Source organism: Sarcophilus harrisii, chromosome 3 (assembly GCF_902635505.1).
Source record: "Sarcophilus harrisii chromosome 3, mSarHar1.11, whole genome shotgun sequence".
Lineage (NCBI taxonomy): Eukaryota > Metazoa > Chordata > Mammalia > Dasyuromorphia > Dasyuridae > Sarcophilus > Sarcophilus harrisii.
Genome location: NC_045428.1, coordinates 572,108,098 through 572,252,276, shown reverse-complemented (window position 1 = coordinate 572,252,276; position 144,179 = coordinate 572,108,098). Strand labels below are relative to the sequence as shown.

General features: G+C 41.9%; 1 protein-coding gene across 1 annotated transcript; it reads left to right on the top strand.

Moving 5' to 3' along the window:
• Positions 1 to 44,288: 44,288 nt before the first annotated feature.
• On the top strand, positions 44,289 to 118,371 carry DISP3 (dispatched RND transporter family member 3). Its single transcript, XM_031962866.1, has 21 exons — positions 44,289 to 44,635; positions 77,211 to 78,288; positions 79,780 to 79,999; positions 82,952 to 83,088; positions 87,488 to 87,622; positions 90,605 to 90,765; positions 91,889 to 92,028; positions 94,965 to 95,113; positions 95,498 to 95,659; positions 96,058 to 96,219; positions 98,647 to 98,760; positions 101,322 to 101,458; positions 102,824 to 103,005; positions 105,738 to 105,868; positions 106,023 to 106,195; positions 109,121 to 109,247; positions 110,461 to 110,606; positions 112,103 to 112,262; positions 112,567 to 112,680; positions 113,295 to 113,461; positions 116,553 to 118,371. Exons 2-21 carry the CDS (start codon positions 77,214 to 77,216, stop codon positions 116,913 to 116,915), a joined length of 4,155 nt encoding a protein of 1,384 aa, XP_031818726.1. The 5' UTR covers positions 44,289 to 44,635; positions 77,211 to 77,213; the 3' UTR covers positions 116,916 to 118,371.
• The last annotated feature ends 25,808 nt before the right edge of the window (positions 118,372 to 144,179 follow it).

Below are 144,179 nucleotides of genomic sequence, written 5' to 3'. Positions count from 1 at the left end.
AGAGCAATTATAACCATTATTATCTGTCAGAACCAACCTCAAGACCCCGTGCTTTGGGAAGACTTCCCTCATTACCCCCATCTCACAAGGATCTTTTTAAAATTTTAATTTGTTTGTCATTCTGTTCTTTTCAAACTTCATCAAACATGAGCATTTCTACATGCATAGAAACACAAGAAGGGACTGTAGGAGAAACCCTGAATCCATAAGCAGTTTGCATTTTAAAAAGAATATAATTAATCCAATATAGTTTCAAAGCCATCCTGTTTTTCTGTCTTATTTGGAATCTCCTGTTTTTCTGCTATAATGATCCTCTTTTCTTTTTTTTAATTTATTTTTTGAGATCCCAAGCAAAAATCAGAAAATTAATAGGATTCACTATTTTATTCTTTCTCCAATTCTTTTTGTTTTGGCAACCCTATTATTAGTCCCCCCTCTCCCTTTCCAAACCTCCCACTAAGAAAAATTTGGAGAAAAAACAAACAAACCCCAATCCCCCCACCCCCCTTATAATAATCAAGGACAACAAATCTATACTCTGTCTGAGTTCAAAAATGTGTATCTCTCAATCTGCCTCTTGAGTCTCCCATCTCTCTATCAGATAGTAATTAAATGGTTCATTACCAGTCTTCTGGAGACATGCTGGCCATTGCACTGATGAGAGTTAGTGTTTTTCAAAGCTCTTTTTCTTTAAAATATTGGAGTTATTGCATAAATTGTCCTCCTGATTCTCCTCATGTCACTCTGCATCAATTTATATGTTTTCTCAGGTTTCTCTGAGACCATGTCTTTCATTATTTCTTATGGCACAATAATGGCCCAATTACATTCATGTACCAGAATTTGTTCAGTCTACTTCTTCGTTTAAAATTCTTTGCTACCACAAAAAGGGCTGCTATTAATTACTTTTGTACATTTGATTTCTTTCTTTTGTCTTTGATCTCTTGTGTTATAAATTCAGTAGTGGTATCGCCAGGTCAAAGGGAATTCATAATTTAATGATCCTGCAAGATCATATCCTATTGGCCCTGGAACTCATAGCTTATCAGCATCCTCTGCCTCTGGGACCTCTCTGATTGGAAAGTAGAGAGGAGAGCATCTCCCACAACCTCTATTTAATGAGACTGATCATCTCTTAAAGAAATGACTATCTCTCCATTTTCCACTTGCTCGTATTTCTCTGGACTTCTTCATTATGGATCTGCAATGAGTGCCTCCTCTCTACAATTTCCTTTTATATGTTGCCTTCCTCTACTGGATTATAAATTCCTTGTCTTTGCATTTGTATACTTTGGATAAGTATTTGTATCCCCAGTACTTAACACAATGCCTGCCAAATACCAAGTGCTTAATAAATGTACGTTAACTGATGGAGAGTTCCAAATTTCTGTCCACAATCTCCAGACCAATTCACATCTCCACTAGCAATGCTTTAATAGTTCTGTTTTCCCATACCCTCCCAACAAGTGTCAATTCCCTTTTTGGCCATCTTTGCCAGTCTGATGAGTGGGAGGTTGAATTTAAGAGCTGTCAATAATTCTCTTCTCCTTGATTTTCTCTTCTCTCAAGATTTCTATGACATTGCTCTCTTTAGAGTCTTATCTGTCTGATTTCTCCTTCTTAGTATTTTTGGGATCTTCATCCAGGTCATACCTGATAATCATGAGTATCACAAATTCTTTCAAAGGTCCTCTTCTCTTTCCCCTCTCCATTAAGATCTATTTGTCTAGTCCTAATATCTCTATTGACTTCCAATAATCTATTAACTATCTCAAATAGGAAATCCATAGTCATCTGAAATTTGATATGTCCAAAACTGAACTCATTGTCCTTTCCCTACAGTCTCCCCTTTCTTTGACTTCCCTCTTACTTCAGGGATATTACTCTCCTCCCAGTCACCGAGGCTCTCAGCCTACTTCTCATATTCACTTTCATCTTCCATTGATGTGATCAAGAAATGTTGATTTTACTTTGGTAAAAGTAAATCTCTTCTTCTTCTTCTTCTTCTTCTTTCTTCTTCTTTTTTTTTTTTTAAAGTAAATCTCTTTTAAATTGCTTCTCTTCTCTCTGACATTGCCACCATCTTGGTACAGTTTCTCATCATCTTATGCCTGGACCATTGCAATCATCTTTTGTTGTTTCTGTCTCAAATCTTGCCCACTCCAATCCATCTTTTACTCAGCTGTCAAATTGACCTTTTAAAGTGCAGATCTGACTATGCTGCTGGGTGGTGCCATAGTGCACAAGAAGCTGAGCTTGGAATTGGGAAGACTCATCTCCCTGAGTTCAAATCCAGCCTCAGATGCTTACTAGTTGTATAACCCCCAAGCAAGTCACTTAACCCTGTTTGCCTCAGTTTCCTTACATGTAAAATTGAATGCAGAAGGAAATGGCAAACTACTCCAGTATTTTCTGTCAAGAAAACCCTCAAAATTGGGTCACAAAGAATCAGAACAGTAACAACTGTCACTACCAGTAGCCATATATGCAAATCACTAAGAATTAAAAAAATACAAAGTCAATAGATAAGTAATTTTTTTTATTCTTAGTGATTTGGAGTATTTTCATAAAGCTGTTTTTAGTTTTTATATCTTTTTACTATTCATCTATTGGGGAACTCAAAATGAATCACTTCTCTGAATTTCCAGCTCTTAATTAATTCTCTTATATGGTTTTTGGTTTATTCAAGTATGAAAAGCTTAACTTTTCAATTAAATCGGGGGCTCCTTGAAGGCAAACAATATTTTAGTCTTCTTTTCCCAGACATTAGAGATGCTCCATAATCAATCCAAGATCTATCAATTTTCTAGAGTCCATATCTTCCCTTATTCTATTTCATTTGGCTGGAATGCTTTCCCTAGGCTCTAATTTAATGTAATCCCTACCCAGCCTCTAAAAGAAACTATTTTCTCCAGGAAGTCTTGACTGAATCATTCTTTATGAGTATTCAGTAATCATCACATAGTAAGGGTCTTTTGCATGCAGCATACTGGCAGCGGAATACACACAAAGTTAAGAAAATGTTGTGTTATTTTAGTCATCTTTGGTGTTTTTATTGTCTTTTTAGAACAGAAAATCTCAGAGCGGGGAGGGGTCTTAGAATACAGGATGTCAGAGTTTGGGAGAGGCCTTAGAACAGAGAAAATGCAGGTGGTGGTGCTAAGAATATAGACTGAGAGGGAAGGCTCTGAGAGATCATTTGTTCCCAATTTGTTATTTTGATTTAGCTTGGGTCACTTCACCTGTGGCAGAGCGAGACTGGAACTTAAGGTACCCAGCTCTGAATCTAGGACTTCTTAGTGGAAAAGACCAGTAATGTATTTCAGGTGGTTATAGACAGGTAAAAGTTTCTCAATATCTACATATTCCCTTCCCCTTCTGCTCCCATCTGGCTTAATTATGAAGGCGATAGCTCCCCTCCCACCCAACATCCTCAGGGTTGTCAAATGTTTCTGGATAAAGAGAGAGGGCAGGAGGCAGTGCCCAGGGAGTTAATGTGGATTTGCATCCTCAGGCATAGAGTCCGGTCCTTAATTATCCCTCATCAGCACCAGGAAAGGCCAAAAAGTGAATTGGTTGGTTAGGTCGTGGCTGGGGCTCCTAATCGCGTGTGACATTCAACGCTTTATTCAATGAAACTCTCTTCTTCTCCTACACTAATTATTAAGCATGGAAAGTTGATATTGAGCGAGGCCATTGAGCCAAGACAGTTCAGTCCCCAGCAGTGCTGAGTGGAAATTATTTCAATAAAATGAATACGCCCGAGCCAGATGGAGCTCCCAGAATGCACCAGGAGTGCATGACACATGGTGGTGTCCTCTGGCTCATGTGGGTAATGCTAACTATGTCATTAAAAAGCCATCAGGAGGTGGCATTTGGAACAGAAAGACCAGGAGCAGGAAGAGGTTGGTGGGGAAGGGGGAAGGGGGAAGACTCCATCTAGAAGACTAGATTCTGGGGAGTAAGGCTGGTGGGCTGCTGACCCTCTCCCTCCCATCCCCTCTGGGAAGACCTCCGAACTCATCTCTCCTTTGAGGCTTCCTTAATCACTCAGGGCTTCCACCAGTTCTTTTCTGCTGCCCTTACTGCAGGAGTGGACAGGCAGCCTTGACCTTCCTGCTGGTCAGGAAGCCGACTCATCTATCTCAACCTCAGTGCCAGCTCGGAAAGGGAAGACAAGAGAATTTAGGGTGTCTGGACCAGATGGAGAACGCTCCTTGCTGACCATCAGAGAGGGAACAGGAAATTGGGCAGGAAAAATGGATAGTGTTAATACAGACACAGCAGAGGGTTGGGAGGAGGATAGAAAAGAGGGGTCCTGGATCATCTCTTTATCTCAGGGCCAAGAACCAGATTTTATTCACTCCCTCTGGTGGAAATATAGATAAGGAAAATCTCATCCCTGTCTTTTAGCTGGCCAAGAGTCCCCCAGATATGGATACCTACAATATTCTCCCACTAAATCTAACAACAGCATCTGAAAGTACTATAGGTCCCAGGCCTCCACATCACTTCTTAATCTCTTCTATTCCCCAGTCCCTCCTTCCCAACTCCGCTTTTCGAATTGCCTCCCATCACAATGTATAATTCTCGAGGACAAAGATGGTCTTGCTTATATTTTTGTCTCTAGCACTTAGTAAAGTATAGTGCCTAGATCACAGTAAGGACTTAATTCATGCTTCTATCCATCTATCAATCAATCAATCTTTATCTGTGTCTGGAAAATATTAAATGCTTAATCAATGCTTCATCTATCTGTCTATATATGTATATATATATATATATGTGTGTGTGTGTATTTATCATTAATCTATCTGTTTATCTCTCCTTCCTAACTTCAGTAAAGAAACCTTCTGCTTTCCTAGTTATAGGAACCAGAGTTAAGAAATCTCGATTTCTCTTCTACTCACTCCCAATATTTCAAAGCTCCATGTTTTCATTGCTAGTACAGAACATAATTTTCCAACACCTTAGTACACAGTTTTTATTTGTCATCATGGCTGAAAAAAATTGTTACCTGGTGGCTGACCTTGTGCAGCCGAGCTCTTCTCCACTTGGTTGGATTTGTTCTTAGACCTCCCCTACATGGACCATTGCTGGATCCAAAGCTAGTTCTTCCCTGATTGGGAGGAGATGCCAGAGTTCAAGCTCTCCATCGGTATAGCCCTTGAGAATTTAGTGTTAGCTCCATGCCATGATGAGAAAAATGAGTTCTCAAGTAGTGTGATCACTCCATGTTCCTCCCATAGCATAGGATGTTCTCATAGGTGTGAGCATTCAGAATGTAAAATGTCAGAGTGAGAAGGCCCCTTAGAAGATAGAATGTCAAAACTAGAAAGGGTTTTAGAACATAGAATGTCAGGATATAGAATGTTGTAGACCTTAGACAGTATTAAAAGTGAGATGGACACTTAGATCATGGAATTCAGAAATAGGAGAGCCCATAGAACAGAGAAGTCAGAGCTAAAAGATTTTAGAATGCAGAATGTCAGAGCTGGGAGAGGCATTAGAACAAAGAGTATAAGAACTGGGAAGTGAAGACAGGATGTGAAAGCTTGGAGGGATCTTAGAACAGAGAATGTCAGGACTAGGAGGACCCTTAGAACACAGGATATCAGGGGGGAACTGAGATTCCATATTCTTGTTCTCTGGGAAATGATGAGCAGGATGCTCTCAGGAAAACAAAAGACCTGGAAAATCCTCTATGAACAAAGTGAAATGTTCTGTGTACAAAGTTAATAGCAATGTTCTGAAATGACCATCTGTCAATGACTTTGTTATTCTCAGTAGTCCAATCATCCACGACTGCTCTGAAAGACTTATGATGAAAAATCCTCCATATCCAAAGCAGGAACTGATTGAGTCTTAATACAAATTGAAGCATTCTCTATCTCTCTTTTTTTAACTTAATTTTTCTTGAGGATTTTTATTTTCATTAGAGTGGGAGATCTGTTTTCTTTCACATTTGACTTTTATGGAAATTTTTTGCATAACTTCACATATGATTTCTTAATTGTGGGTGGGGATAAGGGAGAGAATCTAGAAGTCAAACATCTTGAAAGCAAATGTAAAAAAATGATTTTGAATGTAACTGGGGGAAAAATATTAAATAAATAAATAAGAAGAGTTAAAAAAAAAAAAAAAAAGAACTGAGATTCCAACTCTTGTCTCCTGTCCCCCATATCGTTCTTCTTTAGGTCCCTTTTGGCTCAGCCATTGACTGGCTCTATGACATGGCCTGGCTCTCTCTGATAAGTTCTCCTCCCCCCACCCCCAGGGGCTTTGCCAGCCTTGTCTGCCCTCAGAGCCTCAGCTTTCTCCTCCAGCCTCTCTCTTCCCTCCTTCTTGGTGAGGGAGGACACGGAGGTCTCTGTGTCACCGAGAGGCCATTGTAGGAGTTTCCTCAGCAAGCCCCTCCTGCCAGGCCCAGACCTGGGCTCTCTAACCAGTCCAGAGGTCTGTGACATCTAATTATCCAAACAGAATATAATGCAATTTCACCCATGGGCAGCACTGAAAGCCAGGCATTTCTTCTAGGCTGGCGAGGGAGCAGCTGTAATGTATGGGCTGCTGCTCCTATCTGGAGCCTCCCGCCTGCTTCCTGGGCCCTGGCAAATCTCTAAAGCACCCGAGATGCTGGAACACGGGCTGGCTCACAGCTGAGGGGTGAAGATAAACCTCGACACAGCGCCTTGTTGTTTGAGGCCCTGAGCAAACATCAGGAAATTAATGGGCCTTTCTTTCCTGCTCTTTCTCCAATACGATTTGTCTCCCCCTCTCTTCTTTCCTCCTCCCCTGAGTCTCCCTCCCTTCCCGCTTTCCTTCTTTCTTCTCCTTTTCCTTTTTGTTTCTTGTTTTCGATAAACTTGATTCATTCGTACACAGGCCCTTCGCTTAGCCCTGAGCGGGGTTCTACATCACCCGAATGAGTCTGGCAGGATGGAGTCGATTGGAGAGAGGGAGGGAGGAAATGATCGAGGGAGGAAGGGGGATAGATGGGGATGTCAGCAGATGGAAGGGGAGGGCCCTGCCAGAAAGGGGAGAGGCTGTGACTGGGGGGAAGCAGAAATTGGGGTCAAGAAAGGGACAGTCACGGGGAATGCAGGGTTGAGAGACTGTGGCAAAAAAGGTGGCTTGCGAGAGGTCAGGAAGAGCTGGGTGGGAATCTCACCCTGGATGTTTATAAGCTGGAGGGCCACAGGCAAGCCACTGAGCCTTTTAGCCTCGGTTTCCCCACTTGTAAAATTGAGGTAATACTCCTGCTGTACTGACCTGACAGTTGTAAGATTCAATTGAGATAATGGTGGACTTATTAACTTGCCAACCTTTAAGGGCTACATAAATATAAATATCTATCATTATTAATAATAACATTAATATTAACAGAACAAATAGGTAATACTGAAATTTGGTACCAGTAGAAGAGCATAGGAACTGGAGTCTGATCCTTGAGTGCTAACTTTGGGCTAAAGACCTCGGTTTCCTCTTTCAAATGATTTTGATCATCTCTTTAGAATCCTGGTCTCCTGATTCCAGATCGATGCTTCTTCATCTTCCTTATAGTTATTTCAATTTGATTCATTTCAACAAATATGCCAAAAAGTGCCTACTAAGTGTAAAGCTAGCCAGCCACAGAGGCAAGAAGACCTGGGTTCAATTAGCCACATACTTTGGTGAAGGGCGTTTCCTAATTGGAAGTCTCCTATATCTATACCATTGAATCACAGATTTGAACAATAACCAAAACAAACAAACTTTTCAAGTCACTAGTTAGGGAGAGAAGATCGGGAAAATTTTGAAAAGTACAGGACGCTCTAGGAACTCTGGGGTGATGATGCAGTCTTTATTAACTGACTGACCTTGTCTTTTCTCAAGCCCAAACTTCAGTAACATCTCCTGTGGCCTTAAACCTCAGTCTCCTCCCTGAACAAGTACCTGATAAAGTGATGTGCTGCCTGTGGGTGATGGCCATTTTCCATTCCTCTTTTCCTGGTGTCTGCCCCTAATTACTTAAACTTTAAAAGTTATTTGTTTAAAGGAAAGAAGCAAAGCACAACTAATCAGCCATTTACAATCATTGCACCACAATCTCTGAATTCTCCTTCTACCACAATCTGTTAGGCAATTATTTTGGGCAATGGGAGTAAAGGATCATGGGTAATGCTGTATGCAAATTTCTATGAGATGAGGGTAGGGAGCTCAGAAGCCTGACTTTACCAGCTTGGTCTTCCTGTCCATGAAATGACTCAGTCTATTGAAATCTAGGAATATAACATCATAAGTCTTTAGGGGTTCTCCCCATAGAATGCTCTAACTAGAATAGGAATGCATAATTAATGTGATGTGGCCACGTGGGCATAGAGGGAGGGAGGGAAACCCCTGTGAGGCATTCACAGCATGTCAGCAGAATTTGGGTAAAGAGGGGGATGATTTCTCCCCCTCATAATTTTAAAGCCCTTTATAACCTAACCCCCTTTTCAATCTTCTTATATCTCACTCTCCTCCCCATCTTCTACAACCCAGAGACACTGAATCCCTTCCTGTTTCCCGAATAAATCCATTTAACTTCCAACTCCATGGAAAACTAAAATCTCATCTTCAGTCAGCTGCCTTTCTCCATCCCTCACAATATTAAACAGTGGTACTTTCAACAGAAATAGGAAGGTTTGGGAAGAAAGACTGTGAATTCCATTTTAACCATGTTGGGTTTGGGTTTGAGATGCTTCCAGCCAATGTGAAATTTCCAGCAGGCTATTTGGTGGTGCAGGATTGAAGCTCCAGGGACAGATTGAAATCGAAAATATAAATATGGAAGTCATCAGCATGAGTATGATAGGTAAATCCATGGGAGCTGAGGAGGTGACCAAGAGGGGAAGTGTAAATTGCATTGGGGAACAGCCACAGTTGGGTGCTTACATGCCTATGGATGATGAGCCCGCAAAGAAGATTGAGAAGTAATTCTATCGGTAGGAGGAGAAGGTAGAGAGATTAATATCAGGAAATCCCAGAGACAAGAGAGAATCGAGGAGGAATGGGTGGTCAACAGAGTCAATGAAGCAATAGATAGATCAAGAGAAATGAGGACTGAAACCATCAGATTCGGCAATGGAAAGATAACTGGTATTTTTGGAGCAGTTTCAGTTGAGTGATGAGGTTTGAAACCAGACGGTGATGGGCTGAAGAGTGAATGAGAAGAGGAAATGTTGTAGCAGTATGAGCTGACAGCTTATTTAAGGGGTTCAGTTATTAAAAGGAGGAGAGATAGAGGATAATATATGAAAGGAGTTGCACAGTCTAATTAAAGTGTGTGTGTATTTTCTTTAAAGGAGATGGGGAGAGGCTTAATTTTAACTGTTGTTATCCAGTCATTGGTCGACCCCTTTTGGTTTTATTTTTTTTAGCAGAGATATTGGAGTGGTTTGTCATTTCCTTCTCCAGTTCATTTTTACAGCTGATGAAACTGAGGCAAACAGGGTAAAGTGACTTGCTCAGGTCACAAAACAGTAAGTTTTTGAGGCCATATTTAAACTCAGAAAAATGAGTCTTCCTGATCCCAAGCAGAGTGCTCCATGCACTATGGCACCCACACACCTCCTCCAAATAAAATTACTCTCTTTGGCTGCTGTAAACCAACATGAAAATGCTCAGAAATCACTATAACAACTGTTCAATTTGATTGGGCGGTTCCATCTCGGCCACTGGGACCCTTTCTTATTGCCACCGTTTTCCCAGCATAAGGTCATTCATCTGGGACAGATGGAATCAGTTAATTAGCCACCCAATGTTAGAACTAAAATCTTCATTTTACAAAGGTCCAGAGGGGAATGGGCTTGATCAAGGTCTTATAGCTAGTAGGTAACACAGTCAGCATTTGAACCTAGCCCCCATCTTTGCTATTCTTTCAGTGTACTATATTGCCTTTCTCCCCGGAGTATTCTTATCTCTGGAGCACACAAATATTGTATGGAGAAGATGAGAATTCTATAAAGTTTCCACATGTGAGAGCTCTGTCTTTCTTTAGCTGCTGGTCCAAGAAGTAAGGGGTATAATGCACTTGGAGTCAGAAGACTGGGTTCAAGTCTTGCCTCAGACACTTAATTATCAGCATCACTTTGATCACTAATAATTATACTAGCTCCAAAGCCTTTAAGGCATTTGAATGGCACAATATTCCTGCCAGGTAGGTATTATAAATCATCTCATTTTAAAGAGGAGAAAGCTAAAGCTCAGTAGTCTGTGATTTGCCCAAAGACACACTGCTGCTAAATGTCCAAGGCAGGATTCAAACTCAGGGCTTCCTGACTATATGATATGCTACTGTGTCTCAGGAGTTGGTCTAGGTCATCTTGGAGACGTCTTTTTTCTCTGACCCCATAAATCCTCTAATCTTTTGCTGATGAATGCAAAAAAGAGGAAACTATGATCAAAAAGATGGGAGAGAGGAGGTTTGTTGAGGTAACAAGTCCATTTTGTCTGGAACAAAGGCTTCCTTGAGGGGAGTCATGGAAGATGAGGCTGGAAAGGAAGGAGAGGATTAGATTGTGAAGGACCTTGAGTGCCAGGCCAAGGAGTTTAGGTCCCTGGATACTGAAGAGCCATTGAAGATTAGTGAGCAAAGAAATGGTATTATAGGAATAATAATTACAGCTCAGGGTTGGTATACTGAAAAGAGTGTCAGGTCTGGAATTAGAGGGCCTAGGACCTCCTGTCCTTTACTATTTGTGTGACCATGGATGTATCATAACCTCAATTTCCTCATCTGTAAAATGAAGGGATTGCACTTGATGGCTTCTAAGGTCTTGTTCAGCTCTGAAATCCATGATTCTACATCATTAGCATTCCTAGAGGGCGCCATAGTGGATGAATGTTGGGTTTGGAATCAGGAAGACTCATGAACTTAAATCTGGCCTTAGATACTTACTAGCTGTGTGAGCCTGGACAAATCAGTTAACTGTTTGTCTCAGTTTCCTCAGCAATAAAATGAGCTAGAGAAGGAAATGGCAAATCATTTTAGCATCTCTGCCAAGAAAATCCCAACTGGAGTTGGAAATAACAACAATTTTACAAATGAAGAAATTGAGGGTCAGAGGAAGGGAAATGACTTTTTCAATATCACACAACTAGGAAGTGATAGAGCAAGGAGATCTTGAATCAGATCTTTTTTTTTTTTAATACAATTTTATATTTCCAGTACCAAGTTTTCTCCCCTCCCCCATCCATTGAGAAGGCAAGAAAAACTAAATCCATAACAAATATGTAGAGTCATGCAAAGCAAATGTTTACATTAGCCATGTTAAAAAACCAAGAAGAATTAAAGAGAAAAACATGCTTCAATTAGTACTCTGAGACCATCAGCTCACTACGTGGAGAAGACAGCATGTCTGTCATGAGTTCTTCCCTCCACACCGGACAGTGAATGATTGTTCTCATTGTATAGACAGAAAAGTTGAGATTCTGAGCATTTAAGCATTTTAACCCAGTAAGCCAACAGTGCAATCACGATTAGAATCCAGGTGTTCTAGCTCCTAGTCTAGTGGCTGTTGATCAGCTCTCCCTTTAGATATATATTCCTGGGAAAGTAATGATAAACCCTTCCCCAAAGATTGAGTGATCAGGCTGATCAGGAGGCGGTGATCTTTGTGATGGGAGACAGGGGCATATTGGGGGTGTGGGGGAGGTAAAGGCTAGGAGGGAAATGTCACCCTCATTCCTTCAGTAGGTGGTTTGACTGAGCTTGGTCCTAGCCATTAACACCTCATTAAGTGACTTAAGGAGACTGTGATGGAGAGAAAACATTCTCTTAGGCTTTCCTGAAATAGGCTCCCACTTTCCTGAAATAGGCTCCAGGAGGTGTTATCTAATGAAAAACATAGGGGTGATAGAGCTTCCCAGTGCATCCCTGGTCACCAGTTAAGTGCAAAGTGGCCCCAGGGAGATTCAGTGTGATGTGTCCAAGGATTTATCTCCCCCACCTTCTTCTGTCTCCCCTGACAGTTACAGAATGATGACGTTTCTGCTGTACAGAAGCTTAGAATATAGAATGGTAGGGATATCAGGGTCCTGTCACAGACTCAGTTTCCTCATCTGTGAAATAAGGAGATTGAACTAGAAGATCTCTAAAGGTCCCTTTCTGTGTGAAATCCTGTAATCTTCTAAGCTTAGAATAAAAGGTTAAAACAGGGGAAAACCTTAGAACCCAGGATGTCAGAGCTGGGAGGGCCCTTAGAGCACAGAATGTCAGAGCTGGGAGGGTCCTTAGAACCCAGGATGTCAGAGCTGTGAGGGCCCTCAGAACATGGGATGTCAGATCTGGGAGGGCCCTTAGAACTCAGGATGTCAGAGCTGGGAGGAACCTAGAACACAGTGTTAGAGGTGGGGTAGGAGGAGTAGGTGGTGCAGAGATAAGCTTTCATCTGATAAAAAGTGATATCACAAAGGGGAAAGCAACTTAATTATCAATTACACATCAATCCAGTTCTATATCTTTGTCTTTTCTTCATCTCCATCCACCACCTATTTGTAAACTCCCTATCACCTCCTTCCCAGCCTTCCAGGTGGTCTCGCACCCAGTCTAGCTCCTGTTGGTCAGTTCTGCCTTTAGATATATATTCCTGGCAAGGTAATAATAAACCCTTTCCCAAAGATTGAGTGACCAGGCTAATCAGGAGGTGGTGATCTCTGTGATAGGAGGCAGGAGCATATTGGGATTGTGGGGGGGACGGGTTAGTTTCCCCTTCCTTGCTAAAGAGGAAGCCAACATTAGCTGGAAACTGGGAAAGACACAGCAGATGCAGAATTTTGAGAGCATCATTATCCTTTGTTAGATGCTTGTTAGTCTCTTGCAAGGCCGTGGCCAGTCATCCTGACCAATGTCTTGCCACTGGACCCAGAGGGCTCAGGGGACCGAGTAAGACTGATGACTTTGCAGAGCTCTGCCTCATTTAAACCCAATTCATTTGCAAGTCAAAATATCAACTTCCTGAAGTCACTAGTCCTCTTTGAGAAGGGAGAATGAACCATAAACAAGCAACAAACAAGTCTCTTGCACCATTCAGGGCCTTGCAGACTATAGGAGCTGCCCTATAGGCTCTTACAATCAAAACCTGTTGTTCCGTGATGCAGTGCGCTGGACTAGAGAGGGAAGACCTGGATTCAAATCTTTGCTCTGCCACTTACTGCCTGGAAAGTCCTTGGATTCTTTCATTTCCCTGGACCTTGGATTTTTCAACTGTGAAAGAGAGGACTGGATTAAAAAGACCTTAAAGGTACCCTCCACATTATATCCAATTGGCTCTGATATGTTGTGTTCTAAAGCCCTCCCAACTCTGACATTTCGTGTTCTAAGAGTCCTCCCATCTCTCACACCCTGTGTTCTAAAGATCCTCCCACTCTGATATTTCATGTTCTAAGGGTCCTCTCAGCTCTGACATCTTATGTTCTAAGGTCCCTCCTAGTCCTGACATCATATGTTCTAAAGGCCCTTTCAGCTCTGACATTCTCTGCTCTAAGGGACTTCTTGGCTCTGGTGTTCTACATTCTAAAGTTCCATAGTTCCTTTCAAGTTTCACATTTTGTGATATTAATATAAGAGTTGACTGCAAAGATAGTGCCCAGAACAGCAGGAGTGGGGGTGGAGGTGAGCACCTACCCTCCGTTACTCTTCTTAATCTGAATCAGCAGATTTGTCCCCTTCTCCCTTCTGACAGAGCAGGTTGGTGAGTCAGCAGGTAGTTACCCCTCCACTTCAGCCCATCCAGGCCTCAGGGTCCCACTCAGGGTTATTATTCCACAGTCTGTGCCATCCTATTTAAGAGTGGGCAGATGGTGGGTGAAATCAAAAGCTCAAGCCAGAGGGGATGGCTATCTGGGCAAAGGCTTGCTAGGGAGGGGAGCTTTTTACCTTGGGCAGTAATAGACTGGGCTGGAGAATAGAGAACACTGGGATATAGATGCCAGCTGGGTAATAGCTTGGCTTTAGAGGGATCGGGGTGGGAAGAAGGTCGAGAGACAGACTGCAGAGTGATTTGTCCCTCTGCCTTTCTCTTTGCTGGAGTAGAGCCCATTCTCCTTACCCCACGGCAGGACCTAGGACAATGAAGGGAAAAGTCATCCATAAACCTCCACTCCTCACTTGGCAGCAGACCTGATTCACTCCATCTATGATTCATAAGCTCTGGGACTTCTGCAGATTTTTCTAGCTTCTCAACACCCATGAGAAGTGCTAATTGTTCAGGATCTTGGAGGAGCCACATCCAGGCAGGTTTTTTGGTGCTGAAAAAATTATATACATTCAGCAATTCTCTGCGAAAAGGTGAGTTTCTCACCCAACAGCAGGAAGCAAGAGAGTGGGAGATATTCAAAAATCTAGAAAGGGATCAAGAAAAGCCTAGGGAGCAAAGCCATTCCCATTCTCCAGTCATCAGTCATCCCATACCCCTCTGAGGGCCTAGGAAGGAGTCAGGGATCTAGGAGAACCTCTGAATCTAGAAGAGTGGTCTTGGAGAGCCCTCCCCACTGTCCAGGCAGAAAAATCAAGAGGGATCCCCTCCAGACTAAGAAATCAAATAGCTTTCTGACTCCAGCTCTTCAGATGGCTTCATATCTCTGGAGAGAGTGATCCTGGGATCTCAGGTTAGAAAGAACTTGGAGTCAAAGAATACTAAAATGGAAAGTTTCCAAATTAGAACGTAAGAGCTAGGAGGGAATTTGGACAGAGGGCCCTTCAAACACAGGATGTCAGAGCTGGGAGGGAATTTAGAACACATATGTCCGAGCTGGGAAGGACCTTAGAATACAGGGTGGCGAAACTGGAAATAGACATAAATCATTTAGTTTAAAATCTCCTTATTTTCCTAAATAGGAAACTGTGGTCCAGATATGGACCACAGATTCCCAGATATGGGAAATGACTTGCTCAAAGTTACTCAGATGGTCAGTGGAAATATCTTAAAATTGAGTTCTCCTGGTTTGTAGCCTAATATTCTTTCTACATTAAAATACTCAGTTTCTGAATCAGTTTCATTGATTCAGTACCATTGCCATAGTTGAGTGGTCACAAAATGGTTTGCGTGCGCTCCCATCACTATCACGAGAAAGAAATAAAGGAGAATCTAGGAAGAAAAGAAATCATATTCCCTAGTAGTTTTTTTGAAATTGTAAAACAATCTTAATTACATGAAATAGACAATTTTAATCATATGAAATTTAAAAAGTTTTATGTATGTATGAACAAAAATCTCTAAAACTAGAATTAGTAGAGAACTATTACCTGGAAAAACAATTCTACCCAATATTTCCGATAAACGTCTGATGATATCCAGGATATTCGGGGAATTACTACAGACATACAAAACTAAGAGCTATTTCCAAAAAGATATGTACACACATATCTGAAGTTTTGAAAAAGAATCACAAAATATTAGCAATCGTCAGAAAGATTGCTCTAAATCACTAACAATAATGGAAACATTATTAGATAAAAGAACCTCAGAACTTTCAGTTCACATGCAATAAATTCATATCACCTTGTTTACTTTTATTTTTTATAATTACTTTTCTTTTTTTATTATTATAGCTTTTTATTGACAAAAGATTACAACATTGAGCTTTGCAAAAACTTTTGTTCCAACTTTTTCCCTCCTTCCCCCCATTCCCCTCCCTTAGACGGCACGTAGTCCCATACATGTTAAATATGTTAAAGTATATGTTATATACAATGTATATATACATATTTTATAGGTTATTTTGTTGCACAAGAAAGATCAGATTTAGAAAGAAGGCAGAAATAATCTAGAAGAAAAACAAAAATGCAAGCAAACAACAAATGCTATGTTGTGCTCCACACTCATTTCCCAGTGTTCTTTTGCTGGGTGTAGCTGGTTCTGTTCATCACTGCATATCACCTTGTTTAAAAGAAGAGGCTTGAACAAGGTGGGGTGGGAATGAGATAAGGAGAAAGGAGAGAGAAGGAAGAGGGGGAGAGAGACAGACAGACAGACAGAGAAAGAGAGGAGAGAAAAGATGGAGAAAAAGAAAGGAGAAAGAAGAAAGAAAGAGAAACAAGGAAATAGAGAGAAGGAAGGTGAGAGAGACAATGGAGAGAAAAAAAGAAAGAAAGAGAGAGAAGAAAGGAAAGGGAGAGAGCAGATAATTGAAATAGAAGAGATAAAAGCAAGGAGGAATAGAAGGAGAAAGAGAAGAAGAAAGGGGAAGAGGAGGAGGAAGGGGGCAAGCACAATTGCAGCAAGAGGGAAGGTCAACTTGGACTCCATAAGCAGCAGCTGGTGGCTCAGGGCTCCATTCCAGCCTCTGATTAAGCAGACCCCAGGCCCCCAGGGTCTACTTTCCCCAAGAGTTCTCATTAAGTCTCTTTGTGCATTCTTGCTGCATCCAGCTGCCACATCTGCCAGATGTGACCCTGGATGTATGATGAGAACAGCCGGCCTGCCCGACGTGCGTGGACTGGAGGAAAGGGGCTGGTGGTGGCGATGCCCAACCAAGGAACACATGGCAGCTCCCATCGTCCGGTTTCAGAAACTGCCAAGGACTGCCCTGCCTGGCCCCTGCCTTTGCTAAAATCCAATTCACTGGCATGTCATGGCATCCCCTACCTGATGTGTGGTTCTCTTCCAGAACTACGGACAGACTACAACAACAACATGCTGGGAACCTGGTCTCCTTTATTTTGGGGAAGGGGTTGTCCCATCTCCTCCCACCCCTATACACAGACATGCACAATTCCACCCCTGCCTATTAGCTGCAAGCTGCCAGTCACTTGGGGAGATTGGTTTTAGGTGGGCCTTCCCTTCTGGCTCCCAGCACAGGTAGAAAGCCTCCAGATGCTCTGACCTTGCGATTGGGAGCATCCTTCCTGTTTCTCTGTGTGTAGATCAGGGAATTGTCCGTCAGAGAAGATGGATGAGCATCTAAGGAGTAATTTGACCTCCCTTTTCTAAGGATTTTGGCTGAGAGGTTAGCAAATGATTTGGAACTCTCAGTGAGTGGAGAGTCAAGGGCTCCCCTTTCCCCTGAACCAAAGGGTTCGTATTCATAGTATTTAGAGATGGAAGGGAGCTTTGTGAACCTCTAACCTATCTGCCATTTTTTATAGGTGGGGAAACAGAATCCCAGAAACTGGGGGGATGTACCCGACATCATAGGTGAGGTCAGTAGCCCTGCTGGATTTCACACTGAGCTTGCCAAGTCCAGCCTTCCATAGGAGGGCACCTGCCCTCCTACATGTTGGGAGTCTGGGTGGCAGGGCCAGAGAGCACACCTCCCTGAGGTCAGCCTGGGACCTTGTCTGGTTAGGAAAGTGGCTCTGTGCTCCCACGTGGGCAGTGAGCTTAGCTCTAAAGCCCTCTTGGAACACAACTGGCCTCCAGGAATTGCAAGGTTAGAACTTTCCCACCAGCACTGTAGACACCCTGGCAGGAGTTAGCACAGGATAGACTTGGGGTTAAAACTAGGTCTGGGCTCCTGGCGCCAGCCAGGCCGGGTAAGCCCAACAAGGCCATGGGCCAGTGCCAGGAACTTGAGGCCAGTTGGATGATTGGGGGCAGGAGGTAGAGATAAACAGAAGGCTAGGGCTTCAGTGCTGAGTCAGGAATGTTGAGTCAGGAGAAATGGGCTGGGGCAGTGATGAGCTGATAAATGATTTACAAATATTCTAGAAGAATAACATATACAAATTTACTTTTAAGTTTCATTTGGATTATTGACATTTGTGCTCAAAGTCTAGACAATAAATCAAACCCTAATTTATAACATTTGCTGCATTCCAAGGTGTAAAAATTCATATGAAAAAATTTAACAACCAGCTCTCAAGAGCCCATCCTAATTAAGTCCAGGACACCTTTATTGGGGGAAAGGGACTCTTAGACAAGCACTGGATCAGTGAACTCCCAAAATATAAGGGGAACAGCCCATAATTCAAAAAATTCTCCCAAGAACTCTTCCTCCAAAAAAAGTTCAGGCTTCAACATTCTTTTTTTTTGGAGACAATTAGAGTTAAGTGACTTGCTTAGAGTCACACAGCTAGTGTCAAGTGTCTAAGGCTGCCTTTGAATTCAGGTTCTCCTGACGCTAGTGCCAGAGCACTTTTCACTGTATCATCTGGCTGCCCCATCATTCCTGAACTTGTAGCAAAACTGGATCCTTTAACCAAATTGTACATAGTGCCTACAGTTTCTAACTTGTGATCAAGCCTGTACTTGTCATACTTTCTTCAGAACCCTATCTCACGCATAGAATTTTCAAAAATTAATTTTACTGCTTTTTTTTTGTTTTCATGTCACCTATCAAATGTATCTCTTTCCCTTTCTGTCTCTGAAAACCATCTCTTAAATGCTTAGGGACTGGACCTGTGATTTCACAATATAGAGAATTTCCAATAAGGAAGTCTCCTTTGTCAGTGCTGACTGGTAATTTCCCTAGAACTTCCACATAGTTTTAGAGATACCTAGAACCTTAGAGTTACCTAGAACACTGAGCTTAAATGACTTGCCCAAGTTTATATGGCCAATATGTGACAGAGGCCTAGATTTTCCTGACTCTATATCTGAACTTCCAATAAGGAAGCATCCTTTGCTAATGCTGACTGGTACTTTCCCTAGAACTTCCACAGTTTTAGAGTTACCTAAAACCTTAGAGTTATCTAGAACACCGAGGTTAAATGACTTGCCCAAGTTCACATAGCCAATATGTGACAGAGGCCTAAATCTTCCTAACTCGGTATCTCTGTGTCATTGCATGCTGTTACTTTTTATGTATTATTACAAAGAATAAAAAACAGGGCAAGAACATTTAGCAAAAGTGTAACACATTGAAAAAAAATCTTATATGTAGTAATCCTCATAATCCCTTTCCTAAATTCATATATTTTTGTAAAAATTTTTGAATCTCAATTTCCCCATCTGTAAAATGAGAAGGTGGGCCTAGTTGGAAAGGGTCATCTAAACCCAGCTCATTTTACAGATGGGGAAACTGACATCCAGAAAAGTTAAGTAACACAGCCAAGGTCACAAGGGTAGTAAATGATTTGTGGGGATTTGATTCCAGAACTTTTGGTTTTTGAATTCAGCAGTCTTTTCACTGTATGACCATAGCCTGTAAGAACTGGAAAAAAATCTTAGCCCAAGCTCATTATTTTATAGATGAGAGGCTTGCTCAAGTTGATAGAAGTGATAATGGCAGATTTGGGTTTCACATCTCCTGATTGATTATGGCCCTCTGCCCCAACTAGAGAAAAGAACTAAGAGAAAAGCCTATTTTTTAGGTTTTTTTTCTCTTTTCTGATAGGGGAACATTACTGCTCCTATTTTCTAAGGCTCTGCCTTTCTGCATTTTCAACCTTCTCGTACTTAATTTAGGACTTTAGCCCTTTATTGCCTATGAAGTGCTTTATAGACATGAAATCATTAAATCCTTCCAACAGCCTTTTGAGGTAGGTATTTCCAGTATTTCTACACCTGTTTTATATAAAACATTCACTCTTGGGCCACTTTCTCAACTTAAACTATATCTTAAATTTTGATATCCCCACTACTCTGAGATTTTAGGATTAATCTTGGGGGGAGCTGCATTTCTGATGCCGAATAGCTCTTGAGCCTCCATGAGTGTGCTGATTAGCAATCATCCAATAGCTTCAGTTATATCTCATCAAGGCATTTATTATTAAGGTGATAGCTTATATAAAACACCTCTCTCCCCATCTCAACTAGTTTAGTCCATGCTTCCCCATAAATATACACAAGTCCATGAGAAGAGTGAGCTCAACCTTACAGGACAATGCTTGTGTAGTACCTGAATTAGGATACACATCTGGCAAAAAGGGGTATAAATCTTTGTAGTTTATTGACTGGAAGCCCTTTTTCCAAGTCCATGACTAGCTTTTTCTCTACTACAAAGGGCCATGCTCCTTGAATCTGCCTCCCTTTTGAAATGACTCTCTTTCCTTGTCTCTTTGTCTTTGGTGCTTCAGGCTTATTGTATTATTTTCTAACAGTCCAAAATCTCTGATCCCAGGTAGACTGACTGCCTTTTGCTGATCCAGTCTGTCTTCTTAGGGGCTTAGGCTCAACTCTGAATTTGTACTCTTTTAACTCTCAGGTTTAGAATCCTCCACTGAGAGACTGAGTCATTGTTTGACTAGATTCGCTGCTGAATTTCTTCCAGCTATTTAAAACCCTCAGAGACATGGTTAAAGTTTTGATTAGTCAATCAGCTGTTTCCTTCTTGACATAATCAAAAAGGTTCATACTTCAGAAAAAGATCACAGGATATAGGGCATATTGATCACTCCCTTACACTAATTACATTATCTAAGGTGTATACACACACACACACACACACACACACACACACATACGTGTGTGTGTGTGTGTTTGTGCATGCTCCCCCGCTGGGGAGGGGAGAGATTTCAGAAAATCTTCTCTTATATAAAGATAAGAAAACTGAAGTAAACTTTACCAGCTATGGGACAGAGATTAGATTCAAACCCAACCCATGTATCTGCTGACATGAACTATAAAATCTCCTCACTCTCAAGAAACCCTCACTAAACTCAGGAGTTTGCCTGGAAACACCTTTAGCAACTCAGGAGAGCCAAAGGCTAAATTTTCAGTTTGAGCATTTGTACCTTAAAGACACTAAATGCTACAAATCAGAACTCGGTTTGTTTTTTAGTTGTTTGCCTAGAATTTAAAAAGTAATGGAGAAAATATTAATAATGCATATTAAACTTAAAAGTACTTCATGCCTGCCCTTTCCCCAAAGGAAGCTGGTTGTTAAACATTTACCAGCTTACCTCTGACTAGAACGTATTATTCCCTCAAGCTACCACTCTATTCTTCTTTTCTCTTTTTCTTCTAAACTCCTTTTTAAAAAAAAAAAAAAAAAAAGAAAGAAAACTGGAAAGACTTACCTGAACTGATACTGAGTGAAGTGAGCAGAATCAGGAGAACATTGTACACAGTAACACCATTGTGTGGATGATAAACTTTATTAGACTTAGCTCTTCTCAACAACAAAATGATTTAAGACAATTCCAAGATTCATGATGGAAAATGTTATTCACACCCAGAGAAAGAAATATGGAATCTAAATACAGATCAAAGCATATTATTTCCATTTTTTCGTGGTTTTTCCTTTTTGTTCAGATTCTTCTTTCACAACATGACGAATTTAGAAACATGTTTAATATGATTGCACATGTATAGCCTATATCAGATTGCTTGCCATCTTGGAGAGGGAGGCAGGAAGAGAGAGAGGAAGAAAAATGGAAATCAAAATATTATAAAAGTAAATGTCAAAAACTAATAAAGAAATTTTAAAAAATAAAATGGAAATTTTAAAAAGGTGTCTACATTAGGTACCTCCAATATCTTTCCTCTTACTCTCTCCTCAATCCTTCGAAATCAGATCTGCAACTTCATTACTCAACTAAACTTGACTCTTAATTACTCAACCATTAGTCAACTCTTAACCACCAAATCTGATGTTTTTCTCAGGTTCTCATTCTTTACTTCTTGATTTCTCTGCCACATTTGCCATGTTGATCATCCTCTCTTCCTGGTTGCTTTCTCCTTTCAGGGTTTTTATGACATTGCTCTTTTCTGGTTCTCCTTATATGTCTTTGATGATTTCTTCATCTCTTTGGTGAGATCATGACCCATATCATGACCTCCTCTCTCAAATGTGAATGTTCCCTACATTTCTATCCTAAGCCTCCTATTCTCTCTACTTTCTTGTGTTCTCTCTCTCTCTCTCTCTCTCTCTCTCTCTCTCTCTCTCTCTCTATCACTTTCTCTTTTATCTTTCTCTCTGTGTCTCTGTCTGTCTGTCTTTCTCTATCTCTATCTTACACACACACACACACATATTCAGGAGGTATTCAGAGATGTTCAGAAGGACCAGCACCTCTGATGTGAGGTCTTGCCAATCTCTTTTCAGGACTGCTTAGTCACTTTTGGTAGCAACATATCACCCACTGTCACCTCTGGCTCCAAGAAGTTATAGCATGTAACCATCTGGTGACCACCCTCTGGTAAAACCATCTCAACAGATGGACTAAACCAGGCTGAAGGTAAATCCATCAATGGATTAGGGGATTGACATATGAAGATTTCCCCTGGCAGAATGGGTGAATGAGAAGAATTCATTCCAACGGTCAGGAAAGCAGGCATTGTAGAGTGCTTAGTTTGGTCAGATATCAAAGATGTCAAGGTCATCCACTGCATCCTGAGTCATCATAAATCATCATGACTTTATAAACCTTTGATGACTTTGAAAGAAAGAATGAGATTGATGACTTTGTGCAATTCTTCTTCATTTAAATCCAATTCATATCCAACTCACACTATCACCCATGATGTCATTGGTCCTCTTCAAAAATGAAGAACGAACAACTTGCAGCCCCTCTCTACTTCTCTTCCTTCTCTTTTGGTAACCTTATTTAATCTCATGGGTTTAATTATAAGAAAATAATTCACAATCTACATGTCCAATTCTAGTTTCTCCCCTGAACTCCAGTCCCACATCAACAGTTGACTAGTGGACATTTCAAAGTGGATATCCTGGAGACATGTCAAAATCAACCTGACAAAAAAGTTACCTCATTATCTTTTGCATCAAAGCCTCCCACCTTATCATGTACATTTCTCTTGAAGGCCTTCAAGAGAAATGGAGGCATCTCCACTCTTTCAGTCTCCCAGGTGTATAACCTCAGCATTGTTCCCAGCTCTCCCTCTTCTTGTTGCCATACATATGGGAAGTTGCCAGATTGTGCTTTTCCTTCCTCCATCTCTCTACACACATTTCTTCTGCCCAAATTCACACCACATCTCCTTTAAATTATTGCAATAGCTTCTTAAATGTCCTCCTAACCTCACATCTCCTCGCTGTATTCCTTTTTCCAGACTGATGTCATTTCCCCTCCCTTAACCATAGATCTGCTCATGTCAGATCTCCTTTACTCAATTTACACTCCTTTACCCAATAAACCACAGTGTTTCTTCCAAGATCAAATATAAACTCTGCTGTTTAGAGTCTTATACACCCAAATCCCAACCTAATTTTCATTCTTATTGGCATCACTCTCCATCCTGCACACTGAAATCCACCCCAAACTGGCCCTCTTTCTTCTTCCCATTGGATGCCCTGTCTTCCATCTTCATGCATTTGCCCTGACCATCCTCCATGCCTGGAATGTCCTTCCTGTCACCTCAGTTTCATCAGACCCTTCTTTTCTTTTAAACCATAGCCCAAGTACCATCAACATGAGCAGTTAAGTGAGTGACATATTCAAAATCCTTTGAGTCTCTGGAGGGGAGAACACTTTACCAGTTCTGAAACAGACTTTCCCTCAGGTCAGCAGGAGACTGATCTCACCTTTGGTCTGATCTTCCCTGCTCTGTCTGACCAAGAATCTTCTATCTCCATACCTCCAGGGGTCTCCCCCCACAATTAGCCTTCAGACTTCTCACTTCTAGCCTCATCAAATATTTGATCTTTATTGAACCCAAAGGAGAACTACAAAATCCCCAGCAACCTCCTGAAAGGAGGGGTAGGGCCTAGAAAGGAGATAGTTTATAGTGGGGGAAAGGGACTATCAGAATGGAGCTTATGTGAGATGAATGCTGATGAAGCTGTAATTGGTGCTCATATGAAGCCAAGGTGCTCAGGTGGCCTGGCAATTGTTGTAGGCAATTAATAATTCGGATTCTATTAATTCTGGCTCAAGTAACTGGCTTCATTAGGAAAGTCTGTGGGGAGGGACTCTGTGAGTTGAGAAGGAAAGGTTATGGCGGGTCTGCTTTGTAGCCTTTAGGGGAGAGTAGGATGGGAGGCTTCTCCTGGCTTTCACTGCAGTCTCTATCCAAGGTAGATTTTCACTGGGTAGCTGTTATGTCTGACAACTTCCCAAGGTCTTGCCTCATGCCCTTTGCTCTAGAAATAGAATTTAATCAACAGGTTCCAGGGCCCTTATTAATTCCCAGGTCCCGGATGAATGCTTTTTCTTCCACTTTATGATTCAAGTCTTAATGAAATCCAGACTCTTTAAGTTCACCTTTTAGTTTTGAGCCCAATTTTACAAATTAATACTGTTTAAATTTTAGAAGCTTTTAAAAAGGTGTTTGGTCCAACTGGCAGTGGTTTATTTCTTAATTTAGGAAGTATTATTTGTTCACATTTTTACATTTTAGTACCTTCTATTATAAATAATAAGAACAATCTCTCCTCTAGCTCTTCTTGTCTCTCACACCAAAGGCAGATCTGGAGATCTGCCAGGCTGTTTGGTGTCCCAAGGATATAGGGGTCACAATATATATGTCCCCGGGATATGATGTTCCAGATATAATGTATACATAATATAATGTCCCAGGAGCCCAAGATACAGAGGTAAAGGGATTTTTGAGTTTGTCCAGCCCAATCTCATATCTTTGTTTTATACAGGAAGTCCAGAAAGACAAAATGACTTTGTCAAGATCACACAGGTAGTAAGTAGAGAGAACTGAGATTCAAATCAAGGTTTAATATTATTAATATATAATAAAATTAAAATAATATTAATGTTAATAATTAATAACCTTGTATAATTAAGGTGCAATTTTCTTGAATAGGCCCATTTCAGAAAAAGAAATAGAGCAGGCAATTAAACAACTCCCTAAGAAAAAATCCCCAGGACCAGATGGATTTACATGTGAATTTTACCAAACATTTAAAGAACAATTGGCCCCAATGCTATATAAATTATTTGATAAAATAGGGAATGAAGGAGTCCTACCAAATTCCTTCTATGACACAGACATGGTACTGATACCTAAACCAGGTAGGCTGAAAACAGAGAAAGAAAATTGTAGACCAATCTCCCTAATGAATATTGATGCTAAAATCTTAAATAAGATATTAGCAAAAAGACTACAGAAAATCATCTCCAAGATAATACACAATGATCAAGTAGGATTTATACCAGGAATGCAGGGCTGGTTCAATAGGAAAACTATCAATATAATTGGCCATGTTAATAACCAAATTAACAAAAATCATATGATCATCTCAATAGATGCAGAAAAAGCATTTGATAAAATCCAACATCCATTCCTATTAAAAACACTTGAGAGTATAGGAATAAATGGACTTTTCCTTAAAATAATCAGCAACATCTATTTAAAACCATCAATAAGCATCATATGTAATGGAGACAAACTGCAACCATTCCCAATAAGATCTGAGGAAAAGGTTGCCCACTATCACCGTTACTATTTAATATTGTATTAGAAACGCTAGCTTTTAGCAATAAGAGATGAGAAAGAGATTAAAGGAATAAGAATAGGCAATGAGGAAACCAAATTATCACTCTTTGCCGATGACATGATGGTATACTTAGAGAACCCCAGAGATTCTACTAAAAGTTATTAGAAATAATCCACAACTTTAGCAAAGTTGCTGGTTATAAAATAAACCCACATAAGTCATCAGCATTCTTATATATCACTAACAAAATCCAACAGTCAGAGTTACAAAGAAATTCCATTTAAAGTAACTACTGATAATATAAAATATTTAGGAATATATCTGCCAAGGGAAAATCAGAAACTTTATGAGCAAAATTACAGACCACTTTTCACACAAATTAAGTCTGATCTAACCAATTGAAAATATTAAATGCTCTTGGATAGGCGAGCAAATATAATAAAGATGACAATATTACCTAAACTAATCTATTTATTTAGCGCTATACCAATCAGACTCCAAAAACTATTTTAATGACCTAGAAAAATAACAACAAAATTCATATGGAAAACAAAAGGTCAAGAATTTCAAGGAATTAATGAAAAAATCAAATGAAGGTGGCTTAGCTGTACCAGATCTAAAATTATATTATAGAGCAGCAGTTACCAAAACTATTTGGTATTGGCTAAGAATAGATTAGTTGATCAGTGGAATAGGTTAGGTTCAAGGGATAAAACAGTCAACAAATATAGCAACCTAGTCTTGACAAACCCAGACCCCAGCTTTTGGGATAAGAACTTACTATTTGATAAAAATTGCTGGGAAAATTGGAAGCTAATATGGCAGAAACTAGGCATTGATCCATACTTAACGCCGTACACCAAGATAAGGTCAAATGGGTTCATGACCTAGGCATAAAGAATGAAATTATTAATAAATTAGAGGAACACAGGATAGTTTACCTCTCAGACCTGTGGAAGGGGAAGGTCTTTATGACCAAAGAAGAAGTAGAGTTCATTACTGATCACAAAATAGAAAATTTCGATTATACCAACTGAAAAGTTTTTGTACAAACAAAACTAATGCAGACAAGATTAGAAGGAAGCAATAAACTGGGAAAATATTTTTACAGTCAAAGGTTCTGATAAAGGCCTCATTTCCAAAATATATAGAGAATTAACTCTAATTTATAAAAAATCAGCCATTCTCCAATTGAAAAATGGTCAAAGGATATGAACAGACAATTCTCAGATGAAGAAATTAAAACTATTTCTAGTCATATGAAAAGATGCTCCAAGTCATTACTAATCAGAGAAATGCAAATTAAGACAACTCTAAGATATTCCACTACACACCTGTCAGATTGGCTAAGAGGACAGGAAAAATAATGATGATTGTTGAGGGGATGCAGGAAAACTGGGACATTGATGCATTGTTGGTGAGTTGTGAACGAATCCAACCATTTTGAGAGTAGTTTGGAACTATGCTCAAAAGTTATCAAATTGTATACCTTGATCCAGCAGTGTTACTACTGGGATTATATCCCAAAGAGATTATAAAGAAGGAAAGGACCTGTATGTGCATGAATGTTTGTGGCAAGCCCTTTTGTTTGTAGTGGCTAAAACTGAAACTGAATGGATGTCCATCAGTTGAGAATGGCTGAATAAATTGTGGTATATGAATATTATGGAATATTACTGTTCTGTAAGAAATGACCAACAGGATGATTTCAGAAAGGCCTGAGAGACTTACACAAACTGATGCTGAGTGAAATGAGCAGGACCAGGAGATCATTATATACTTCAACAACAATACTATATGATGACCAGTTCTGATGGACCAGGCCATCCTCAGCAACGAGATCAACCAAATCATTTCCAATGGAGCAGTAATGAACTGAACCAGCTATGCCCAGAAAAAGAACTCTGGAGATGACTAAAACCATTACATTGAATTTAATTCCTATATTTATGCACACATGCATTTTTGATTTCCTTCACAAGCTAATTGTACAATATTTCAGAGTCTGATTCTTTTTGTACAGCAAAATAACGTTTTGGTCATGTATACTTATTGTGTATCTAATTTATATTTTAATGTATTTAACATTTACTGGTCATCCTGACATCTGGGGGAGGGGGTGGGGGGTAAGAGGTAAAAAATTGGAACAAGAGGTTTGGCAATTGTTAATGCTGTAAAGTTACCCATGCATATAGCCTGTAAATAAAAGGCTATTAAATTAAAAAAAAAGAATTTTGAGACATACTGCATATCTGATATATAATTAACATATGATGATGATAAAGTCACCAGATACGTAGAAAGGGTTCTGATCAAATATATATATTGATCTCTGAGGTCCCTTCTAACCACGAGTTTCTATGATTTTCTGACTTTTTCTTTTTGGTCCCAGAAAAAAGGACTGGAAGTAATGAGCAGAAGTTATGGGAAGATGGATGAAGTCCATAAAGAACTTTACATCTATAAACTTCCTAACATTCAGAACTGCTTTGGTGGCTTTCCTGTCCCTGGTAGTGTTCAATATGAATGCTGACCTCTCATCTGGGATATTGTAAAGGAGATTTCTTCGCTGTAGGCACAGTTTGGATGAATGTCCTCTGAAGTCTCTTTTGGTACTATGATCCTAGCACACATTTATCTAGGACTTTATTTCTATTTATCATAATGAACCAGTAAGTAGTTGGCACAAGTCTTAGAACTAGAAGGTAAAGTAGCCATTGAAATAATTCACTGATTACCTCCTGAAAGAGACTCCAAAATAAAAACTCCAAGGAATATCATAGCTAAATTTCAGAATTATTGGATGAAGGAAAAAATATTGCAGGAAGGAGGAAAGAAACAATTCAAATACTGAGCACCTAGCATCTTCCACCCTAAAGGATCCAGGAGCCAGGAATCTGATATTCTGAAAGGTAGTCGGCACAAGGATTGTTATCTTCATTTTACAGGTAGGGAAACGGAGGCTCAAAGATATGAATGGACTTGGTTATATAACTAAGTATAAGAGTCCTCAAAAGTCCTGCCTCATCATCTGGCCTCCTAATTGACTTAAAAGAAAAGCAATATTTACTCCCTACTCTCTCCTATAAAATGAAACAGCTGAGTTGACATTTAATTATTACTTTGAGGTTTACAAAGCATTTTATATGCATTATCTAATTTGATCCTCAGAACAAATTCTTTATCATGTCCTTTCAGACATTATTAGACTATTTTACAGATGAAGAAACTGAGGCTCAGAAGTGACATCAATTTGCCCATGCCACCCACTAAGTGTTGAAAAAATAACAGCAAAAGAGAGAGGTAGGCAAAACAGCATAAGCTATTTGAGACACACATCTTCCAGCAAGTCTATAATCCTTGACTCATAGAATTTCAGAGTTCAGAGGGATCTGACTTTATCTTGTTCTTTTACCTTCTTCATGTCTTCTTTTTTTCCTCATTATCCTCTTCTTATGTTTTTTCAATGTTTCCCCTTCCCCCTCCTCCTTTATTTTAGCACTCTGCTCAAGAAAGCATCCATTTTAAACCCCTTTCATCTTTATCTCTTCTATACTCTCTTGGATCTTCTAACCAAAAACATTTTGGGAAAAGAAACCTAAAGTCAGTCTCACATCCACCCTACAGTGGATTGTTGAGTGCTGATGGACAGCTCCTGCCAAAAAGATTCCTTCTTGTCTTAGAGGGTCAATATGCAGACTGGAACAATTCAAAGAACTTTGGCTGCCAAATCAGATTTAAATATGGGTTTAAATGCCACTTTTTCCTAATTACTACCTGTGGGACCTTGGAATTGTTGCTCTTCTCTCAGTGCTTCAGTTTGCCTGTGAAAAAGAAGAGACTGAGCTGGGCAAGCTCAGAGATTCCTTTTACACCTTTACCAAACGGCCTGGGAGATACCTCCATCACCTTTTGGGGTGAGAGGCAAGAAAAACCAGAAAGAAGGAGGAAAACTCTGAAGTAGAAAAATCATTATCTTACTGAACCCTTTTTCGGTCAGTTCAAATTAATTGAACAAAGATTTATTCACTAAGCGCCCATAATGTGACAGGTCAGTCCTTGCCTTCAAGATACTCTATTAGGCAGGTGTTGTTAGCTTGAGGGTTTATGAACTTGCTTTAAAACTTTTAAAATCAAATTTTAAAAAATTCTAATTCTAAAATTAAAATAACAAAATTTTAAGAATTAAAATTATAAAATTTAAACTTTTGATAATTGTATTTTAATATGATTTCCTTTGTAGTCTTAATGTTTTATTGCATGCATTCAAAAACATTCCAAAGAATCCAAAGGTTTGACCAATGTTCCAAAGACACAAAATCATAATGAATCAGTCTGGGACACAAAAAAGAATGAGAACCTTTTCAGTAGAACAATATGGCCCTTAAAAAAATAAGTGGTATATGAAGGTCATGGAATATTATTGTTCTATAAAAAGTGACAACAAAGCTGATTTTTGAAAGGCATGGAAAGATTTATATGAACTGATGCTAAAACAAAGAACAGGAATAATTGTATTAATAATAAAGGATTTTATATCAATATTTTTTTGTTTGTTTTTTTTATTTTTATTTTTATTTAAAAGTTAATGATGGGTAATTTTAAATTGACAATTCAAAACTTGTTTCCAAATTTTCCCTCCTTTTATCCCCTTAATCAGGTTGACCAATAATAAATTGTTAAAGTATAAATTAAATCCATTTAAATATTCCATTATTTTTTAAAAAAAGTCGCACTTTGAAATAGGGTAACGACCTTGAAGGAAATAAAACGGAAAAAAATATAAGGGACAATTATTAATGGTTCATATCATCTAGGTTCTTTCCCTGGGTGTAGCTGGTTTAACATTACTGCTCTTTAGATGATTTAGTTCATCCTTTGTTGAAATGGTCACGTCCATGAATCATCATCATATGTTTTGTTGTTGGTATTTGTCTCCTGGTCCTCCATTCCTCCAGCATCAGTTCCTGTAAGTTCTCCACCTTTCAAACATCCCTTTGTCATTTTTACAGAACAATAATATTCCAAATATTCATATACCACAATTTATTAAAATTCCCAATTGATGGGCATCCACTCAGTTTCCAGTTTCTGGACACTAGGGCTGCCACAACCATTCTTGCACATACAGGTCCCTTTCCCTTCTTTAAAATCTCTTTGGGTTCAGGCCCAGTAGTTGATGGTCAACTATGAAAGACTTGGTTCTTCTCAGTGGTTCAATGATCCAGAGCAATCCCAATAGACTTTAGACAGAAAATGTCATCTGCATACAGAAAAAGAACTAAGGAGACTGAATGTAAATCGACACATGCTAGGTTTATTTTTTTTGTTTGTTTGTTTTTCATCTCTCCCATGGTTTTTTCTTTTGCCTTATTTTTCTCTCCTAACATAATTCATAAAAATGTGTATTAAAAATAAATAAACTAAAAAGGTGGGGGGTGGGATTTGATGGTCTCTAAATCCTTTCCAAATTTTATGATAGGATAAATTTCAAGACTTTCTGGGCCCCTGCTCACTCTGTAACTGGAATGTAATTTCCCCCTTAAAACCAGCTTATTTTAAAACCTGATACTCATTTGCATTTTTAAAACCCTGGTTATAGCTTGGGAAGATAAGAGCCTCCTTATTCTTTCAGTGTATATTTGCCCATATTTTCCTCTTTTCCTCCTTCTCTAGTCCCGACAGAGACCCTGGGAAGATTTAGAAGTCACAGAATCTCAGATATAGAAGAAATCTCATAATCAATCTACACCTGTACAACCTCCCATAATGGGGAATTCACTATCTCCAAAGATTGTCTGTTTTATCCAGACCCTTGCAGAAAAATCAGCTGTGTGATGCTGGACAGATCATTTAACCTATGACCCTCTGTTTTCTCATCTGTAAAATGGGGATAATAATGTCACTCACCTTTCAGAGTTGTGAGGATTAAATGAGATAATATTTGTAAAATGCTTTTACTGAAGTGCTCTCTCTCTCTCTCTTCCCCCCTTCTCTCTGTAAAGGTAAAAAAGCATTTATATAATACCCACTTTGTGCCAGACATTGTGCCAAGCACTTAAAAATACAAATATTATCTCATTTTATCCTCATAATAATCTTGTGAGGTAGGAGCTATTGTTCTCCCCCCACCACTCCATTTTCCAGTTGAGGAAACTGAAGCAGACAGAGGTTAAATGACATAGAGCTAGTAAGTAATCCAGCACCATGGACAGAGAGACTTTGACAAGATCATTAACAGGAGCAAGAGGAAAAGGATGATGAAAAAAGGAGGAAGACTAGGTAAAGAAGGAAGACAGGATTTTAAAAAATGCTAATGAGAAAGGGGGAAAAGGAGAAGGTTAAAGAAGGCCAGAATGTAATAGTAGGAAGAACAGTAACTGAAGAAAATGAAGAATGGAAAAAAAGACTATGTTTACACATTTAAGGTTCACACAACAGCCCTGTGAATTAGGGGCTATTATAGGTATACCTCAGAGATAGTTTGAGTTTGGTTCCAGATCACCACCAAAAGTAAGTATTGCAATAAAATGAGTCACATGAATTTTTTTATTTCCTAGTTCATATAAAAGTTATGTTTACACTATACTAGAATCTATTAAGTATGCAGTATGTCTAAAAATGTACATACCTTAATTTTAAAATACTTTTTGCTTTAAAAAAATGCTAAGTGTCATCCAATCCCTCAGTTCAATGGATTTTGTGGTCATGTCTGACTCTCTGTGACCCCATTTGAGGTTTTGGGGGGTTTTTTTTGGCAAAGACACCGGAATGGTTTGCCATATCCTTCTCCAGTTCAGTTTACAGATGAGGAACTGTGAGTTAACAGGGTAAAATGATTTGGTTTGGGTGACACAGCTGAGTTGTATCTAAGATTGGATTTGAACTCAAGTCTTCCTCATTCCAGGTTTAGCATACTGTACCACCTAGCTGCTCTTTAACTAGTAATATATATATATTTATTTATTTATATTGCTGTTAGAGGGTCCTGTCTTCATCTTGATGGTTGCCAACTGATCAGGGTGGTGATTGCTGAAAGCTGGGATGGTTGTGGCAATTTATTAAAATAAGACAACAATGTTAAGTTTGCACATTGATTGACTCTTTCTTTCACTTGAACACTTGGAGGTCATTATAAGCTTTATTAATTGGCCTAATTTCAGTATTGTTGCATCTTGGGCCTGAGGAGAGGGAGAGAGACTGGGGAACAGCCAGTTGGTGGAGAAGTCGAAACCCACACAACATTAAGTTCACATTCTTATATGGGCATAGTGTGTGACACCCCAAACAATTACAATAATAACATCAAAGATCACAGATCACAGATCATCATAATAGACACAATAATAACGAAGTTTGAAATATTATAAGAATTACCAGATGTACCAGAAAATAGTACTGATGGACTTGTTCAATGTAGGGTTGCCACAAACCTTCAACTTGTATAAAAAATGCATTATCAGGCTAGCTAGATGGCACAGTGGGGTAGAGCATCAGCCCTGAAGTCAGGAGGACCTGAGTTCAAATCTAGCCTCAGACACTTGTGTGACCCTGGGCAAGTCACTTAACCCCAATTGCCTCAGCCAAAAAAATGCTTTATCTGTGAGGTGTAATAAAGTGAAGCACAATAAAATGGAGTATGTCTGTATCATCCCCACTTTACAGCTAAAATAGATTAAGTGACTGCCCCAATCACACAGCTGGTCAGAGTCTAAGGTCTCCTAAGTCATATTCAATACCTCTGAGAATGAAGGGCTGTCACAACCAACAACAAATTGCCTCGGAAACCAATGAGCATTGGAAGAAGATCCCACCAGAATTTGCCCTTTGCTTTTTGCTCTTCTCGGATCAAGGTGAATTTCCCCATTCTTTCCTTCCAAAGGAGGGAGTTCAGGAAGCACCATTCACTCTGGTGCTTTTTCTCACTCCCCTTTCTTCAATCATTGTGAACAAGACTTCTCTACTTCCCCTCTCCCCCTTCCTAAAATTTGGCTGGAAGAGCTTTGATGAGCAGAGTCACCAGCCAAAACTCAGTAAAATGGTGAGCTACCAGGCCCTGCAGCTGACCCCTCATGTCTGGGTCATCTGCCTCAGTGTCATCTCCCCTCGTCAAAATATAAGCCTCTTGAAATCAGGGACTTTCAACACAGAAAGTGATTGATGAGTGAATAATTAATGAATGAGGTTTTTTTTTCTTCCTCCATTCAAAGTAAAAGAAGGCAGATGAGAAAGAAGAAGAGGACGAAGAAAGTAAGAAGAGGACTATGGTTTCATTTCTGACTCCCAGACGTGAGGGAGGGTCTCCCATATGTTCTTCTCCTTCGTTGCTTATCTTTGGAGCAGACCTCTCACTCATTTCAAGAAGCTCCATCTGACGAGGCTTTGGGCCAATGTGAGAGAACATTAGAGATTGGCAAGCCCCAGTCTGAAATTTACAGGTCCACAGTGGGCTCCTTGGCAAGGGTGAGCACAAGAGTAACGAAGCCAGAGCTTGGAAGATTGTGTGGGTAGTGTCCTTCTGCACAGAGAAGCAATGGACGTTTCAATGGACTGAGACTCCCGGTGGACTTGACTTTAAGTCCTAGATTCAGAGCAATATGAAGGTCAACAGGGGGCCATTATTTGCATTCAGAAGGGTTAGAGGAGATCAGACTGGGTGAGAAAAGAAGAGAGTAAAAGGAAAGGAAGGGGAGACCTGCCAGAGAGTCAGAGATGAGACTTCAGTGCCAGGTATTCCTATTAATACTAGCTAGCATTCATATAGCCATGTGACAGGTGCTATGCTAAGTGTTTTACAAATATTATTAGATTTTATCCTCTCAACAATCCTATCCAGAGAGGAGCGATTATTATCCCCATTTTGTAGTTGAAGGTATTGAGGTAAACATGAAGTTAGGTAACATGCTCAAAGTCACCTAGTTGGTGAGTATCTGAGGCCACATTTGAACTCACATCTCTCCCCATGTCTGTGATCCATCTGCTTTGCCACCTAATTAATACCCCATGAGACTTCTTTCCTTGATCCCTAACCTCCTTCCAAGCAAGACTAAAGAAAATAGGCAAGGAGTAGGGAAGACTCTACCCCCAACTTATTTTTCCCATGAAGAACAAGGAGGGCCCTGTGACAACATGGTCACAAAGGATATTTTAGAGTTGGAAGGGATCTAGAAACAATGCCATCCTGCCTACCTGAACAAAGTCCCCCCTAGTCATGCCTGTCCCCTCTCTGGAATCCTCATCCTTCTCCTCGCCTGTTACCCTGAAACTAAATAACCTCTCCTGGAAACCTCTTCTCTTTGTTAGTGACAACCAATTTAGGAGGAGCTCCAGCCATACTTCACGTCACCCATGCCTGGATCCTTTCTGGAATCCCTCTCCTTTTCTTCTCCTTCAAAGTGTCCCCTCTCTGGTGTCCTTCCCCCCATCCCTCTCTGTTCCTCTTAATATGATATCCTTCCTCCATTAGGATGAAAGTTCCCTGGGGACTTCTGTGCTTCTGTTTGTACCTCAACTGGATGGCACCTGGAATACCACAAAGAAATTCTTAATAAACATGTCTTTCTCTCTGCCTCTCTGTATCTGTGTGTGTCTTTCTCTTCCTCCATCATCTCTCCCTATTTCTCCTTCACCTTTGTCTCTGTCTGTTCCCCTCGCTTTTCTCTCTCTCTCTCTCTCTCTCTCTCTCTCTCTCTCTCTCTCTCTGTCCCCTTCACCTCTCTCTTAGACTCTGTTTCTGTCTGTCTCTTTCTCTCTGTCTTTGAATCTCTCTCTGTGTTTCTGTCTATCTCTGTCTCTGTTTCTGTATTTCTCTAATTATCTCTGTTTCTGTCTCTGTCTCTCTATATGTATATATATATGATATATAGCTGTCTCTATCTTTATCTCTGTCTTTCTCTGTGTGTCTCTGTCTGTTTCTGAATCTCTGTCTTTCTGTCTCTCTGTTTCTGTTTTTTATTTCTCTGATTGTTTCTGTTTCTGTCTCTATCTCTTTCTTTATATATGTATATATAAGATATATATATATGTCTATCTCTATCACTGTCTTTCTCTGTGTGTCTGTTTCTGAATTTCTCTTTGTCTTTCTGTCTCTCTGTCTCTGTTTTTGTATTTCTGATTGTCTCTTTCTAGCTCTGTCTCTTTCTATATATGTATATATAATATATAAATATGTCTGTCTCTCTATCTCTGTCTTTCTCTGTATATCTTTCTGTTTCTGAATCTCTCTTTATCTTTCTGTCTCTGTCTCTGTTTCTGTATTTCTGATTGTTTCTGTGTCTCTGCCTCTCTCTCTATGTGTGTATATATATGTGTGTGTGTACGTATCTGTCTGTCTATTTTTATCTCTGTGTGTCTCTTTCTGTTTCTGAATCTCTCAGTCTTTCTGTCTCTCTGGTTCTGTTTCTGTCTCTTTGTCTCTGCTCTCTGTCTCTCTCTATATAAGTATATATATATATATATATATATATATATATATATATATGTCTGTCTATATCTCGATCTGTCTTCGTGTATCTGTCAGTCTCTGTCTTTGTCTCTGCTTTCTGTCTCTCTCTCTCTATAAATATATATATATATATATATATACATATATATATATATATATATATGTCTGTCTGTCTCTCTGCATACACACACACACACACACATTCTTCCTCACTGCCTTGGAAGTGCATCTATCACCTTGGAGGGCAATAGGTCTCAGAACATGGTATAAATCAAAGTGTGTCAAACACCTTACAAAGGTAGACCCTTTCACCCTTCTTCACTTGAGCCCCATAGCAGATCCCCAAGATAACTAATAAAGCAGCAGACTTACCATTTGATAGGGGAAGAAACAGATTACCTATGAGTGAAATTACTTTCCCAAGGTCACACAGCAGCTTGGCAGCAGGTCTGGGAGTCAAACTCAGATCTCAGATTCCCTGTGAAATGGGCTGAGATGAGAAAAGTGATTGGAGTCTTAAAGTATGAAGCAAGTGCCCATTGTTCAGTCTAGATTCATGATTTCATTGGCCAGGGAACTGCCATTTGAAGAAATTCCCTTCACCAAGGCAGATCAACCTGGCTTAGGAATTTATATTCTTAGAGAGAGGCCGGGGGGGGGCCCTGTAGGTTAAGTGACCTGTCAGGACCACAGAATAGTGTGTGACAGCCCAGAAGCTAATTGTTAAATTTTCTGAGTGAGCATTTACACGTTGGAAATTGCCAAGCTACACATCAGTGCTTGATTTATTGTTTTGTTGTCATTTGGTAGTTTTTCAGTCATGTCCAGCTCCTCGTGACCCCATTAAGGGTTTTCTTTGCAGAGATACTGGAGTGGTTTGCTACTTCCTTCTTTGATCCATTTTTACAGCTGAAGAAACTGAGGTAAACCGAATTAAGTGACTTGTCCAGGATCACACAATTAGCAAATGTTTGGAGTGAAATTTGAACTCCAGATCTGGCCCTCTATTCGCTTGGTCACTAAACTAGCCCTTTTGTTGTTTATCTAGACTTAACAGGTGATGGAGAAAATGTTAATAATGTAGATTAAACTTTAAAGTGTATTGATTTAACATGCAATTAGAAAAAATAAAATATCATTTTAAAAGTTTTAAGTGTACTGTGTTTTTGGAAAGCCAGTTGTTGAAGCATTTATCAGAAAAACTAGTTGTTAAACATTTACCAGAAAAAGCCAGTTGTTAAACATTTATCAGAACACTCCTGCAAAAGTAATAAAGTATACATCAAGGACAGCACCTTAATTCAGGCCATCCTGACTGATTCTAGCTACTAAGCTTCAAATGTGGCTGTTGTTATTAATATCAGAAGATATCTCTTTTTCGAAGTCTTTTTGGATCTTTAGGGGTCACAGATGATGAGTTGGTCCCTGGTGGTGAAAAAAAAGGCGTAGTGTTTCTTTGCTGATGGGGAAAATATGAGTAAACAGGTTGTCCGAGTGACTGGAAGGGTCTCTCAGACTTACTTGATGTTGTGTTTGCTTGTGGAGACAATTCATAATACATTGGAATATCAGTATTCTATTGGCTAATGGTGCAATCTGCTCCAGCCCCCAACCCCCACTTCTCTACTCTCCCCTACACCTTGCCCTAGGGCTTTGGGAATGAATTGAGATCCCCTCTATCAAATGAATGGATGAAAAAAGCATCTTCCACACTTACATGTGCTCAGCACAGAGGATACAAATAGAAATGTAACATAGTTCCTGCTTTTGATCCTCTCACATTTATTCTGGGGAGTTAACACACAAAATCAAACAGAAAAGCCCAGTGGTCATAGAGTTACAGGATCAGAGATTCAGAACTGCTAGGGAATCTTAGAGGCATTCTGATCAAACCTTCATTTTCTAGATGAAGAAAGTGAAACTTGAAGGCTTATCCATCTAGTTATTATCTGAGGCAGAATTTGAACTCAGATTTTTGCGTTTCTAGCCCTAACACCCTATCTACAATGACAAATAAAATCACTGAGAATGGGGGGAGGGAGAGGGAATAAATATTATACTGTGTGAAGCACTCTACAAATATTATCTCTGTTGATCCTCACAATAACCCCGAAGAGTTGGTACTGTTACTATCTCCATTTCACAGTTGAGGAAAGAGAAGTTAAATGACTTGCCCAGAAGCATTCTGGGCAATAAGTATCTGAGGCCGGATTCGATTTCCTCACTTCTGGGCCAGTGCTCTATCTAGTGTCACTGAGCTACCAAATCTCATTTTAAACCTGGATTTCTCAAAGTCTATTTGTCACAAAAACTTAAAAGCATTTATTCCCCACCCTACCCCCCCCCCCACCTCCATGAAGGGGTTGGTCTGGAACTACTGGTGAGCTTCTGGGTCTGGAGGGATAGATGGGATGAGGGAGCTAACTGTGCATTGTAATACGTCATATTAATATAATATATGCTTTTTAGGACAGAACAAGGGAAATCAGGAGATCCCAGCTAAATTGTCAGCTCTGCCACTGATTCAATGGGAAATCATGGGCAGGTCACTCATTGAGCCTCAGTTTTTTCATTTTAAGAATGGGACTAACGATCCCTGTTCTTCTTACTTCACAGATGCATGATGAGCAGCAACTGAAATCATGCATTTGGAAGCATTCCACAAAAGAGAATGACTTTTCCATTGCCAGGAGAAACTGGGAATAGTCTATTTTGTGCCTATATGGGTCTGTATTTATTCAGAAAAGGACCAGCTTGTAGAGTTCTGAAGTGGCTTCTCTCAGAGTTTATACAGCCAGGAGACCTATCAATCAAAGGATGAGTATTTGAGATAAAAGAGCTCCTTATTTGATCCTCATATGAGGGGTTTACATATTGTAACATAGATGGTCAAACCCTCAGAAACACTGAACCCAGAATCATTAAAATCTGAGAAATATTTAGCAAAAGAAAGAAAAATAGAACAGGACCTAGATAATGTTAATATGTAGTTTTCTTAGTAAATATGCAGCCCTCACATAGGGTTCAATGGCCCTCCTTTTTATTTGATTTTGATATCACTGGTCTGGTAGAGAAACTGCCTCAGATGTGAGCTAAGGCAGAGCTACCTTACTAAATGATCTAGTATCTCCTTCCCAAGGCTGATGTGAAGATAAGAGATAATGGATGGTAAAGTGCTTTGTAAACACTAAAACTATCTACATGCTAGAGTTATTATTGATATTTTGTCAGCCCTGGCACCAACCTCAGTGCCCCAAAAGTTTACAGGGAGATATAAGAAATACCCTGGTTCCTTCTAAATTTCCTCCTTTAATTCTCCACAGTTTAATTTGCCCATGAGAAAGAAAGGACAGCCTTGGCCTCTGGGGCCTTGAAAACTCACTTCCAAAGACAGCCATGCTAATGTACTGTTTATGGAGGTATGAATTGGTGTACCTTTCTGATATAGTTTGGAATTATCTTTTTTTTTTAAACACAGCAATAGCACTACTAAGCATATATCAGGGGAAGGTCAAAGACAGAAAGAAAGGTTCCCTCCATGCAAATGTATTTATGGTGGCTCTTTTTGTGGGAGAAAAAAATCTGGAAGGAAAACATTCGCCACTGATTGGAGAGGGCCCGAAACCAATTGTAGAATATGAATGTAATGGAAGAGTATTAGGTCATTAAGAAATGACAAATCTGTCAGAATTTAGAAAAACTTGGGAAGCTGAGCCAACTCAGCAGAACCCTGAGAACAGTCTGCACAATTGCTACGATAATGTAAAGGGAAACAACTACAAAAGACTTCACAACACTGATCAATGGAGTGTACAATCATGACTGATAGCCGTTGCTAAAACATGCCTCGTCCATCTTGGTAGAGACAATGATGGACCGGAGGTAGGGGATGAAGCATATATTGTCAGACTTGGACAATGTGTTGATTTGTTTTGCTTGATTGGACTTATTTAATAGGGGTATTTAGTAGGAAGAGGAAAGGAGGATAACTGAGAAATGATAGTTGATATTTAAAAAAGAGAAAGAGAGAAGAGCATCAATAAACATTTTTAAAAATAATAAAAGCACAGCTTCCTCACAGTTGCTAGCATTTGTTGCTAATAATAATGGTAGTTGCTAAATTTATATGAGGCTTTTGAGATTTGAAAACTATTTTGCATATGAAAAATAATTCACATATTTTCTTTGCTGACCCCAGAAGGGGCTCCTGCTTTGGAGGAAGGGGGGGCTGAAAGAAAAGTAAAAAAAAAAGAATGAGTGACAGGTCTGGAAATCTTGTGCTGAATGTCATTTGCCTTGGACTCCATATATATATGTAAATATGTATACACACACACACATACACACACATATAAATATATATATATATATGTATATATATATATATATATATTTTTTTTTTTTTGCTGAGGCTGTTGGGGTTAAGTGACTTGCCAAAGGTCACACAGCTAGAAAATATTAAGTGTCTGAGGCCAGATTTGAACTTAGGTCCTCCTGACTTCAGGGCTGGTGCTCTATCCACCATGCCACCTAGCTGCTCCCCCATATATTTTTCAAAGAACAAGAGGGCCTCACACATGTATTGAGTATCCATCCTCTTTAATGGATTTAACAGAAAGCTAATTTATAGGTGGGGAAACTGAGGCACAGAAGGATTAAGTTGCTCAAGATTACACAGTCATTGGCAAGTCTTAACCAATTAAGGGAATGTCATGGAGATCATATGTTTGGACTTTGAAAGAGTTTTAATAGACTATCTAGTGCTTCAGTGTCTCTGTTGATCAGGGGAAGAGATTATTTTACATTCGTATATGAATTTTGGGCCAGTAGCTGGTATAGTGGATAAAGTGCTGTTAGGAAAACTAATCTTTGTAAGTTCAAATCTTACTAGATGTATGACGCTGGCAAGTCACTTTAGCCTGTTTGCCTCAGTTTCCTTATCTATCAAATGAGCTGGAGAAAAAAATGGCAAACCACTCCAGTATCTTTGCCAAGAAAGCCCCAAATGGGACTGCAAGAGTTGGAGATGACTGAAAAATGATTGAACAACAACAATTCTGGACAGGTGAATTGACTAGACTCAAAGAGTCAGGGTCAAGTTGGGATTTCTATAGTGAAGGTTCATGGGGACCTGTCCTTGATCCTATGCTGTTCAAAACAGGATTCTAGTTATCATTTAGTTCAGTTCCATTTTACAGACAAAAAACTGAGAGTCCAGAGAGCTTAAATTATTTGCCCAACCATCATATAGAAGTAAGAGCCAAATGTCAAACCCAACATTTTCATCCATAGCATCGATTTAAGACAAAGAAAGCAATTATCAAATCAGTAGGTTAATTTCAAGCAACAGCTTTAATAATATGATGGAAAACACCATTGAAACTATCAGAACTAATCAGTTTTTATTTTAGTGGACTGATGTAAAGCATGCCTTACTTTTGCTGGCAGTGAAGTGGTAGATTATAATCTACCTGTATGGAATATAATATAATCTACAATGTATAGAATGATACTTATACAACAGAAGATAGTGTTGATTTCATTTTAGTTATGTATGTCTTTGTTTAAGACAAAGATGAGGGAATTCACTGAGAAGCATCCATAAAAACATTTGCTAAAAATAATTAGCAGATGACATAAAGCTGTGAGAGACAAGAGATGGATAGCAAGCTGGATACCTGAGTCAGATTACAAAAACGATCTCAACAGGCTAGAACAATAGATCAAACCCAATACAAAAAATTTAATGTAAAGTTCTACCTTTTGGTTCAAAAAATCATCTTACCAAAATTATAGATGAAGAAACAATGGTTTGGTTGAAAAAAGATCTGGGGTTTTACTGGACTCAATATGACTTAATGATGTGAAAAAGTATCCGTCCACCCTTCCCACCCCAAAAATATCTTAATGTGATCTTAGAATTACAGACTTAGAGCTGGAAGGGACCTAGAAGCCTTCAGTTTTATAAAGAAGGAAATTGAGATTCAGGGAGATAAAAGTAACTTGGCAAGATTACACAGGAACTTTGAAGTTAGAATTTGAATCCAGGTCTCTTGACCTGAGTCAGCACTCCTTCCACTTTACATTCTTAGTTTCTAAAATTAGGGACCTAATAGTAGTGTTGTACAGACCTTTAGTACTGTAATAGGCTGACCACATTTTGGGAAAGATTGACAAACTGAAGCATGACCAGAGGAGGGTCCCTAGGAAAGTAAAGGACCTCAGGACCAGGTCATACAACATGATTGGCTGAAAGATTAGGCTTCAAGGAAAAAAAGCCTGAATTATTGCTGCTGGTGGTGGTATGTATAAAGGATGTAAGAGCTGTCTTTTAGGGCTTGAAAGATGGTCATATAGAAAAGGGATTATAAGTTTTATTTTGCCCAAATGGTCAGAACTTGGAAAAACTATTACAATATAAATGGCAGCATAGATTTAGGTTCTTTTAGGGAAAACATCTTAACAATTAGAGCTGTCCAAAAATAGAATAGGCTGCTATCATAGGCTCTAATAGGTATTCATTTACCAAGCAGAGACTGGATCTTTGTTCAGATACTTCTGGACTTGGGGAAATTCTGGAGATTTCTTAACTCTAAGATTCTGTGTTTATTTTCCATATTGAGCTCTTTGAGGGCAGAGACTGTGCCTCATGCAGGTTCATCTTTGTCATAGAGCCTACTTAGCATGTGGCTCTGAGAATACTCATCTGTTCAATAAATGCTTTAAATAAATATCAAATGGAGAACAGCTAAGATTATGACCAGTCAGCAAGTCATTTAGGGTCTTTGAACCTCAATTTTCTTATCTGCAGAGTGAAGATAATTAAATTTGCCCTATTTACTACACAATAGGGTTCTTGGTGAGGAAAATATGACAGAGTGATATCAATTAACCAGCAAGCATTTATTAAGTACCTACTATTAAGCTAAACATTGGAGCTAGGTATTCTGGGTAAAAATATAAAAGCATGATGGTTCCTCTCTAACAGAGTTTATGTTCCAATTAGAAGAATACAACATTTTATTGAATAAAGGTGGCACAGTGTATAGAATATTGGATATCGAGGCAGGAAGATCTGAATTGAAATCCAGCTTGGCCACTTATTCTATGACACTAGGTTAGTCACTTAACCTCTTTCTGCCTTTGTTTTCTCATCTATAAAATGGGGAGGGGAGAAGCACCGATTTCCCAAGATTGTTATGAAGATCAAATGAGACAAGTTCTTTGCCAACCTAAAAGTGCCATACACAGACTAGCTATTATTATAAATGAAATAAATACAGCATCACTTCAGACAAAAACCACTTAGCCGGGCGCCTATTCAGCTCTAGAATTTTGATTCTAAGAGTCTTCCTGTTCTTCTGCACCATCCCACCCCATCCCTTCATTAGCAACCTATCACCCGGTTATTGTCAGAGCAAGTTTCTCTCCATGGGATTTCCCCCTCCTTTCTCTTTCCCTTCTTCTCCCCAGCCAACTTGTCAAAACAGCATTCATTATGGCTAGGTGCACCCTGATTATGAAGTGATTTTCTGAGAAAACTGGACAAGCTTACAGGCCCTGGAATGATCTGGCACCACCTACTGGTAGATGCTTCCTCAGCCCCCTCGCCCTGGCTGTTCCTCCAGCTGGCTGGGGCCTAGGGCAGACTGGGGGGAGGAGTCATTCTGGCCTGTGGGACATCAGAGTGTGCTGGAATTGGAGGATCTCCCGGTTTTCTAGGGCTGGCATGACTCTGAAAGAGCGTGACAAGCTCCCAATGGAGGAGGCAGGAATGCCACCAAATGAGGGCAGGCTGTGGAGGGGGTGCCAAGAACCTGGGTTTGGCAACAGAGGCTAGGGAATGCCCTCGGAAGTGCTCAGGAGGCTGGTGACTTGCCAGTGGCCAAGAGGACAACCTGCTTGGGTCTTCTCCAGGGACAGGGAAAGGGAAGGTAGTATGGATATGTGCGGGGAGAACACTGGAGTTGGAGTTCAAATATCTGGGTTCAAATCTTGCCTCAAATATCTGGGTTCAAATCTTGCCTCTTATACTTAATTCCTGGGCAAGGCACTTACACTTTGGGGCTTCAGTTTCCTCAGTTGTAAACTAAGGGACTAATTTTTGTAATTCGTCTCAGGTTCTGAATTCGAAGATTCTTGGTGGTAAGTGGGAAATCAATAAGAAACGGGAGAGGGGGTACCATGGGCTTTTGCCCTTTGCAGAGACGGAAACGGACCCCCAGAGGTCGCTGCTCTGCTCCCCAAACTCGCCTCTCTGTGGCAGCCTCCCCAAAACATCCTCCCCTTTGTAGCCTCCGCCTGCCCAATATATAGAGTCCGGCTGTACCACCGCTCGGGTTCCTGCAGGGGAAGGAGCAGGAGCAGCTGCGCGGAGCTTCTGGGTTCTGCATCTCGCCGCGCGGCGGCGGCACAACCGAGGCCCCGGGCCGGCCACAGAGGTGGAGGGGGAAGAGTGGCTGGAAGGGGCCCACCGGGGATACGACGAGGCTGGGGAGTCTGCCCCCCCTATCGCCACGGCCGATGGTAGAAGCCGGGACCCAAACAAAGGCGGGCGGCGGATAAAAGGCGGCGGCGGCGGGTTCCGTGGGGCTGCTGCTGCTCGCTCTTTCGTTCGCCTAGCTCGCTGTCTGGCTGGCCGAGCCGGCGGGCTAGGCTGCGCTGCGCAGCCCCCGGGCCAGAGTCCAGCCCAGCCGCGACGGGCGACCGGTGCGCCCCAGCAGCCCGAGTGCCAAGCCCGAGCTGGGGGCCCCGGGCCGGCCTCTGGCTCGGAGGAAGTCCGCGGGCTCCGTGACCGCCCGCGGCTTCTGGGGGAGGGGAGCAGCTCCAAGTGGCCGCAGCGTCCCAGCCTCCGGGTGCGCCCTGGACACGGCGCGCCTCTGGGGGCTGTGGCCCGCGGGGCCAGGAGCGCCCGGGCGCCCGACGGTTCAGCCAGAGGTGAGTGGGGCAGGTGAGGGTGGCGGGACAGGGCGAGAGGGGAAGGATGGGCACTCGGCGGCCGGCGGGCCACGTGGCTCAGTGCCCGCCTGCCCAGATGCCAGACTCTCTCTGCCGCCTGGCCGACAGTGGGGCTGTGGGGCGGGAGGGTGGCGAACTAGGGTCCCAGGCGCTAAAGAGGCCGGATAACCCAGCGGACCTCTCCTCTCCTATTCTGCAGCACCTACGATCTCCCTGAGGCCGAGGCTTCAGAAGGACGGACAGATTACTTAGTTTTTTAGAAGAGGTGCCAATGGCAGCCCCTTTTCGAGCTGTCCCTTCCCGCCCCCTCTTCCATCTTATCGCGCGGTTGGGTAAAAGTTGAGCGGACCGAGGAGCTCTAGAGGCTTGGGGCAGCAGGGGGTATTGTAGCGGGTAGGAAGGGGGAAGAATGGAAAGGGTTAATAAGATTTACAGCTCTTCTTGCCGCCCCCCCCCATACACACTCCACAGCTTTAAAGGTGGGTCGTGAGGCGGGGAGAGATTCGAGAGAGACAACTAACAGAAGGGTTCTATCCAGTCATGAGCTTACAGCATGTCGGAGCTAGAAGGGACCCAAGCTCTTCTGCTCTAGTACCCTCATCTTAGTGGCCCACGGAAGGGCCGAGATTCGAGCTGAGCTGGAAAGAGGAGGTGGGAGGCTGAAACAGAGGAGCTAGCGCGGAAGGATGCCTAGAAGGAGCTTCTCGGGCTGCTGCCCCAGTAAACCATCTTCCCTCCTCCCTTCGCTTTCTTGGGGTGGGGTGGCAGGCAAGGAAATGGATCCTGGGCCCGCGGGGGTGGGGGCAAAAGGAGCAGAGAACAAAAAGGCTGAGGTTCATGGGGACAGAAGGGGAGGGGGGAGAGCGCAGTGGTATCAGGTTGGTGCCAACACTGCAGCGCAAAGAACTTTTCCAAAGTCCCCCGGGGAAACGGAGCTCGCCCCCTCCGGCTAATGGCAGGTTGGGCTTCCGAGGCTCTGCTCCCTTAGCTCGCAGCCCCTCCCGAGACAAGCATTTGTCCTTCCAAGATTTCAGCACCTCGGACAGGTCCGGGGAAGCCGTGACCGAAGGGACCTTAGAGTGAATCTCAGCTGCTGAACGCCAGGTTCCACCTTCCCTGACCCCATCTCTCCAGCTTTAACTTACACGGCGGTCAGGGGCGTGAGGATGCTAGTGTGGGAACCACAGTGAGGGTAGATGATTGATCAGTGGATTCATGCATATACTCTGAGAAACCCATTCACTCTCACATGCACATCCAAGTGCCTGGAGCACATGTGTATTTGGGGCCTCTCTCCTGCCCGCACCTGACTCCCCTGACATACACTCCTGTGCCAGGATTGTGTTGTACCTGGCTTCTGGTCAGGGGCTGGCTCGCTTATCTGAGGAGATGGTAGGAATGGAGGAAGACCATTGTGTCAGATGAGAAAGACAGAGAAAGAGAGAGACAGAGACAGAGACAGAGAGACAGACACAGACAGAGAGACAGAGACACAGAGACAGACAGACAGAGACAGAGAGACAGAGAAAGACAGAGAGAGTTAGTCAGAGACAGTCAGTCCCCTTTGACTGCTTTCAAGCACTGAGGCCACTTAGAGAACAGAGCTCAGTCTGGGTGACTATAGGGCTGCTGTGGCTCCTGCTTTCTGTTAGAAAACAAAAGTTATCTCCCAAATTGCTGTGCCAGATTAAATCTGAACTTAGTGTTTCCTGTTCTACATTCTCTTTCTCCATTCCTATTAGCATCTATCCCTTATCCCTTCTTAAACCTCCATCTACCTCCAAATCACTTCTTGTGTTGAAATCAGCATCCCTTCAATCTCCTCTGTCTCTTGTCTCCATGTCTCTGTCTCTCCCCTAATAATCCCCCTCCACTTCTTTCTACATTTCCCTCTACAATCCTTCCCCCCTTTCTATAGGACTTTCATTCTTATTCCTCTGCCTGCTTTTCTCTGACTCTTACTCCCTTTTCTCTTTCTCTCTCTCTCTCTCTCTCTCTCTCTCTCTCTCTCTCTCTCTCTCTCTCTAACTTTGACTTATGAGGGACAGGGCCATTCTTATTTCAGGGCCTCCTTGCCTCTGTTCCCAAGCTTCGGATCATAGGGGGAGTTTCTCTTAATTTAAGTGACACATCCTGTTCCCACCCCTTCCACCAGCCTACTTAACACACTCTCCACACTCTCAGCAGCAGCTCCAGTTCCCTCTGAGAAGCATGGGATATGGGGTGGTATGAAACCCACATCTGATATCCCCTGCCTACTAGGAGATCACTTTAGATGAATAAATCATCCCAGATACTGAGAAGCTGAATTTCCACCTTCATTATAGGGAGGAAACCTGGGGTTGGGAGGTGCCTGGAATTTCAGTGAGTGACATCCTTCCCAGGATTAGGATTTTGTGCTTAGGGGTTTTTAAAACATGTTTTCAAATATTCTGCTTCCCTCAGCCCACCTTGTCCCTTGCCTACAGCCCCATCTCATCTTTTCTTATCTTCCAAAACCAGAAACCTAGCTACAAATGTCACCTCTAATAATGCTGCTTGATTATAAATCAGGAAATCTGGATTATAATTTGGGCTTTCACATTAACCTGGGGGCAGGGGGAGGCATCCTCTCTGAGGGTCTCAGCTTTCTCATCTGTAAAAGGAAGAGACTGGATTTTGTGATTTCTCAAGGCCCCTCTCAGTGATATTCTGCTTTTTAGAGCTTTGCAGATGGTTCCTAGCTTAGGGGTGGAACTCAATCTTGGGGTGGAGAATTGGATTCTACCCCAGTGAATCTGCAAAGGCCTTAGGACTTTTTACCACTATTGATACTCCCTTGGGATAAGAAAATATAATTCTCCATTATATGCGGGGAAATAGGAAACTAGGAAAGTTATATGTTTGATTTAGAACTGGAAAGGGATCTTAGACTATCTGGCTACTCCTGTTACATATAAGGAAACTGAGGCTCAAGGTCATACTGATAGTATCTATGAATGATCAGGGATTTGAATCTGATTATCCTGACTTTTGAAGCCCAGATTCAGGCTTGTACTATAGCCCAGACAATGACTCCTCCTGTGCCTCAATGGACAAAAATAGCATATTATCATTTAGCACTTTTAAGATTCAGTTTCCACATTTGTAAAATGGGGGAAATAAACCATATGGCACTTAAATCCATATCTACTTCTCTACTCCTAGGATCTGTGTTCTGACCCATTCCTGAGGTGCTGATTTGTTTCCTGCCCAGTTTAAATCCTGATTGGCATGTGATTAATACCAGAGATGGGGATAGGATTTTTTTTTTGGGGGGGGGGAAATAGGATTTTTTGGCTTTCAGGGGAGACTAAACAATTGAATAAATAATTCAATTTAACAAAGAGTTAAGAACCACCTACTATGTGAAGGATCTAAGCCTTTAGTGGGGGGGGCAGATGGTAACTACTCATGTTTCTCCCTCCCTCCCCCAACTTATCTCATAGGGTTTTGATTTAGTGCTGGGAAGGGGACCTTGGAGGCCATGGAGTCCAACGAGGAAAGTAAGAAGAGAAATGAAGCGGCATGCCTAGGTCTCATAGGTAGTTAAGTGGCACAGTGTTTGTGCCCAAAGGAAGCTTCCCAGGTAGAAGCAGGATAACAAAGCACTGTGTAGAGCTCTGACTTTAAAGAGCATGAAGTCTGAATCCTGTCTCAAAGGCCATTGCCTTTTTTTCCTCTTCTCTCCTTCCCCTTAATAAACACACAATCTAAAGCCGTGATTTCAGGGAGTCTGTAAACTTAAATTTAAAAATAGCATTAAAAAACCCCAAAATTAAATTTTTGTGTCAATACAATCGACTTCCTGTCTAATCCTCTGTATTTTATTGTATGTATTTGAGAACATTCTGAGAAAGGATCTAGAGCCTTCAGCAGATTTCCAAAAAATCCATGGTATAAAAGAAGTTAAGAACCTCTATCTAGAAGTAATGTGGGACAGTGGAAAGGGTGTTAAATTTGGCATCAAGCAGTTTTGACTTTAAATCCAACCTCAGAGAACCAAGGTCACTGCATGACTCTTGCCAAGTCAGTTTACTTCTTTCAGCCTCAGTTTTTTTCATCTGTAAACTGGGAATAATAATAGCATTTATATCATAGATTCTTGAGAGGACCAAATGAGATAGCAAATAATAAAGAAATAAGGTTTTGCAAACCTTAAAGCATTATATACATGTTAACTATTTTTATTAGAGTTTATTAGAGATTATTTGAAGCTCTCCTTTCTTCTCAGAAGTCAGAGGTTACCTCCACAGAAGCTGGGAGACTGATTTGAAAGGCTGATTCACCTTCTTATACTGGAGAATATAGTTGGGATTCTTCTTGCTTTCCTTTCTGGACCCTCCACCCCCTGCAAATGGGGATACTGTCACGACAGAAATATCTGACAGTGCTATTGCACTTAAAAGCTTATTATAGACAAAATGTTTTCCTGAAAGGCTGAAGCTGTCCGGTTGTCCTAAAGACCCAGGTCTCGGGATCTGGGAGAAGGGCTTGTCATCTGAAAACTCTTCTTCATCTCTCCCCCTCCCCTAATGGGAGTATTTTGCCTGCCAGGGGAGGTGTCAAAATCTGTCAAAATAGCCTCCTGGTCTGGATTCCGAGGCACTAAAGCACAGGCAGGGTTTGTCAGGGAAAAGAAATAAAGAGAACAGCATCGGTTCGAAAGAGAAACATGCAACAACTCCCAAATATGCATGTTTTCCTCAAGTGCCATTTCACAGGGAGTCAGCGCGGGCTCGTTTGTCAGTTGCCTGGCAGAGGCCAGAAGATCAGTTCTTTCCTGGGGGAAGGAGGGCAGTGTCCCTCCCCACCTACCATGCTCCAAGCTCCCAGAGCCTACTTCCCAGTATGGGCCGAGTCAGGCAGAAAGATGCCTCTTGAGCACCGCTGTTACCCTGGAAGGAAGCAGGGTCAGTGGATCCCACCCACGGGAGCCACGTTTTCTGGGAGAGAAGCAGGGCAAAAAATCCCTATACTGACTCTTTGTTTTCAACAGGGAATGTGCTTCAGGACTGAAGGGGGAGGGAAGAGGCTGCTTTTTAAATCTGTTTAAAGCAGCCGTGCAAATAATCATTCTGCTATTCATACAGAATGAGGGGAGAGGAATGAAAAGGGTGGAGAGTTCTTCTCTGTGCTCCTCCCCCCCCCGGGGAAAGAGGCCAGATATCCAAGCAGAGTGAAGGGCTAGACAGGTATTCCCTTATTCAGCCATTTGATGAATATTTATGGAGTTCCCTGGATTGGTATGTTTCATTTATCTGGTGGGTTTCCTAAGAATCATCCACATCAGAAGAGGCTCAGCTTCCCCAGCCTTCCAGGGAATAGGAGCCCTTTTTCTTGGCTTGGCTAGAGTGTTTGTCCCCTAGCTCTTTAGAGGAGCAGATAACTGAGGACCTAGAGTGCAGTGGGATTTGGTTCCAATATCCTGCCACTCTGTGCCTTGGGTTCTCCATCCTCCCCAGAGGAGATGAGTGCTGGACAAAGGCCCGTTCAGTCCTAGTCAACAAATATTGATTACCTGCCACTAAATGCGATTGACACACTATATATTAGAGGATAAAAATCCAAATACAAGCATCCCTGCCTCATTAAGCTTACATTCTACTGTTGGGGTAGGAACCATGGGAGTGTGAAGCAAATTGAAATCACCCAGTTGGCACAGCTCAACAGAGGCAGAAAGGCTGAGTTCAAATCTAGTCTCAGACACTTCCTAGCTGTGTGACCACTTTACTCTGTTTGCCTCAGTTTCCTTATTTGTAAAATGAACTGGAGAAGGAAATGACAGACCACTCTAGTGTTTTTGCCAAGAAAATGCCACAAAGTGTCACAAAGAGTCAGATATGACCGAACATCATTGAATGATAACAAAATCCAATCCACTCATTTTGTAGGTAAGAAAACTTAGCTTTGGGGAGGTTGAAGGAGGTGGGGGCATATGACATGTAGAAAATTAAGTTCAATCCAACCAGTCTTTATTAAATACTTATTATGTCCTAGGCACTGTGCTAACCCCTAGAGATATAAAGGGGGAAAATCAGTCCCTGACACTAGGAAGCTTCTAGTCTACTGCAGGATACAAGGGAGAGAGTAAGGAATGGTGGTAATAAGAATTGACAATGTATGGGGATTTATAGTCTCTAAAACATTGGATTAGAGACTGAAGGGAGGGGTTCGTGATCTTTTTTTATATCATGACCCACCTCTGGTGCTCCAGGGAAACCTATAGACTCTCTTTGCAAGAGATCTTAAAATGCATTAAAGAAAATACAAAGGAATCCAACTACATTAAAATACAATTATCAATTTAAAAAAGCTTATATATCTTAGGTGAAGAACCCCTAGAAGGTCTAGAGCTAAAGGAAATCTTAGAGATTATCTAGCCCATCCCCTCTTTTTACAGATGAAGAAACTGACGGGGTTTGGATTTAAATTCAGGTTCTCATTGCACTCCATGACTTTCCATGGGCTCTCTTTTTTGCGCATGACAGCTATTATTATCCCTGTTTTACAGATGAGGAAACTGACAGTAAGTAAAGTGACCCATCCAAGATCACACAGATAATGAGTTCCCAAAACATAGAATTTGAACCCAGAGTACACAATCTATGAATCAGAGCAGTATTTGATAAGGTCCTTTGAATGGTACAGAGATAGTGATATTGGAAATCAGAGGAGAGAATGAGCATTTCTGGCTGGAATGAACAAAGATTTCACTTAGGTTGGGACTTCTGAACTGGGCTGGGAAGACCAGTAGGAGCCATGTCAGCCTGAATGGAGGAGAGAGACCAGATGAGTCTGGGAGCTTGGAACAGAGATCTTAACACTGGAAAGGGAGTGCTGCTACCTTTAATAGGTCTCCCAATGCCCCATTGGAAACTGAGAGAACATATGGAGTAGAACAGATCTTGAGATATAAAGCCCAGTTCTATTATCAGCTGCTACATAGTTGTCTTAGGACCTCAGACAAATCACATACACTCAATGGTCTTCAGTTTCCCCTTGTGTAAAACGAAAGGTTACATGAGATAATTTCTACATCTTCTTCCAGTTCTAAGTTCTGTTATCTCTGGGCTAACCTTTATCCTGGAAATAGAACGGGGCAAAATTCTTGGATTGGAGTGGGGGAAGAGATACAAGGATGAACAGGGGACCTGAAGTGGGTTGCATGGAGTAGCTCAAACTGAGCCCATACAGGTGACAGGAGGAAATGTGCCCAGGAAACGGCCATTCGAGGGTAGCCTGAGAGTATTTGTTGTCCTTGCGGTTTCTCTGAGGAGAATTTGAGGGTGGGGTGGAGGAGCTATGTGGGGAAGGCACATTTACTCCCAGCCATCTGCCTTAAGGCATCAGGCTCAAGCTGGCACAAGGAGTTTATACACTTTGCCAAACCTCGTTAATAGAGGGGAAATTATGGGCTAACTGCAAGTGGTTCCCATTAAGGAAAGAAAATGTTTTTATTTTCTCTCCTCTAGGGAGGGTGAATATGTCTCAGGTCTTGACCACTTCTGGAAAATGGGGTTTTCTAAAGCCACTGGGTATATGCTTGGACTCCCTCCTTTTCTGGAAGATTGAGAGATACCGAGAAGTATGCAAGACCCAAAATGACCTGAATACGAGATGCAATTTCCCCCCCAATCCTAGATCATAGAAGTGAGGGAATGCAATGTTAAGAGATGGAAGGGACCCTGGAAATCCTTGAGTCCAACCCTCTCCCTTTATGGCGTGACCTCTAATTGGAACGATTTTTAATGCATGCTGAAAAATTACACAAATACCTGGATATGTGATTTTATCACAAGAGGAATTCCCACTATCTACACTGATGGAGATACATTTTTGATTTAATAACTAAATCCTAAAGAGTCTTCCTAGCTACCTAGATATTGAGTGACTAGGGTCGTATGTTTAACCTGCAAGTGGAAGGGACAGAGACACAAAGAGAAGAGGCAGATGGGAAGGGGGCACACAGAGAGAGACAAAGAGAGAAACATTAAACTGAACTGGGAAGTGTCAGAGACAGGAAGTGAATATATTCTCCAAGCCTGGCACTCTATCCAGTACTTCAGCCAGTATTTCATTGCTTCAAGTGTATACCAGTTTTTCATTGTTTACCAGTCTTATTTTTCCCCTTTCAAATAGATTTTCCTTTAAGTTTGGGGCTGGGAAGTTTTTGGACCAATAAACTGTCCCCTTCCACCCTCTTGGCTCATTCTGGATGTACTCGCTCTGTAGGTCCAACAGGTGGCACATCATAGGGAAAAACATCCTGGACCTATAATCTTTTTCTGTCATTTTTCAGTCACGTCTAACACTTTGTATCCCTACTTGGAGTTTTCTTGGCAAAGATATTGTAACTGGTTGCCATTTCCTTCTCTACCTCATTTGACAAATGAAGAAACTGAGGCAAACAGGGTAAAGTGACTTGCCCAGTGTGAAACATCCAGTGTCTGAGGTCAGATTTGAACTCAGGAAGATGAGACTTCATAGCTTTCTGTGCACTATGGCTCCACCTAATTACCCTTTCAAGAGCGTAGTAAGCACAATTCTGGGCTCTGTAGGGGATATACAATTGGAGATGGTACAGCTCCTGCCTTCAGGGAGCTTATAATCTAGGAGGAAAATCGAACATCACTATAGATGATTGCACTTCAGGATACAAATAAGTTTATTAGGAACATGCAAACCATCAAACCCCATATTTGTGCTCCATTCCTGGTACCTAGATCAAAGAGTAAGTTATAATGTTAGAGCTAAAAGATGTCTTAGATGCCATCTAGTTTGAAATCTTTCATCTTCTAGAGTGGAAAAACTGAGACCCAGAGAGTGGAAAATTCAAAATCGTGCCAGATAATAAATAGCTGACCTAGGTCTCCTGCCAGATGCCTGAATCCTATCTCATTCTTCTGATCTGACTAACTCATGATTGCCGGTTTTCTATTTTGTCCCGATTCGGTGACTGAACCGGTCATTGATCGAATCTGACATGCATTTAATAAGCACTGATTTTGTTCAAAGCCCTGTTCTAGGCACTGAAAATACAAAGGCCAACAGAACAAAACAATAAACCCAGCTCTGCCTTTAAAGAGATTACCAATGGGAAGGATAAGATGAACGAATGAATAAAGATGATGTTTTTAGAAGAAAGGAAAGGAAAGCCTTCCTGCAGATGATATCTATGCTGATTCTAAGAATTCTAGGTATTCTAAAGAGTGGAGTGAGCAGAGAGGGCATTTCGGATGTGGGGGACAGACGGCTCGTGCAAAGGTTTGGAGATGCTAGATTAGGGTGCAGATTCTGAGAAGAGATCAAGCTAGTAGACTTCCCATATTGTGAAGCTGGACCCCAAGACCTTAAATGATGGGTTATGAATAAAAATTGAGGACATCTGGACAGAAATTGATAAAAGAATTTTGTGAGTTACCTGACTGCCTCTGAGCATCCGGGTGTCTAGTGTTCTCTAAGGCAAACATCTGGCTGATTGACTTGCACTTAAGGCTTTTCCTGCAGATGTTTTGTCTTTTTCACTGCAATGATTTGTTATGGTGTAGACACAGCTGGGACTTGTTTTTCTCTTGATCAGGATCACGTGAGAAGCTGGCAAATGAAAGGAATTCTTTAGAAGATTAAAGGTTTCTTTCTTGGGGCTTCACTCCAATGATATCTAAGGTTTGGTTTCTCTTTCAGATGTTAGGCTGAGCTGGAGAGAAATGGGACTGCAGATGGGGATCGGTGCAGGGAGGTGGGCAGAGTAGTCTTCCCCCACCCTCTTTTTAAGCAGCTGGTGTAACTGGTGTTCAGCACCGATTTGTCATGCTGGGAAATGCCGGCACATGTTTGCCCCACTGACAGAAGCATTTGTCAGCTGGTAGTTAGTTACTACAAAACCCATGTGAAAAAAGCTCCTGTCCTCAAGGGGTTTACAGTTTACTGGGGGAATACGTATAACCTGCACATGGGAGGGACAGAGACACAAAGAGAACGGGTTTGAGAGGAGGCAGATGAGAAGGGGGCACACAGAGAGAGACAAAGAAAAGAGAAACATTCAGAGAGATGGACAGACAGAGAGAGAAAGAAGAGACAGAAACTGAAAGATAGAGATGGAGAGAAAGAGACAAAGAGAGACAGAGATGAAGATGGAGAGAAAGAAAGGAAGGAGAAAAAGAGGGGAGAGATAGAGACACAGAAAGACAGAGAAACATAGGAATGAGAAAGAGAGAGAAAGACAGGGAAGAAGAGACAGAAAGAGACTTAGGAAGGAGAAAGAGAGACAGAGACACACAGAGAGAAAGAGACAGAAACATAGGAAAAAGAAAGAGAGAAAGACAGGGAGGAAGAGACAGAAAGAGACTTAGGAAGGAGAAAGAGACAGAGAGAGACAGAGACAGAGAGAAACATAGGAAGGAGAAAGAGACAGAGAAAGACAGGGAGGAAGAGACAGAAAGAGAGACTTGGGAAGGAGAAAGACAGAGAGACTGACAGGGAAATAGATAGAAAGACAGAGATAGAGACTATAGCCTCCACCCCCATACCAGATTTGAAGAAGAATCAATGGGATGCTGGTGTGAAACCAAGGTTGGAGTGCAGCGCTCACCCCTCTACATCCCCTTAGAGAGACAATCAGAAAGTGTGAATTGTCAGACTGATGTGAATCATCCAGGCCATTCAGCTAAGTGCATGAGAAAAATATGGGCCAAAAAAGCAGTGATGTGACCACAAATACTAACATGTACAGAGTTCAGGATCAGACCCAGAGGGAGGTGTCAAGATCAGATAAATCTTTACCCTCATGAGGCTTGTACTCAGCCAGTGAAATGCTGCTTACAACCGACTCTTGTGAGGAGAGGGATGCATGTGGGCCATACTTTCAAATTTAATCTATATTATTCATCTTCACCAATTTCTTAATTCTAGACAATTGACAAAACAATAAATACAACTCTGATTTATAACATTTGCCAACTTCTGAGGTGTCAATACCTTATTAGTTAGAAATTTAACATTCGGCTCCTGGCTCCAGCACAGCCTCTCTTTGTAGTCTAGTAGAGGGTTAGAACATCATCCCAGTTGACTATAATATATGATATTATGTGGGCAGGACTTTTGGGAAGTGCAATGTGCTATGGGAAATTGGTGGGGAAAGCCATTACTGCCAGCTTGGTGTAGGAGTCAAGAAAGGTTTCCTGGAAAGAGTGCCATTTGATTTGGGGTCTAGAAGATGGATAGGAATTTTAAGAAAGAGGGTGAGGAAGAAGAGAAAGAGCAAGAGCCCCAAGAGCAGGTGTATTCCAGACCTTCAGATATTCCAGGGAGGACAATGACCTAGAGATCTGCAGTCATTTACTGTCAGAAGAAGAGCATATTATTTAGCAAGCATATTGTACAGGCATTGGTGAATCACCTTCATAGTCATCCGCACTCCTTCCAGTTCCCTGCAGCCCCCTGGGCTGACTGAATCTTATGGGCCTGGTCCAGTAAATCATATGTGGGAAGTTAGGGTAGAAAAATGCTTTTTAAAAATAACTTTAGGGGCAGTAGATAGAGCACCAACCCTGAAATCAGGAGGACCTGAGTTCAAATTCGACCTTTGACACTTAACACTTCTACCTGTGTGACCCTGAGCAAGTCACTTAACCTCAATTGCCTCAACAAAAAGCCCTTAAAAAACCCTTTAAACTGTTAACACTAAGAACCAGTCATGGAGTTGGGGCTGGGGCTACTAGTAACATGATAGAAGAATACTGTTCTTGCTTATACTGTCCCTGAATCCTGTTCCTTTCCCCTCTTCCCTTCCTCTATCTCTGTGCCCTGAAATCAGAGTCATGCTCTGGTAGGAGGCAGGAAAAGAGCCAAATCCCCATCTATACCTGCTTTGGGAGAATAGGAGTACATCTAGGGATGGGGTGCTGGAATAGAAGGAAGGAAACAGACAGGCAGGAAATGGGGTCTCCCAGCACTCTGCCAGGAAAGGGCAATGTCTGCACGCAGTGTCTACTGAGCAGATGTGGGGAGTCGGGAGTGGGGAGGTGGTACAGTTGTTGGGAGGCAGGGATGCTAATTACTCCGTGCTCTTGGCTGCTGTCTTTGCCAGCAGTCTCAGCACCAGCTGTAACAGCCAGACCTTGAGGAGCTACAGCTCCTCCTCACTGATTGCCTGTCTGGCCTGTGCCCTCAGCATCCTCTTCCCTGTCCCCATCAGAGCCTGGGATAATGGACTGAACCTGACACCTGGGTTGGCCCTACCTCTTCCCCTAACCTTCATCATGTAGGGGGTTAAATTGTTTCCTTTATTTAGCCATGTTGTTTTCAGCCGTGTCTGATTCTTCATAATCCCATTTGGGGTTTTCTTGGCAAGGATCCTGGAGCGGTTGGCCATTTCCTTCTGCAACTCATTTTACAGATGAGGAGGCTGAGGCAACCGGGTGAAATGCCTTACCCAGGGTCACACAGCTAGTAAATGAGCCCAGATTGGAACGCAGGAAGATGAGTCTTGCTGACTGCAGGTCTAGCACTCTATCTAATACACTGCCATAACTGCCCTGATAGGCAGTGGATAAAGTATCAGACCTGGAGTGAGGAAGACTCATATTCCCGAGTTCAAATCTGCCCTCAGACACTTAGGAGCTGTGTGAACCTCGAAGGCCATTTTTGCTATGCTCTTAAAAAAAGGGGGGTGAGGGGAATGGGTTGGACTACAAGAGTCCAAAGTCTCTCCAGTGCCAACATTTCATGTTCCAGGGTCTCTTTCTAGCTCTGAAATTCCCTGTTCCAAAGCCTTTTCTAGCTCTAATATATGTTCTAAGCTCCTCCCAAGTCTGATATTCTGTACTGCAGTTTCCCCGCTCTGGCATTCCATGTCTCTCTTCCCAGTTCTGATATTCTGTGTTCTAAGTTCACTTTCAATTCTTTTCTAAAGGTCTCCCAGATCGGACAATCTCTGGGTCCCAAAGTCTTCTCCAAGCACTGACATTCCATGTTCTATGACTCAACCATTGGGTTTAAGAGAACACTGAAAAGGGAAGCCAGGAATGCTCTAGCATGCTGACCATAAAATGCCCAATTTCAAGAAGAATTTTCCCATTAAACTAACTACCTTGCAACCAGGTGTTCCTTTGTGTTGCAGAAGAAAGGGATTGAGGGTGGGAGGTTGGAGTGGGGAGTGATGGGGGTGCTGATCTCTCTCAACCTTAGGTTAATTTGATCTCCATTTAAGAAGCCTAAAGGATCTTTCCAGTTGAGGTAGGAGGGAAGAGGTAGAGGGAACTCACAGTGTTTCCCTCCCAAACTCCCAGGGCCAGAGTCATTAATTAGAGCCAGAGATGAGCCTGAAGATCTCTAGATAAAAGGTATTGTCAAATGTATGGGTTCCTTTTGTGTGGCAGAAAGCTGTTTCCTGCCAGCTTTGTCTTTAGTGATATTTTAATAGGAATCAATTTGCTTTCTCCTCCCCTTTTCCCCCTAGATTAAGTGGATGATTTCTCTTTCCTTTGAGGCTATTTGCAAAACACATCCTGGGCTTCCCCTCCCCTTCTCACTTCCTCCCCCAACTTTTCTTCCCTTTCCCCATCGCTCCCCTCCTTTCCCCATCATCCTCTTTGCCCAGTAGCTTATCTCCCTTCCTCCAGCCAGGAAGCCTGGGGCAGTGGGCTTTCCAGGGGCTCTAGATGAGTGCTGGAACAAGCCTGTGTGGGGAGGTGGGAAATGGGGAGGGAGCCCTCAGCTCTGAGAACGTGTGAAGCTAGACTTCCGAACAGGCAGGCGGGCTCCCTCCTCCAAAATGACAAACAACCCAAACCTTGAAATGTCCCCCTTACACTGCCAGCCTCCTCCCTCCCTCTCCCCATTTTCAATCGGCTTTCAAATCACTGGCTCCTGGCTCGCTGAGTTCCAGCTCCCAGCCCAGCTTTATAGCCGAGTTGTAAAGGAGTCGCAGTCCAGCCCATAAAGGGCTGACTGATGTTGCTAGAGATTCAGGCTGTCCCCCGCCCAGGCAATCAAGGCTTTGGCTCCCTCCCCTTGGCCCCCAGTGCTCTCTGCTGACACCCCTGGTCCTCCTCTGCCCTGATTCTTCCAGTCCGGCTCCATAGGACCCCAGAGACCACCACGGCTTAGGGGAGGGCGTGTAGAAGCAAATATTGTCACTTCTGATGTGCATCTATGACCTTACAGTGGGAAGATGACATACAAGTCTGGGAATGACTCAAATTCTGGATCTCAACTATGACTGGAACAAATTAGCTCCTTCTCTGAATCTCAGTTTCCTTCTCTGTACCACGGTATTGACTAGATATTTTCTAATGTCTTTTCCAAATCTAATAGGCTGGTTGAAGACCACTCCCCATTCAGATCTGTCTTCTAAGGCTCCTTCTCTCTCTCACATTCTATGCTATGTTTCTACTTGCCTTTGACCTTTTATGTTCCAAGAGCCCTCCTTCATCTGATATTATGATTCTGACTCTCCAGTAGTTCCCCTGACGGGACAGGGTTTCCAGGGGCTCCTTTAAGCTTGGGAAAGGACTAAGAGTGTAAACATTCTCTCAGGCTCCCAAGCACATGATTCTATTGCCCTGAGACTGAGGATGGGGAAGGTCTCCAAACTGATTTTGAATTGCAGTAAGATTTTTTTTTTTACATCCTAGGTACTTTTTGGCTTTTATCCCTATTCTGAAAGTTGGAATTGGAGTAGAATGGTTTCAAGACTTGCCACTGGGTCTCTGAAGTTCATAGCTGTCAAGCTTTATCATCATCATCATCATAATTATGACAGGCAACTGGGCCAATCTCCATTTGCTGTTAGGCTAATGTGGACCAAGGGCAGCTTATCCATACCCTTCACTGTCATGACCTGGATTGCTCATCCTTTCCTTTTCTCCTTAGCCAAGTGATAAACGTTTCTTACCCATCCTCCCTCCTCTGCACTCTGTCTGCATGAACCAGCTAGGGTAGGGAACCGGTTCTGTTAGAAAATACTCTTATTTCCAGCCTGGAGCTGGTAGGACTAAACTTAGAGATCAGAAGTAGGGATGACAAATGGATTCCCCAACAATCTTCTCCAATTACTTTGTATAAGATTAGTCTAGTCAGCCTATCCTCTTCCTACTTGAAGCATCCCCCCTCCACCTCTTTCATGGGGATAAAATGAAGTGAAATCATATGTCTAATGTCTTCTTCTTCCATCTTCCTCACTTCCTTTAAGACTTAGCTCCAATGCCATCTTCTCCATGAGACCTTTCTTGGTCTCCTCAGCTGCCAATATCTTGCCCTCCAAGATTCCCTTCTTTTTGTGTCTTTTGTATCTACATATATACATGTACATATATCTTGTCTCCATCATCAGAATGTAAGCTCCTTGAGCTTTTGTGACTAATATATGCTGTTGTTCAGTCACTCTCAGTCATATCCAACTCTTTGTTGGGAAAAATACCAAAGGGGTTGGCAATGTTCTTCTCCAACTCATTTGACAGATGAGCAAACTGAGGCAAACAGGGAGAAGTGACTTGCCTAGGGTCACACAACCAGTAAATATCTGAGGCTGGATTTGAACTCAGGAAGGCGAGCTTTCTGACTCCAGGCCTGGCGCTCTGTGCACTATGGTGCCCCTGGTTGCTCCAGAGTTACACAGGTAGTAACCTCCTTCCACCCTCAACACATGTATTGTCTCTATCTCTATCTTCTCCTATCACATTTTCTCTGCCTTCATCCTCTCTATATGGTTCCTTCTCTGCCTTCACCTTCCCGCCACAGTCTTTTCTTTCATATATTTCTTTTCCACTGTGTCTTGTTCTCTTTTGCGGATTCTCCTATGAACCTCATTTCAACCCCTTTGTTTCCTCTCTCCATCTAATTTTATTTGTATCTCAAAATAGCTCAAGATATGAGTATTCCTAAGACAATAACTTCATCTAGTTTATTTAATATTTCCTAGTTTTCACTGGCCTGGGCCTGAAAACCCATGCTTGTACATCCCAGGTAGGACGAGGCTGAAGTTGATGGATCTCTTCAGCTCAGGAGTTCTAACTCAAGAGGGCTAACCTTTATCTGCACTAAGTTCAGTGTTTATATGGTGAGGTGCTGGGAGCAGGGACCACTGAATTGTCTATAAAGGGAAAACCATCCCCTTTAGAGTCATCCAGTTCCGAAATAAAGGAGGTCAAAGCTTTCATCCAACCTTGATAAAATAAAGAGACCCAGTTTTTAAAACAAAACCAAAACAAAAAAGCTACATAGGTTTCAAAAATCTTTCTTCCTGACTTATCTCACTTGATCCTCACAATCCTTCATGATGTAGATGGACCAGGAACTACTATTCCCATTTTACAGATGAGGAAACTAAGATTCGGATAGATTCAGGATCCTGTCTACTTGCCTTGTCTTAAAGTGAGTTAGTGGCAGAGCTGGAACTAGGAACCAGGCCAATATTCTCCAAAGGAGTCATTGCACATACTGCTGAAATAATTTCTTCGGTGACTGATGGGGAGGGGATACCTCTTTCCCTTTCTGCTCCCAAGCTCCTAGGCTTCCTTCATTGTTTCTGATCTGAGCTCATGAGGCTTCAGAGGCTACCATGAGCCTCATGCCCTGCCTTGATGTTTCCAGCTCGAGTCAGTGTGGAACTAGCCTTTCCTTCCCAGCGCTCTTCTCTCCTAGGCTCTGACACATGCACACACTGTGCTAAATCTCTGGAATGCCTGCTGTGAGGAGCCCCCCCCTTTACTTCTTGGCTACAATGAAAGTCTCTGCTTATTGAGCCGTGTGGAGGCTTTAATGCAGTTTCTGCTTGGATGGTTTGGGCAGCAGGTGTCCAGGCTCTGGAAGGGCAGCAGGATGGTGCCATCTCCAACTCTGATTACCCAGACTTCAGTCCCAGTTCAGCATCCCACTGACACCACCCTCCCTCCATATCAGTGTCCTTTTTAGCCGGGAGCAGTCCTGGAGCAAATCTATGGAGGAAGAGGGCTGATGCTCATTCTAGAACCTCAGGGTCATACAAGGGTAGAGCTGGAAGGGGATCTTAGAACAAAGCATGTCAGAGAGCAGGGAGGGACTTTTGTTTTAAAACAGAATAATGTCAGTACCGGAAAGAGATTTATAGGATAGAAAGAATACTGGAATTTCAAGAGCTTTTAGAACATGAAATAACAGAACTGAAAGAGCCTTTAGAAGAAAAAAAATTAGGATTAGAAAGATTTTTTTAGAACACAAAATATCAGAGCCCTTAGAACACAGAATGTCAGAGCTGGGAGGATCCTTAGAACACAGGATGTCAGATCTAGAACTCTCAGAACACAGAATGTCAGAGCTAGCAGAACTTTTAGAACAAAGAATGGCAGGTCTCAGAGGGTCTTTAGAATGTCTGGGCTGGGAGGGCCCTTAGAACACCGGAGGTCAGAGTGTGGAGGGGTCTTGGAGACTCTCTGGTCCACCCCTTTCATATCAAAGTTAAAACTAGACTGGAAATGAATTGGCCAGGGTGACACAGAGTTAGTGACCTGAAGCCAGTGTAGAACCTGAAGCCATTCTAGATTCAGAGGCTTGTTCCTCCCCCCACCATCTCTGCCCATAGATAGGGCTTGGCCAGAGCAGTCTTGGTGCAGCAATGTTTTACATATCTGTTAATCCTCAGTGGGAGGAGAGAGATGGGGCCCAGAGCTCATCTTCCAGGAAGGAATCCAATTTGGCTTTTATGGCCATAGTTATTGGTCATATATTCTAGGGATCTTTTTTTATTTTTTTATTTTTTATTAACCAAGCAATCTGTGGGCTCATTTACAGTGCTGGCTGCCTGGCCTGATCGCTCTACCGGGCCTAGGCTGGGCCTCCTCTGCTTTATGGACCAGAATGATTAAACCCAGGGCTCCACTTCACACAGCCAGCTGAAGTTACCTGACTTTGCTCGGGGGCAGTGTGGTTCACTGGGAAGGACCCCAGCTCTGTGCTTTCATCACCAGCACCTCGCACAATAGAGCTCTTCACAGATCTTGCTCTTTCTCTCTTTCCGGTCTTGTTATATATTATTCTCCATGGGCCAGCCACACTGGCCTACTTCCTATTTATTCCTCGCCCATGTTGCTCCGGTTCTTGCCTTTGCATTATCTGCTCCTCATGCCCAAATGCTTCCCCACTGCCGATTCTTTCCTTTTCGAACCCTCAGCTTCTTTGAAATCTCTGCCCAAAGTCACCTTTTTCAGCAGGCCCCATCTGCTAGCCTTTCCAAGATTTCCTTGCATCTGTTCTGTAAGCATCTTGTGTGTATCTCCCTAGAAAGGAGATTCCTAGAGGGCAGGGACTGTTTTGAATTTTTTCTATCCCCAGCATTTCATATAATATAGTGAGCACATAATAAATGCTTAATGATTGATTGGATTCAAATTCTAATTCTAGTATGTCCTTATTAAGTGATTAAAGTCTTAGCAGAGTCCCCCTCTTCCCCAAAATTAAAGATCCTTCTCAAACCATTCTGAAATAACTTGTCTATGAGATGAAGCTCCCTCATAGGAAAATTATTTGTAAGCTTTGGGAAAAAAGAGTCGGGAGAAGTAGCTGGTGAAGAAATATAAATTTCCTTTTAAAAGAGAAGTATACAAATAGTAGTGACATGAACCACTGGAAAATGTCCATAGGGGCTGGCCTTTTGGGGTTGTATCTGGATTTCTACAATAGGAAGGTCGTCCTAGTTTGATTCCAAAGTAGTCAGTCCTTGGTAATTAGACAGATCTAATTGTTATCAAGCATCATATATTAATGAGGAATATAATGACCTTCAAGGAGAGGGTAGGTTCATTCATAAAATCTTAGAGTCAGGAAGAAACTTAGAAGTCATCTTGCCCAGCCCACACCTTTTTGCCACTTTAACTAACCAATGAGCACATATTAATTCCCTACTAGGTGCATGAAAAACATAAAATAGTCCTTTTCCTCATTTCCTCCTACATTCTGTAGAAGGAGATGTCCTCTGAACCACCTCTTGAAAGTGTCTGGTGATGGAAGCCTATTTTTCCCCAAGACAGTGCATTCTACCTTGAGACAAATCTATTTGCTTGGAAATGTTTTCCTTTCATTGAGCCCACATCTGCCTCTCAGCAACTTTCACTCACTGGTCCTACTTTCATCCTCTGAACCAGACAAAACAAGTTGAAACCCTCTTCTCTATGTCAGCCCTTCAAACACTTGAAGAGTCCATGAGCTCCCAAATCTTGCCAATCTAAACATCCTCTTCATTGTTATTCAATAACTTTCAGGCATGTTCACCTCTTTATAGCTATTTAGGATTTTCTTGACCAAAATATTAGATTTGTTGGCCATTTCCTTTTCCAGCTCATTTGACAGGTAAGAAAACCAAGACAAGCAGAGTGGAGTAACTTGCCTGAGGTTACACAGCTAGTGAGTGTCTAAGGCTGGATTTGAACTCACAAAGATGAATCTTCCTGACTCCAGATCCAGTTCTCTATTCACTGCTCTCTCATCTACTATAGATATGGGAAAAACAAAATCTAAGAATATTATACTGGAAGGAATCCTAGAAATCACCCAATCCAAACCCTAATTTGAGCAGATAGGCACCCAAGGCCCACAGAGATTAGGGTAGCTGGGTAATATAATGGAAGGCAGATTGGTTTTATAATGGAAAGTCTTAGGTTTGAGTTGTAGGTTTCTAGATGACCTTGGATATCATCTAGTCCAACCCCCTAAATTTTCAGATAAGCAAACTGAGACAGGGGTTAAATTATTTGCCTGAATTTACCCAAATAATAAGGTGCAGAACTGAGATTAAAACCCACATCCTCTGATACTAAATTCATCTCTCTTCTCATTCAATCACATAATATGTTACGTTTATCTACAAACTAGAGCTTGGACTCAGTGACTTCTCAGAGTTTCTTCTATCCTTTGGTCCCAAGTCTTGCCCGCTCTGAGGGAAAATGGAATCTGGTCTAGCAGAAAGAGGATTCAATTCCTTATCAGAAGACCGAATTCAGCTATTTCCCCTCAATTGTCTGTGTGACCTGCAACTTCAGTATCCTCATTTATGGAATCTAGGAGCTCGACTAAATGCGCTAGTGTCCCTTTCAGCTCTAAATCTCCCCTGATCCTGTAAAATCTTCTTCCCAGTATTGGAAGGATAAAGCAGATACTTGTGTATTCTTCAGAGAAATGAATTGAGCACAAAGCATGCAGAACAGGATCGTGGAATTGGTATTATTTTTGTTGTTGTTTGGGTTGCCATTGCCCTGGTTAGAAAATGGACTTGCTTGACATATTGACCCTCAAAATGCTTGTTTGTCTGGTATTTATTGAGCTGTTAGGCTTACGAGTCAGAGGCCCACAGTCTCTTCACCAGCTGTCAGCACTGGGAAACCAGCCTCCATCATCTGTTTCCTCCCAAAATCCCTCCAAGGGCTCCCATGTCTTTGAGATCTCATCTAGACTTTTCATTAGTACAATGAGGGGGTTGGACTGCATGTGCTAGGAAATGCCTTGCAGCTTGAATATTCTATGTTCCAATACTGATATTTGCTTTCCAGTTCCTCTCAGTTCTGACATTATGTTCTAAGGTTCCTCCCAGCTCCGATGAGAATGCTTCCAAAATCCTCTCCGGCTCTGACATTGTTTTCTTCTAAGATTCCTTTCAGATATGACTTATGGTGTTTTAAGATCCTGTTGGGTTCTGACATCCCATAGCCTAAGGTTTTAAAGACAATAAAACATTATTTGAAATGGAACTCAAACCCAAATATCTAGACCACAGAGCTCCTTCTATAATCTCATTTATTGTTGCTGTTATTCAGTCATTTTTTTCTCTCATATTTTTCTTTATCACCCTATCTAGAGTTTTCTTGGCAAAGATACTGAAATGGTTTGTCATTTTCTTCTCCAGGCCATTTTACAGATGAGAAAAGTGAGGCAAACAGGGTTAAGTGACTCACACAAGCTACCAAGTACCTGAGACCAGATTTGAATTAGGATGTTAAAAGACAGACAGTCAAAGCTCGCATGTAGAACTGGACATGGGAAGTGAGAACCAAACATGCTACTGCTTAGAACATTGACGATCAGCTCTGAAGGGATCCATAGGATTTAGAATGTTATGATCAAAGGATCTTAACAGTGGAATCTACAAACTGTAGCATGAGGTTCAGTTCCTTAGAAGGAGCTCTGTGGTCTGGATATTTGGGTTTGAGTTCCAGTTCTAACATTTTCTGGCTGTGTGGTCATGGGGAAGTACTTAATCTCTCTTAATTTTCTTATCAGGAAAACATAAATGGTCATTTTTGCATCATCTGTGTCACAAGGTTATCTCATAAATCTTAAAACAGTCAATAAATGAGAGTTGTTAGGATGAAAGGTTCTTTCCAGTTCTAATGCTGGTAAAATGGGGTTTCTGGCTCCCTTACTGCCTTTTTCTTGGGATTTTTGCTCATGTGCCAATTTGGTGCCCGGGAAGACCCATCCTAAAGTTTTGTGTCTTTTTGTCTGAAGAGAATAGGCCGGTGATTTCAGAAGCACCTGAATAAGTCAACCCTAATTTCTTCCACATGAAGCCTGGTCCATTCACATCCCTTCTCTGATTTCCTTTGGATAGTGCCATTTGGAAAATAAGAGATTCCTCCTGCTGAGTTGCTGATTTGGATCCCTCTGGTGCAGGGTCCTCGGGAGAGCAGAAGGGAGCTGTAGTACAGTAAACAAATGTCCTCACAAGAAACATGAACTTAAAAACACCACTTTTTTTGTGAAGTCTGAGCTTTGCAGGTTAGGTATCCTAGTTTTCAGAGCCTGCTGGCTGCTAGCCAGGGTTCTGAAATTGCCTTTTTCCTCCTTAGCTTTTTTCACTGATTCAGACTGTGATTAGCATGACCTCACTCCATCTTTATCATGAGTCTCTTAATGTTCCTCCAGCCTGTGGGCACACGATGGAATCATTGGATGGATCATAGGCTAAATGACTTGTCTAAGGTCATGGAGGTATAAATTTTCAGAGACAGGATTCTGACTCCAGAGCCAGTACTTTGCTTGAAACAGTACTTCGAGATCATTGCATGGAAGACAGTTGGGGATGATGGCAGGATTTTCCATGCCAGTGGCTATACTCAGGATGAGGCGGACTTAGAGAAGTGACCCTTTGCATCATCACTGCTCATGCAAACACTCCTTCAAAGAAGAGGACTGGGATCAATGGGCGTAATTTTGCAAATTTTGATAATTTTGGGGATAACTCCCCAACAATGAGAGATATCCAGAGTTTAATGGGCTGCCTCAAAAGACAGGGCGTGTTCTCCATCACTGGAGATCGTCAGACAAAAGCTGGATGGCCACTGGTTGGCTACATCGCACAAGGAACTATCATTTGAATATGGGTTAGAATAAGTGGCTTCCAAAATCCCTTCCAGCTCTGCTATCCTGTGATTTAGGATAGAGACATGTGAAATGGTCTGATGGTCTGAGAATTTCTAAATTAGTCTTTTCACCTGCTGGGCAGCTTGTACACCAAATGATCATAGATTTAGAGATCATTTAGGACAACCCCCTCATGTGACATATGAGGAAAGTGAAACAAAGAGAAGTTAAATGATTTTTCAGGGTCACAGAGATAGCAGCATTGTGTCCCTCCCTTTGCACGGTCCTATCTCCCAACCTAACCTCTCTCAAGACCTTAGTTCACTAGCCTCACAGAGAAAATTCACAAAAAATATATAGAAACATTTCCAAGAAGTTTGAAATAGAAACAACATCCTCTGCTTACTGAAGTCTCTGACCTAAAAGGAGCTCTTTCATACACAGTTATTTTCACCCCAAATTAGTATTTCCTGAGATTCCCAAGCCAATGGCAAAGAGGTTTATATGAGGTAAGGTAGTGAGTTCCCCATCATTAGAAGTCTTCAAGAAATGATCAGAGATATTGTAAAAAGGGATTCCTGGTTAGCCATGCGTTGAATTAAATGACTTCTGAGCTTTCATCTAATATAGAGATTCTGTGACTTCATGAAATACATTTCCCTAGGACCAAAGCGAAACCAAGAAACAGCAGCTTTTGCTTCTTAGATGCTGGTGATTAGCTCTTAATTACTGTTAAATTACTTGTGTGTGTGTGTATGTGTGTGTGTGTAGATATGTATTTTAAGTTAGAATCTGCATGCCTAATGTGATTTTGTTGATTACATTTTAATAGTCTGGCCAAGGAAGGTGGGGCAGATGAGGGATTCAGTAATTTTTTCCTTCTAGAGAAGTAGAAACTTGTAAACAGGGCCAGCTGGGGAGCTAGAAGGGGTGGAAGTGGAGAAGTGTTCTGAAGGTCTCTGTTTAAGAGAATGACCGTCTAAACCAGGGGTCCTCAAACTACGGCCGCGGGCCAGATGCAGCAGCTGAGGATGTTTATCCCCCTCACCCAGGGCTATGAAGTTTCTTTATTTAAAGGGCCACAAAACAAAGTTTTTGTTTTTACTATAGTCCAGCCCTCCAACAGTCTGAGGGACAGTGAACTGGCCCCCTATTTTAAAAGTTTGAGGACCCCTCTAAACAGAGCCTAGGTTTTATAAAGGCTGCAAGACTTCCCACCTATCTGGTTGTTTTCCCAACCTGAAATCCATCTTCTCATCTTTGGTAAGAAAAGAATTATTGAGCCTGGAACGATTTCCAAAGATCAACTCCTCTATCCCCCTCACCTCCCACCAGACCACTCCTGAGTATTGAAAAGAGACAAAGATCAAAGAGGCAGTTTAGAGATCTTCTGTTGAAAAGATTTATTCCAGCCCACTCTCTTTTAAAAAATCACTTTAAAAATAAGTTTTAGTGATGTATTTTTATTTCTACGCAAGTCGTTTCTGGAAATTACTCACTCTTGTAACAAAGAAAATTAAAGAAAAGTGCTTTTAGTCACATTCTAGAATAATAAATGTAGAGTTGGAAGGAATCTGAGAAGCCACAGAGTTTAATCCCCTTATTTTACAGATGGGAAAACTGAGGCAGAAAGAGGTTGGTAAAGGTCATATAGCTAATAAATATCCCAATATTATTGTTGGTATTTCAGTTACATTCAGTTACTTGGAGTTGAGAATATTTTTACTCCAAGTAACTGAATTATTAATTCAGTAATGAAGTATTAATGATAATAGCACTTTACAAATCTTGTTTCATTTGATGCTCACCACCATCCTGGGAGTTAAGTGCTAGTATTTCTCCCCTTCTACAGATGAAGAAACTAATGCAGGCAGAGATTAAGTGACTTGCTCAAAATCCCACAGCTAGTAAGTGTCCGAGGTCAGATCTGAACTCGGAACTACCTGATTCTGGGTCCAACACTCTATCCCCTGCACCACCCACCTGCCTGCCTCAATTTATTGATGTATTCCTTGTGTATGTTCTTTTTCTAGTTTGTTATTATGGTTTTTTTTTACCCTTCATCGGTTCATACAGATTGCCCTGTGTTTCTTTGGGTTCCTGGGATATAGTATTCCATTATGTGCACATACCACTGTTTATGTAGCCATTCCCCGATATGTCATCTTCTCATTTTCCAGGTGAGGAAACACCTCACAGGATGAGTCCGACCCTACACAGGAGAGAACTAGCCCGGCTTCTGTGGTTCCGATTCCCTTAAAGCTGCAGCTCATAAACCCCAACCAATGTGTTCACTTTCCAATAGTCAGCCGGAGGGCACAATTAGCTCAAAGCAAAAGCCTTTATTGAAGTTTAAGAGCAAGCAAAGTAACAGCAAGACACCTTCCCCACAAACCTGGGATTCACTCTCCCAAGAGTGGCAGATTTCCTAATGCAAAATCCATGGTTCTTTTTATTTACCTATAACAACTCTGTTTCTCCTGCTCTGAGACTTATGAAACGCTCAAAATAATCGGATATGTAGGATCAGGATTATATTCTGATTTTATATATATATATATATATATATATATATATATATATATATATATATATATATATATATATATATATATATAATCCTGCCTCTGAAATTATTATATTAATTAATTACACCCTGATCATATTAATTTTACAGATAGAGAAACTGAGGTATCAAGAGCACTTTGCCTAAAGCCACAGAATGCTGACCCTGTTCAATGCTAGATATTCAATGCTAGATACCTCAGAGGGTCTGCGGGGAGGGAAAAATTGGCTGGTAAGAGCAGAGTCTAAGGGAAAGCTGTTCTTTCTCTGTCCCCCCCAAAATCTCCTCTGCTTCTCGAACCCATCCCTCTTTTGAAGTAATCCCCAGTTGCTTTCAGCCTCAGTGTTTAAACACACAGCAGCAGGCATCACTTAGTCCTGTTTGGGTCCCTCTGTTGCTGCATTACACTAATCAATTCTTGTCATTTTAAGAGCAAGAAAAACAAACCAGCCTCTCTGTGGTGAGTCTTGCCTGCTGGGCCAGGAAGTCTAAACACAAATGGGGCTGTCTGGGCCCAGGCCTCTGCTTTTAAAATATGGACTCATCTTCTTTCTGTGTGGTTTTTCCTTTAGGCGGAATCTCCCCACAACTCCCCCCAAGCCCCAAGATCCTCATGGCTTCCCATACAGCATTAAATAGAAAACAATATAATAGGACTGGGATTAGTGTCAAAAACTCTACAGGTTCAAAAGTCAGCGTTACCTTATCTCCTTTCAGCCTCAGTTTCCTCATCTGTAAAGCGTTAATAATAACATTTGCATTATCACAAGGTTGTTATAAAAAGGGCGCTTTGGAAATTTTCACGTATGAATCAATATGTGTTATCATTTGCTTTCTATTATTTCATTAAGCAGCATAGTGTTTTAAGTTCAAGAGTGTAGACAGGAAGATGAGGATTCAAATCCTGCCTCTGCCACTTACTATTTGTTTGCTTCTGGGCAAGTAGTAACTTTTCTGAACCTTAGTGGTCAGATGAGGATCTGTAAAAGAAAAATAGTATCTTTTTTAGTCCTCATGGGTGAAACAGTGTATGTTAAATACTTCACAAACTTTAAATAGCACTATAGAAATGTTGGTTATTTTAATTGCAGCCACATAGCATAGTGGCTAGAGCATTAGACTTGGAATCAGAAATTCCTGAATTCAAATCCTGTCTTACATACTTATTATCTGTGTGATTTTGTGCAAGTCACTTAACGCCTCAGTTTCCTCACCAGTAAAATACGAAACTAATAACTAGCATTTATTTTCTAGGGCTCTTGTGAACAGCAAATGAGATACCTTTTTAGAGTGCTTTCCAAACATAAAGCACTATATAAATGCTGGTTATTACTATTATTATTCAACAAATATAATAATAAATGCCTACTATATGTAAAGTACTCTACTAATAATAATTGATAGCTTTTACATAGTACTTTAAGATTTTCAAAACATTTAATTCTCATTTAATCATTACAGTAATTTAGTATGGAAGCCAACAGTACTAAGGCCCATGCTATAAGCATTTTATAATGAGTTGACTTGTCATTGGTCACACAGCTAGGAAACATTTGAGCTTAGTTTTCTACTGACTTCCTTCTAAGTTCAATGTTCTAAGAAAGAGAGGGCTTTGCTAAAAGATGAACAGGAGTGTGGGTTTCTCCCTTGGTTGCTCAACAAGGCCATGGTAGACCCAAGGAAGATTGAGAATATGCTGCTGTTCAAATGGGGGATTGGAAAGCAGAATATCGGAACCAATGTTCAGGGGACCATGGGAAGAGAAAGACAGTGATGGGAGGGGAAGGGAAAAGTACCCATAAAAACCATGGATTTCATCCCCTTGCCTCCATCCTGCTACCCTATCTACTCCAGGTTCCTAATAACCCACTACTGCCAGGATGAAATTTCCACAACTTCTTCGTACTTTCTGCAGTATGACACATTTGAGCAACATCTGCCTAAACTCAGAAGCAGAAGTCAGAAGAAATAGGTTTTAGCCCTGATACTAATTACCTCCGTGATCTTTAGTGTAGTGGCAAGAACAGGATCTGGGTTTGAATTTTTTGGTCCCATCACTTCATCATTTGAACCCCAGTTATCTCAACTGTTTAAAAAAGGACTAGATTAGATGGATTCTGAAGTATCTCCCAATCTACATTCTATAAACCCATCTCTTCTTCCCACTCCTCCTTTTCAGCAGTTTTCTCCCATTCCTAGAAGAACATCTAATTGTTTTAAATTATTGTTCTAAATTATTCTAAAATTATATTTTACTTTAAAGTTTTGCAAAGTGTTTTGTGTTATCTCAATTGATTTTCACAACAGCCTATTTTACAGATGAGGAAACTGAGGCTGAGAAAGGTTAAGTGGCTTATTCAAGATCTCACAACCTAATAAGTCTATGAAGTAGAATTTGAATTCAGGTCTTCTTAACTTTAAGCTCAACAGTATTTCTGCTACTCCTCCTAGGTGAAATAAAGCCTCAACACTTCAATTTCTTTATCTGTAAGAGATTCAGAATGATGTAATAGACTGAGAGGCCTGAGTTCTAATTTCAACTTCTGACCGACACTAGCTGTGATCTCTTTTCAGTTTCTTCATCCACAGAATGGGGATAAAAATACTTATGGCACTGGATTGTTGACATGGTTGTTGTGAGGATAAAAGCAAATAATGTTATGAGAAGTACTTTACTAACAAAGGGCCATTTTGGTGTCAGTGGAAGGAGGAGGAGGATGGAAGAAGGAGGAGGAGACAAGAACAAAATGGAGGGAAGGGAGGAAGAGGAGGAGGAGGAGGAGAAAAGAAAACAGAGGAGGAGGAGAAGAACAATGACAAGAAGAGGAGGAAAGGAAAAGGAGGAGGAGAAGAAGAAGGAAGAGGAAGAATAAGAATAAGAGGAGGAATAGGAAGAAGAAAAAAAGAGAAAAAGGAGGAAGAGGAGAAGGAAGAGAGCAGGAAGAAGAAGGGGAGGAAGAAGTGGAAAGGGAGGAGGAGAAGAAGGGGGGAAGAGGAGGGGAAAGGTGGAGGAATCATTTATAAAATTAGGGCAATGATATCTTTCCTATTGACCTTGTAAGGTTATTGTTAGAATGAAAATGTCTCCCTGGCTCAGATCTCTCCCTCTCTCCAATGCATTGTCCTTATAAATGTCAAAGTGTTCCACATCTGATCATGTCCCTTCTCTGCTCAATAAACTTCAGTAGCTTCCTATTAGTTATAATATTGAATAAAATCTCCTATTTGGAACACAAAGCTCTCTACAACATGGCTCCACTCTTCCTTTCTGGGTTAACTATGCACCATTCCCTTTCATGTGCTCTTTGGTCCAGACATATTGGTCTTTCTGCTGTTTCTTGTGCACAATGTTCCACCTTCCATCTCCATCCCTTTGCTCCAGCTGTCCTCCGTGTTTGGTGCCTACTCCCTCACCTCTGCCTCTTAGAATCCTGAGCTCCTTTCAAGGCTCAGCTCAATACTTTTCCTAATTGAAATAATAATAATAATAATAATAGTATTTATAGAACACTCTAAGCTTTACAAAGTGCTTTATGTTATCTCACTTGATTCTCATACAGCCCTATGGGAGAGATGTTATTGTCATCATTTTACAGATGAGGAAACCAAGACTGAGAAATACTCGTAATCCTTCCAAATTACTGTTATCAGTTTTCTACTTATGAATATGTGTATTTTCTCCCAATAAAATGTGCCTTGAGGAGGACAATGACTGAATAATTTTTGTTTTTATATCTTTGAGTATCTGGTAGAGAGAGGGACCAGTAGGTATTTAATAAAGGCCTGCTGATGATTGGGTTTAACCATAAAACTTTGTACAGCTATGAGTTTTATTGCACACACATGTACCTTGGTATATGGTACCACCTGAGAGGGACACAGTAGGTGCTTATTAAAGGCCTGCTGATTGATTGGGTTTAACCATAAAACTTTGTACAGCTATGAGTTTTATTGCACACACTGATATCAAGGCATATGGTGCCACCTGAAAGGGAACACAGTAGGTGCTTAATAAAGGCCTGCTGATGATTGGGTTTAACCATAAAACTTTATACAGCTATGAGTTTTATTGCACATATTGATACAAGGAACATGGTGCTGGGAGGTGCAATGGTCCCAACTAGATAGGTGAGTAGAAAACTGGGGTAGGGAATCTCCACTGTCATTCAATGAAGCAAGACAGACCAAAGGCCTGTGGAGAATCCTGGTTAAGGAAGTGGTTTCCTCCTCCTTCCCATGCATCCTCCTCCCAAGGATGTGTCTAACCACAGTGGTCAGGGCAGCATTTGTCATGTAGTCACCCCCTTACCGGAAGGTTTGAGTTTCCCAATAAGTAACAAGGGGCTGCTTTGAAAGAGGCGGCTTTTTAGCGTATCAAGAATATTTAGAATAGCAAGGGGGTTTCCCAACAGTTAGCCTCCTCCTTGAAAGCCTTGCCTAAAGGTATTAAAATATGAAGATTAATGATTTTGTCCATAGGAATATTGCATATTACAGAAATCTTTTCCTTTCTCCTTCCAGTCCCCTTCTTTCAAGTTTTCTGCTCATTTGGCGAGTTTTCATTCTTTATCTCTCTTCTCCTCTTCCTTTCTTTCCTTTCATCTCTTCTGTCTTTCTATTCTCCCACATCAATTTTTTTTGTCTCTGTCTCTTTCTTTCTCTGTCTCTCTCTATCTTTCTCTGTGTCTCTATCTCTGTATCTCTTTCTGTCTTTGTCTCTGTCTCTCCACATTTTCTCTTCTCTCTCTCTGTCTTTTTCTGTCTCTCTGTTTTTGTCTCTCCTGTCTCTGTTTCTTTGCCTCATTCTCTCTATCTCATGCTTTGTCTTTCTCTTTCTCTCTCTGCCTCTGTCTGTCTTTCTGTCTCTATCTCCATCTTTCTCTGTCTCTGTCTCTTTGTTTCTCCTCCTCATCTCTCTGTCACTCTCCACTCTCTCTCCACTCTCTGTTTCTGTCTCTCCTTTCTTTTCTTCTCTCTTTGTCTCTCCTCTCTGCTCTGTCTCTTTCCCTCTCTGTCTCTCTTTCTCCCTCTTCCTACTCTTCCTCTTCTCTCTGGGTCTCTTGTCACTCCATCTCTCTCGTTCTCCCTCTCTCTCCCCTTTCTCAATGTCTTGAAATCTTTCTTTCTCCTTCTCTTCTCAAAAATTCTCTTTAACCTCTCATGTGCCCTCTCTCCCTCCTTCCTCTCGGACTCTCTTCCACTCTGCCCATTCATGTCTTTCTTATTCTCCATCCTTTCAAGCTTTCTCTTTTCCTCCACTCAAATCCTCTCTCCCTTTCTCAGTCTTGTCTTTCCTCTCTTCCCCTCTTAAGTCCTTAATCTTTCTCTCTCCTTCTTAAGCCCTTTCTTCGTTTCTTTGACTCTCCCCACACGCTCCCCATCAGCTGCCTCCTTTCCCTAGAAAGGGAACATCTAATTGAAATGAAGCACACTAGAGAATTTTAATCGGAAAGTCAGCATTAATTAGTCAGGTCTGGTGTAATTAGCTTCCTCATCTCGCTGCCTCACACTCTAACTCGATAATGGCTCATTTTCATCCAAAAGAAGGGCAGGCTGGGTGGGGGAGAGCAGGGCCCTGGATGCCCAGTGGTCCCTGGGTAGATTCTGAAATAGCCCTGGCAAATTGGGGGGATCCAATGCTGCTGCTCTCTATTCTCCTCTCTTTTCTCCCTCTGGGGGCCTGCTCAACCATGCCCTCTTTGCTCCCCTTGTACTTTCCTGCCTGACTCTTAGAGGAACTCATACAACTGCTGAAAGATCAAAAGAGATCCTAGAACCTGGAAATAGAAGAGGCATCAGAGATCTAGATGAAGAAGGAACATAAGCCCCTTGTTCTGCAGTAGAGAAATAGACAGCAAGCCAGGAGGGATAGAGAGCTGACATACTGAGTGACAGTCAGTGTCCAAGGCAATCTTGATAGAAAAAATCATTGGACTGAATCTAGTAAGATGAAATGTAAGGGGGATTATTTTTTACTTTGGGTTCAAGGAACTAGCCTCTCGAGTATAAGATGGCTCAGTTTGAGAAAGATCTGGGAGTCTTGTGGGACATGAGCTCACTGTGACTCAAAAGTTGTTGTTTGTCCTTTGTTCTTGAAGAAGACTGTGATATCAGGGAGGTGGCGCCATGATATGGGAATTGGTTTTAAGTGATAAAGGGCTGTGCAAAGTCACCAGAACCATCTGGGTCCAGTGGCCGGATATAAATCGAGATGACTGGAAATGACCCTCATGAGTGTAACATGAGATATAGACACAGATGTCATGTGATCATGCGTTGAATTAAGTGGGGGCTAGCTTCTAGGAATAAAGAGATAATAGCTCCAACAGGGTGCTAGACATATATAAGAGTCTACACTCAGAAAACCAATGTACCCGTGACACATTTTTAAGTTTCATCATTTTCTCCATCACTTTCCTAAGTCTGAATAATCAATACAATAATAAGCCAAACTCTGATCTGCAGCATTTGCTGATTTCCAAAGTGTGAATGGCTCTGAGATCCTAAAATCCCTCATCTACTGTCATCAGCCCTTGTCATAAGAATCCAGAGTTGTATGTTCAGGGGAGTCAGCCAGGGTTTCAGTGAAGGGCCTTGTATTCATGCCACAGGCGGCTCATTCTAAGGAACTGAGGAGGTTTTGCTTTGAGAAGATAAGGCTTACGGACATCATGCTGAGTGTCTTCAGAGCTGTTATGTGGAAGGATCAGAACTTCTTTGCTTGACTCCAGGAGGCAGAACAAGAAATTAGTACAAATGGCAAAGAGGGCAATTTAAATGAAAAACTTTCTAATAATTAGACTGGTATAAGAAGTAGAACAATGGGGGCAGTGAGGAAGTGCCATAGTGCATAGAGCACTGGGCCTTGGAGTCAGGAAACTCATCTTCATGAGTTCAAATTTAGCCTCAGACATTTCCTAGCTTTGTGACCCTAAGCAAGTCACTTGACCCTCTTTGCCTCAGTTTCCCCATCTATAGAATGAGCTGGAGAAGGAAATGGCAAGCCACTCCAATATCTCTGCCAAGAAGACCCCAAATGGGGTCACAAAAAGTTAGATATGATTCAATAAACAACATGTGTAAATAGAACAAGCTGTCCAGCTATAGAATAGCCATCATTCCCCTTCCCTGAAGGTCTTCAAGTAGAACCTGGATTATTTCTCTTGAGATAGACCAGTGGAGATTCTATGGATTGGACTAACAGTCCCCTCAGGTCCTTCCCAACTCTGACATCTCAGACTCGCAGATATAAGACTTGGGTTCAAACTCACATATTTTGACTTCAGATCCACTTTTGAGTCTGTTTGCTATATCACAGTAATTCAAAGTGGGAAAAGAAAGGGCTTTGGGAAAAGAAAGCTATTTAAGGAATTGGGAATTGAGAATCCTAAGGTCATAGATTTCAAGGCAGAAGGGATCTTAGAGATGGAAAAGTCCAACCTTCTCACTTTACAGAGGAGGAAAGTGGGGCCAGAGAGGTAAATGTGTTCTTATTGTTCATTTTCTTGAGAAGGGGGTGGAAGGGCAGTCCCCAGTGTCCAGGAAAGATACCAGAGGCTTTGGTATCTCTTTAGGTAGCTAGCCAGCCACTAGTCCCAATTTCATACCATCCTCCAACCTCACTTCTTGTTTGTACAGACCATGGACATGGAGGATGATCCACTATTGCAGGAGGCTTGGCTAGATGAGGAAGAAGAGGAGGCAGAAGGAGAAACCCCTGTGGGATCCCAGAAGCAAGAGCCGGGTCCCGGGATGAGGAGGCAATGCTGCTGGAGTTCCAGGCTCCCCCACACCTTGCCCCCAGCCTCTGGGTTCTGGAACATCTTGGGCTGGGCCTTCACCAACCCATACTGCGCAGGGCTTGTCCTCTTCCTCGGCTGTGCCATCCCAACGGCGCTAGCGGCCGTCATGTTCTTGCATTACCCAGCCCTGGACATCGACATCTCATACAATGCCTTCGAGATCCGCAACCACGAGGCGTCCCAACGCTTTGACGCCCTGGCCCTGGCCCTGAAGTCCCAGTTTGGTTCCTGGGGACGCAATCGGCGCGACTTGGCTGACTTCACTTCGGAGACCCTACAGAGACTCATCTCTGAGCAGCTGCAGCAACTCCATCTCGCAAACAGCTCCCGGCCTGCTGCCCGTCTCCGAAGGGCGATCCCCGCGTCCCATCGCCCTGGACCCCAAATCTGGCAGGAGAGCCTGGTGGCCAATCGGAACGCAGGGGCCCAGAAGGAAGTCGCCACCAATCAGAGCGCATGCCATCGGGGTGACGTTCCGGGCGCCCTGAGGTTCGCACCCAACCAAAGTCGGCCTCCTGATCCTGCACCCCTTAGGGTGTCCCTGTCCAATCAGAGTGGGAGACTCCGGAGGGGCACCTCTCACTGGGACTACTCTCGGGCTTATGTGAGTGCCAATACCCAGACCCACGCTCACTGGCGCATTGAGCTCATCTTTCTGGCCCGGGGTGATACGGAGAGGAACATCTTCACCACAGAGCGGCTGGTCACCATCCATGAGATTGAGAGAAAGATTATGGACCATCCTGGCTTCCGGGAGTTCTGTTGGAAGCCTCATGAGGTCCTCAAGGATCTGCCTCTGGGCTCCTACTCTTACTGTTCCCCACCCAGCTCCCTGATGACATACTTCTTCCCCACAGAGAGAGGGGGCAAGATCTACTATGATGGGATGGGCCAGGACCTTGCGGACATTCGAGGTAAGGAACCTATTAAGATGTGGGAAGCAGGAAGGGACTGAGCCAGAAGCTGGAAGGGAACTGCAAGAAGCACTGGAGACAGTAATGGTCCATGGGAACTAAACGATAGGGAAGGGAGGAGATGGAAGGAGTGGAGAGGGAGTAAAAACTAAGGGGGGGGAGGACTAGAAGCAGGGGGTGGGTGTGGTAGAGTCTGAAGCCCCAGGGAAGAACATACATGGTTCTTATCCCAAGAAATAGTTTATGGGATTGCTGCTGTTGTTGTTAAATGGACCTAGACTTCATCAGTGTGGGAACCTCCCTCAGGGGCAGGTAGTTACTCTACCAAAGCAGGAAGAGCAGTTCCTTGCAATTTAGAATCTTAGAAAGTTGCCTGAAGTACTAGTTAAATGACTGGCCCAGAGTCACACAGTTGCGTCTGTTCAGGTTAGATGAAATGATTTGTCCAAAATCACAGGAGGAATAAGGGCCCAGATTTGAGCCCCATTGTTTTTACTCCAAATCCAGAGCAGTCTTTAACTTAAAAGGGAAAAAGGAGGGTTGGATTAAAGAACTCTAGGTAGTTTTCTGATCCTAAGTGCTTGTGAATACATGGAGGGACACTCAGGGGGTTTGGAATCCTCCCTGACTTTTGGAGGTGACATCCTAAAGGTCTGGTCATCCTTAAACTATCTCTCTATGGGCAAAAATGGGGAAGAAGGAGAGAGATGTATAAGAGAGAAAAAAGGGGGATGAGAGAGAAGAAAGGTAAAAGGGAAAGAGAGACAGAGACAGTGATAGGGAAGGGGAAGGGGAGAGAGAGAGAGACAGAGGCAGAGAGAAAAAAGGAGAGAGAAAGGGAATGGTGAGAGAGGGAAAGATGAAGGGAGAGAGACAGAGAGAAAAACAGAGACAGGAAGAGAGAGAGAAAGAAAGGGAAAAAGAGATAAGAAGAAAGAAAAGTGGGAGAAAGGAGACAAAGAAAAGAAGGGACAGAGAAAGTGGGGAGGAAAAGGGTCTGGGATGTGGAGGGATTATTAGACTAAGCCAGTGGTGGAATCTGTATCTGAGGAGATGAGAAACAGGTTGACTACTAATTGTGTGACCTTGGACAAATCACTTCCCATCTAGATATGAGTTTCCTCCCTTACAAAATGAAGGAACTGGGCCAATCTCTAAAGCACTAGAAGCCCCTCCCTCTGCATGACCAACAGAGAAGATGAAGGGCACCATGGGGCCAATAGCAAGTTAGTCCCTGGTGCAGCCAGGGCAGAGAAAGGGTCGTAGAGAGAACCAGGAGGTTTTCAGAAGCCAGCTGGGCCAATCCTCCAGTTTTACAGATGAGGAAACTGAGGTCCATGGAGATCAAATGATTTGCTAAAAGTCATATGATGTGCATCAGAGACACCGAGGTTTTTTTAGCATTGTACCACAATCCTGAGGCAAGTCCAAAGGCAGAGTAGGAGAGGTCTGGGGCAAGCCCTACCTTCGTATGTCTCCGTGTTCTTCCAGGTTCCCTAGAGCTGGCCATGACTCACCCAGAATTCTACTGGTATGTGGATGAGGGTCTGTCAGCTGAGAACCTAAAGAGCTCCCTCCTCCGAAGTGAGATCCTGTTTGGAGCCCCTCTTCCCAATTACTATTCTGTGGAGGACCGCTGGGAAGAACAGAGGACCAAGTTTCAGAGCTTTGTGGTCACCTACGTCGCTATGTTGGCCAAGCAGTCTACAAGGTGAGAGGCGCTATCTTAGGGATCTAGGGGTGGGGGAAGGAATGTGGAGGATGCTGGGACCCCAGGGAAGAGATTCTGGTCCCTGATATCGTGTGCCATCGGCAAGGTTGATCTCACAGTCTCTGAGCTGGAAAGGACTCAGAGGTCGTGAACCCATACCTGAACATGAATACCAAGTCTCAATGGGGGGCTGGAATGGAGTTCTACCTCCTGAGACAAATCTAGTCTTTCTATTGGGCCACATGGCCCATTCTTGCTTCTAACATCCCTGAAGAGGGAGAAAAAGTATATGGAGTGAGGTGATAGAACTGCCAGGGCTTAGCATTGTACCTGGTACCTAATAAGTGACTAGAAATCATTTATTGACTGAAAACAACAGATCACAAAGAACCTTGAATCCTCCCTCCCTCCCTCCCCCCCACAAACATCACTTTTTTTTAGGATCTCGGGTATCAGCTCCCTTCTGTCTCTGGGTAACCGCAAGATGGCCCCAGGAGTGGAAATGTCAGGAATGGCATCCTCAGCTAGGATAAGGAGAAAGGCCGGCCTGACAGCAGGAATGAATGAATGAGCATGGTGGATTACTGTTGTGTGCTTTAATTATCCAGAAAGACCTCCGCCGGGACTGCTAAATCACACAACGGAGGCTCTGGATGGGTCCGGGCCAGGCCCCTGTCACTCCCTCTTAGAACCAGCAATGATTAAGATTCCAGGTAGAATTGGCTGTGGAGGTTGCTGGATTGTTTACAGACACAAGAACTCCATTAATGTCCATCCATAGACAAGAGGAAGACAAGGGAGATAATTTACCGGATCTTCTCCCTCCTCCTTCTTTTCTCCTTTCCCTTCACTTCTCCCTGGAGTTTCTAGGATAGCTCACAAATGCCTCATCTCACCCCATATCCTCTCTCCCTCTTTGGGGCTGTTAGAAGCAGTAAACTAGAAGGGATGGCTCATGTGGCCCCAATAGATCTGGGGTCACGGGATCTGGGTTCAAATCTACCTGCTATCCAGATGACCTTGCATATCTTGATCTCTCTGGCCCTCTGTCTGCTCATCTCTAAAATAAAAAGGGATGGACCTGGATGACCTTTGGGGTCCTTTCCATAGGACTTATGGTCCTATGATCTTGCCCATTCCCTTACCTCCATGACTTCCTCTTCTTTACTCTCACCATCTTCACTTAAACTATTCTTAATCTATCTATCCTGTTATTGAAAGATAAGAGGGATAGGAGGAAGAGTGTTTGCATTAGAGTGAGCAGCCCTGGGTTCTAAATCCAGCAATTTAATGTCCACTGGAGCCTTCATTTTCCTTCTCTGGGACTCTGTTTCTCATATATAAAGGGAGAGGGTTGGACTAACTTATCTTTAAAATACCTGCAGCTCTAAATCCAGAATCCCAGAGAACATAAACCCCCAGAGAGTGAGGATTGTTTGGGATTTTTCCCTGTGTTCTCTTGCACATTGTAGGCAGTTAATAAGTGTTTATTGATTGATTGAATGAGTGAATAACTCTCTGATCCTCATCCCAGGATGGTACATAAAAGGCTTTATCATGGGACAAAGATCTCTGTTTCCCAAAGGTCCAAAAGGTATAACTACAGGCCCATTGGTCTCAGGGAACGCCTATCTATGGGTTTCTGGGCTATCTTCATCCCTGTATTTGAAATGTCTATTTACCCCATTTTTCTGGATGATGGAAAATTATAGTCAATTCTTCACATTTCATGCTAATGTAGGGAAGCAGTGAGCTGGGTGATTCAAAACTTCATCCATTCACCAAATACTGATTAAGCATCTATTAAGTGTAAGGCTCTGTGCTATGCACTATGGAGATATGAAAAATGAATATGACAAAGTCCCTGATCTCAGTGAGCTTACACTGCAATGTGGGGAAACAAGCCACATGCAACTGACTGTGACATGAGCAGTGCATGAAGAGGGGAAAGGTGAGCTCAGATAAAGAGGTCTGAGAGATTCCAGGAAAAAGAGATGGCTTCTAATGAAGGTGATCAGGGAAGGCTTCCTGGAAAAGGCAGCACCTTGGATTGGGCCTGAAGAAAATGAAGATTATTTATAGGCAGAAAGATGTGAAAGGAGAGAGTTTTTCCAAGAAAAGGAGAAAAGCCTAGACAAATCCACAAAGTTTGCTCTCTGTCTCAAAGTGCACTGAATTTTTTATTGCTGTTGTTGTTCATAGGGCTTTACGCTAGCTAGGGCGTGAGAATCAGAAGTAGATGTCCCACGGGGAGAATTCAGTTTGGGAGAAAAATTTTGCTGTGGTTAAATCATAAGGGAAAGATATATAAGGGAGAGATGAATGCCCAACCTAAATCCGTTGCAGGGGTTCATCTCATAAATGAAAGGAAGAAAGGAAGGAGAGAGGGAGTTTAGAAGGGAGGAAGGGAGGAAAAGATGGAAAGAAGAAGAGAAGATAGGAAGGAGGAAGGGAAAGATGAAAGGAAGATGGGAAAGAAGGAAAAAAAGAAGAAATGAAAGAAGGAAGGAAGGAAGGGAAATGCATTTACTGAGCACTTGCTATGTTCTGAGCACTGTCCTAAGTCCTAAAGATACAAGTAAAAAAGTGGAAACAGTTTTTCTTCTCAAGGAGATTACATTGTAGAAAGAGAGGCAACATGCATAGGGGACGGTGACCAAGGAGGGGCATTTTAGTCTGAAAGTTATATGGCTGTTGGAGTCATAAGGACTAGATTGGCACATCCTTTCCAGGAACAATGGCAGTTAATTTGAGTAAAATTCCATAGCTAGAACGAAAGGGGAATGGGGAGTTGGAGGAGAGGGAAGAGGAAGGTGTGGGGTGGCTATGGCTAGTGAAGAAGGGGAGCAATTCCCTGGTTCTCTGTGATGGAGGATAACTGGGTGATCTCTTCCATGTCATGATGGTTGCTTCCAGGTTCTGCTTTCTCAACATCTTCTTTTCTCCCTCCAGCAAAGTCCAAGTCCTGTATGGAGGCACAGATCTTTTTGACTATGAGGTTCGAAGGACCTTCAACAATGACATGCTCCTGGCCTTCATCAGCAGCAGCTGCATTGCTGCCCTGGTCTACATCCTCACCTCCTGCTCAGGTATACTTTACCTTTACCCACCTCCCCTTCACCTTCCATCATCTGGTCACAAGTAACAGAACATCCCAACTGATCTACAAAGTTTACTTACTTCTGGATTTAATCTCCTTTCATCGGTAACAGAAATGGATTAAATAATTGGGCTGGCAACATGGCATGGAGGATAGGATATTGGGTTTGAAGTCAGGAAAATCTGAGTTCCAATTTCACCTTTGACACATACTAGCTCTATGATCCTGGGCAAATTACCATATTAATGTCTAAGTTTCCTCATCTGGCAAATGCGAATAATAATAACACTTACTATACACATTTGAGGATTAAACTTGATGATATCTTTAAATCATTATTATTATAAATGATAAATAAATAATGAAATAAAAATAAATAAAAAACTGTATGTCGATTCCGTCTCTAATGGGGACTCCAACAGGGAAGAATATGATTGTTCCCCATGGCTTCTCAAAAATGTTAAGAGAACCAGCATGTTATAACAAAGAGAAGATTTGACTTGGAGCAAATCGAGGTTCAAATCTGAGATTTTCTGGCCCCTTCCCTGCTGTGTGACCACTGGCCAGATTGCCCAAGTTCCTCATCTGTAAAATATAGATAATCATGTTGTCTGCCATTACCTATTTCGTGAAGCTACAAGAAAACACTCAACGAATTTTAAAGTACTTGAGAAATATGAGTTATTTTAGAGATTTGTCCTCTTCACTTCATTCCTTCTGCCCAAATCCCAGAGCTTCTGTAAAGTGAGGTGGTTCTAAAGTCCTTTCCAGCCCTAAAATTCTGCCATTTTGTTTTAAGTAAAGGCCCTTCCAGCTCCTACAGTCTATGATTACAGAGTTCCTTCTAGCTCTTCCATTCTATGTTCTGAGTTCCTTTCCAGATTTAAAATTCTAGTTCTGAGATCCCTGACATTCTATGTCTTAAAAAAAAAATGAAACCTTCCAGCTCTGGCAAATTCTCCAACTTAATGATGTTTAAGGGCACTTAGATAAAACGACATATCCAGGATCACGTAGCTAGTATCTGAAGCCATATTTGAATTGAGGTCTTCCAGACTCCAATCTCAGCCTTCTCTATCCACTGTGCCATTTGTGATCTGATAGACCATTTGTTATTCCATCCCCATATCACTTTCCAGGAACTGTTCATTATCTGATTTGGGATTATTCACTGTGTAGATTATCTGTGGACAGTTTTCTACTCCCGTACATTCTCCAGGTTCCCATATACCTGGGGCCCTGGTAGACCGCAATTGAACTGCAGTCCACATCAGATGTTATTATGCCCAAACTTAGTGGATATCTCAATTGAGAAGCAATGTAGCACGCAGGAAAGTCATAGGAAGATCTAGATTTGAATTTCCTTTTCTAAAAATGTAAAGATAGTATTTGCATTACCAACCTGAGAAGAAAGTGCTTTGTGATATTGAGTACTTTCCCTAAGGTTTGTAGAGCATTACCTTTAAACCTTTGATGATGATGTTGATGATAATAATAAATTATAATTATTATTTTTATTATAATAATATTTTTATATTATATTATTTTTTATTTTATATATATTTTATTTTATATTATATATATATATATTTATTTTATTTTATTTTATTTATTATTTTATAAATATATATAATATAATATATAACATAGATAATATAATTAGCAGCAGCTTTCTGAAGTCATGTTCAAGTCATTGATTTCATAAAAATTCTGAATTTTGTCTTTTAAGATTGTGTGGTATAGTATAAACTGTTTTCCTAGTTCTATTGTCTTCGTTCTATATCAGTTCATGCAAGTCTTTCTATTTTTCTTTGAATCTTACTCGTCATTTTTTATAGAACAATAAAATTCCATTGCGTAAACAATAGTTAATACCTGTTTAGTGCTTACTGTGTGCCAGGTTCTGTATTAAGCACTTCACAATTATTTTCTCATTTGATCATCACAACAGCCCTGGGAGGTAGGTGCTACTATTTTATACTCATTTTACAAATAAGAAACTCAGGCAAACAAAAGTCAAGTGACTTGCACAGCATCCCACAACTAGTAAGTAAGTGTCTGAGGCCCAATTTGAATTTAGGTCTTCCTGACTTTAATCACTGTTCTATTTCACTTCTATCATAGTGTTCTACTCACTGTGCTGCTTAGCTACCTACTAAATCATACTTTTATAAGAAAGGGAATTATTATTACATTATAATGATATAACAAAACAATAAGTAATGATTACTGATGACACTATAGATGGTGTAGTATGTCGCGATCCAACCCTGTCATCAACAGGACCTGGATTCAAATCTAGTCTTTGACACTTATTTCTAAGTTACTTAATTTTTCAGTGACCCAGTTCTCTCTGTAACAATAAAGAATTGTTGTTCATCTGTATTCCTCATCCTTAGTTCTCTATAACAGTTCAGTTATCTGGATCAAATTATACTATGAACGATGGTGGTAATAATGCTAATGATAAAAATATCCTAACAAAAACCATACGGTATTAGCAAAACTCTGAGCTTATCACCCTAAGACAACTATAGAAAGATAAACAGTTTCTTGCCCAACAAGGACAAAGAGGATTGATAGTCACTCAGAGCATATGATAAATAGGTTTTTTGAAAGAACAAGCCTACAGAAACTCTTGTGGAACAAACAGCTATCTGTTCACCAGGCAATCTTGAAGGCTGATAAAAGGTACATCCCATTGGATTTGTCAGATGTAACTGAGAGCGGCTCACCTCCAGATGGAGACTGTGAAATGGCTAAGATCCAAGAGTGGAATCAACAGGCCCTCCATGGGCAACATCTGCATGAACTCAGCCAACAATGTGTCACCAAAGAAGCGTGGAACAAATGACTGAGTCACGCGGATTTGTTTATGGAACTAGAGAAGCTTATGATAGCAATTCAGGAACAGTTCACTGGCAGTAGAAATTATAGAAGGATTATCCCGAAGAAGCATACTGATCAGGCATACTGATCAATGTAGATTGATGCAATTGATGCAAGGAAACAATAGAAACTATAACACATCACCAAGGCTGTAAACATTTAGCACTTAACAAAAACCTTGCGAGGCATGAGCAGGTACCTGGAATTATAAAACAAAAGCTCAATATCTTTCACAGACAAACAGATGACAAAGCTTTGAACTATAAATATAGACCTCAAAATAGCTTTAATTCAGCCACTAAACAGAACTCAGCCAATAAACTGGACTGGAACCATGCCATTAGCATAGACTGATATGTTGCCCCCAATTGCCCAGATAGAACATTGATCCATAAAAACTTAAGAGCAGCATTTTTAATAAGTGTGCCATACCAAATTCTCATAATTTCCAAGCTACTTATAATGAGAAGTTTTAAAAATATAGAGGCCTCGAAGAACAAATCAGGACCTTCTGGGAACAGCACGAGTACATGTTATCTTGATCATCCCGTTTGCTATGAAGGATAAATTCAGGAAGCCTATAGAAATGAGCTTGCGGGGCAAACCCAAGATGGCAGAATGAGAGGAAGCATTAGAATCTAATTCTCTCCATCTTCAGCAAAGATCTAGAGAATGCCTCAGATTGATTTTTGATTGGAAAAGTCAAGAAGTCACAGCAAATTATTTTTTTCAGACTTACTTAGCTTAGGGAGACAGACAGACAGGCTACAGACACTGGAGATGGGTTTTGACAGAGTACTATGTTTGGGAACATTGCATCACTCAGGAAAAACCAGAAAAGAAATCTCCAGGGATTTCTGAGCAAGCTGGGTATAGCCCAAGCGGTCTGCTACCCACAACCCAGTGCCAGGTCTCAGATCCAAGGTGAAGAGGAGTGGTCAAGAACATTGGCCTTACCTATGTATTGAGGAAAGAATACACTCAAGGAAGTAAAAGAAATTAAGGAGAGATAATTTAAGAATTATTGAATATCTGAAAGCCATGAATTGGAGATGAGTTTGCATTCCTAGGACTCATATTGAGGTACAGAAAGCAATCTTTTGTCAACCTATGCAATGTAGTCCATAGAACATTAAATTAAAACTCAGAATAATAGCAAGTTAGGAACTTGTTCCCAGGACTGTTTCTATCTGTTTTTCATTAGGAATGATGAAAAATATAATGATAATAAAAATGCATTGACTAATATAGTCTAAGATAGGTATATATCCAGTAGAGTATAACACTCTACTGGAGGAATAATCAGTGGTTGGTTATACTTCTCTCATGCTCCGATGTTTTATGATCCATATTTAGTTGAGATCAGCTCTCTGTAAGTTAACATATTGTCGTTGGTGCCCGTGGAAACATAGTGGGTTGAGTACCTGCCCAGTAGTTAGTCCTCCTTTTTTTCCCTCAGAAACCTCACCCCACCTGTTCATCTCTGCCTTGTCATACAGTGTTCCTGTCTTTCTTTGGAATCGCCAGCATTGGCCTGAGCTGCTTGGTTGCCTTGTTCCTCTACCATGTTGTTTTTGGAATCCAATACCTGGGCATCCTCAATGGGGTGGCTGCCTTTGTCATCGTTGGCATCGGTGAGTTGGCTCAGGCTGTTGTGGATGACTTCATATCCATTGCACTTCTTTCTATGAACTGCTGGGTGGGAAATGTAGGGTCTGGTGCTGTCCTCTCCCTGCATCCTTATCAGACAGAAGCAGGAACATGTTGGGTAAAGTAGATGATTATGGTTTCAATGGTAGGGAATAGTCCTAAAAGCCCAAGTCAGATCAGGGTGTAAAGATGATCTAATGTTCCCAGGCTTCCCAATTCTGTCAACTGAGGCAAATGTGATGTCTTTTCTTCCAGAGTGCCTCTAAACCCTGTCTTACCTAGGCTGCCACCTATAGGTGTGGATGGAATCCCATTTTAGAAAAAGAAATTGAGCAAGCCATTAATGAACTACCTAAGAAAAAATCTCCAGGGCCAGATGGATTCACAAGTGAATTCTATCAAACATTTAAAGAAAAATTAATTCCAGTGCTTTGTAAACTACTTGGAAAAGTAGGTAAAGAAGGAGACCTGCTAAATTCCTTCTATGAAACAAATATGACACTGATACCTAAACTAGGAAGAGACAAAATAGAGAAAGAAAATTACAGCTCAATCTCCCTAATAAATATTGGTGCAAAAAATTTTAAATAAAATATTAGCAAAGAGATTGCAACAATTTACCAGCAGGATAATACCAAGGATTATGACCAAGTGGGATTTATACCAGAAATGCAGGACTGGTTCAATATCAGGAAAACTATTATCATAATCAATCATATCAATAACAAAACCAACAGAAATCATATGATAATCTCAATAGATGCAGAAAAAGTTTAGGAACAACATGCAGCAACCATTCCTATTAAAAACCCTAGAGTGCATAGGGATAAAGAGAGGTTTCCTTAAAATAATAAGCACTATCCATCTAAAACCAGCAACAAACATTATTTGTAATGGAGAGAAGCTGGACACATTTCCAATAAGATCAGGGGTGAAACAAGAATGTTCATTATCATGACTGTTATTCAACATTGTACTAGAAATGTTGGCTTTAGCAATAAGAAAAGAAAAAGAAATGAAAGGAATTAGAATAGGCAATGAAGAAATAAAACTATTGCAGATGATATGAAGAAATACTTAGAGAATCCTAGAAAATTGTCCAAAAAGTACTCAAAATAATTCACAGCTTTAGCAAAGTTGCAGAATATAAACCCACACAAGTCAGCAACGTTTCTATATGTTGCTGACAAAGCCCGTCAGCAAGAGATAGAAAGAAAAATTCCATTTAAAATAACTATAGACAAAATAATATACCTGCCAAGATAAACCCAAGAACTATATGAACACAATTACAAAGATTTCTCACACAAATAAAGTCAGATCTAAATAACTGGAAAAATATTAATTGTTCATGGGTAGGCATGATATAATAAAAATGACAATTCTGCCTAAATTTGACCTACTTGTTCAGTGCTATACCAATCAAACTGCCAAAAATTATTTTATTGAACTAGAAAAATAATATCAAAATTCATCTGGAAGAACAAAAGGTCAAGAATATCAAGGGAATTAATGAAAAAAAAATACAAAGGATGGTGATTTAACAGTACCAAATCTAAAACTATATTGTAAAGTAGCGGTCATCAAAATCATTTGATACTGCTAAGAAATGCAATGGTGGATCAATGGAATAGATTAAATATACATGACACATTAACCAAGGCCTATAGTAATCTAGTATTTTAAAAACTCCAAACTCCAGCTTCTGGAATAAGAACTCACTATTTGACAAAAATTGCTGGGGAAACTGGAAAATAATGTCAGAAACTCAGCATAGACCCAAATCTCATACCCCCATACCAAAATAATGCCAAAATGGGTACATGGTTTGGGCATAAAGGATGATACCAAAAATTAGAAGAGCAAGAGATAATTTACCTATCAGATCTTTGGAGAAGGGAGGAATTTATGAACAAAGAAGAACTAGAGAACATTATGAAAGGCAAAATGGACAGCTTCGATTACATTAAGTTAAAAAGGTTTTGCACAAACAAAACCAACAGAAACAAGATTAAAAGGGAAGTACAAAGCTGGAAAGGAATCAAATGTTTCTGATAAAGGTCTTGTTTCTAAAATATGTAAAGAACTGTGTCAAATTTATAAGAATACAAATCATTCTTCAATTGGTAAGTGGTCAAAAGATATGTACAGACAATTTTCAGATGATGAAATTAAAACCATCTATAATTGTATGAAAAAATGCTCTAAATCACTATTAATTAGAGAAATGCAAATTAAAACAACTCTTAAGATACCATCTCACACATCACAGATTAACTAAGATGACAAGAAAAGATAATAATAAAAGGAGGGGATGTGGGAAAACTGGGACACTAGTGCATTTTGGGTGGAGTTGTGAAATGATCCAACCATTCTGGAGAGCAATCTGGAACTATCCCAAAGGACTATAAAACTGTTTATATTCTATGACCTGGCAGTGCCATTATTGGGTCTGTATCCTTAGAAAATCATAAAGGAAGGAAAAGGACCCACCTGTGCAAAAATATTTGTAGCTGCTTCTATTGTGGTAGCAAAGAATTGGAAAATGAATAAATGCTCACCAAATGAGGAATGACTGGATAAGTTGTGGTATATAAAGGTAATGGAATATTATTGTTTTATAAAAAATGATGAACAAGGTGATTTTAGAAAGGCCAGGAATTTATTGTACATAATAACAGCAAGAATGTACAATGATCAACTGTGAAAGACTTGGTTCTTCTCAGTGGTTCCAAAGCAATCACAATAGACACTAGCCAGAAAATGCCATCTGCATCTAGAAAAAGAACTAAGGAGACTGAATGTAAATCAACACATGCTATGTTCACTTCTTTTTTTTTTTGTTTTTTTTCCCCCTCTTCTATGTTTTTCCCTTTTGCTCTGATTTTTCTCTCCCAATAAGATTCATAATATATATTTTTAAAAAGTGCCTCTAACCCTTGCCTTGCCTGGACTACCCCCTGTAGGTGTGGATGATGTTTTTGTCTTCATCAACACCTACCGCCAGGCCACCCACCTGGAGGATCCACAGCTGCGTATGATCCACACCATCCAGACGGCAGGCAAAGCCACTTTCTTCACTTCCCTGACCACCGCTGCTGCCTATGCAGCCAACATCTTCTCCCAGGTGAGTGACCTATGCTCATGCCCGGATAGAGACCCCTGGACTCTGCCCTAGCCTGAGCATTCACAGACCTTCCCTGAACTCTGAAAGCCATCTCTATTCTTAGGATCTGCTGAGATCCTGGACTTCCTTGCATCTGTGAAGCTTCTTATCCATGGCCCCCTAGATTGATGTTCCCTCTTCTCCGTATCCACCCTGACCTCCCCACCAGCTATAGGAGCCACCATTCCCAAAGACTGTTTAGTCTTTGAACATTCTATTCCCCACTTTGCCTCTAGTTTCTATGAAATTTACCTTGCCTTCTTTCCCTATTTTTATCTCACTAGATCATTTTATTACATTTCTTCTAGGGCCAGGGGTATCTGGGCTACACTGGCATTAATGTTCAGCTCCATATGCACGACTGTTGTTAGGATATAACCAAGGACACCCTTAACTATTACAATCCAGAAAGACAGAGCATCCAAGACATAGGGAGGTGATAGTCTTGCTGTGCTTAACCCTGGTCAGAATGCTCTGGAACGTTGGACTCAGTTCTGGAAGCCACATTTTATGTCATTATGGATAAGCTGAAGAGTGTAGAGAAGGTCACCAGCACTGACCATATGAAGATCTTTTGAGGGAGTTATTCATATTTGGTCCAAAAGAGAGAAGACTTAGAAGAAACACGATCACTTTCTTCAATTATCTAATGATAATTGAATCTCTTGTGAGAATGGGGGATTAGGTTCCTTTTGATTGATTCCAGAGAACAGAAAAAGGAGGACTGGATGGAAGTTTTAGAGAGACAGATCACACTTAATGTCAGGGAGAAAAACCCTTCCTAATGATTAAAGGCATGTGAAACATGAATTGGCTGTCCTGGAGGTTGGGGGCTTCTTTTTTCTTGGAGGTGACTGCTTGACTTTATCAGTTTGGGTTGGACTTGTTGCCCTCCCAGTGCTGAGAGTCTGAAACCCAGTCTGGCAAAGGGAGGGGAGCTGGAGGATGGGCTGCGGGACTGCAGAAGATGTTCCACACCAGAGGATTCTGCCCTTTGACTGTCTACCCTCTACTTAGGGGCAGGTTTGGGTGACAAGAGAGCCTCCCTAGGACTGAGATCTGAGTGGTCCCCCTCTCATTGCAGATCCCAGCCGTTCATGATTTTGGTTTGTTCATGTCCCTCATTGTGTCCTGCTGTTGGCTGGCGGTGCTCTTCACCATGCCTGCTGCCCTGGGAATCTGGAACCTCTACGTGGCCCCGCTGGAGAGCTCCTGTCAGACAAGGTGAGCTCAAGATCATGGTCAACAGCAACAATGACACTGAACAACAGTGATGATGATGATGATGATGATGATGATGATGATAGCATTTATAGAGTGCCTACTATGTGCCAGGCACCAAGCTAAATATTTCACAGTTATCTCATTTATTCTTCACTGCTTTGGGAGGTAGGTGCTATTATTAAGGGTAAGGTACCCATTTTAAGGGTGAGGAAAATGAGACAAAAATTAAGATCAATCCAACTAGAAGTGTCTGGGGCTGTATTTGAACTGAAGTCTTCCTAACTCGAGTGTCAGTGCTCTGTGCATTATAGTATCCCCCGGATGCTCTTACTCACACTTTCTTCTCATCAAACTGGACTGCTGGCTGTCCCCTGCCTCCATGACTTTGCGCAGGCAGCCTCTCCTAACCGGAGTGCACTCTCCACTTTGCAGAAGCCCTAGATTTTTCAAAGCCCTTTCATTTGCCTCCCCCTATATGTGACCTCTCTAGGGCTGCCCAGATGTTAGATGTCTCTGCTTCTTGAAATTAGTAACCTTGTATTTATTTCAATAACATTGTATTTTACATTTGTATTTTGTATTTAATTATAAATGTACATAAGATATTGTATCATGTCTACATGAATATAAGCTTCCTGAGGGAAGAGATTATTTATTTTCATTTTGTATTCCCAGTGCCTTACGCAAGATAAATCTTAATACATGTTAATGGACTGGAAGGTATGAGGCCATCTACTTCTTCAAAAAGCACAAGTGTTTTCCCCTTTTGATGGATTTGCTGCAACTCTGACTCTGTCTGGGCATTTTAATGCAGCCTTTACAAAGCCCCAGCTGTGTGCCCACCCATGTGCCCTGGGAGAGACATAAAACCTATCTGATCTTGGGCATCAAGAAATATTTGTTGGCCATTGCCTATGTGTCAGACACTTTGCCAGGTGCTAGGAATACAAAGGTAAAAAGTGAACAGTCCCTGCCCTCAGCGAGCTTACAATCTAGCTTACAGCCTTCCTATATTATGAGAATAAACATAAAGCATCAGAAGAGATGCCAAAAAAATGAAAAACCCTAGGGCATGTCTTCTTGGTTTGATTTCTTACAGCACAAGAGTGTTTTCTCAATTTGCCATGGACAGGAGGCTTCGACTAAGCCCAAGATAAGTCAGACAGTGGACACAAAGGCCATCTAAATCATAAATCATAGAGCCTGGGAAGAACCTTAACATATAAAATGTCAGAACTAGGAGAGAAAGTCCTTAAAATATAGAATGTCTGAATTGGAAGGGCCCTTAGAACATAAAATATCAGAACTTTAGAACACAGGATATTAGAGCTGAAAGGGATCTTAAAACATGGAATATCAGAGCTGGGAGGGCCTTTCAAGCAGAATTTATTAGAGTTTAGAGGGCCTTAGAACACAGAATATCAGAGTTTGGAGGACTCAGAACATGGAATATCAGAACTGAGGGGGGTCATTAGAACACAGGATATAAGAACTGGGAGGTCCCTTAGAAAATGAAATATCAGAGCTGTGAGGAGTCTTAGAAAACAGAGTTTTAGAGTTGGGAAGGGTCTTAAAACACAGAATGTTAGAGTTGGGAAGGGTCTTAGAACACAGAATGTTGGAGTTGGGAGGGGTATTAGAACATGGTATATCAGAACTGAGAGGGGGCATTAAAACACAGGATGTCAGAACTTAGACCATAAAATATCAGAGCTTGGAGGGGCCTTAGAACAAGGATGTTGACCTGGGAAGGACTGTAGAATAGAGATTATCAGAATGAGAAGATATCTTGGAGATTATTTTGCCCAAATTTCTTATTTTTTTAAAAAAAATTTTCATGAGGCAATTGGAGATAAGTGACTTGCCCCAGGGTCACACAGCCAGGAAGTGTTGCTATGTGTCTGAGTTCAGATTTGAATTCAGGTCCTCCTGACTTCAGTGCTGGTGCTCTATCCATTGCACCATCTAGATGCCCCTTGCTCAAATTTCTTCTCCTCTGAGGAAGCTGAAACTCAGGCAGGTTGAGGTGACCTACCCAGGATCACACCAACGTAAGTGATTGAGGGCAGTATTGGTGAAGGCCAGAGGAGACTCAGGCCTCCTTTATCCTGATCCATTGCTCATTCTTCACTTTCTTTGAGATGGGCTTTGTTTATTTTGTAAAATTTATTTCAGAAGAATTTATTATTCCTATCTCCCACTACCCCTCAATCAAATAATTAAAAAAAAAACAAATAAATTCCCACCTTGACCGTATCCATAAAATTATTTCATTCTGCATTTGAAAGCCATGGTCTCTGGCAGGAGATAGGTGACATGTTTCATTGCATGATTTCTCAGATTATAAAGTCTTCCAAGTCATTTTTCTCTATGACATTGTTGTCATTGAGTTAATTGTTCTATGACATTGTTGTCATTGAGTTAATTGTTCTATGACATTGTTGTCATTGAGTTAATTGTTCTCCTGGTTCGGCTCACTTCACTGTGCTTCAGTTCATAAAGGTCTTTTCAATTTCCCCTGAAACTTTCATTCATTCCAAGTCTTCCATTCCATTATAATTTGTTCACCCATTCCCCAATCGATGGGCTCCTCCTTCAATTCTAGTTCTTTGTCACCACAAAAAGTTACTATAAATATTTTTTATCTATGTGTCTTTTTCCTCTTTCTTTGATTTTCTTTATGGTATAGGTCTAGTAATGATATAGCTGCTATCACATTATATGCATGACTTAGTAACATTCTGGGCATGGTTCTAAATTGCTATTCAGAATGGCTGGACCAATTCCCAGCTCTACCAAGAGTACTTAGTTTTAGTGAGAAGCTGTGCTGGGAAGGCTAAGAAAAAGCCCACTGTGATGGCCGAGGTGGAGTCCGACCCAGCCCTCCCTGAACCCTCTGGGAACATAGTGACGATATGGGGTCTTTTCTTTCATAGCTGCCACCAGAAATGTGCCCGGAAGAGCTCACTCCATCTCTCCAATGGCCTGTTCATCAGTCCGGAGCCAGCAGGAGTCGGCCCAGCCCAGGGTCCTATGCCCTACCTGGATGATGATATCCCACTGTTGAATGTGGAGGAGGAGCCAGGTGAGATACCTCTCCCCAGTCTCTTGCTGCCTTCCCTTTCCCCATCTTCAGCAGATATCCTAGTTTCTGAGCTGATTTGCGTAGCAGCAGGAAATTGAATAAGATGACTCCTTGGGATCTAAAAAGACTATTAGATTATTTGGAAACTCCATCAGTCACCCTGGGAGGCTGCAGTGAAACATTCCCCTTCTCTTGGGATCCCACCCATAGGCAGAAGGTACAGGCTCAGAAACCAGGGGCATGAGCTCTACCCAGATGTTCCTTTAAGATCAGAGAGGAATTCTTTGACATTCTGCCCTGTTGCCCATGTGCTCTGCAGGGATGCCCCCTCCCTCTTTCCTCATGGCTTTAATTCAGAGAAAGCTGTCCCCTTTGCTTCCTCAGTCACCCTGGAGATGGGGGATGTCCCCCTCGTGTCTGTGCTCCCTGAGAACCTACAGCTTCCCCTGGAGAAGAGCAGCCGGGGCCAGCTCATCACTCAGCTGCAAGAACTTCTCCACCACTGGGTACTGTGGTCAGCCGTGAAGAGCCGCTGGGTCATTGTGGGTAAGCAGGGCCCCTGCCCTGCTCCTTCTGAGCTCCCTCCATCACACTTAAGTCTAGTTCACAGGTGGGTCAGTAGGGGATCCCTTTGACTCTTTGGATTTTGGTCCCCTAGACTGTAGGGTAATTGACATTTTTTCCCAAACTTCCACTCTCTGCCCTACTCACTTACACGTCACACAAAATGGCACCAGTCACTCAGAGCTTCTGGAGAAGCTGCACCCAGTAAACTCAGCTCTTTGGCCCAGGCGGTCTGCCCTAGGGCTGGAGTGATCAACTCTCTACAGGACTGCCTTTAGGACCCCATCCAGTCCCTTTGGGGTGGGGGAAGACGAGGCTCTCCAGGGGTAGGAGGGAATGTGGGGCCCGGCCCTGCCTCCTAAGATGGCCTCTCATTGCAGGGCTCTTTGTTACTGTCCTCATCCTGTCCCTCTATTTTGCTAGCCGGCTCCGGCCGGCCAGCCGAGCACCCCTCCTTTTCCGCCCGGACACCAATATCCAGGTGCTGCTGGACCTCAAGTACAACCTGAGTGCTGAAGGCATCTCATGTGTCACCTGTTCAGGTAAGAATACTAGGGGCCCTGAGGCAGAAGAACATGGTCTTCTGGGCCTTCTTGCTATATCTTTTGTCCAAGCTTCATGCCAGGGTTCTACCTCTGATGTAATTATCCAGAAAACAGTTATTTTCCCATGAACCTCAGTTTTCATTTCTGCAAAATGGGAATGCTGGCCACCTCATAGGCTTGATGGTGAGAAAAAAGCTTTATAAACCAAAAAGTGCCTTACAAATAACAGATCTTTGTGTAAATATTATTATCAATAATTATTAAAATATTATAATATTATTTTTATAATTATTATAATTATACACTCTGTGGGCCAACAGGACTGGGTACTTGGGTTGGAGTCTTCATGGATGTTGAGTAAGTCTCAAAGAACCTGAATTCAGATCCTCACTCCGCCATTGCCATTCTGCCAGTTTCTTTAATGGTAAATGGGGGACAGAGATGGGCCAGATGAGGATCCCTGCCTCTCTGGGAGCCTCCACTTCTCCATCAGGGAAAGAAGCCCGAGAGTCTCTAATAGAGCTGGTTGTAGAATCCCAGGATGTTATCACTAGTCATAGCCCAACTCCCTCATTTTGTGGGGGAGGATACTGAAGCTTAGGTAAGGAAACTTGTGCAACATCACATGGTTCCCCCAGTGCTTAGAAGGCTCAGGAGAAAATCTAACTGTCATTGAAATGACCCTCATTTTAAAGATGGCTCTGCTCAGATTAACCAGGTCTTCACACATTAGGAAAGCACCCGCCCAAGTGCTTTGGAACACCTGCCTCAGAGAACCACCTGTTTAATTGATGTCAGTGTTCAGGGAGTCCTTGATGCCTTCAGATGTCTGGCTAGCTCCAGGGATCAGTCTTAATTCCAGCCATTGCTCCCGTTCTCACAAGAGACGTCGGAAGCGGCACAAGCTCATCTGTCAAAGCTGGACAGAATGGCTAACAAAATGTTGCTCACCAGGAATAGGCCCAGGGCCGGTAGAGAGACAGTGTGGTAGAGTAGATAACACATTGGGCTTGCAGGTAGGAAGATGGCAGTTTGAGTCCTGCTTCCTGACTTTGAACCAGCGATTTTGATCTCAATATTTTCACCTGTAGAATGAGGGCAGGGCACCGAGGTGGAGCGGTGACTAGATCACTGACCTTGGAGACAGTAGGACCTGAGTGCAAATATTCTGGGCAAGTCATTCAGCCCCAATTGTTTTACCCAAAATGGGAGAAAAACATCTATAGTCTTTACTTCAGAGGATTATTAGGAAGCTCCAGTGAAAGAGTGGGTGAAAACTTTGCAAATCCCGGAATGCATCATGTGTGTCTGCTACATTTAGCAGGATTTTGGTTTCTGGGTGCTAAGTACCAAATGCTGTCTCTGCTTCTATGCAGAGCTCCTCCAGGTCTTCCCCGTGTTCACTATTCAGAAGGCCCCGGATGGAGAGCCACAAGGGGCTTCAGAGCCCATGGAGTCCACCTTCCTCCCTTTTCAGAGAAGGAAACTTCTGGGGAGGGGAAGTGGCTTGCTTAGATCAATGAGGGAGAACCAGACACTAGCTTTGAATTCACATTGTAGGGGACTAGAGTCCTTAAGGGGAATTTAGGAGGTCAAAGTTGTAGTCCAGAGTTCTGAGTCAGAATCTCACCTCTGATGTGTCCTTTCTGACTTTAGGGTAAATCCCTTCACCTCCTTAGGCTTCAGTTTTCTCATCTATAAAATGAAGGGAGTGTCCTCTGAGATTCCTTTCAGCTTTATACTAGAATATTTCAAGGAAGCATTGTGTGTGTGTGTGTGTGTGTGTGTGTGTGTGTGTGAAGGATAAGGTAGAGAGCCTAGAACTGGGAATGAAGAGACATAGATTCTAGTCCAGCCTTTTCTACTAACTCAGCTTATGATCTTTTTCCTTCTCAATTCCTTGGCTATTTCTTCTATAAAATGAAACTTTTTGATTGGATTTCTGAGAATTCTTCCAATTCTGATATCTGTGTTCTAAGGGCCCTCCCAGCTCTGACCTCCTGGGTTCTAAGCTGTCTCCTGGCTCTGACATCCTGGGTTCTAAGCTCTCTCCCAGCTCTGACCTCCTGGGTTCTAAGCTCTCTCCTGGCTCTGACATCCTGGGTTCTAAGCTCTCTCCCAGATCTGACAAGCTGATTTTGTGATTTTAAACCTTGCACTATGGCTTTAGGGAATTGGAGAGGAAGCTGAAATCCTCAGGGCTCTTCCTTCTCATAATCCTCAGGTCTCACTTGCTCACACCCTGACTAGATTTCAGTATGACTGTTGTCAGATCCCTGGCCTTACAGTGGGACACAGTGACCCAAGATTTCCCCTAGAGCCTTCCCCTGAGGCTCCCTTGATGTAGTCCCATTCTGCCCCACTCCATCCCTTCCCTCCAGGTGAGATGAGGCTTTTCTCTCCCTGACTCAGCTTGGGGGACAGGTCTGTTTCAGGAAAAGCCCCACAGCCTTCAGAACAATATCCGGACATCTCTGGAGAAGAAGAAAAGGGGTTCCGGACCTGCCTGGGCTAGCCGAAGTGAAGCCACCCAACAGGGTCAGTATGGGAGGATCTAGGGGAAGGAGAATTGGAGGGGGAAAGAAATAGAGAGTTTATTGGGTCTGTCCTCCTCTCTCCCTCCCCCATCTTTCCTCTCTTCCTCCATTTCTCCCTCCCCCATCCTTCCTCTCTTCCTCCATTTCTCCCTCCCTCCTCCTTCCTCTCTCCCTGCATTTCTCCCTCCCCCATCCTTCCTCTCTCCCTCCATTTCTCCTTCCCTCCTCCTTTCCTTTCACTCCCTTTCATTCATTCATTCTTTCATCATTTAACAAATTTTTACTTTATGCTCATTCTGTAATTGTAGACTCATGCTAGGTGCTAGAGAAGAGTCAAAATTTAGAAAAGAGATTCACTGTCTTCATGAGGCTTACTGATGGATAAGGGAATAAAACCCAAATCTGGTTACCCACAATGCACCATAATCACATGATGGCTATAGCAGAAAGGTGGGATTAAGCATTGCTGGAGATTCAATGAGGCTGGCAGCCATGAATATCTGGGAGGATCAGAGAAGGTTTCTTGGAAGAGGAGGCCTTCAAATTGAGTTTTTAAAAGATGGTAGGTGTCCAGTGGGTAAAGAGATCAGAAAGGACATTTCAGCTAGGGGAAACAGTAAAAACAAAGCCAGGTTGATGGGGAAAAATACAGTTTGTGTGTCAAAGAAAAGAATCTTCCTCCAGTAGAATGCATATTAAATCCTTGAGGACAGAGCACCAATTCTAAATGTTCCTGGGATGTCCACTTAAATGTAAGATAGTAAAAATTGCTAATATATGAGGCTTAGTAAACAAATGTTGAGTGATTGGGAGATGGAAAGGAATAATATGAGATAAGGCTGGAAAAGTGGGGTAGCACCAGATTGATCAGCAGGTCCATGCACCTAGTACAACAAAGGGAGGCCTATTCTTGGAGTTGGGGGAACTGGATTCAAATCCTACCTCTGCCACTTACTGCTTCCATAACTTTGGAGAAGTCACTTCACTGGTCTAAACCATAGTTTCCTCATCTGTAATTGAAGATGTTGGGTTAAATGGCCTTTATGGTTCCCTCTAGCTCTATTTATGACTCAGTGGGGTGGGGGGAAGCCACAGAAAATTTTTCAGCACAGGAGGAACCTGTTACCTCCAAACAATTTTGGTATGATTGCCAACTGGCCTTGGAGGTGGGATCTGAGCAGACCGGGTTCCGAGAGCTCAGGCCCTCCCCAGTGGGAAAATAATCTTACTGGTGTGGGGAAAGCCGAGCCCTGACAACTTGGGACAAGGAACTGGGAAAGCAATCCTGGGCTCTCACCGCACAAGAGCATCTTCAAAACCACTCTGATCACCTCCAGCCTCAGGTAGATGCACTGACCTAGATGAGCCTAAAGGATAGCTGGTGCATTAAAAGTAAGGACATCCTTGTCGAATCATGAGCACAGCTTAAAACATTTATTAACTTGATTTAATCTGTACAATTAAAAAAATTATAAAACACCCACTTTGTAGAGCACTGTCCTAGGTGAGGGGAGATATTTTTTCCAAATTAGGTAGGATATCAGTCCTACCTTCATAGTAGTAGGGGAATAAGGTACATAGTTGCCTAAAGAACTTTGTAATCAGGCAGCTAGTTGGTGTAGTGGATAAAGCACCAGTCCTGAAGTCAGGTGGACCTGAGTTCAAATCTGACCTCAGACACGTAACACTTCCTACCTGTGTGACCCTGAGTAAGTTACTTAACCTCAATTGCCTCAGCAAACAAACAAAAAACTTTGTAAACCCTAAAGTATTATACATGTAGCTATATATATATATATATATATATATATATATAGCATATACATATAAAAATATAAGCTATTGTTATCATATAGAATAAACACTTTAGGGAGATACAAACAAAGGTTATGAATGGTCCCAAGACAAAATCATTACAAGATAACATAGTAGAAATGGTATTGTATCTGAAGTTAAAGGACTTGGGTTTGAATTTTAACTTGTATGGTTTACGTCCCATACGACCTTACGAGTTATCTCCTTTCCACATCAATTCAATTAAGTCCACAAGCATTTATTAAACATCTGCTGTGTACAAAGAATCGCTTTAGAACTGGTGACACAAAACCAAAAAGGAAACAGGACCTCGTGTCCAAATCCTCTGCAAGACGAAAGGGTTGGATGAGATGATTCCCAGGGTTCTTTCTAAATCTTGTGACCTACAGCAAAGCCTTCATCTATGAAGATCCGGGGCTCTGTCCTGGGGATAGAAAAGTTGAACATGACCAAGTCCCTACTCTCAGGAAGCTTACAGTTTAGGAGCTTGTTTACTTTTGTCAAAAGATCAGAGAAGAATTAATGGAATGGGGTGAGGAGGAAAAATCTGGAGTCAAGTGCAGAGGCAGGAGGGCAATCAGCATGGCGGCTGGGGCACTCTCATTCACCTCTAAATCTAAAGCCCTTTGAATAAGGCTGAGAGACCCCCCTGGCATCCTAGGTCAAAAATCCAGGGATTGGAGAGAGAGGGGAGGGAATGTCCACAGATGCCTTCCTTTCCTAACCCTTCTCTTCCATGTCCCTCAGAACCTCAGGGCACCGTTTATATCTCCAAGGCCAAGAGCAAGGGCAAACCAGCGATCTACAGGTTTTCTCTCAACGCCAGCCTCCCTGCGCCATGGCAGACAGTGTCCCCTGGGGATGGGGAGGTGCCCTCCTTCCAGGTGAGTCCTTCTCAGTCTGGGTGGCCTGGACTGCCGAGCTCAAGCTAAACTACTGAGCACATTTATCCGCTGTGCTGCCCTCTTGTGGTGCAGTGGCAAGAGCTGGAATATGGAATTAAGGGATCTGAATTCAAACCCTCGTTTTGCTGCTTGGTACTGATGTGAAAAAATCACAGTATCAAGTTTGGGCCCTCAGTTTCCTTATCTGCAAGTGAGAGGGTTAAACTGGGTGATCTCTGAGGTCTCTTCTTATTTTAGATTAATGATCCAACCCCTCGGGAGAGTAGAGTTGGATTTTATCTTTTCAGGACCTCATTTTATAACAATTACAAATTATCCCGGGTGGTGCAGTAGTCCCAGAGTCAGGAGAACCTGAGTGCAAATTTAGCCTCAGATACTTATTGCTGTGTGTCTTGGGCAAGTCACTTAACCCTCATCGTCTCTAAAAATTATAAATTAAGTTTTTCTTTCCTTGTCCTTTCAGTCAACATAATCCCAATAGTTCCTTGTGACACCTCTGAGAAAGGGAGGGCGATGATTATCATCATCCCCATTTTACAGATGAGGAAACTGAGGTCCAAAAAAGCCTCAGATTTCAGTTGAGCCCAGATTCGAGACTCAAATCTTCACTCTCCTGATTTCCCCATCTAATTGCTCTTAAGAGACAATTTTCAGAATGGATTAGCTGTGTAGTGGCCTTGGAAATCAGGAAGAAAGTCCAAATTTCACTTTTGGTCTTTATTAGCTATGTGGTCAGGTTTTCTCTAAGCCTTTGTTCCCTCATCTGTACAATGGGGAGAACACTTGGAGGTACTTATCTCCCAGGGCTATTTGGAGACTCAGACAAGAAGCTGAATACAAATCTCTTTTCAATCATTAAAATACTATAAATGTCAACTGTGCTCTTGTTATATTGCCATCTCCCTCACTGCCTGCCCATATTAGGGAATTACAGCCCTGCCTTCTCTGTGTGCTTTCTTATCTCTCTCCCCAAATTCCCCATTTGAATTTACCAAGAATTGGGGATTTTATTCTGGGCTGAGATGGAGCAGGGGGTCCTGAGGTCTTTGAGGAGCCAGGAAGCATTTCCTCCCATCAGGCATCTCACTTAGCCTTGGGAATAGAGAGAAAAAACAAACATCCCCTGCCTCAGGAAGCCTACATTCTCTTGGAGGAAAACAATATGTATACATTGAAATAAATATAAAATAGATGAAAAGTCATTTGGGGGGACCTTAGAAACTGATAGGAAAGGATGTCTAGTGGGCAATGGAAAGACGGATTACAGAGGCCAAGAGGGGAAGGGGCCGGGGCTGGGATGGCCCCTGGAGTTACGTGTCTTGTTTTTGTTAATTCACTGCTTAGGTATATAGAGTGCCTTACGGTAACTTCACCAAGAAGCTGACCGCTTGTATGTCTACAGTAGGGCTGCTCCAGCAGACGAGCCTCCGGAAATGGATGATGACGTCTTTGGCCTGTGATGCTAAGAGGGGCTGGAAGTTTGACTTCAGCTTTTATGTGGCAGCCAAGGAACAGCAGCGAACCCGGTAATATGACAGAGGCCTTACTGTTGCCGATGGGCCAGGATCTCGCCTGGTCTGCCGAGCCCTCTGTGAAGACTGGGATAGATGAAGGGGTACTGGACCAGGCCATTAATGTCAAAGGTCCTGGGATCAAGTACCCTGATGGCACTTCTGAGCTAAACTGGGGATTGTGATGGAGAGAACACTATACTTAGAGTCAGAAAAACATGACTTCAGTTGCCCAACTGAGACACTTACTAGTGATATGACCAACTGTGCCTCAGTTTCCTCATCTGTAAAAAGTTGGAATTGAAAGTGATGACTTCCATGAGGTCCCTTAAATCTATGATTCAATAACCTATTCTCAATTCCCAGCTCAAAAGATAGTTACTAGCTTTCTGACCTTGGATAAGTCATTTAGGATCACATGATCATAGATTTATAGCCGGGAGTTATAGACTTCAGAGGTCATTTATTTTAACTCCCTCATTTTACAAATAAGGGAACTGAAGCACAGAGAGCCTTAGAGACTTGCCTAAAGTCATGCAAGTGGCTAGCTAGAGCAGAGCTAGAATTGGAATCCAGATCCTCTGCTCCTAATTTAGCATTTTCTCCACAACACCACATGACCTGAATCTCAGAGCCTCAGTTTACCTTTTGGGTTTTCATCTATAAAAATGGAGATCATAAAAGAACTTACCATGTGAGGCTTAAATGAGATAATGTATGTAAAATGCTTGGCAAATCTTGGAGTACTATATGACTGTCAGTTATTGCTATCATTATTGACAGACACCAAAACATTATTACCATCATCATTCACATCTCTGTGTTCGCAAACACGGGAAAGCTTCCTTATTGCTCACGTCAATCAGCTTCACTCAGTCATCTGTTGTCACGAGGCTGCTGGAAGTGATGGAACCAAGCTGGCCTTGGAGAGAGCAAGCTCTGGGTTCAAATCCCAGTGATGATACTTATTGACTGCATGACTCTGGGCTAATCGTATAATCATCGAGTGCCCCTGATAGGTCTCTAAGACAATTAGATACAGAGCAAAAGCTAAGTTGTGTTGATGGATAATAGCAATGAAAACACAGCTATTAACATCAAAGAAAATATTAGTGTTTTCTCTTCTTTTCCTCCTAATTCAGGAAGGTAAAATAGTCAGAAATCATGGGTTCAGATCCTACCCCCTGATATTTAAGGCAAATCACTTAATTTCCCTAAACCTCAGTTTCATTATGTGTAAGATGAAGACAACTAGAGGGCGCCATAGTGGATAGAGTGCTTGGTCTGGAGTTAGGAAGACTCATCTTCATGAGTTCAAATCTGGACTTAGACACTTTTTAAGCTGTGTCACCCTTGGCAAGTCACCTCACCCTGTTTGCTTCAATTTCCTCATCTGTCAAATGAGCTAGAGAAGTATCTCTGCCAAGAAAACCCCAAATGGAATCATGAAGTTGGATGTGACTGAAATAACTGAACAACAATAAAAAAATGAGGGGGGTTGAACTGGTTGCCCTTGGAGATCTATTCCAGCTTCAGATAATCTATGACCCTGTGAGTAATGGTCCATGACCCTATTATTATCCTTTTGTGTCTAATTCTCTTTGGACTTTTGCAGAGGAGGATAAAATTTGGCTTTCTGTAATAGAATAAGAGTATTGAGAGGTGAGCTCATCTCTGTAGGCTGCAAGAATCTTCAATCCAACAGCAGTTGGGATGCTGGAGATGACATCATCATTGCTGTAATTGTCAGCATTGTCTCCCCTTCCAAATCCTCGTCCCCTCCCTGGGGTTTAACTAGAGGATGGATGCTCACTCAATGGAAATAGTTCCACTCCAGTGAATATTAGATACCAGTGTGGGCAGAGTACCAGCCTGGCCCGAAGTGCTTTCTGGAAGCAGGGGGATGGATGCTATGGCAACAGAGCACCCTATTCTGCTTGAAGCATCTTGGGTGAGGAGGTCAAGGGACTTGGGTAGGAAGAACTGAAAGAGGAACTAGAGAGGCATTGTGCTGTGATGATGAAGATTCTGGACTTGAAAATCCACAGTTCTAGGTTTAAATTCTGGCTCCAAACAGAGGTTTGTCACTTCAACTCTGAGTCTCAGTTTCATCATCTATAAAATGGGGCCAATAATAATTTATTGTCTACCTTAAGGGATTGTCGTGAAGAAAAAGTCTTATGAATCTCGAGAGTTATAGAAGTATGTTAATTATATGAATGTGGGATAGTAGAAACAATAATAAGCCTAGCACCAGCTCAGGGTTTTATCAGCCTCCTTCCCCTCCTCCCCACACATACGTGGGCTTCAGACCACGTTTAAACTTTAGCACTTAATCACCTATTTAGAATGTAAGAGCTGGAAGGACCTTTAGGATCAACCAGACCAACCCCCTCATTTTATGCTTGAGGGTACCGAAGGTTAGACAGATTAAGTGATTTGCTCTCAAGGTCACACAAATTACAGGATGCAGAGCCACAATTTATACCAAAAGCTAGGGTTTTTTTTTTTTTTGAGCTAGATGACTTTTTTAAAAAAGGATTTCAAAGGTGGTGAAGGCTCTTACCATTAGGTCGCATTGTCTCCCTAGGATTCCTTCTCAGATAGCAAACCCTTTCAGGTATTTTTAAATTCTCTGGGTGATCCCTCCTGTGCCGTCCTACTAAGGTCTTCTACATGAAATGCTCTGCCCAGTATCTCAGCACTTACCTTCTCTCATCAATACTCTGATTCTCTTGCCCTTGCAGGAAGTTATACTTTGCCCAGTCCCACAAGCCACCCTTTCATGGGCGTGTCTGTGTGGCACCTCCAGGCTGCCTTCTCAGCTCTAGCCCAGATGGCCCCAACAAAGGCTTCCTCTATGTACCCAGTGAGAAAGGTGAGCTCTACACTGGTCCAACAGGGTGGAATGGTGATACGCTTTTTGCTTTTGTTTTTTGGGAGAGGGGTTGGTACAGTATCACTTTCCCCCAAGAAAGCCTCCTGAAACTCATTGCACCAACTATTTTCCTCTCTATCCTTATCTCTGGCAGCCCCCAAGGTCCGGCTCTCAGCAACCTCAGGCTTCAACCCTTGTGTGAACACTGGCTGCGGAAAGCCTGCCGTGCGTCCACTGGTGGACACAGGAGCAATGGTCTTTGTGGTCTTTGGCATCCTTGGCGTCAACCGGACCCGGAACTTGGACAACCACGTCATTGGAGACATGGTACACAGCCCCTCTACCTGAAAGAGGTCACATATTTTGGTCGAGGGGAACAGGGAACAGGTGGCTCCAGGAACTTGGGAACAGCATAAGATTATAAAAAAAGGGCACTGAATTTGAGACCCTAGGAATTTTGGACCTAGAGATGACCTTAAAGGTTGTTCACTCCAACACACCCATTTTAGAGCTGAAGGAATTGAGCCACATTAGCATTTTGCCCAGGGTCTCAGAGAGGAATAGCCAAGCCAGCATCAGAAATCACGTCCTCAGACTCATGAGACCATACCAGCTCTTGCTGCCTCACCTGTACAATGAGAAATCAGTCAACTAACACATTAAGCAAAAATGCCGGGCATTGTGCTAGATCTGGGAGATAAAAAGGCAACATGAAAGATCCCCTGTCCTCAAGGAGCTTATGATCTATCTGGACAAAGCAATCCCTCAAACAAGCCTTTATTTAGTGGCTATTTTTGTGGATTACAAAGTTAAAAAATGAAGATAGCCCTTCTCTCAAGGAGTTTACATTACTGGAGGAAAATAAGATGCATGCAGGGAAATAAATTCTTTTTTTTCAATGACAATTTTTTGATTAAAGCTTTTTATTTACAAAACATATGCATGGGTAATTTTTCAACATTGACCCTTGCAAAACCTTGTGTTCCAAATTTTCCCTCCTTCTCCCCACCCCCTCCCCTAGATGGCAGGTGGTCCAATACATGTTAAATATGTTAAAGTATATGTTAAATCCAACATATGTATACATATTTATACAATTATCTTGCTGCACAAGAAAAATCAGATCAAGAAGGGAAAAAACTGAGAAAGAAAACAAAATGCAAGCAAACAACAACAAAAAGAGTGAAAATGCTATGCTATGATCCACTCTCAGTCCCCACAGTCGTCTCTATGGGTGTAGGTGGTTCTCTTTATCACAAGATCATTGGAACTGATCTGAATCCTCTCATTGTTGGAAAGAGCCACGTCCATCAGAATTGATCACTGCATAATCTTGCTGTTTCCATGTACAATGATCTCTTTGTTCTGCTCATTTCATTTAGCATCAGTTCCTGTAAGTCTTCCCAGGCCTCTCTAAAATCATCCTGTTGATCGGTTCTTATAGAACAATAATATTCCATAACATTCATATACCATAATTTATTCAGCCCTTCTCCAATTGATGGGCATCCACTCAGTTTCCAGTTTCTTGCCACTACAAACAGGGCTGCCACAAACATTTTTGCACATACTGGTCCCTTTCCCTCCTTTAAGATCTCTCTGGGATATAGGCTGGGGAGATAAATTCAAAATATACATTAAAAGTGTGGCAGTAACAGCTGGGTTTATCAGGAAAGTTGGCAAACCATCCCTCAATCAACAAGCATTTAATAAGCAATTACCATGTATCAGACACTTCCATAATGCCGAGGATACAAAAAAATCCATGTGCTGTCTTGCTTTCTATTTTAATGAAGGAGATAACATGTTAATAAGTAAAAAAGATGAGATAAGAGACTAACTCCCATAGGACGCAGAGGGTAATACATAAGTATATACAAAATACAAAGTCTGGGGATAATCCAAAGAGGTTTCTAATATGTCACTGCCACACTTTTAAGGAAACAAGGTATTCTGGGAGTGGGAAGTAAGGAGAGTAGGAGAGCTTTGCAGGCACAGAGGGGCCGCCAGAATAAAGGCAAGCATGATTTGTCTTGTAAGAAAACCACTTCACAAATTGCCACAGAAATGAAAAGTGTGGCCTTTGTTGGGCTTCCATATACTGTCATCTACCCTTCGCCCTGAGATAAGGGGAAGAGGGGGGCAACCCAGTCTGTCACCAAGCAGTCATTAAAAGCATTTTTACTACACGCCAAACTTTGTGCTTTGCAATGGAAATACAAATACAAGCAGAAAGAAAGGCAGTCCCGCCCTCAAGAAGCTTCCATTCTAGTGGGGGAAGCGGGGAAGGGAAAATGATGCATGAGAGGAAGCATAAATGGGACAAAGGGATGTGATAAAGGAAGCTCAGAAGGAACTCTGGAGATGGGATGAGGCTGGCCTGGAGGCCTTCCTGAAATGAAAGCTCTGGCAAGAGCCCTTCAGGCAGAGGGAGAAGTAGTAGGGATGGAAGGTGCTGGATTCCAGGATCACCCTGAGGTTTCTGGATGAGGAGCTGTGGTGTGGAGGGGGAGGTGCCACAATTAATACAAGTGGGCTCTCACCCTGAGCAGCTCCCTCTTGGCAATTCAACAGTTCCTCTTTCCACTTACCCCATATGTGTCCCTAAATGGTGCCCCCATTAGACAGGAAACTCCCTGAGGGCAGAGACCATATTTTTGCCTCTCTTTGCACTCCAGAATGTAGTGTGGTACCTAGCACATGATAGACACTTAAATAATTCTTGTTGACTGACTTCCAGGGATTTCCATGCAGGACTAGGTAAAGTTGACCTCTAAGTTTTTGTAGAGGGTCTATTGCTTATCTAGGATACTGGTCAATGGACCAGTGGGTGAAGGAAAGGGGAGAGAGAGGAAAGATATGGTCGAGTCCCCAATTTATAGTCTTGTAAGTGAAATTCAGATGCATAAAATCATGATGAAGTCTGGGAGTAAGGGCCAGCTCCCATTGGGGTCAGCAAGGAGTAATGGAGAGAGAGCAGCATTCAATGACAAAGGATCTGGGTTCAAATCCAAGCTTAGCACTGTCCTCATCTGTAAAATGAAAGAGCTGGGACTCACTCCATGACCTCTTGAGCCTCTGCTGAGCTCTAGGTGAGCCCCTTAGGTGACCAGAGAAAGTCCCGTCTCTGGGAGGGCAGGAACAATCAGTGTAGGCTTCCTGGAGGGAGTGGGACTAAGCCTCCTGATAGTTGGAATATTTGGTCTGGCCCCATGTGATTGGTCCTGGCTGGCTTCTGTCTCCTTGTGAAAGGGCAGCGTTATCTACGATGACAGCTTTGACCTCTTCAAAGAGATTGGGCACCTCTGCCGACTGTGTAAAGCCATCGCAGACAACTCGGAACTGGTCAAGCCAGGTGGGGCCCAGTGCCTCCCCTCAGGTGAGTGAAGACTTGGGCCTGGACTGCAGAATGAGGATAGGGAGAAGGACAGAGCACAGTATTGTCAAAATCTGTTCAGTCAGGAAAGGGGTTTTGGCTCTGCCAGTAATTTATAGCTGACTCTGAGCAGATTGTATCCCTTGGTGGGCCCAACTGCTTCTAGGAGACCAACTTCCAAATCTTGACTTCTACTACCTGTGTGATCTAAATCACTTAACTTTAAAATTGCTGGATCTCAGTCTTAATTTCTAAAATGAAGTATTTGGGCTAGTTGGCCTCCAAGGTTCCTTCCAGTTCTAGATCTGGGAATCTTATAATCCTCATCTATAAAATGATAGGGTTAGATTCCATGATCCTGAGGTCATTCTCAGTCTCTGAATTTCCACGATTCTCCTTCCCACGGCTCTGACATCCTGTGTTCTAACATTCTATGTTCTAAAGTTCCTCTAAGTTCTGACATTTCATGTTCTAAGGTCCTTTCCTCTCCCAGCCATAAATTCCATGCTCTAAGGCTGCTTCCAGCTCTGATAATTTCTGTTCTAAAATCCCTCTCAGCTCTGACATCCTGTATTCTAAGAGCCCTCCCAGCTCTGACATCCTCTAAGGTCCCTCCCAGTTCTAACATTCGGTGTTCTAAGGTCCCTCTAAGTGCTGACATTTCATGTTCCAAGGTTCCGGCTATAACATTCTATGCTCCAAGACCCCTCCCAGTTCTGGTATTTTATGTCCTAAGGTCCCTTCCCACTCTGCTATGCTGTAATTCTAAGAAATAAGAAGCTCCCTTCCTCCATGGAATGGTGAGACATCCTATGGAAGACATTTTCCCAAGAGGATGACAAGAAGAGGTGTTTGGAGCATGTCCCTGTGACCTAAGGGGTAGGGGAAGAGAGGCCTTTCCCAGACCCTCAGAGGTAGAAGCCATTCCAGGGCTACCCACTAAGTGGGTACTTAGTACAATGGTCTCCATGTTTCCTGAGATGGGTATGGTCTGAGTAGTGAGAAGGGAGAAGTATCTAGGAGACAGACAATGCCGGCCATCTCCTGCAGCCAAACATGGCAACTGGGCCAGCCAAGACCATTGTTCCTGGTTCTGTCCTATAGGATGGGAGGGCGGGGGAGAATCAGAAGCCTCCTTCCCAGGGACCCCATCAAAGCAAAGCCTCGTGTCCTGACTGCTACAGCTCCCTCCTGTGTCTGTCTCTTCTCTCTCTAGGTTATAGCATCTCCTCCTTTCTGCAGATGTTACACCCTGAGTGCAAGAATCTGCCTGAGCCCAACCTACTCCCTGGGCAGTTGTCCCACGGGGCTGTGGGCGTGCGAGAGGGCAAAGTGCAGTGGATCTCCATGGCCTTCGAGTCGGTGAGGGAGTGGGAAGTGTGGAGGCCTTGATAATTCATGCACCAACTCCTGGATGTTGGAGAGCAACCTGTAATCACAGCAAACTGTCTCTGCTCTTTCTCTGCCCCGTGGCAGGACAATCTCTGAGTCCTTTTATTAAGTGAGCAGGACCTGCTAGGGTCCTATTGTCTTTCCAATAGAGCAGGGACCAGTGCCCAGATAGGATTTTCTCAGGCACCATGAATGTATTTGCTGAAAAGGAACAGGGGAGGAAATCCACAGGCATGACGTTGGCTGGGGTTTTGTCATAAGATGAAGCATATGGAAGGGACCTTAGTACATAGACCAAACTAAAACAATCTTAGAACATGGAATGTCAGAGCCTGGAGGATTCTGAGAACAAAGGATGTCAAAGCTGGGAGAGGTCTTAGAACATAGAATGTCAGAGTTGGGAGGGCCCTTAGAACATAGAATGTCAGACTGGGAGGGCCCTTAGAACCCAGGAGGTCAGAGCTGGGAGGGCCCTTAGAACACAGGATGTCAGAGCTGGAAGGGGCCTTAAAATATTAAATGTGATGACTGGGACTGCAAGGGACGTGTAATTCATTTGCTTATCTTTACAAAGGAGAAAACAAAGTCACAGAACTCTTCCTTTCCTGCACGAAAAGATAAAGGATTTGCCCAAGATCATGTCCAAGTTGGTGGTAAAGTTGAAAGACCTAGGTCCTCATTCTGTGTTTTAACCTTGAATATTTTAAGATTCCTCCCAAGTTGATACCCATTAGATATATAGAGTTTGGGATTGGCTTGAAAATCCCCATGGATCTATCTGGGGCCAGGGAGATTCCAAGAAACATCCTAGTTAGAGGGTAGATGATTCCTTTGGACAGTCAAAGAAATGGTTGTTAGAGGTACATTGAGGTAGGGAATAGCAAGGAAGCTAATAAATTGGTACAAAGTCATGAGTTGGGCTACGAGGAAAACAACTGATTTGCTGGGAGAAAAGCTAAGGTTATCTCAAGAATCTGGACCTCAGTTTTTCTCCAAAGTAAAATCTGGGGATTAACCTAAATGATTTCTATGACTGCTTTAAGCTCTAAAACTGATGATCCTATGTTCTAAGTTCTCTATGTTCTAAGTCTCTAAAAAGTTTTATCATTTTATGTTTAAGGGTTGTCCCACTTCTGACCTCCTGTGTTCTAAGGCCCTTCCCAGCTCTGACATCTTGTGTTCTAAAGCCCTTCCTAGCTCTGATATTCTGTGTTCTAAGCCCCCTTCTCAGCTCTGATATTTTATTCTAAGCTCCTTCTACCTCTAACATTCTGTGCTCTTATACCTATATTTTGTATTTTACTGTGCCTATCTCTTACATTGTGATGTAAAGGATACGTATTTATGCCCCATGAGGTGGTAAGGGAGTCTGTGTTCAAATGGGGTGGGGAATAAAAGGCACAGCTACTCCCTAACCATGCCAGTCTAAGGGAGCCTTGGGTTACAGAGCTCTTGGTCTTCTGCAGACTACCTACAAAGGCAAGTCATCTTTCCAGACATACTCTGACTACCTCAAGTGGGAGACTTTCCTACAGCAACAACTGCAGCTGTCCCCAGAAGGCTCAGCCCTGCGCCGAGGCTTCCAAACCTGTGAACACTGGAAACAAGTTTTCATGGAAATCATAGGTAAGATTCCCCCCTCTCCCAATCCACAAACCTTCTCTTTGTCGATCTACTTTCCTTCATTTTCCCATCAGCCTCCTCAAATCCTGAAGGGGGAATGGCTGTGCTTCCATGGAGGGAGAGAGGGATCTCATCTGAAGATCAGTTGCTTAGACAGGGGAGGGTGTAGAATGGACCTGAGATTTAATTCTTACTAACTGTGTGTTGTTGGATGAGGCTTTTAACCTCTTAGACTAATGTGAAATTATAGCTGCAACTTGTGGCCTGGGTTAAGATACTTTTATTAACATTTCCCCCCTAATTTCAGGAGTACAGAGTGCTCTATATGGCCTAGTCCTCTCATTGCTCATCTGTGTAGCTGCTGTTGCCGTGTTTACCACCCACATCCTGCTCCTGCTACCTGTGCTGCTGAGCATCCTAGGTATGGGGATGGGGGAGGGAAAGGAAGTTCCTAGGGTCTCCACAGGAACTTATCAGAGCCCTTTAAATATGTTACATTAATTTGTTGATTCTAATAAGCTTCCTTTCAATGGGAAATTCAAATCCTTTCCTACATTTATTAGAAATGTTTGCAAAGTAAGAGTTCTTGAGCTCTTAGTATGTAAACTGTTTTTTTTTCCTATAAATACAAAGTTCATGGACTTTGTGGAAATTATTTAGGTTGCTCAAAGGTCTTTATTTTCTTTCAGCGGTATTTTCATAGGTTCATAGATATTTCTGCATAGGTAATTAGGATTAAGGAATCCTTGGATAATTGAGGTTCCATTATATTTGTCTCTCAAAGGGCCTAATCCACTCCCTAGCCTCTCCTTTGAGTTCTTTGCTGTACTCCTATGACCATCATTTTGTCCCCCTTATTCTCAGCCATATCCATCCCTGAGAACCTCTTGCCTGTCCATTTTACCTATTCAGTAACACTGGCCCTGAATGGGCCAGGCCCCCTCCCAGTCAATAGTACACAGGGAAAGATCGGAAATTTAGTTTAAAACACTTCTCGGTCAGTCTTTCCTGCCTATGATCTCACTCTTTCTGCAGGTATCGTCTGCCTGGTGGTCACCATCATGTACTGGTCTGGCTGGGAGATGGGAGCTGTGGAGGCCATATCTCTGTCCATCCTTGTTGGCTCCTCTGTGGATTACTGTGTACATCTGGTGGAAGGGTACCTGTTGGCTGGAGAGAGCCTTCCCCTCCACCCAGCTGAGGTGAGAACTTGCCTACCGCAGTCCATTCATTGGGCATCAGATTTCACCCTAGGATCCACTGTGCCATCCCCCAATACCCACTAGCTGGAGTTAGTGCTCTGGATTACTAGGATTACTTTTAAAACAATCTTCCTAGTGAATGGGGTTTAAAATAGCAGGTCTTAAAACTCTAATGGCTTCCCTCTCCCCATAATCATAATAGTGAAGTGATGATGACGATGATGATATGTTTATAGTGTATTTCAGACTTTACAAAACATTTATCCAAGAACAATTGTGAAAGAGAAGTTGTGCTAATGTTATTACTCCCATTTTGCAGATGGATAATTGAGATCCATAGAAGGGAAATGTACTTAACACCAACAAATATTATAATTGACACTTGAACCCCTTGCCTTGATGACCAGTCCACTGGGATTTCCATCATGCAGCATAAATTGAGTTTAAAACTGAGGAGGGATATTGCTCAAAGACAATAGCAGATGAATTATCTTGTTGGTGAATATTTTCGAAGGGCCTAGCAATGAGCACTTGGGAATAGAGCCAAGAAAAACATAAGGCTGAGAACATAAATGAAAACATATCTTCCATGAGGAATTTCACTGAGTCCTTGGGGAAATATCATTGCTTTTTAAATTCTGAATTCTGGGTTTTGTTTGGACCTCTGGAGAGTTCTGGATCTGTCTTGGTTTGGTATTTTGTTTTAAAGCTCTGTTCCATTTCAATCATAACAGGGTTCCTTCTCTACTCTTCCTCCATACTTCTCACCTCCTAATACCTGGGGGCCCTCGGTGATTAACATAATGCCTGGCACATAATAGGAGCTTAATAAATGCTATTTGACTGACTGACAACAAACAGGATCCAATTTAGGAAACTTCTATAACAATGTAAGCAAGCAATTAGTCAATCAACATTTATTAAGCATTTACTATGTGCCAGACACCCTGAGGACACAGAAAAGGAAAAAATCTCAGAGGGAAGATTATCCTAGTTCAAGTAAACTAGGATAAGCTGAGTTTCAAAGGCATCAAGGAAGCTAGGAAGGAGAGATGGGGAAGGAGAGCATTCTAGTCATGGAGATGGGAGATGGATGATTATCCATGAGGAAAGCCATATACAACTGGATCATAGATCCTATGGAGAAGAGTAAAGTATAAGACTGGAAAGGTAGGAAGGCTTTAAATGCCAGAATTTAGTATTTTTTTTTCTGAAGGTAATAGGGAGCCAGTGGAATTTAGTGAGTGAAGGCAGGGAAAAGAACATGGTCAGACCTGTGTTTTAGGAATATTACTTTGTCAACTAAGTGGAAGTTGGACTGGAAGAAGAGGGGCTTGAGATAAGCAGCTGACCCCAGAATTGGGACTGTGTGAATAGGCATAAATATTTTAATCTGGGGCAGATGTTGGGGAGGAGGGGGAATTGCTTCAAGGAGCAGCTTCATTTGGCTTCCTGTAGACTCAAAAGAACATAATTGAGATTTGTGATTTTTTCAAGAGGAACAAAATTGAGAATAGGTTGGGGAGAGTTGTTAGGAAATAGAAATGACAAGATAATGACAGATTGGATATATGGGGTGAGTTTGTGGAAGGATTTGGGTTTTCCGTGAATTTTGTCAACTTCTCCTTGGCTTGTCCTTCCTAATCTGTCTTAACTACTGTCACATCCATGCCAGATAAATATAGAAGAAGATAACAAAGGGGATTTAAAAGAGATTGTAGAGAGTGTCGAGGAGAGAAGTGGTAGCTTTGAAATTAATTGGGGAATTGGGAAGAGGGGGGCAGGGGAAGGACCTTCCTCCTGACTCAAATCATAGAATCATGAGCCATGGAGCTGCAATGAGCCCTCAACTCTCTCACTATACAGAAGAGGAAATTGAGGCACAGAAGGGAAGAACTGGCTTGCCCAAGGTCTCATATAGAGTTAATTAATTTGAACCTATTTCTTATGGGTGCCAAAGCTCTTTTTCCAACACCAGTGAGAAGGGTAGGAATGGAACAATTTATTATCAGAGATCTAAAGTTCTTGATGGTGATGGGGTTGGAGAGAGGGCTCAGAGTTGGGATGATATGTCCCCAGAGTCCTTTTACACAAGGATGGTAAGAGGGAAAAAGGCCCCTCCCTTCTTGGGTGGATTATTTCCAAGAAAGACATTTATACTACTCGAGTGTAGTTAGAAGAAGCAACATGGCAGACTGGATGGAGGGCCAGTGATGAACTTGGGAAGACTTGCCTTTGACATATATAGAACATCACTCTGGGAAAGTCATCTAACCTCTCTGCTCTAGGAACGTCTCTAAGACAGGGCTTCTTGATTGTCTTCCTCCTTCTCCTTCTCCTTCTTCCTTCTTCCTCCTTCTCTTCTTTTTTTCTTCCTCTCTGTCTCTCTCTTTCTCTCTCCCACACACACACAGTGTGCATACATCACCTTATCTCACAAACATACATATACGTACATACATATATACACAGATACACTCTACCATGCTCCATATATCCAAGTGAATTAAGCACAATTACTTTTCCCATCAGCCCCAGGTAAGATGGAGAGAGGGAGACCATGTTGCTCCATGTTCTGAGCAGCACTGAAGGGTAGAAGAGTGAGAACTGACCTTTATGGTAGGGAAAGATGGTACTAGAGATAAATGCTCCAGAATTGGTGAGGGTAGTTGAGTGAAGTGGGAGAGGGCACTGACCCAGCTGTCCATGCTAGGGTTCCCTTCAGCCACTACCCATTCTAGTGCTAAGTGCTGTCCCAATGGAACTAAGGTGTTTCCTGGTTCACCATTCGTAGGATTTACTTCTTGGGTAGGATCTACATCTACATCATGGAATCCAAAGGTGCTACAGTGAAAAGAATGCTGGCTTTGGAGACCTAGAACTAGAGTTTCAATCTTGACCATGCAACTCATTGCCAGTATGACCTGAAGTCATTTGATCTCTGATTCAATTTCCTTCAACCTATAAAATGAAATTAAATAAATCCAAGGTCTCTTTTAACCATGTTATCCTATGAATTTGGGGCATCCCACAGGTTCTAGGTTATCTTCTGATTGAAACCCCTTTCAGTCTCTCTTTTGTCTTTGGACAGGACCCAAGTGCCCAGCGCCAGTGGAGGACGCTGGAGGCTGTCCGGCACGTGGGGGTGGCCATCGTCTCAAGCGCTGTTACCACGGTCATAGCCACCGTGCCCCTGTTCTTCTGCATCATTGCTCCTTTTGCTAAATTTGGGAAGATCGTCGCACTCAACACAGGGGTCTCCATTCTCTACACTCTCACCGTCAGCACAGCCCTGCTGGGTATCATGGCACCCAGCTCCTTCACCCGAAGCAGGACTTCCTTCCTTAAAGCCCTTGGGGCCGTACTCTTGACTGGTAGCCTTGGCTTGGGTATCTGTCTTCTGCTTCTAAGAAACGGATACAAAATCCCCCTACCCAGTGGGACCAACCTCTAATCCTGGGACATTCACTACCTTTTCTTTCCTTTATTCTGACTTTATTTTTTTTAAGAGGGACATTTTTTGTAAACTTTTTGCCTGAGGGAAAAACCGGGGAGGGGGGAGGGATAGAGGGGAGGGTGGGGACACTTGGGCAGGGAAAGCATGGGAAAGGGAGTCTAATTTTTGACTCCGGAGGCACTTTATTGCATAGTAGGGACTGAACTCTTTATTTCCTTGGTCCCCAGACTGAGCACTGTCCAAGACACAACAGAGGAAGGGCACAGGGCCCCTCCACTGCCTGGGGACAGAACTGAGGACAAACTGGTAAATGGGAGCCCAGTTGACAGATGGTGGTCACTACCCAGGAGTGACCTCTCCCGGCTGGGTGCCTCAGACTATACTCTTGATCTTTCACTGATGTTGGAAAGGGCCTCAGGCTCCTGAGCCATTAGGGTGGAAGTGGCCCTGACACCCTTCTCCCTATTTTTTTTAAAGAGCACAGCAGGGATAAGGGAACAGGAAGGGGAGTTCCCCTTTTTGGCTCCCTACCCAAGACACTGTCCCCTCTATCCCCACCACAGGTTGTCCCCTTTTCCTAAAGGGTTCCTGATTATATGAGTCCAGAGGATCCCTTCCTGGATTGCATGCTATCCTTCCCTTTTCCATCCTCTCCGGGTTCTCCGAAGGGCCCTTTCTCATGGTCCCAGAACCCTGACCACAATCTTCCTCAGATCAGTTCCCTTTCCCGGAGTCAAGAATCCAGAGCTCTTTGCCCCCCATTCTCTGGCGCCACCCCCCAGGGCCTAAGCTTGAGATAGCTTTGGAAGGAAGGGGTTAGAGAACAGTGGTCACTACAGGGGAGAGATCAAGGCCCCCCCCACCCCCACTCACTCAGATCAAATGATTTTTATTAAAGCAAAATGGAACTGCAGACCAGTATCATTAACAAGTACATTTTAAGCACTGATGACTCCATCATTTTCTTTAAATGGAGATAATTAACTGCAAAAGCAGTGCTCAGCCACTCAGGCCAAAGGGAAGAGGGCAGGAAACTGATAGCAAGGGTGAGAAGCAAAACTTAAAGCCAGGGTCTCCCAAGTCAATATTCTTCTATTATACATTTTCAGCAATATGGGACGGCAGAAATTCAAGTCAGTTCTGTTCAATTCAACAAGCACTTATTAGGCACCTACTATATGCTAGGCCCCAGTGCTAGTGCTAGGCCCTGAGAAAATAGTCACAATAGTCTCCTTCTTTTGGGGGGAAGGGCTAGGGATTGGGTGATAACATGTACTCAAAAAAGTACATGTGAAATACCCATGCAACAAAGGGAGCATGAAAAGGGAGCTGGGATTATAAATGTATATATGAAGAGAGAGAGAGAGAGAGAGAGAGAGAGAGAGAGAGAAAGAAAGAGAGACAGAGAGGAGAGAGAGAGAGAGAGAGAGGAGAGACAGAGAGAGAGAGGAGAGAGAGAAAGAGAAGAGAGAGAGAAGAGAAAGAGGGAGACAGAGAGAAAGAGGAGAGAGAAGAGAGAGAGGAGAGAGACAGACAGACAGACATATACACTATAGGCACATCACTTAACTTCTTAGTTGTTTTAAACCATACTCTTAAGACTACAAATTGCATCAATAGAGAGTTTCCTTACCTGGGCATCCCTTGTACTTAATAAATCACAGTTCCATTCCTTATCTATATACAAAGTAATTTCTGGGATGACTTTCAAAGCAGTAAGTGGCAATCAAAAAAGACTTCCTGTAGAAGGTGACACTTGAGCTGAGCTTTGAAGGGGCCTATGGAATCCAGGAGGATCAGGTAAGGAGGAAGAATTTTCCAGGCACGATAAACAACCTATACAAAGGTATGGAGGTGGGAGATAAAATATTATGCCCTGGAAAATATTAAGTATTCTAGTGTGGTTACTGCACAGATTGTTTGAAGGAAGATTGCAAAGAAATCTTACAATTTCTTGCAAAGAAAGATTGGAGTCAGTTTTCCAAGGGCCCAAGTGGTAAGTAAAGGAGCCTGGACTTTATTTCAGCGGCTGCCCATAGATTCCTGAGCAAATGAATTACATGGTCAGACTGTGCCCCAGGAGTGTCATGTTAGCAAATGGCAGCTTGAAACCGCCTCTTCCATTTAAGGGGCTCCAGGTTGGAATGCCTTATGTCAGACCACAATATATTCTTATTTTCAAGTGTGTATCTGACTCTTCTCCCATCAGACCTCCCATCCTGACCCAAGATCCTCGACTAAAGGCAGCCAGATGACCCAGTGAGTAGAGCACCAGACCTGGAGACAAGATGACCCGAATTAAAATCTACCCTCAGACATTTACTAGCCAGGATCTGAAGTCACTTACCTCTGTCTGCCTTGGTTGCCTCAACTGTAGAATGAAGAATAATAGCTACTGACAAAGCTGTGAGGATTAAATGAGATAATATCTGTAAAGCACTTAGTCCAGTAACTGGCATAAAAGAAGCATTAACAAATGCTTATTGCCTTCCTCCTTTCCCCTCCTCATTCAAACGAGAATAAAAGTCATGGAGTTGAAGGGAACGAGAATTGGAGGATACGGTCTTGTGCAAATATAACCAAGCTGTCTCCCTTACCATCTAAGTGACCCTGGGCAAGTGAATCACAGGGAGACAGTGTGGTACAATGGAAAGAGATTGAGTTTGACATTGGGGGAGCCGAGTTCAAATCCCAACTGCCACTTTCAGCTAGAAATCTTCCCTCTCTAGGTCTCAGTTTCCTCATCTGTAAACTTGTGCTCCCTTATGAGCTGTGAGAGAAAAGTCAGAAGGAAAAGCAATCAGCCAATTTTAGTGACAGTTAGGGACAAGATCATGATGTCACTGATGTATAGGGAACTCCCTCTGCCAACCCACCTGCTCCACAATTTATCCTCTGAGTCCCCTCGGGCAACTTTCCAGAGTCATACAGCCATTAAGTGTCGGAGGTCAGCTTGGCTTAGATGCCAGCTAGCCGTCTGCTATCAGGTTACATCTCCTTTTTACAGATGGCCTCCTAGGAAATTTCGGGGATGAACGTCAGAGTCCCTAAAATATTCTAAAGAAGGGGAGGAGGGAGAAGCAGGAAGGCTGATGGGACTAATGTTCACCTGGGAGAGGGCAGGCGTCCTTGGGGATCACCTTGCAATGGATCTTCTCTTCTTACCTTCCTGCCACCTGCTTTCTGACATCTGGTACTTTATTGGCTACTCCTTTGTGCTACCCCATAAAATTATTCCCCACTTTACAGAAGGAAAATGAGACCTGGGGTATTCGATTACATGCTTAGGGTGACAGCTAATAAGTGTCCGAGGCAAGATTAGGATCCTAGAATTCCTGATTCCAAGTTTACCCCTGTCCAGTTTTGCTCTAGAGTCCCAGTCCCTCATTCCCATCCCAGGGAAGGCTACTTTGCTGGCAGAACATACCAGGTCGCCCGGATAGCCCAACAGTTAGCGCTAACCATCCTGCAGATTTGTTTCTCATATTATGACCCACCAATGCAGAGATCTAAGCTGGCAATCACAAGGGAGACTGAGCAAAAAAGAATGTGAGTGACTCAAGAAATGGATCCCTACAGGCAGTACATTGGTCAGTGAATGCCCAACTCATTCCTGCTTCCCCCAGGACTGACTCATCCTCCCACCTGTTCTTCAGCAACATCTTGGCGGTGGGCAGATGGAGTGAACAGGCCAGATTGGGGGGGGGGAATGATGTGTTCCTTTCACAATCAATCTCTTTGCTGAGTCACCTCCCAGTCCTTGCTGTGAGCTCAGCCTTCTCCAGCCAGAAGCTTCCTGCGCTCCTTGGAGATGCCCCTGGGAAAAAATAAATCCACTCCATGCCCACTGGGTATTCCTGTTAAAAAAGCTTCTTGTTCAGTCATTTCAGTCATGTCCAACTCTTCTTGACCCCATTTGGGGTTTTCTCGGCAAAGATACTGGAGTGGTTTATCATTCCTTCTTCAACTCATTTTTACAGATAAGGAAACTGAGGTAAATGGGATGAAGTGATTTGCCCAGGGTCAAACAGCTAGTAAGTGTATGAAGCCAGATTTGAATTCAGGTTTTCCTGACTCCAGGCTCAGGCTCTATTCACTTTACTAGCTATCTGGTTCCTTTACAAAATTTTAAAACACACTCTGGATCAGACTTTAGTTTTGTGCTCTGTAAAGTGAAGAGGTTGAAGGTTTCTCCCCCATCTAATTCTGTGACCATTCCATCCTTCGTCCCACTTTGAACAAGTGGTTTCATTTCTCAGTTTCCACATATGTCAAATGAAGAAGCTAGACCAGATGATGGTCTTCTAAGGTTCCTCCCAGCTCTGGATTATATGATCCCAAGTGGAAAGCCCAGACTAAAAAAGGAGTCCGTCTGAGGTGGCAGGGAGTGAGTCAAAAGGAAGAGTAAGAGATAGTCAACTCCCAGTCCTGGGGAAAGGGAGCATGGAATGGAAATATCACTGAATTTTAGAACGAATTCTAATGAAACTTAAAGCCTTGTCCAAGCCACGTATTTCTCAAGGAGAATGGGGAGAGCCAAGGAAGGATAAAACTGCACAAAACCCAGAGTCACAGATCAAGAGGATAATTTGAACCAGGGTCCCCAAATTCTAGTGCAAGCCCACTGCACTGGGCTGGGGTTCTATTTATTTGCTTGCTTGCTCATTAATTTGTTTGCAGAGAGCTGAAAGGAATTTTAGAGCCTGCCCAGTTTTACCCTCTCATTTTATTTTTCTGAGATTGTGTCTTCCTATCCCACCCACGCTAGAGGTTTAGTGTCCATTCACAGACCTAGTCTCATTACTGATTGGCACAAGGACTTGAATCAGCTCTATTTTTTGGATCTAATTTAGAATCACCTCCTTCATAAGTATCCTGGGAGACCCCTCTTCCAAGGCTTCACCATATTGGTGCCAGAATAGCACACACATAGAATTAACTTAGCCATACTGTACCCCAGAACTCCCAAGCTCAATCTATTCATCAGACTTGGTCTCCCCAATAACAAGGATGATATACGTGAGCTGCCATGCTTGAGTTACTCCCTCACTTTCATAGGTAAGGAAACTGAGACTAAGAAAATAAAAGGAAGAGAGAAACATGTGTTTAGAGCTAAATGGGATCATATAATTTCACCATCTCATTTTATTAATGAGAAAACAGACCCAAAGTTTCCACAGGTAGCATCTCTGACTCCAAATCCAAATCTTCTTTTCACTCTTCACCACTAGCTGCAACCTGAGAGTAAACCCCTGAAGGAGCTGGATGCAGACTGCTGCTAAATGAAAATGTCATAGTTACTTTTAAGAATTCTTCATCTGAAAACCGAGTCCGGGATTGGCTAGCGCCCGCCTCCTAAGCTACCAGCTACTAAAAATCCCCAGGGCCTTGGACTCGGTGCCTGGGAAAAGACATTTGTGCTCAGGGAGACCCAACTGTCAAAGGTATTATGAAGAGCTCAACCTCCCGGACCGTCATCCCTCTGGCAATGGAAGGAGATTGATGGGGCAGGAATGGGGAGGGCTAGAGAGGAATGAAGGAATCCATCAAGCTGAAGTGACAAATTAGATACTTAGGAAAGTGGAACTCTACCTAAATCCCAAACTTAAAAATGCCTGAGACCATAGCATTAAGAGTGGGCATATTTGCATTGCATTTGCATATAGTTTGCATGCTATTTGATTAATATACGATTGGAGAGAAACGCTCAACTCATCCAGTCCTTGTTTCCTTTTCCCCAGAAACCTGCCCCAGCTCCAGTCATTTGTCAGGGAGTGGGGAAGGGAGGCGAGTTATTTTAGTAATTACCCTGGAATGGCTGGGCTCCCTCTAGGTGAAGCCAGTAATCACTAAAAGCCGGAATAAAGCCAGCTTTTTGGTGAGCCTCGGCTGCTGCCAAGTTCCAACACGGGACTCAGCTGGCCCATTCTCTCCTAGAACCTACAGCCCCTGGAATGATGAAATCACTGGCTCATGAGCCTGGATCTGGAAGGCCTGTGAGAGGTCGTTGAACCCAGCCATTTGACAAATTAGAAAACTGAGTCCCAGGGACGGTTCAAGATGGCACCTGGCTGCTACATCATTGAATAACTTTGGGCAAGCCATTCATTCTTTTGGGGTCTGAGCCCCAAAGCAGAACTCTAATTTTAGCATGAGATGGAAGAGGAAGGAGCTACACGTTTTGGAGCTAAATCACCCTTTGCTTTTTCCAGGTCTACACATAAAACCAAGATCAGGATTCAAATTCTAGCTTGGCCACTTCCTATGTGTGTGACCAGGGCTCTTGGTTTTCTTTTCTCTGAAATGAGGGTGTTGGATGAACTAAACTCTCGCCTCCCTTCCAGCTCTGACTTTATGATCTTCTTATTTGAATCTGTGTATGATCCTTTGTCAAACAGACTATATTGCTCTCCCAGGGAAAGGAAGCTGGGGGTTAATGTCAGCTGTTGAGGTCAACACCAAGCTCCATGATGGGCTTCCTCCTTCATTTTCTGCCTCTATTCTGAGGAAATGTGCCCCAATGGGAACAGGGCTGCCCTTTGAAGACACTGACTCCTAGGGCAAAAATCTTAATGCTTATTTACCACCAATGCACAGCTTGCAGTCTTAATGAATCTTCACCCAATCTTAATGAAATGGCATTCATTACCAGCAGGCAGGACTGCCAACGGGGAGGGAGGGATCAGGCTGACAGGCTACCACAGAGTGGGGCGGAGTGACAAGAGGCTAAGTGGGAAGAGAGAGAGGAAGTCAAACAATTAGTGGGCAGGATCCTCTAACCCCTTTTACTGCCTTTCCTCTCCCAGTCCCTTGGAGCTGGGTGCATTGGACTCTAAGTTTATATTTCTGAAGATCACAGGGATTTTAGGGACCTTCTAGACCACCCCCTCATTATACAGATAAGGAAACTGAGGCCTAGGGAGGTGAAAACATCGGCTGTCTAAAACTACAGGATCCACTAAGCCCCCACAAGTAACAGGGACAGAGTGTGAACTCATGTCTGCTTACTCCAGAGCCAGCTCATGTTATTGTTCCATGCTGCCTACAAAACAGTTTAATTCAAGGGGTCTTGTAGGAGCACGTTCTCCTGGCCATCATTACTTTGTATTGTGTGATGCTGAGGTAAATACTCCCTTTGGACCTGGTATCTCTAATAGGGCTAAGCAGTACCCACTCTAGCTTCCACCAGTGTTGGGAAATCTTTCTCTTTGAACAACTGAGGAAAAAAAGGGGGAGGGAAGGAAGGAAGGAAGGAAGAAGAAAGGAAGGAAGGAAAGAAGAAAGGGGGGAAGGAAGGAAGGGAGGAAGGAAGGAAGGACCCTCTTAGAAGAGCAAATGAATGAATGAAAAGACAGAGTGGTCAGACTTTAGGGTGCCGACCACATAGGGCATGTGGTTGTCAATGGCCTTTTCTTGCTTCTCACATATGTATACATCATTTCTTCAGCTTTCCTTAACTTCACTCTTCAATAGTCCCCAGTCTATAAAACTGTTCATCTCTCTCTCTCCCCCACTTTATTTTTTTTCCTTTGTCTCAATCTCTTTCTCAAATAAATTCTATTTCAACAACCATTTATTTAGTATCAATTATTAAGCACCACGTGTTAGGCACCAAATAATAATGATTTTATATATATATATGTATATATATACATATATATATATATATATATACACATATATATAGTGTTAGGCATCAAATTTAGTGTTTGAGATACAAAGGCAAAAAAAATCCTTGCCCTCGAGGAGCTTATAGTCTACCAGAGTTGGAGTCATTGGCAATATATCAGGTACATAGATGAGTAACTACAAAACATGAATATACAAATATAGGGTGTGTTTGGAGGAAATCAAGAAAGCCCCATGCAGAAGGCAGCACCAGAACTGAACCTTGGATCGGGAGTTCTAGGAGGTTAGAGGAAAGGAGGGAGGGCATTCCAGAAAAGGGGAACAGCTTATGCAAAGGCACAAAGATGGGACTGGGTTTGGGGAAAAACTGACACTAGAACATAGAGTTTGTGAGGGGCAGTGACATGAGACAGAATATAGAAAGGTAGGGTGGAAAAAGATTCACATTTGATCCATTCATTCACTCACTCATTTATTCATTCAACAAGCATCATTCAGTGCCTGTTACTGTGTTAATGCATAGGCACTATGCTAACTGTTGGAGAGAGAAAGACAAAAAATTAGGTCTTCTCCTCCTTCCCCCTTTTCCTAACTATCTCTCCCATGAGCAATTCATATTCTGTGTTCTAAGCACCCTCCCAACTCTGATGTGCTATGTCAGACTTTTAAAGTTTTGACATTCGACGTTCTAACTAGTGATGCTCCTTAACAAGCTCGGGGATAGGGGCGGATTTTTCACAATCTCCTTCCTTCAGGTAGCCATCAACCAAAATCTAATTTGCTCCTCACGAACATTTTCCTGGGAGAGACACTACAAGTGTAACCTCCATCATCTCCCTTCCTCACTTCAGGGTCTCCAAGAGCATGTTGCTATTAGACAATATGGATCCATATCGCAACCCCACCACGGCCAACAGGAAATTGAGCATCTTTCTTTCTGCTGAGTACATGATTTTATTATCTCTGCCTCCGAGCAGATGTCTGCAAGCCTGCTGGCTAATTGTCAGAAAAAGCAGCTTAGTATCAACTGGACTGAAGCTCAAATCATTGTATTTGGCAGTCACCCTCCAGCAGTTACATTGGACATGTCTTAACGATCCCACCTAACAGGTCAATTCATTTGGCAACCTTGGGGAAGGAGAAAGTGAGGTTTATTTTTACTAATACCTCCTCCTGGTGGGCCCATCCAAAGGCAGAGAGCCCTACTTAATCCTAGCCATCCCACAGAGGCCATGATGAAACCCTCTAATGGACCACTGTAATTCAACTGGTAACACCTACTCTTTAACGCACTTGGGCTTGAGACACTCTCTTCTTTGTCATTTAAGCAAAATTCTGGCAACTCCATCAAGTGTTTGGCCAAGCACTTGGAGTGCATTCAGATCTTCTGTAGGAAAATATTCCTCCTCTCTCCGGTGGCCCCCTTCTAGACAAAGGGGGGCTGACTCTCCATCTGTGAAAGGGCAGGAGGCAGTCTCCTAGACTTTCCCAGCAAAACAGCCACACGTCTGGCATTGCAGACATATGGATTGCTTTTTAATCAACAATGCAGACTATTGACACTTCAGGACTCAGGCAGAGAATTCGGCCATAAATGTTTGCCGTTGAACCCTGAATTGACTAAGATCCAGCTCTTGACCACAGCTCTCTTAAGACAGTCAATCTCAGAGTCAGCCTAATGAACACATTAATTGTCCATCCTTCTCAGTTTCTCAGCTCTTGCCTCATATTAAGGTAGAGCATGGGAAACTTGGACCAAGTTATCTCAGCTCCCTGCAGAAATGCCTTCACCAGACTAAGATTAATGTTACACCCTCCACTTTTTTTCGGAATTGATACCAGACACAACCTCTTGAGCAATGCTCCTTTGTCTCCTGCAGATATCGCCTGCATTATGTTCCCCAGGATCCCTTTATATATGACCCACAGATAAATTCCTTCTGAAAGTCAGTCAGGAAAAAGCTTGCCTTTGCAGATGAATTTGTGTGCTTTCTTTTATCTGACCATGAGAACTACATAACTTATTGTTTTCCTCCCTGGTTTAGCTGCCAGGAAACCCAAAGGAAAATTCATTACCCGATGACTAAATCATCTCAGGTACCCGATACCATCTCTTCCCCTGCTCTTTTTAATTGGTTTTGTTTGGGGTTGGGTTTTTTCTTAAGTTGCCTTATTTTATGCTGTGTTGTGTCTTACAAAGAGCTTCAAATCCTTTCTGTTGCAGGGATCTAACTCACAAAATAAATAAATGATAAGTAAAAGAATAAATGAAGGAATGGAATGACTTAGTGAATGAAAAAACAAAACAAAACAATGGATACCTGGATTAATTAATATATTTCATCCCCAGAATTAAAGTTCTTGGTCAGCATTAATCACCCCGCCTGTCTCTTAATCTGTAGCAACTGAGGCATAGTTCTAGAATATGGAGGTCAGTGATTGTCCCATGTTGGAGGAAGAAGGAAAAGAGAGATAGATCTCTCCCTAAATCTCCTTTTCTCATGGAGGTTGCTTTGAGACAGTCCTCTGGCATAAGGGTTTCCCCCCTGGAAGGATGTAGAGTTCCCCCATTGACTCTTGATTTCCACAGTTGAGCTCAAAGTACCATATTCCCCCAGTGTAGGATGCAGCTGTCAAAAAGTTAAGTCCTTGTCTGGATATCCAGTTTATGTATTCAGAAAGGGCCCACAGACCAGCCAGAGATGTCAGGAAAACAATCTCTGAATGGGTTTGAGTCCTGAGGATAACATGTTAAACAATGGTAATCAGTTCAATGCAAAGTTTTATTGCAAGCAAGGGAGAATATGGGGAAAGGGAGAAAAGAAAAGAAAACCCAATATATAACTCAGGCATACACAGTACTGGTGTATAATTCACACAAGGACAGCTCTTTGTTGGGAAGCAGAGAGAAACAAGTTCATCCAGCAGGAAAGGGACATATTCCAGTGGGAAGGAGTGCTTCTGCTGGAAGGGAGGATATGTTCCAGAAAGCTCTTCTGAGAATGGAGTTTTACACTGTGATTTTGGATGGTAGAATTGTATTTTGGGATCAGGACAAAATATTATTTTGGAGGGATTGCATATTCTGGAGAAAGACAATCTGATGGTAGACAAAATATTATTTGGGAGACACAGATGTCCCTTCAAAACAGGTTATTGTCCATATTTTTCCATGAGTATGTTCTATAGGTTTACAATCTCCCTTAAGGGGTGATTGTCACGATGACCTCAAAACCAAGAGAACTCATCTTCTAACAATGGTTTCTATGCATATATTCTATGATTTACAGCCTTTCTTGAGGGTAAACTGTCATGGTGGTCTGGAGACTAATCTTATAACAGAGAAATAGACATATGTAATAGATTAATAGTCAAGAAACTTGTGTTCTAGTCTTGGCTTTTTAACATACAAAACTACTCCTTACTTCCAGAAAGTTCCTACTACTTCCCTGCAATGTGTAGGCCATAAAAATGCACACATTGCAGGGATGGTCTCCCCCATCCCTCTCTCATTAGCATTCATGATCATTAACTGTGACCTTGAAACATATGGAGAGCTGGGCTCTCTAAGGCATATGAAATAGAAATGATGAAGAACCAGAACTGGGATGAGGAGTCAGAGAACATAATACATCAGAACAGGAGAACCCTAAGAGCATAGACCATCAAGTAGAAGTGGGGAGACCCGAATCAAAAACCAGGTGTCCTGATTCCACATATGAAGCAGTTTCCATCACGGACTAACTTCTCCTAGGATTGTTATGAGGATCAAATGAAATAATTCTGGTAAAGCACTTAGCACAGTGCCTGGAACATAATAGTCACCATATAAATGTTTATTCCCTTCTCTCTCCTCCCTATGGTCCAACTAGACTGGCCTTCTTTCATGTTCCTTATATGCAACATTCCATTTTCTGTCTTTTTATGCAACCTGGAATGCTCTTTCTCTTCACCTCCATCTATTAAAATCCCTAGCTTTCTCTGAAGCTCACCTCAAGTACCACTTTCTAGGAAGTTTTTCCTAATTCCCTCATCTTCAATTGCTAGTGTCCCCTCTAGGAGAGGGGGGGTGCTGGTAGTGGTTATACTTATTTTGTACGCATTTATATGTATTTTTCTCCTCTTAAAGAAGGTAATCTCCTTGAGGGCAGGAACTACTTCCTTTTTATCTTGGTATTCCTAGAGTCTGGCTCAATGTTTGGCACATGGTAAGCATTAAATAAATCCCTTTTCTCACTTTATTCCATCACTTGTAAAATGAGATGGCCTTAGTAGTACTTCCCATGATCATAAAACACTTTACTCCTGAGCCAAATTCTCTCAAAGTCCAGCAGCCATGACTGGCAATGCTATCAGATCTAGGCAGAAGTTGGGGAGATGCGAGAGGCAGAAAGAGACATACAGGGACAGAGATAAAGAGAGAGAGAGAGAGGTAGAAAGAGAAGAATCAGCTCCCCTTTCCTCTAAGCATCCCTAGAGACTCCATTTGACATTCAATCTGCACAGAACTCAAGGAAATGCCACCCTTGGGAAGCTAATTAAAGCTTCCCTAAAATCTTAGCCCATCAGGAGGGACCATTTTTCTATAGCTTGACTGCTCCAGGATGGAAAGTTGATGCTCCAGGCCTTGGGGGATATCCCCTTTCTCTAAATATTCTCTAGATACAGTGTAGAGGCCATGCTTGGATTAGGTGAGCTGCCTCCTTCCCCTGGCTGTATGCCATGTACTCTCCCATAACCACATCCCAACACCTTTTTATATATGGTAGTCATTAAGCTAGAGTCATATAGCTATTCATTTTCGTCTTTGGGAGCAAGAGGACCTGAGTCAGAGACAGGAAATGAGAAACCAGCTCCTCCCTCTACTACCACTATTCTCTCCATTGAAAGCATTTTTCAATTAATCAATCAAGAAATATTTATTAAGCACCTACTAAGTGCCAGGCACAAAGAAGGAAATAATTGCTACTCTCACTGAAATTATATTCTAACGGTAGAGACAATAAGGACATATATAAGTATACATGGCATAAATATAAAATGAATAAATGCCAATATATTAAAATGGCTAGATACAAGGTAGTTTAGGAGGAAGAGCAATAGCAGTTGGAATTAGGAAATACATAGCCTGAGCTGCAGACTCTTAAATTTGCAGATAATAGTAGCTAACTATGATTAAAGCAAAAAGGCTTGCAATTTGGAACTCAAAACTTTTTTTAATGTTTTAAAAAACTTTAAATAGTTAACTGGGGAAAAATATTATTTTTTAAAAGAATAAAGGCTTTTAAGATGCTTTACATACAATATGTCATTTGCTTCTCACAATCCAACTGTTACCTATAAGCCCAATGCTATAAGTAAGTAAATGTGAGCCTTAAGATATTAAGTGACCTGTCTGGGGGGGTCACACAGCTAGTGGATGTCAGAGGTAGCATTTGAATCTTGATCCTTCTACCTCAGAAGCCTCCAATCTTCTAAACATTTAACTTCTTTAAATTTTCCTTTTGCCTTATTTACTAAGAAAGAAATACTCAAATATGCCCCCCATGAAGTATTAATCAACTAATGAATGGAAATCTTCCTTTATCCATTCATTCAGTAATAGTTGTTGAGTATCTACCATCCATAAGATACTGTTGAACTTTGGACTGGATTAGCATACGTGGTATATTCAAGATGATCCTCATCTCTTCACTTTTCCACATAAAAGAAGTGGATGAAAATTAGGGAGGAAAGGGAGGTGTTCTGTCATCTCAGTTGTCCAGAAGCAAAATTCTTCCAGTCCTTATTTTGACGTATAGCATGTAGCCCCTGTTCCCATGTACTTGCTTATGTGACTTTATTTACAAAATTTTGCCATTTATATCGCCACATCATCTCTTGAACTCATCCTTCTTCTCTATGCTCTCCAACTTGAATTCTTTTCCCAGGAGTCTTCAGTCCTAAATTCCTGGACCAGAATTATAGGTTTATTGGATTACAAGCTAGAAGAAATCTTAAAGATCATCTCATTCAATCCCCTACTTTTATTTTATAAAAAACTAAGCTCAGAAAAGTTGTGATATGACCCAGGTCACACAGGTGGTGGCAGAGCGAGCATTTAAACTCAGATTTCTGACTTCAAAACTGCTCTTTCTACTCCAGCCCTCCCTTCCTTTCCTGACTCATGGACCACAGATCTCCAGATTTTGATAACTAGAGGATTCTGGGATTGGCCCCGGAGAATATTCCTCCTGGTCATTTTCATTTTGAGTGTCAACCTACTCCCTTTTGGCTCTACTCACTATCCCCATAACTTTCCAAGCTAAAGTGCTCCTCCCTGGCTACTCTTCCCTTTGTGTGTTGTCTTATCTGTTAGAATGTGAACTCCTTGAGGGCAGGAACTTTGCTCTTGGATTTGTGTCCCCAGTGCTTAGTACAGTGCTTGGTATGTAGTGAGTCCTTAATCAATTCTCCCATTCTTTCAAGAAGCAACAACTGTGGCCTGAATATGAATCTGTGAATCCTAATCTCCTGGGTACCAAATCTGTCAGTGATGGGGGAGAGCGCCTCACACTGATTAACATTACCTAGAACAATGTCACATTTCCCATGGGTCTTCTCACAGTTGTCCTAGCCAACTGCCTGCACTCACTCACCTGGCTTCATGCCTTGAAGATGTTCAAAACACTTATATTTAGTCACTCTGAACTCATTGATCCTAAAAAGGAATTGACAATGACCACTTTTATTATTGCGTGATGCAGATAGGGACAGTGAGACCCAGAGAGTGGAAATGCAGACAATTTGATCATTAAGGGCCAGAGGCAGAGTTGGGAGCATAAGAAGTCAGAACATGCTTCCTCCAGGAGCTTTACAATCATATGCTGTCCACACATATCCATTAGTTAGATCCAGACATTGATGGTTGCTCTTCCCACTATCGTATTGTCCAACAATATTACAACATAACAATGAAGGTTACTATTAGATGAGAAATATTCTCTTGGATTAAGAGGTAATATTTTAAGATTAATGAAAGAAAAGGGGACAGAAGAATAAAGAGAGGAAAAATTGTGGACAAATTTGAACTGTGAGGCTAAAATACAAAGGAAAACTGAAGGCATGCCTACTCTATAAGGATGGAATTATGTGGAAACTAGGGGCAAACATGGGGATTACTGGGCGGAGTGGGGGAACATCCAGAAATGAATAAGTCTGAAAATAGGGCTGGTCCTGTTGGAATATAATTAGAAATAGATTTAAAGCAGGGTTAGAGATAGAAGTAAAATTATAAGGGAACCTGGAGATGGGGGTTGAGCACAGAAAGTGAAGGGAGAAGAAAACATAAATAATTAGTACTTCTCTCCCCCTGCCTTGTGATATAGGCTAAAAAAATATAAACAGTTCTGAGAACAATATGGGTAGCCTGAGAAGAGAAAGGGAAAGAAGAGAAGGCAAGAGTGTAAGAAAGAATTTGAGATAGAGAAAAGAAAATAAAGATCCCTCCCCAATCCCAAATACACACACCTGGGAAATTCAATTAATAAAACTAAAATCTGGTGTGACATTCTACTAAATTAACAATTTATAGATAATTTACAATGCTCATATAATTAAGCAAATGCACTTTAAATTGATTTCCAATTAGTGGGCTAATGATTTCCCCCTGGCAGCAGCCCCATAGGCCCCCAGAGCCGAGTTTTTAATGAGAGGTAGGTTTGCTGTAACAGCCTCTTTATTCCATAATTGAAGCCATAATTGAACTTGAGGTCACATCTGAAGGTCCTATTGATCTGCATAGAGTGAGAAAATGCTGATGGCTGTGGAGCTAGGAGAATCTGCAGCCTGGGCAGATTTGGAAATCACTTTCTGGGTGACCTCTGGTAAGACAGCTAGCTGAGGGGCATTGTAAAATAATCTCGCAGCAGAAATGGTCAGCTTAGTTGCTCTCAGAGATCATCTAGAAAACTAAAAGTCCACTTGAATGAAGATAGCCCTACCCAGGGAGACTGATGGCAAACATTTCCACAACTCTCCTCCTGCCCTACTTGACTGAAACTAGCCATCACTATCCCTGAGCCTCAAATCATTATATATCAGTCACTCCTTAGGCACCTACTGCCTCCCTCCTTTCTTCCCCCTGAAGAAGAACAAAATTGATATGCCCTTTGTAGAAAAGACAATAGTGAAATATAGGTGACTAGGGGCAGTTGTAGAACTAAGTATTGCTGAATTGTGGTACAGTCTGAAAAGCAGTTGGTTTCTGGGAATTGGCTGGAGATGGATATACTTTGGCCTCTGTAAAATTAGCCAGGGAAAGCGGTGGTCCCCATGCCCCTTATTACTAAGGTAATCATTACACTAGTGTCTAGTAACATTCAATAATCATTCATAGGCTCAATGTGATATCGACTTTAAAATTGGAAGGGACCAGGGGGAAAAAAAGAAAGAAAAAAGGAGCCAAACTAGAAGGAACCTTGGATTACATATAGTACAGCCCTCTCAATTCACAGAGCAGGAAATTGGGGCCCAAGGTGATATAGTGGGTGTGTTGATTCTAGTCCCCTAGCTCTTTCCACTACCACACGTGACCCCTTCCTTTGTTCCCAAGAAAGAACTGAAGTAGCTGTAGCTACACCTCCAGGGTGTATTTCCAGGAAAGTCAAATTAGGAAATGAAGTATATTATTGCATGATGGTTTCCAGACGCCTTCATTACAGCAAGACCCGGAGGCAGTAGGGTACAGTATTAGGGACGGTAAGGTGGGAATGCCAGGTGATTGGCAGCACCAGGAATTTGCTATTCAGGACCACGGACAGAGGTATCCCCGCCTGGATGGAGAGCCTTGCGGCTGATTCTTTTATTTCAGAACCACGGACGGTGACTCATGGATTAAATGGCGTGGAAATAGACTGTGTTGGCAGTACGTATTTGTGGAGAGCAATCTCCCCATGGTTTGCTATTTACACAAACTCTATTGCTTCCAGCTTTGTATAACAAATTAAATTCTGACAGCATTAAAAATGCATGTCTGACGAAAAGATCTGTTGCTGAAGTGGAAAGAGAGCTCGATTTGGATCAAAAAGATGGTTAAATCTGGACTCTGCCATTTATCACCTGTATGGCCTTGGGCCAGTGGTTACATCTCTCTAGGCCTTAAGTTTCACCATATGTAAGACGAGGGATTAGAATTAGATACCCTCTTAAATCTCTTCCCACTTTGAATCTGTGATTCAATAATGACCTGTAAACAAATCCAATATTTTACTTTGCTTTTTCTTTTCTCCACCCCTAGTTCTCTACAGCAGATTAATTTCCATGTGATCAGTATCCTGATTTTGGAAATAGCAGAAGGACCACAAGACTTGAAGTTGGCTGAACTCTTATTCCCACATCTATAGCATTCATCTATAATTCAAACTCACCTCAGTTTCCCCTTGAAAAAACAGACAAATGTCAGCTTCATAGCATTCTTCAACTTCCACATCTATGTGGAAGAAAGATCACATCTATTATGTTTGACACTGAAAGAGCAAAACTAGAAATAGTTGGTTGATAATTGCAGGAAGGTAACTTGTAGGCTTGATATAGGGGAGAAATCCCCAAATTAGGGCTATTCCGGAAAGTAATAAAATGTTTTCAGAAGCAGCAGCTTTTCCCCTCATAGGAGATCTTCAAGCAAAAGGTGACTATCACTTAGTAGGTTTGTTGTAGTGGAGCTTTTTGTTCAGCTAACAACTTGATTAGGTGAAATTTAGGAGATTCCTTTTTAACTCTAAGACTCCATGATTCTGTGATTCCTGCTCTAAAAACGTGACAATGCTTCCTGTTAAAGAATTTGTATACTTCCTAGTACTTTCTGATGGTACTGATCCACTACAAGAACATTTGCATTGAATTGGGCCTTATGCAGTGGGGATACAGCCCAATGTTATCCATATACACTCAGTGAGAGCATTTTAAAAAGGAAATGGATAACAAGGAGCCAGTATTCATAAAGCATAGGGCATAACTCAGTTACCTTTCTTTCTTTCTTTTTTTTTTTTAACAGAACCAGAGAAGTTAATTAATTATTTTCCTGAGGTCACATGTCTCTAACTATAGAACCAAGCTTTTAAAAATCCCCACATTTTATGAACCTTTATCATGTGATCTATCTCTCTCTACCTCTGTTCCTCCCTCCATCCCTCTCTGACTCTGTCTCTCTCTGACTCTGTCTCTGTGTCTTTTCTGTCTCTCTGTTTCTGTCTCTCTCTCTCCCCCTTCCTCTCTCCATCTGATTGTAGGTAGGCACCTGTTCTCTAACTTAGAATCTCAGAGAGTTGCTTGGCTAAGGGTTTTGTCTAGGGTTATACAAACAATTTATGTCAGAGGCAGGACTTGAACCTTCTACCCTCAGACACTCAGAGTTTCTTCTTGAAGCCTTCTTTTGGGCACAAAAGAATGCCTTTTCATCTTAGGAATTCACATTTTTATAATACTTTAAAGTTTATAAAGGTCTTTCCCCATAATGCCCTTCAATTAAATAGTACAATGTTAATATAACCATTTTTATATATGAAGAAACTGAGACTGAAAAATAATGTGACTTAAAATCAAATATTCAGATCTAAAAGGAACTTGAAAAGTCATCTAAGCCAATCCACTCATTTTACAGAAGAAAAAAACTAAGACAGAAAAGATAAGTGACAGATCAAGGTCACAGCTTATATGTATTGATAAAAAAAAAGATCTGAAATTGGGATTTAAATCTAGATCTTCTGACTCTAATTCCAACTGTGTTCCAGGCACTGGGAATTTAAGTACAAAGAATGAAAAACTATCCCTACTCATAATGAGCTTATATTATAATTGGGGAGAGAAGTACACATAAACATATATAGATATAAATATGCACATATCAATATCTGTGTGATATTGTAAATCACATTGTAAATGTATAAATATGAATTGTAAATATAAAGTGAATAAATTCAAATATGCAAAAAGTAGTTTAATATAACCATTATCGGTTGAAAGATCAAGAAAGGCTTCCTGCAGAAGGTGATGCATGAGGTGTTTTAAGCATGCTGCATTTAAGAGGTCTCTGAGACATGCACCTCTTAATCTTTTTTTGAGGCAATTGGGGTTGTGTTTTGTCCAGGATCACACATTTAGTAAGTGTCTGAGGCTAGATTTGAACTCAAGTCCTCCTGACTCCAGGGCCAGTGCTTTATCCATTGCTGCACCTTTAATGTTATCTCTTGTGGAGGGATCATATAGGTAACTCCTTGTAAAGCTTTCTAGTTCTTTTCTCTCTAATGGAAAGGCTTTATGGGTTCAAGAAACCAGCATCCTCTTTTTTGGATCAAGGGTTTGAATCTCCTCTGTTTCCCCACAGCAGACCTGTGACCTCAGAGGACTGTTCTGACCTGAGCCTCTTTCTTCAGTCTCTCAGGTACTTATAAGCATTTGGAAAAGATGGAGACTTGACAGTTGCAATGCAGACTCTCAGAATGAATTGGGTCCAGCCTTCACAAATACTGGCAAATTCTGTCATTGTTGGGCTGCTCTATTCAGCATGTAATAAGAATCTGTCATCTCATTAGCATGTAGAAAAGGAGGGGAACCCAGGAGGCTGTCATAATTTAGAAGGTGTTCCATAGGAATCTTCAGTGCCTCATAGGAAAGAGGCATGATGGGTATGTATTTGTTATGGAAATCACACCTCACCCATACATATAAATCTACAAGACAGGCTCTTGTCTTTTCAAACAACTCCACAGGCTACAGAGACATAATCTAGGGAAGTAATGGAATACTAGAGATACCCAGAAAAACATCAGTCTTTGCATCCATTTTTATGACTGCACACCCCAATTTTTCAGGGAGGTTCTTTATGAGAAAAAGAAAAGAAAAGGAAAAAAAATTAAGAAGGGAGAGAAGAAAAGAAAAAGACAGTAGAGAAAAAATGAAAGAAGATAAAAGGGGAGCAGGTAGAGAGATAGAAAAAGAAAGAGAGAAGGAAAGAATGAAAGGATAGAAAAAAGAGAATACAAGAAGAGAGAGGAAAGAAAAAAGAGCAGAGATGGAAGTGAGGGGAAAATATGTGGGAAAGAAAAAAGAAGAGATATGGGAAGAGTGAAGGAAGAAAAAAGGGGGAAAGAAAGAGGATAAGGGAAAAAGAGAAATACAGCTTGCTTCTGCCATCCTTAATTTTACTCCACTTGATTCATTTACCTCCAGCTCTGCATCCTCACTCCCCTTCTATTCTACCCTCTGCTCGATTTTTCTCCTGCCCAGATATTTCTAAACTCAGAGAGCACAACATGAATTATGATCCTGGAGGCTACCAACTTGCTATGTGATTTAGAGAGAGTTCCTCACCCCCTCTGTGGAATCATTTGCAAAGCAAGATCCCTTTTAGAATGCCTCTTAATATGATTTAAAGACAATGAAGGCTACATTGGTTTTGCCAAATCCAAATAGTAATATAAAAGCAAGTCCACAAGGCTAGAAATCAGATAATCTGGATTCAAACCTCAGCTCTGCCACTTCTTAGCCTTATTACCTGCATATCTCACCAGAATGTTGTAAGAATCAAATGAAAATAATTTGTAGAGATAATTTAATGGATTAGGTACTGCCCTTGCAGTCAAAAGACCTAAGGTAGAGTCTCAGCTCCCTAATTTACTGGCTATATTACTGTAGCCAAGACACTTCACTTTTGTAGATCTTAGGAAGGCACAGTTAGATACAATGCTGGACCTGGAGTAAGGAAGCTTTAAATTAAATCCAGCTTCAGATACTTCTTAGCTGTATAGCCTTAGACAAATCACTTGATCTGTTTACCTCAGTTTCCTCATCTATAAAGTGGGGATAATAATAGCAACTACCTCCCAGGGCTGTTGTGAGAATCAAAGGAGATGATAATTGTAAAGTGATTAGACAGAGTAAGTGCTATATGAATGTTAGTTGTTATTGTTATTTTTGTCTGCCTCAGTTTTTTCCCCCCTGCAACTTACTTCCCAGGGGTGTTGTGAGGATTAAATGAGATAATATTCATAAAGTGCTTTGTATACCTTGAAGCACTCTACAAATGCTCCATTTTACCGTCGGTATTTATTAAAATATTTGTTTTGACTTCTCCCAAGGGATGTCTGTAAGGAAAGCCCATGAAATTATAAGGACTGTCCACACAAAAGAATGTATATACCCATGAGAGTGTGTAGGAGGTAGCACCTGAGATGGGCATTGAAAGACACTAAGGATTCTAAGAGGCAGGGATATGGAGAGCATGTATGTATGGAGGACAGACACATGCAAAGCCATAGAGAAGGAAAATGGAATATAGTGTATGGGGAGTAAATGACAAGCAGTCCCGAGCTGAGTCCCCTCGCTAGGGAGTCCTCATTCACTGCAGTCTAATGAAAGCCCTGAGCACATTTTCTGTATTTACTCCAACCCTATCATCACTGCTGTGGTTTAGTTCCTTTCCATGGGAAAGGAGGGAAAACAAATCAGCCTTCCTAAGAAAAGAAACACTCACCATCATCACAGGATTTTACAGTTATGCTGGTCATTATAACTTGGCTCAATTATCTTAGGATGTAAACCAATATTCATTTTTTGCCTTTTGGAATAGAATGTCATATTCCAAATTCTTTTATTTTTAAGAATAGTGGCTCCTACATCTTATGTGAGTCTGATTATACAGTTCCTTATTACTTGAACACTCTCTCTCTCTCTCTCTCTCTCTCTCTCTCTCTCTCTCTCTCTCCTCTTCTTCTCTCTCCCTTTCTCTCCTTTTGTCTTCTTCCCTCTCTCTCTTTCTGTATTTCTTTTTCTATTTCTCTCTCTGTCTTTCTGCCTCTATCTCTCTGTCTCTCTCTCTCTCTCTTCCTCTCGCTCATCTTTCTCTCCCTTTCTCTCTCTCTTTGTCTCTGCCTCTTTTCACTTTTTCCCTTTCTCCCTCTCCCTTTTGCTTTACCTTTCTCTCTCTTTTTGTCTCTCTTTGTTCTTCTGTCTGTGTCTCTTTCCCTCTGTATGTGTGTCTCCTCTCCCCTTTCTGTCTCTCTCTTTCCCTTCCTGTCTCTCTGAATTTCCTTTTCTTCTTCCCTCCCCTCTCCCTCTCTTTCTCACACACAATACCTACATACATATGCACATATACATACACATACAACTCTCTATAGGGTTGATCACAGAGTATTAAAATCTAGAAAGAAGGAACCTTAGAAATCCTGTACCCAGTCCCTATCCCCCCATGTTATAGATGAGAAAACAGATGCTCAGACCAGGGAAGGGACTTTTTTCAGAGTCAGTGATTTGCTCAAAAGAATCCCCTCGAGCTCCTAGGGAAGCACCTGCTTCCATGAAAGGCCACTTTGAAGCCAATAGGCTGATGTTTTGCCCATCGGGAAGAGGAGGAGGAGGAGGGAGACAGCTCAGCTGCAGCCAGCGATGGCAGATCTGGGACAAGATCAGGGAATTTCGAGCATGAAAAGGACTCTAAGAGATAAGGGAGCTGCCATTCATTTTCCTCCTAACCAGCTACGTGATTGGCATTTGCTTTGTCCCACCTCTTCCCCTCCACCTCCACCTCCCCTCTGAGCCAAAGGTAAACTTAGCCCTAAAGCCCTGGTTGGGCAAAACTTGGTGTCTTAGGAAACCATATGGTTTCATTAGCTTTCCAAAAGCAGAGAGGATGGACTGGGGGAGAGGAGACCATTGAAAAGAAATGCAAAGAAGCCAGTGGCAATGAGGGGGCATTACTCCCCTCATGGTAACGTGTGCATTCTGGGTTAAAGCCTGCAATACATAATTTCATTTGAGTCTCAGAACAATTCTGTGAGATAGGAACTACAGATGTTTTTTGTTATTGTTGTCGTTCAGTCATTTCAGCCGTGTCTGATTTTTCATGACCCCATTTGGGCTTTTCTTGGCAAAGATCCTGGAGTAGTTTATCATTTCCTTCTCCAGCTCATTTTACAGATGAGGAAAATGAAGCAGAATAGAGTGGCTTGCCCAAGGTCACACAGCTAGTAAGTGTCTGAGGCTGGGTTTGAACTCAAGAAGATGAGTCTCCCTGACTCCAGGCCCTGCACTCTATCCACTGTACCGCCCAAATGTTATTACACTCATTTTACAGAAGAAGAAAGAGCGATAGAAGGAGGTAATGTTATTTGCATACTCACACAATGAGGGTCTGAGGGAAGTTTGAACCCAGATTTTTTGAGTCCCAGTCAGCATTCGATGGGATCTTAGAAGTTTAAAAAAATTTTGTCTCACGCTGGGAGCAGTAAATTCAAGGAACTTGTTTTCATAAATGACAGTCCAATGTGAAAAACAGAAATAGATTGGAAACAAGCATTAGATAAACTTGACAGTGGCTGAATCATATTCAACCCTTCTCAAAGAACTGAGAATCAAAGGGTTATGGGCATTTTCCCTAAGGATGGAAAGCATAACCTTGTAGATGGTCTTTGGGGATTCTTGGGACCATAAATTTCTAACTGGATCTTAGAGGTCAAAAGACCATAGAACCTCAGAGTGGGAAGGACTCAAACACCATCTAATCCACTTGTACCTAAATAAAAATCTCTTCTACAGGGTCTTTAGCATCCCTAATAAATGAACATCTAGCTTCTGCCTGAAGATCTCTAGGTAAGGGAGCTCACTACCTGCTGAGGCAATGTATGTCTTTTGGGGGTAACTGATTTTTAGGAAGCTGGTCTTTCTAACAAGCCTGAACTTTCCTACATGAGATCAGAGATATAGAGCTGGAATCTTAGTGACCATCTAATATAATTTCTCCATTTAATATTTAACAAGGATGCTCTCATCCCATGATGTTGTTAGCTCAAGCTCCCACCAGTTATATTATTAGGTCTCTGACTAGTACCCCAGTTCCAATCAGTTACTTAACACCAGGTAGCTTTTATAAGGGATATCTACTTCGCAGATGGTACAAGAACAAACATATAAACATTTCCCCAAAAAACGTTGACGAGATAAGGCCCTCTATACCATTTTGTTCTCTGGGGGCATTGTGAACCAGAATTAGACTCATAACTTGGCTCAGTTTCTACATTGCATTAGTTATTAACAAGTTCATGTCCTAAAGGCAGAATTATTGCCAACTGATTTCTTCCCCTCAGATGCAGAATGTTACTTCAGGACCCCAATATTTAGTACAGCGCCTGACACATAGCAGGTGCTTGATGAATGCTCGTTGACTTTACTTGATTCCTTTGTTCTTCGGAACATTGATACTGTGATTCCTGCCAAAACTGTGAGACTCTGACTCCCAGATCTCTGTTGTTTTCATTTTGGAACAAAGTAAGAGATTCTACCCTCTTCACCATGAATAGAAAAGAATGAATGAAAAGTCCAAGGACCCCTATTTCTTGGGGACCATTTGGCTTCAGAGGGAGAGGTCTTAGGTCTTGCTCCTTCTCCTTAGAGTAGCATTATCAAACTCATATAGAAACAGGGGCCACTAAACTATGCATAAGGATACCTTCTGGCACCATATTGTTTTAGAAAACCACATATTAAAATCATCTGTATTTTATTTTATTTTGTTAAATATTTCCCAATTAGATCTTAATCAGGGAATATTGTTCTCAGGCTGTGTGTTTGACATTTCTGCCTTAGAAAACCACCTGTATACCAGACATCATCAGAAATGAAAACAATGAGGAAAAAAGTAGCAAAGAAGAAAGGGGCTTTTTTAAAGATAAAGACACTTCTGGCTACACAGTTAATAGAAAAGGGTTTTTCCAAAACCATGTGGCTAAACAACTGGAAACAATTATAAAACATCTACTCCAACCTTCTGACTATTCCAATCCAAGTCTACTCCAAATGTCATATTCCAAGAGAGAAGAGACACCATCTCAAGTGGTCTTGGCTCCCAGTACAAATAGGAGAGAAAATTGAAGTCCATGAATGCAAAGTGACTAATCCAAAGGCACACAGTAAAATGTCAAAAATAGAACTTCAAAAGAATTGTTCAGAAATCATTTCTAGGCAGCCTAAGGCCAAAAAGAGAAAGAAAGGAGATTCCTGTTCAAAGTAAAAGGAGTATCTGCCATAGTTAAAGCCATGTTTTTTACGTGAGAATTGAGTAGGAGTAAGAGGTTCTGAAGGTAGGGGCTCTCTGGTTTGGAGAGCCAACTGTATTTGAGGGTCTAGGTAGGAAGCAGTGTGTGGGGGAAAAAATGAATGAATGAATGGGAAAATGAATGAATGAATTTATTAAGTTCTTATTATGTTTCGAACTCTGGGTTAGCACTAGGAATATAAATAGAAAAGGAAGACAGTCCCCTACTCTCTAGGAGCTCACATTCTAATGGAAAAGACAATATATATGAAAGATTTCATTTGCAAGTCAAATGAAACAAATCCCATGATCCTTAGGGAGCAACAGCAAAACAGATGTTAATGCCTCTTCTTTAGAGTCATTTCCACATTTAAAATCACATCAGTTTCTGATGCTGCCATTTGACAGCTCCAAGGACTTTGGAGACAAGAACTTTTCTTTCTGGGTCTCTGGTAGCTGTGGCACCTGTATGAGGCGTAGCTGTGGCACCTGTATGAGCTGTCGCCAAGCTACATCTCCATGGGACCTGCTTCCCAGGATATCAGTGGGTACTGGGCTGGAAACACTGCTCTTCCCAAGGTTCTCTTGTTTAGCATCCTAAGTTCTGCACCTGTGTGCATTTCTCAATGGAAATATTGAACCAGAGATTGGCTGAGGCTCTGACTTTCTCCCTCAGTACAAATGTCAGTCATGAATCAGTTAACTAACAAGCATTTAATAAATTCTTATTTGTGTTCCAAGCACAGTAGTAGACACTGAGGGTGAAAAAGAAAGTAAAAAACAAAGTCCTTGCTTTCAAGGTACTCACATTCTAATAGGAGGAGATATGCAAATGATTATGTACATATAAGGTCCTGAGAGGTTATTATTTCTCTCTTACAGCAATAATTAGTTCTTGAATTAGGACCAGCAATTTTTTTTTCAGAAACATACGTTATTCCGTCTCTGAAGGATATTGTTTTTGGATAAGATTGTTTAAATCCTGGGGCATATACCTTTAGATCCTGGGTAGGAGACTCCACCCAACTAGAGAATCTTACAAAGAATTTGATCTAAGGTGAATCCTGCTCCATTGGGTTCCACTCAGGCAGGCTTGATTGCCTGAGCCTGCGGGTGATCTGACTTGAGATAGTCTCTCTTTGTTCATGAGTGACATAATCATGTTCTCCAGCCCCTCATTAGAACAGGTCCACCTCTCATTATAATATTCATTCGCTCATTAATTGTTAGCCAATCAGAGCTGATTACCACCTGCCAGTAGCAGTCTCTCATCCAAAGGTATATATATATATATATATACTCTAGAAAGACCATCATAATTGTCTTGGCATTCAAGAGTACCACTGACCCCTTTTATTAATTATTGCTAACATGATTAACAAGATGATTAATTATCCAGAAATTATGTCTCTCAAACAGCTTCTGAGAATCCAAGGTTTAAAGCTGAGTCTTGAAGAATGTCAGGAAGTAAGTTGACCAGTGGGAGGGGGAGGACATTACAGTTTTGGGAAAAGACATAGGGTCAAGATATGGAATGTTTCATGAAGAATATCCAGTAGATCAGAATAGCTGGATCCTGGAATATGTGGTGGGGAATAAAATATAGGAAGAAGACTGGATGGGTAGGAAGAGACCAGGTTGTAAAAGACTTGGAATATCAGACCAAGGGCTTTATATTTAATCTTGGAGGCCATAGGAAACCATGGACTTTACTGAATAAAAGAATAATTTGATCAGATCAGTACTTTAGAAAAATCACTTGAGCAGCTGAGTGGAGGATGGCTCGGAGTGTGTTGAAGCAAAAACCAAAGTCAAATGATCACCTCCACTTATCTGTCTCTCATAATCTAACATTGTAATAATTTTTCACATTGATTTTCACAATTTAAAAAATGATAATTTTTCATAATCAACTGTTGACTCATTTGAACATTTTTGTTGTTCAGTTGTTTTTCAGTCACATCTGACTCTACATGACCTTATGGGATTTTTTTGGCAAAGACACTAGTGGTTTGCTATTTCCTTTTCTAGTTAATTTTACATATGAGGAAACTGAGGCAAATAGAGTGAAGTGACTTGCCCAAGGTCACACAGTAAACGTCCAAGCCTGAATCTAAAGTCGAGTCTTCCTGACCAGGAGACCAGGCATTCTAGCTACTGTACAACTTAGCTGTTCATCATTTTTTTGTTAGCAATCTACTGAAACCCCTAGATCTTTTTTCAGTGAAACTCCTATTGAGCCATGCTGCACTTACCTTCTATTTATTAAGGTTATCTAGTCTTACTTCTTCTTACTACAGAAAGGGAATCTAAGACCTAAGGATGATGTGGTTTGCCCACTTGCTTTCCACTGCACCATGGCATTCATTTTTCCTCCATAGTTTTTTTTTTCATTACTTAGTTTTTTATTCTCTCCCTTCCTTCATCCTACTCCCATCAATGAGAAGATATATGTGAAGTCATGCAAAACATTTCCATGACAGTCATGTTGTAAACAAAATGTAGACCTCCAAAAATATCTCAAGAAAAATTGTTTTTAAAAAGTATGTCAATCCATATTCAGA

Bases quoted from the DNA above. Each gene is read 5' to 3' on its own strand.
- DISP3 (XM_031962866.1), top strand. From the start codon at position 77,214: ATGGACATGGAGGATGATCCACTATTGCAGGAGGCTTGGCTAGATGAG. The intron at 83,089-87,487 runs GTATACTTTACC...CTTGTCATACAG, and splicing joins CATCCTCACCTCCTGCTCAG to TGTTCCTGTCTTTCTTTGGA. The intron at 109,248-110,460 runs GTGAGTGAAGAC...TTCTCTCTCTAG, and splicing joins GGCCCAGTGCCTCCCCTCAG to GTTATAGCATCTCCTCCTTT.